Source organism: Oncorhynchus masou, chromosome 13, assembly GCF_036934945.1.
Source record: "Oncorhynchus masou masou isolate Uvic2021 chromosome 13, UVic_Omas_1.1, whole genome shotgun sequence".
Lineage (NCBI taxonomy): Eukaryota > Metazoa > Chordata > Actinopteri > Salmoniformes > Salmonidae > Oncorhynchus > Oncorhynchus masou.
The window spans coordinates 15,319,496-15,454,495 of NC_088224.1; the positions used below are offsets into that span (position 1 = coordinate 15,319,496).

The following is a 135,000-nucleotide window of genomic DNA, read 5'->3' on the forward strand; positions in this document are numbered from 1 at the left end:
CCACCCCTTTCCTTTTGTCTACCAAGCCACCATATTGGCTTAGCCCACTAGGGACTTTTCTATCATTGTTAGTAACCAATATCTACTGTTTGTTTGTTATGTATTTCTGTAGTTAGTTAGTAAATAAATAATTAACCCAATTTGTATATTCATTATGGAAACTAGGGTTCGTGCAGATAACCAAGAATTTTACAACGTTCAGATGAGAATGATAGAAGGTAAAGAATAATTAATGACTGAAATGTAAGAGATCTTTAGATCGGACGGAACGCCTTAAATAAACTTCTCCGTGGTGCCCCAGGTCAATAATGAGTTAAATGTTACATGATTTAATTAAATCACGTAATCAATTAAACGTTAGGTAATCAATTTGATAAAATAGCATGTCATCACATTAAGGATACTAAAGACATGACAGGTGTTAATATGGAAGTAAATCCTATAGGTGTTAATATTGAACAGATTCCTATAGATGTTAATAAAGCTCGAAATGAGATTATTCATTATGTATAGTCTGAACCCACTCTGGTACACATAATTTCCATGTATCTCAGTTTAAGTCTGTTCACCCACATAACACCAACATGTTTGGTAACCTATTTAGACAAACACACTGAATGTAATATTTTCCATCATGTAGTGGTATTAACCATACCCACCTTAACCGCCTCTGTGTGAAGTCCTTCATCAAGCTGGATGGACACGTCATCACGCCCTACGTTCCAAATGGCACCCTATACCCTAAATAGGGCACTACTTCTGACTAGAGGCCAATAAAGAGAATGGGGTGTCATTTTTTTTTAACATGAAATTGGTAGCTTACGCGTAGCCACACCTCTCCGAGGTTAGCATACAACCCGGACGAGGTTGCAACCCGGGCGAGGTTGCAACCCGGGCGAGGTTGCAACCCGGGCGAGGTTGCAACCTGGGATTCATGCAGTTTCTAACTGCTTAGACCAGGTGAAAGCCTCCTACCAATCCTTCTGACCTCTCTCATCACTGGCAGATTTGTATTTTCTCTGTGATATCCTGATAAAGAACTAGGTCAAGATTATTCTAGTGCCATCTGTTTATTCCCCCATAAGACACATCCCTCACTATTCCAACTTCAGCAGAAAGAGACAAAGAGAGAGGGAGAAAATCAACGAGGGCAAAATAGTCATAAAAAAAGATGTTTGAAAAGAACATAAAATCAGTGTTTTTGTACGGCTGACAGGTACGTTGTCTGAACCCTGTGGCCTACAGTGCCTTTGGAAAGTATTCATACCCCTTGACTTATTCCACATTCTGTTGTTACAGCCTGAATTCCAGTGGTGTAGAGTAAGTAAAAATACTTTAAAGTATTACTTAAGTAGGTTTTTGGGGTATCTGTACTTTACTTTACTATTTATATATTTTTTACTACTTTTACTTCACTACATTCCTTAAGAAAATATTGGACTTTTACTCCATACATTTTCTTTGACACGCAAAAGTATTCGTTACATTTTGAATGCTTACCAGGACAAGAAAATAGTCAAATTCATGCACTAAACAGAGAACATCCCTGGTCATCCCTACTGCCCCTGATCTGGTGGACTCACTGAACAGAGAACATCCCTGGTCATCCCTACTGCCTCTGATCTGGTGGACTCACTAAACACAAATGCTTTGTTTGTAAATAATGTCTTAGTGTTGGAGTGTGCCCGTGGTTTCCATAAATAAATAAAGAAACAGGAAAATGGTGCCATCTGGTTTGGTTAATATAAGGAATTTGAAATGATTTATACTTTTACTTTTGATGCTTTTTATTTTAATTTTTATTTAACCTTTATTTAACATGTGTTTTAACTAGGCAAGTCAAGAACATATTATTATTTACAACGATGGCCTACCAAAAAGCAAAAGGCCTCCTGCAGAGACGGGGGCTGGGATAAATATGTATATAGGACGAAACACAAAGCACGACAAGAGAGACAACACAACACTAGAGAGACCTAAGACAATAACATAGCAAGGCAGCAACACATGACAAAAACATGGTACAAACATTATTTGGCACAGACAACAGCACAAAGGGCAAGAAGGTAGAGCCAACAATACATCATACAAAGCAGCCACAAATGACAGAAATTGTGTCCATGATTGAGTCTTTGAATGAAGAGACTGAGATAAAACTGTTCAGTTTGAGTGTTTGTTGCAGCTCCTTTGTCGCTAGCTGCAGCGAACTGAAAAGAGGAGCAACCCAGGGATGTGTGTGCTTTGGGAACCTTTAATAGAATGTGACTGGCAGAACGGGTGTTGTACGTTGAAGGAGGGGGGCCTAAGAGGGTTTTATAAATAAGCATCAACCCGTCGGTCTTGCGGACAGGTATGCAGAGATTACCCGTTTACAGAGGAGTATAGAGTGCAGTGATTTGTCCTATAAGGAGCATTGGTGGCAAATCTGATGGCCGAATTTTAAAGAACATCTAGCCGCTCGAGAGCACCCTTACCTGCCGATCTATGAAGCATGGGTAGGATGGTTATCTGAATCAGGGTTAGTTTGGCAGCTGGGGTGAAAGAGGAGTGATTACGATGGAGGAAACCACGTCTAGATGTAACTTTCACCTGCAGCTTTGATATGTGCTGAGAGAAGGACAGTGTACCGTCGAGCCATACTCCCAAGTATCTGTATGAGGTGAATAACCTCAAGCTCTAAACCCTCAGAGGAAGTAATCACACCTGTGGGGAGAGGGGCATTCTTCTTACCAAATGACATGATCTTAGTTTGGGAGGTGTTCAGAACAAGGTTAAGGGTAGAGAAAGCTTGTTGGACACTAAGACATATTTGTTGTAGAACATTTAACACAAAATCCTTAAGCATATTTTAAACCAAATACTTTTATACTTTGACTCAAGTAGATTTTTACTGGGTGACTTTTACTATTAGTCCTTTTCTATTAAGGTATCTTTACTTTTACTCAAGTATGATAGTTGGGTACTTTTTCCACCACTGCTGAATTCTAAATGGATTAAAAATAAAAGATTCTCCCACCCATCTACACACACAATACCCCATAATGAGTGAAAACACATTTCTAGAAATGTTTACAAATGTATTGAAAATTAAATACAGAAATATCAAATTCATACTGAACAAAAATATCAATGCAACAATTGTAAAGATTTTACTGAGTTCCAGGTCATATAAGGAAATCTGTCAATCGGAAAAAAATGTATTTGGCCCTAATCTATGGATTTCACATGACTGGGAATATAGATATGCATCTGTTGGTCACAGATAGGCATCTGTTGGTCACCTTAAAACAAATGGGCCTCACAATGGGCTTCAGGATCTCGTCACGGGATCTCTTTGCATTCAAATTGCCATCGATAAAATAGAATTATGATCGTGGTCCATAGCTTATGCCTGCCCATACCATAACCCCACCGCCACTATATGGCACTCTGTTCACAAAGTTGACATCAGCAAACCGCTCGCCCACACAGTGCCATGCACGTGGTCTACAGTTGTGAGGCCGGTTGGATGAATGGCCAAAATCACTAAAACAACGTTGGAGGCGGCTTATGGTAGAGAAATTAACTTTCTACTATAGCAACAGCTCTGGTGGACATTCCTGCTGTCAGCATGCCAATTGCACGCTCCCTCAAAACTTGAGACATCTGTGGCATACCTATTTTCCACCATCATTTGCAAATAAATTCATTAAAAATCCTACAATGTGATTTTCTGGATTTTCCCCCCTCATTTTGTCTGTCATAGTTGAAGTGTACCTATGATGAAAATTACAGGCCTCTCATCTTTTTAAGTGGGAGAACTTGCACAATTGGCGGTTGACTGAATACTTTTTTGCCCCACTGTAAATACAGATTTTTTTTTGTACTATTGTTACTGTCCCCACTACAACAACAAAAAATACTTAAATACATGTCATTTCTTTCTTGAAACATTACTGTATAATTCCATTAATTCCTGTGGAGGACTGCTCCTTTCTATACCAATATTATGGCTGACCGTTGGCTTAAAGTCTCTCAATGGCCAATACATAGCATCAGCAATCTAGGGTTTATATACCTCATTGGTTCCAATGTTCCAGTGGTCTTATCGTCTCATCCATGTCATAAAGCATATATCATGTGATCCTTTATGGTTAAGTTGTTAGAGCACGGCACTTGTAATGCCAGGTTTGTGGGTTTGATTCCTGCTGGGACCATCCATAGTAAAACCTATGCACGCATGACTGAGTTGCTTTGGATAAAAGTGTCAGCTAAATAGCATATACATGTATATTATAAATGATCATCTATCACGACTATGAAATTGTATTTCCCCCTCCCCCAGTGACATGTCAAACCAAGCTATTACACAACCTCTGTTCTGCTAATCCGGCCACAACGGCATGGTGCAATATGAAGGGTAAAGCCAGACTATCATTACACATACGTGCAGTATGTTGATACCATACTGAGAAGGAAAAGAGCAGTCATGGATGAAATTGAGGTGATTACATTTGATTAACACGTTCAGTGAAGTGAATCAGACTGATTGAATTCAACTTGGACCGGTATGTGAGCAGCAGTTACAGCCTATCAGTCTCAGAAGATGATACTATTATCCTTCTTTTTGGAGATGTATGAAATCAAGCTGATTTAGCTTCAGTTTGGCTTTTTATAGCACCGTGAATAAGATTACATGGACAAGGGGGATCTGATCCTGGATCAGCACTCCGTTGAGGCGCTTGATGCAAGTTCTGAGCAAAGCCGACTCTCTGGGTAAGCATCATTGGCTAAATACAGGTTATAAAATGAGCGTCTCAGAGTAGATTGGATTAAAAGGGTGAATTGGTGCAAGTAAAAACCAAGTGGAGGACACACACACAGCCTGACGTGTTCCTGTTCAATATAAAGGAATGGGATGGCCTGAGGACATCCCTCATTACTACTTTTGAGGATGCACTGTTGGACACACATTGAATTATAAATGCCAGGCGTTCTAAACACTATGAAGGAGGCATGATATTTCACATTTCAGACGGGTGTATTTCGTAACAGCCGCCCTACTCTGTCTATTCTTACTAATGTATTTAGAGAATGTTCTGATTACTGGACTGCCTGACAGATCATTAATCATGTTTCCTTTTCATTGGAAGGTATTCTTCAGTATTAAATCACATAATTTCTGACATAAAACCCATAGACAGTACAGCTTTGGCTTAGTGAACAGTAGAGGCCTAGAGAATAATTGAATTGCAGGCGTATATTGGTGAAGTCACCGCGAGATCAAGAGGAATACAATATGATGCTCTTTATTGCTTGCAAGTACACGGTTGTGTTATTACCTAGGTAGGCCTCTTAGTGTTTTACTTGCGGAGCTTTATGGACTCTATAATACAGATATGTAGCTAGTTAGGACCCATGTGAGGGATGAAATGACTGTTAGGTGAACTGAAGGAAATGTCTTATTAATAAATGCTATTATACATGGCTCAGTACCTGAGGTACGTAATTAGAAGTAAGGTACATTCAGGGAATTGTATGAGCCTAACAAGATGTCCTTTAATAGGATAGTTTAAAAAGCTAGATCCTTTTAAACAAGCCCTCTGTACAAGTATTAATAATTCATCAGAATGGAGAGTGAGGCTTGTAAATTATATTAAAGTCCAAACTTCTTGTAACGGTGACAGACACACTAAATATACTATCAGTATGGCCTGTTTGTGATTGCCCCGGTCTAAACCTGTTTGCGGTCCAGTGGTCTAAACCTGTTTGTGGTCCAGTGGTATAAACCTGTTTGCGGTCCAGTGGTCTAAACCTGTTTGTGGTCCAGTGGTATAAACCTGTTTGTGATCCCCCTGTCTATACATGTTTGTGGTCCAGTAGTCTAAACCTGTAGGTGTTCCCCCTGTCTAAACCTGTTTGTGGTCCAGTGGTATAAACCTGTTTGTGGTCCAGTGGTATAAACATGTTTGTGGTCCAGTGGTATAAACCTGTTTGTGGTCCAGTGGTATAAACCTGTTTGTGGTCCAGTGGTCTAAAACTGTTTGTGATTCCCCTGTCTATACCTGTTTGTGGTCCAGTAGTCTAAACCTGTAGGTGTTCCCCCTGTCTATACCTGTTTGTGGTCCAATGGTCTTAACCTGTCTGTGGTCCCCCTGTCTATACCTGTTTGCGGTCCATTTGTCTAAACCTGTTTGTGGTCCAGTGGTCTAAACCTGTTTTTAATCCCCCTGTCTAAACCTGTTTGTGGTCCCCGTGTCTATACCTGTTTGTGGTCCAATGGTCTTAACCTGTCTGTGGTCCCCCTGTCTATACCTGTTTGCGGTCCATTTGTCTAAACCTGTTTGTGGTCCAGTGGTCTAAACCTGTTTGTGATTCCCCGGTGCAAACCTGTCTGTGGTCCCCATGTCTTAACCTGTTTGTGGTCCAGTGGTCTAAACCTGTTGTTGGTCCAGTGGTCTAAACCTGTTTGTGGTCCCCCTGTCTAAACCTGTCTATGGTCCAGTGGTCTAAACCTGTCAGTGGTCCCCATGTCTACATTTACATTTACATTTAAGTCATTTAGCAGACGCTCTTATCCAGAGCGACTTACAAATTGGTGAATTCACCTTCTGACATCAGTGGAACAGCCACTTTACAATAGTGCATCTAAATCATTTAAGGGGGGGTGAGAAGGATTGCTTTATCCTATCCTAGGTATTCCTTGAAGAGGTGGGGTTTCAGGTGTCTCCGGAAGGTGGTGATTGACTCCGCTGTCCTGGCGTCGTAAACCTGTCTCTAAACCTGTCTATGGTCCAGTGGTCTAAACCTGTCAGTGGTCCCCCTATCTAAACCTGTTTGTGGTCCAGTGGTCTAAACCTGTTTTTGGTCCAGCGGTCTAAACCTGTTTGTGGTCCCCCTGTCTAAACCTGTTTGTGGTCCAGTGGTCTAAACCTGTTTGTGGTCCAGTGGTCTAAACCTGTTTTTGGTCCAGTGGTCTAAACCTGTTTTTGGTCCAGCGGTCTAAACCTGTTTTTGGTCCAGCGGTCTAAACCTGTTTTTGGTCCAGCGGTCTAAACCTGTTTTTGGTCCAGCGGTCTACGCCTGTTTGTGGTCCAGTGGTCAAAACCTGCTTGTTGTCCCCCTGTCTAAACCTGCTTGTTGTCCCCCTGTCTAAACCTGTTTGTGGTCCAGTGGTCTAAACCTGTTTGTGGTCCAGTGGTCTAAACCTGTTTGTGGTCCAGTGGTCAAACCTGTTTGTGGTCCAGTGGTCAAACCTGTTTGTGGTCCAGTGGTCAAACCTGTTTGTGGTCCAGTGGTCTAAACCTGTTTGTGGTCCCCCTGTCTAAACCTGTTTATGGTCCAGTGGTCTAAACCTGTTTGTGTTCCCCCTGTCTAAACCTGTTTGTGGTCCAGTGGAATAAACCTGTTTGTGGTCCCCCTGTCTATACCTGTTTGTGGTCCAGTGGTCTTAACCTGTTTGTGGTCCCCCTGTCTCTACCTGTTTGTGGTCCAGTGGTCTAAACCTGTTTGTGGTCCAGTGGTCTAAACATGTTTGTGGTCCAGTGGTCTAAACCTGTTTGTGTTCCCCGGTCTAAACCTGTTTGTGGTCCAGTGGTCTAAAACTATTTGAGGTCCCCCTGTCTAAATCTGCTTGTCGTCCAGTGGAATAAACCTGTTTCTGGTGTCCCTGTCTATACCTGTTTGTGGTAAGTGGTCTAAACCTGTTTGTGGTCCCCCGGTCAAAACCTGTTTGTGGTCCAGTGGTCTAAACATGTTTGTGGTCCAGTGGTCTAAACCTGTTTGTGTTCCCCCGGTCTAAACCTGTTTGTGGTCCAGTGGTCTAAACCTGTTTTTGGTCCAGCGGTCTAAACCTGTTTTTGGTCCAGCGGTCTAAACCTGTTTTTGGTCCAGTGGTCTAAACCTGTTTGTGTTCCCCCGGTCTAAACCTGTTTGTTGTCCAGTGGTCTAAACCTGTTTGTGTTCCCCCGGTCTAAACCTGTTTGTTGTCCAGTGGTCTATACCTGTTTGTGGTCCAGTGGTCGAAACCTGTTGGTGGTCCAGTGGTCTAAACCTGTCTGTGGTCCAGTGGTCTAAACCTGTTTGCGGTCCCCCTGTCTAAACCTGTTTGTGGTCCAGTGGTCTAAACCTGTTTGTGTTCCCCCTGTCCAAACCTGTTTGTGGTCCAGTGGTCTACACTTGTTTGTGGTTCAGTGGTCTAAACCTGTTTGTGGTCCCCCTGTCTATACCTGTTTGTGGTCCAGTGGTCTAAACCTGTTTGTGGTCCAGTAGTCTAAACCTGTCTGTGGTCCCCATGTCTAAACCTGTTTGTGGCCCAGTGGTCTTAACCTGTTTGTAGTTCCCCTCTCTATACCTGTTTGTGGTCCAGTGGTCTAACCTGTTTGTGGTCCCACTGTCCATATTTGTTTCTGGTTCAGTGGTCTAAACATGTTTGTGGTCCCCCTGTCTAAACCTGCTTGTGGTCTTAACCTGTTTGAGGTCGCCCTGTCGATACCTGTTTGTGGTCCAGTGCTCTAAACCTGTTTGTGGTACAGGGGTCTAAACCTGTTTGTGGTCCAGTTGTCTAAACCTGTTTGTGATCCCCAGGTCTAAACCTATTTGTGATCCCCTGGTCTAAACCTGTTTGTGATCCCCTGGTCTAAACCTGTTTGTGGTCCAGTGGTCTAAACCTGTTTGTGGTCTCCCTGTCTATACCTGTTTGTGGTCCAGTGGTCTAAACTTGCTTGTGATGACCCGGTCTAAACCTGTTTGTGGTCCAGTGATCTAAACCTGTTTGTGGTCCCCCTGTCTATACCTGTTTGAGGGCCAGTGGTCCAAACCTGTTTGTGGTCCGACGGTCTAAACCTGTTTGTGGTCCCCCTGTCTAAACCTGTTTGTGGTCCAGTGGTCTAAACCTGTTTGTGGTCCAGTGGTGTAAACCTGGTTTTGGTCTAGAGGTATAAACTTGTTTGTTGTCCAGTGGTCTAAACCTATTTGTGGTCTCCCTGTCTAAACCTGTTTGTGGTCCAGTGGTCTAACCTGTTTGTGGTCCCGCTGTCCATATTTGTTTCTGGTTCAGTGGTCTAAACCTGTTTAAGGTCCCCCTGTCTAAACCTGTTTTTGTTCCAGTGGTCTTACCCTGTTTGTTGTCCCCCTCTCCAAACCTATTTTTGGTCCAGTTGTCTAAACCTGTTTGTGGTCCCCCTGTCTAAACATGTTTGTGGTCCAGTGGTCTAAACCTATTTGTGGACCAGAGGTCTAAACCTGTTTGTGGTCCAGTGTTCTAAACTGGTCTTTGGTCACCCTGTCTAAACCTGTTTGTGGTCCAGTGGTCTAAACCTGATGGTGGTCCAGTGGTCTACACCTGTTTGTGGGCCCTCTGTCTAAAATTGTTTGTGGTCCATTGGTCTTAACCTGTTTGTTGTCCAGTGGTCTAAACCTGTTTTTGGTCAAGCTGTCTAAACCTGTTTGTTGTCCAGCAGTCTAAACCTGTTTATGGTCCAGTGGTCTACACATGTTTGTGGTCCCCCTGTCTCAACCTGTTTGTGGTCCAGTGGTCTAAACCTGTTTGTCGTCCAGTGGTCTAAACCTATTTGTGGTCCAGTGGTCTAAACCTGTTTGTGATTCCCCTTTCCAAACCTGTTTTTGGTCCAGTGGTCTAAACATGTTTGTGATCCCCCTGTCTAAACCTGTTTGTTGTCCAGTGGTCTAAACCTGTTTGTGGTCCAATGGTCTAAACCTGTTTGTGGTCCAGTGGTCTATACCTGTTTGTGGTCCAGTGGTCTAAACCTGTTTGTGGTCTCCCTGTCTAAACTTGCTTGTGGTCCCCCTGTCTATACCTGTTTGTGGTCCCCCTGTCTATACCTGTTTGTGGTCCCCCTGTCTATACCTGTTTGTGGTCCAGTGGTCTATACCTGTTTGTGGTCCAGTGGTCTATACCTGTTTGTGGTCCAGTGGTCTATACCTGTTTGTGGTCCAGTGGTCTAAACCTGTTTGTGGTCCAGATGTCTAAACCTGTTTGTGGTCCAGTGGTCTAAAGCTGTTTGTGGTCCAGTGGTCTAAACCTGTTTGTGGTCCGCTGCCTCGGCCTCACATGTACTATGCAGTGCTGTGAACATGGGTTCTCATCCTCTCTCTTGTTTCCTTCTCACTATCCTGTCCAATAAACATTTACAATATGAAATGAGTGAGACTGCTCCAGAAAAATAAGATACTATTGATGCCTCAATTCTTTCCTTAATAATTGGAATCTGACGCCATCACGAGAGGATATCACAGGAATATATTGCCCTGAGCGTGGAAGTGTGGGCTACTGTAATATGCTAATGTTGTCACTCCCTGGCCATAGAGAGGCTTTTAATTCTCTATTTTGGGTAGGCCAGGGTGTGACTAGGGTGGGCATTCTAGTTTCTTTATTTCTAGGTTTTCTGTTTCTATGTTTTGGCCGGTTATGGTTCTCAATCAGGGACAGCGGTCTATCTTTGTCTCTGTTTGGGAATCATACTTAGGCAGCCTTTTTTCCTTTGTAGTTTGTGGGTAGTTGACTTTGTTAGTGGCTCGATAGCCCTAGTAAATGTCACGGTCGTTTCTTTGCTTCTTGTTATGTTGACGACATTTATATAAATAAAGGAAAATATACTCTTACCACACTGCACCTTGGTCCGCTCATTTACAGGAAGACACCCGTGACAAATGTTCAAAGTCAAAAAAGAGTATAGATTGTTTGCTTTGTACCACAGCCAACTGTTCGGTTTCCCTGGCCAGTCAGTGCAATAGAACCTTATTCATCCTACTTGAATCCGGCGTGGTATGTGTTTAGTTTGTTCATTCTTACTACAACCTGGTGTGGTATGGGTTTCCTTCTACAACATGGTGTGGTATGGGTTTCCTTCTACAACCTGGTGTGGTATGGGTTTCCTTCTACAACCTGGTGTGGTATGGGTTTAGCCTTTTCCATCGTACTACAACCTGGTGTGGTGTGGGTTTAGCCTTTTCCATCTTACTACAACCTGGTGTGGTATGGGTTTCCTTCTACAACCTGGTGTGGTATGGGTTTCCTTCTACAACCTGGTGTGGTATGGGTTTCCTTCTACAACCTGGCGTGGTATGGGTTTCCTTCTACAACCTGGTGTGGTATGGGTTTCCTTCTACAACCTGGTGTGGTGTGGGTTTAGCCTTTTCCATCTTACTACAACCTGGTGTGGTATGGGTTTAGCCTTTTCCATCTTACTACAACCTGGTATGGTATGGGTTTCCTTCTACAACCTGGCGTGGTATGGGTTTCCTTCTACAACCTGGCGTGGTATGGGTTTCCTTGTTAACCCGATGTTACAGGAAGGCCATAAAGATCATCAAGGACATCAACCACCCGAGCCACTGCCTGTTTACCCCGCTATCATCCAGAAGGCGAGGTCAGAACAGGTGCATCAAAGCTGGGACCGAGAGACTGAAAAACAGCTTCTATCTCAAGGCCATCAGACTGTTAACCTCTTGATGCTATGGGGGCGCTATTTCATTTTTGGATGAAAAACGTTCCCGTTTTAAACAAGATATTTTGTCACAAAAAGATGCTCGACTATGCATATAATTGATAGCTTTCGAAAGAAAACACTCTGACGTGTCCAGAACTACCAAGATATTTTCTGTGCGTGCCCTAGAACGTGAGCTTCAGGCAAAACCAAGATGAGACGGCATCCAGGAAATGAGCAGGATTTTTGAGGCTCTGTTTTCCATTGTCTCCTTATATGGCTGTGAATGCGAGAGGAGTGAGTCAACCCTTTCTGTCGTTTCCCCAAGGTGTCTGCAGCATTGTGACGTATTTGTAGGCAGATCATTGGAAGATTGACCATAAGAGACCACATTTACCAGGTGTCCACCCGGTGTCCTGCGCCGAAATTGGTGCGCAAAAGTCAGCTGCCAGTATTTTTCCATGGGATTCAGAGAGGAAAGCAAGCTTCCACAAACGATATATCAATGAAGAGATATGTGAAAAAACACCTTGAGGATTGATTCCAAACAACGTTTGCCATGTTTCGGTCGATATTATGTAGTTAATTCTGAAAAAGTTTGACGTTGTAGGTGACTGAATTTTCGGTTCGTTTCGGTAGCCAGATGAAAGGTAGAAAACGGAACGATTTCTCCTACACACAGACGCTTTCAGGAAAAACTGCGCATTTGGTATGTAACAGAGTCTCCTCATTGAAAACATCAGAAGCTCTTCAAAGGTAAATGATTTTATTTATTTGGTTATCTGGTTTTTGTGAAAATGTTGCATGCTAAATGCTACTCAAAATGCTATGCTAGCTTTGCATACTCTTACACAAATTAGTCAATTTCTATGGTTCAAAAGCATATTTTGAAAATCTGAGATGACAGTGTTGTTAAGAAAAGGCTAAGCTTGAGAGCAGACGCATTATTTTCATTTTATTTGCGATTTTCAGAAATCGTTAACGTTGCATTATGCTAATGAGCCTGAGGCTTTAGTCACGATCCCGGATCCGGGATGGGGAGTTCCAAGATTAAACAGCCATCACTAACATTGAGTTGCTGCTGCCAACATACTGACACTGACTCAACTCTAGCCACTTTAATAATGGGAATTGATGGGAAATGATGTAAATATATCACTAGCCACTTTAAACAATGCTACCTTATATAATGTTACTTACCCTACATTATTCATCTCATATGCATACGTATATACTGTACTCTATATCATCGACTGCATCCTTATGTAATACATGTATCACTAGCCACTTTAACTATGCCACTTTGTTTACATACTCATCTCATATGTATATACTGTACTCGATACCATCTACTGTATCTTGCATATGCTGCTCTGTACCATCACTCATTCATATATCCTTATGTGCATATTCTTTATCCCCTTACACTGTGTATAAGACAGTAGTTTAGGAATTGTTAGTTAGATTACTTGTTGGTTATTACTGCATTGTCGGAACTAGAAGCACAAGCATTTCGCTACACTCGCATTAACATCTGCTAACCATGTGTATGTGACAAATAAAATTTGATTTGATTTGATTTGGTATGGGTTTCCTTCTACAATCCAGCGTGGTATGGGTTTCCTTTTACAACCCGGCGTAGTTTGGATTTAGCTTTTTCCATCCTTCTACAACCCGGTGTGGTATGGGTTTCCTTCTACAACCCGGTGTGGTATGGGTTTCCTACCCCAACCCGGCGTGGTATGTGTTTAGCGTCCAATGGAAATGCTTAGAAAGTAAATATGATCAACGATATTTGATCAAATAAATATATATTGACGTTTATAGATTTTTCCAGCACGCACCTTGACCATTGTACCCAGTGAGTTACAATAGAGAACTCTGATGCACCCAGTGATTACAATAGAGAACTCTGCATGGCACCAGCAATTAACAATAGAGAACTCTGATGCCCCCAGTGATTTACAATAGAGAACTTTACATCCCCCAGTTATTTACAATAGAGAACTTTGCATGCCCCAGAGATTTACAATAGAGAACTCTGCATGCCCCCAGCGATTTACAATAGAGAACTCTGCATGCCCCCAGTGATTTACAATAGAGAACTCTGCATGCCCCCAGTGATTTACAATAGAGAACTCTGCATGCCCCCAGCGATTTACAATAGAGAACTCTGCATGCCCCCAGTGATTTACAATAGAGAACTCTGCATGCCCCCAGTGATTTACAATAGAGAACTCTGCATGCCCCAGTGATTTACAATAGAGAACTCTGCATGCCCCCAGTGATTTACAATAGAGAACTCTACATGCCCCCAGTGATTTACAATAGAGAACTTTGCATGCCCCCTGTGATTTACAATAGAGAACTCTGCATGCCCCCAGTGATTTACAATAGAGAACTCTGCATGCCCCCAGTGATTTACAATAGAGAACTCTGCATGCCCCCAGTGATTTACAATAGAGAATTCTACATGTCCCCATGATGTCCACACTGTTAGTGCTGTTGTAGTGGACACAGGTCACTTCAACACCATGGTAGAGGTGAAACTATGCAGATTAAGGATGTGTCCCAAATGGCACCCTATTCCCTGGCCTTTTCAATAACTATGTGTCCTGGTCAAAGTTAGTTCATTATAAAGGGAATAAACTATAATCAAAAATAGTGCATTTAGGAAACAACCTATAGCGACACAGGAGAGGAGCTTCATTCATCAGTGGTGTGACCGTACAACTGAGTCATTTCACACATGGCTGAGGCCAACCTGAAACTCCAATAATGGACTGTACATCAAACGGATCTTGATGCTACACTGAAGTAGGCTACTACTGTTTTACCATAGCACACACCATAGAACAAAGTCCTCACGAACCAAAGAGGCTCGTCTTCTTCTTGTTCTTGACACACCTATACGCCGGTTACAGTGTAGGAGAGATATCTGAATAATTGATTTTCCAGTCCTGAGAATCCCATGCATACCAAGAAGTTCTATGAGTTATTCCCACTGTAGTCGCAGCCGTCTGCAGGCGTCGCAGGGAAAATGCAGATTTTATGAGCTCGGGAACATGAAGACACTGTAGATTGCACTCGTGTCCTTCCCAAGGCAGGAGTCTGTGTGCTACGTGTGAAACCCCTAGAGATGAGTAATCTCCTTGTCGAAGGGAGTTGGAGACGACATGATTACTGTCAGCTATGGTCTATAGGGATGAAATTCTTGGTAACATAATTATTTTTTATAGCTTTGTAAGAGGAACATGATTAGCAACATTGTATCAACATGTTGTTACCATCACTGTGGTTTTCAAGATGTACTCGTTTAGGTATATGCTAGAAGATGACATGGACTGTCATAAGTAACGTTTTAAAAAGTGGGTCGGCATATCTTGTCTTTCATGAGAAGGCAATCTGGAATCCAGTGTCTGGTATCAAGATTAGAAAGCCACTTACACAGTTACACCTACTTTGAAATGACACAAACAGGTTATCAAAATATCAATCTAAAAGTCCAAAACGATATAAGAGGTTTCAAAAACGTTTGTCATATTTGACTCAAAATTCCATGACGTCTACTTGAGTCAGACATTGTAGGCAGAATAAATGGTTGAAAGTCAATGCGTGATTAATTTAATTCGGCAATAAATCTCAGGTGAATCTAATAAATATTGCTATCAGATTGTAAAGGGTATCAGTGTGGGGAATCCCACTATTACACCAGCCTCATTCAAAATAACGTGCATTAAGCAGACAATCTGTAAACAGCAGCATGTTTACATAACAGAGTCAAAATGGGCCCTTGATTGACTAAGATTACTGTTCCCCGTCTTCTTTATCTCTGTCCACAGATTAAAACAAGATTATTCTGGAAATTAGAATATACGGAGATGAAGGCGGGGCTGATAATAGGTCACTGCCTTTGAGGATATTTTGGCTGTACCGTTTGTGCTGAGCATTGTTAAGCAAAGCTACATTTTGTGTAATCCCAATTCACATTACGCTGTATCACATATAACCTACAATCTGACATGTCCTCATAGATTAAGGTAGATTGAAAGAGAGCAGCTCTTTGTAATTTAATGATGTACTGACATATTAAAATATTTCTACGAGGTAACGGGGACATTTATGACAGCTGCTGTTCGTCTTTGTGTCTGTGTGTACACGCGTGTGCACCTGCCTGCCTGGCTGCATGTGCATGCATGTGTGTGCACAGGAAATCATTTTCTCTGGCAGTCATAGCCGATTAAGAGGAGGGAGGTAAACCTGTGAGGTTTGAAGCTGTGTCATCGTCTAAAGGCTGGTGGAGTGATGGGAAGAGGAGGGAGGTGAAACAGTGAGGTTTGAAGCTGTGTCACCCCCTAAAGGCTGCTGGAGTGACAGGAAGAGGAGGGAGGTGAAACAGTGAGGTTTGAAGCTGTGGCACCGTCTAAAGGCTGCTGGAGTGACAGGAAGAGGAGGGAGGTGAAACAGTGAGGTTTGAAGCTATGGCACCGTCTAAAGGCTGGTGGAGTGACGGGAAGGGGAGGGAGGTGAAACAGTGAGGTTTGAAGCTATGGCACCCTCTAAAGGCTGCTGGAGTGACAGGAAGAGGAGGGAGGTGAAACAGTGAGGTTTGAAGCTGTGGCACCGTCTAAAGGCTGCTGGAGTGACAGGAAGAGGAGGGAGGTGAAACAGTGAGGTTTGAAGCTATGGCACCGTCTAAAGGCTGGTGGAGTGACGGAAAGGGGAGGGAGGTGAAACAGTGAGGTTTAAAGCTATGGCACCCTCTAAAGGCTGCTGGAGTGACAGGAAGAGGAGGGAGGTGAAACAGTGAGGTTTAAAGCTATGGCACCCTCTAAAGGCTGCTGGAGTGACAGGAAGAGGAGGGAGGTGAAACAGTGAGGTTTGAAGCTGTGGCACCGTCTAAAGGCTGCTGGAGTGACAGGAAGAGGAGGGAGGTGAAACAGTGAGGTTTGAAGCTGTGGCACCGTCTAAAGGCTGCTGGAGTGACAGGAAGAGGAGGGAGGTGAAACAGTGAGGTTTGAAGCTATGGCACCCTCTAAAGGCTGCTGGAGTGACAGGAAGACAGGTTGTCAATGTGTCGGCTATGTTTTGGAGGGTGGATGTCAGCTAACCCAGTTCTTAATTAGAGCCTGTAGGTCTGAGAGAGGAGGGGGAGACTGGCAGAGTGGAGCTGTGGTCTCTCACATTAGCCCTGGAATAATTATTAAAAACTGTCACTCTAATTAGCGGGTATGATCACACATGCACTCACACACAGAGAGAGAGATGCAGGCACAAGCACAGGCACGCACAGGCACGCACAGGCACGCACAGACAGACAGACAGACAGACAGACAGACAGACAGACAGACAGACAGACAGACAGACAGACAGACACAGAGAGAGAAGCAGGCACACACACACACACACAATATTTAGCCCTTTCCATCCTACGACAACCAAGAGTGGTATGGGTTCCCTTCTACAACCTGGTGTGTTATGGGTTTCCTTCTACAACCCGGTGTGGTATGGGTACCACACACACACACACAAAGAGCCAGAGAGAGAGAAACAAGCGATTACCATCAGTTTTGACTTCAGTTATTTCCCTAGTTCGATCTGTCATTGAAATCAGGTCAACAGGTTTTTTTCTCCATTTCAAGCCTCGAGGGTCCCAAAGTATTTTCTGGAATCCAGTCGTTTCTGCTTCCACAAACATGCAGTGCAATCGGAAATTATTCAGTCCCCTTGACTTTTTTCACGTTTTGTTACGTTACAGCCTTACTCTAAAATTGATTACATTTGTTTTTTTCTTCATCAATCTACATACATTATCCCATAATGACAAAGCAAAATTGGTTGGCAAATTTAAAAAACTACAAAATCACATTTACATAAGTATTCAGACCCTTCACTCAGTACTATGTGGAAGCACCTTTGGCAGCAATTAAAGCCTTGAGTTTTCTTGGGTATGACTCTGCAAGCTTGGCACACCTGTATTTGGGGAGTTGCTCCCATTCCTTTCTGCAGATCCTCTCAAGTTCTGTCAGGTTGGAAGGGGAGCAATGCTAAACTGCTATTTTCAGGTCTCTCCAGAGATGTTCGATCGGGTTTATGTCCGGGCTCTGGCTGGGCCACTCAAGGACATTCGGAGAGACTTGTCCCAAGCCACTCCTTGTCTTGGCTGTGTGCTTAGGATCATTGTCCTGTTGGAAGGTGAACCTTGGCCCCAGTCTGAGGTCCTGAGCACTCCGGAGCAGGTTTTCATCAAGGATCTCTCAGTACTTTGCTCCATTCATTTTTGCCCCGATCCTGACTAGTCTCTCAGTCCCTGCCACTGAAAAACATCCCCACAGCATGGTGCTGCCAACACCATGCTTCACCGTAAGGATGGTGCCAGGATTCCTCCAAATGTGACGCTGGCATTCAGGCCAAAGAGTTCAATCTTGGTTTCATCAGACCAGAGAATCTTGTTTCTCATGGTCTGAGAGTCCTTTAGGTGCCTTTTAGCAAACTCCAAGTGGGCTGTCATGTGCCTTTTTCTTTGAGGAGCGGCATCTGCATGTCCACTCTACCATAAAGGCCTGATTGGTGGAGTGCTGCAGAGATGGGAGAACCATCTCTACAGAGGAACTCTGGAGCTCTGTCAGAGTGACCATCGGTTTCTTGGTCACCTCCCTGACCAAGGCCCTTCTCCCCCAATTGCTCAATTTGGCAGGGCGGCCAGCTCTAGGAAGAGTCTACCCTTCCTCAGATCTGTGCATCGACACAATCCTGTCTCGGAGCTCTACAGACAATTCATTCGACCTCATTTCTTGGTTTTTGCTTCAACACGTACTGTCAACTGTCAGAGCTTATATAGACAGGCGTGTGCCTTTCCAAATCATGTCAAACCAATTGAATTTACCATAGGTGGACTCCAATCAAGTTGTAGAGACATCTCAAAGATGATCAATGGAAACAGCTCAATTTCGAGTCTCATAGCAAAGAGTCTGAATACTTATGTAAATAAGGTATTTTGTTCATTTGATTATTATTGCAAAAATCCTGTTTTCACTTTGTCATGATGGGGTATTCTGTGTAGATTGCGGGTGAAAAAAAGTATTTATTCCATTTTAGAATAAGGTTGTAACGTAACAAAACGTGTAAAAAGTCAAGAGGTCTGAGTACTTTCCGAAGGCACTGTATATATAACACTGACAAAACACATTGCAGAACATCTGGAATCCAGTCATTTCTGCTTCCACAACCATATATAAACACTGACAAAACACATTACAGAACATCTGGAATCCACTCGTTTCTGCTTCCACAACCATATATAACACTGACAAAACATCACCAGAAAAAAACAGATTAACATTAACAGAATGTGTGTCTGAAAAGCTATAAGAAGTTTGTTGATGGATATTTGTATTTTGTATTTAAGTTATCATTACAGTTTTACTTGGTGTTATCACTGTTACACACAATACTTCTGATAGCTTAACACCGCTAGAGTGTGTCCCAAATGGCACCCTATACACAATAGTTCACTAGTTTTGACTAGAACCCATTTGGCCCTGGTCAAAAGTAGTGCACTAAATGGGGAATAGGGTCCCATTTGTGATGAAAAACAGTACTATCAACAATTGTGTTCAATGTGCTGGGGACTGCTGTGACCCATCAAAATGTACTAGTTACAGCACTACACATCTCTATGCCTGTAGCTGTTTGGCTGATAAACTGTGTTCATTAGAGTATGATGCTTAAGGGCTTGCTGGCCCAGATACAGTACTCCCAGAATAGATAGATGATCAACGTCTCCTCCATTCTTATGACTGCTGTCCTCAAAACATCTACAGATGACATCACACGTCACCAAGGGGTCACCTGGACCACCAGGTGCATACAGGGATTAGCTCCTGCAATGAAGAAACATATCTCAGTTTTGGAAAGATTTGGTAACATGACATATTTTTAGTTGTATCATCCAAAGTTGTGTACAATGCATTTCCATGTTAGTTTGGAACTCTGGATATTAAATAAACTTATGAGATACAAAATCAGTAATGATCTGCTGTGATGATATGTCCAGCCAGGTCACCTGTGATACAAGTCAGTATTCGACGTCCATCCATGTCTGAGAACGTCAGGAGATGACATTGAAACCGGACACTAGGGGCAAAAGTGATCGCGTTTTGCTAGGGTGTTGTGGATGGGGATGGTGGATGTGCGTAAGCCTATCTCAAACCTTAACCGAAACTTAAAAATGTGGAGTTAATGCCTAAACATATCCTTAAACACAACAACAACAAAACATTACTTTTGCAACAACCACAAAATGTGAAGTTTGAGAAACATGGATGAACGTCAAATTCTGATGTGAGACTGTGAGAGCTGGTTAAATATGTCACACACCCACAGCCAGGCTGTTGTATTTCTGCCACTACATGGCATCTCCTAGGGTGTGTCCCAAGTGGTACCCTGTTGACAATAGTGCACTATCCCTGAACTGGTCGATAGTAGTGCACTATATAGGAAATAGGGTGCCATTTCAAACGCAGCCCTGGTAAACACCATGCAGTCACTCCTCAGGATACTCTTACTGCCGTGGTTAACATGGCATGGCAAAAATCATCTTCCAGTCTCACACCCCTTCTGGTGTTAGACGTAGCTGGACCATCTAAATCAACCCACCGCCACTAATCAAGTCTGCAATGATTGCACATTCACGGATACACACACAAGCGAACAGACACACACACACACGCACTAGACACATTCTATCTGAATCTCTTAATTCCCCTCCTCTCTTTCCTTTCAAGAAAATAACATTCAACAGCATAATTCACAAGCAATCTGAGTAAAATATTCCTACCAGCCCATGTCCTTCCTAACATGACCAGAGGAAGCAGCAGCACTCCACAGTACCTTCCTCCATGTAGAAACCCTCAGCTCCATTACAACACCCAATCCGTCTCTGTCTATCTCTCAAATGACACCCTATTCCCTACATAGTGCACTACATTGACCAGTAGTGCATTATATAGGGAATAGGATGCCATTTGGGATCTACCCCTGTGTCTCCACTAATGAGAACCAACCATCCATCCAGTCAGACAGCCAGGCAGATAGTCAGCCAGCCAGCCAGTCAGTCAGCTATCCAGACAGCTATCTAGACAGCCAGTCAGCCATCTATCCATCCAGTCAGACAGCCAGTCAGCCAGCCAAGGAGGGGGAGGCCCAGCCTGTCCGGCCCACGTGCCTGACTGATCTCCACTCTCCAAGGAGGACCAGCGCTCCAGGACTCCGGCCAGCACCATTAATTATGGAGGGAACCCAGAACACCTGAGTTAATAAGAGTTTGCTCCTGAAAGGTTAAGAGCCAGTCAATGATTTATACATGTATGTACGGGATGAGAGAGAGAGAGAGAGAGAGATGAGAAGAGAGAGAAGAGAGAGATGAGAAGAGAGAGATGGGAAGAGAGAGAGAGAGAGAGAGGGAGAGAGAGAGACAGAGAGATGGGAAGAGAGAGATGGGAAGAGAGAGAGAGATGGGAAGAGAGAGAGAGAGATGGGAAGAGAGAGAGAGAGAGAGAGATGGGAAGAGAGAGAGAGAGAGCGATAGAGAGAGAGAAGAGATGGGAAGAGAGAGAGAGCGATAGAGAGAGAGAGATGGGAAGGAGAGAGAGAGAGATGGGAAGAGAGAGAGAGAGATGGGAAGAGAGATGGGGAGAGAGAGAGAGAGATGGGAAGAGAGAGAGAGATGGGAAGAGAGAGATGGGAAGAGAGAGATGGGAAGAGAGAGATGGGAAGAGAGAGAGAGAGAGAGAGATGGGAATCGAGAGAGAGAGAGAGATGGGAAGAGAGAGAGAGAGATGGGAAGAGAGAGAGAGAGATGGGAAGAGAGAGAGAGAGAGATGAGAAGAGAAAAAGTGAGAGATGGGAAGAGAAAAAGTGAGAGAGATGGAGAGTGACAGATAACGAAGGAGAGAGAGACAGATAACGAGGGAGAGAGAGACAGATAACGAGGGAGAGAGAGACAGATAGAGGGAGAGAGAGAGAAAGAGATAGAGATATGGGAAGAGAGAGAGACAGATGGAGAGAGAGAGCGAGACAGAGAGTGAAAAATAGAGAGATAAGAAAGAAATAGAGAGACAACTGGAGAGCGAGAGAGAGAATGAAAAATAGAGAGATGGGAAGAGAAAGAGAGAGAGCGAGTCAGAGAGCGAGAGAGAGAGAGCGAGTCAGAGAGCGAGAGAGACTATGAGGCTGCCGGTAGCACATTATGAACTCTCTTTTCTCCTCTGATTAGACTTATGGTGAATTGAGATGTTCTCTTCCACTCAAGGCGTTCAACCACACTCATAACTGATGGGATAGTTTGGGAGCGCTGTCGGCCAGGAGGCCTAACCCCAACCGACCTCAGTTCATCTTTCAATCACCCACGTGGGTATATGTTCCTAAAAACCAATGAGAAGATGGCACGTAGGTATATGCTTCTAAAAACCATGAGGAGATGGGAGAGGCGGGACTTGCAGCGCATTCTGCGTCACAAATACAATCACCTTCTATTTTAACGCCTGGCAACGCAGATGCTCTTTGACGCGCGCGGGCACTGATTGAATAACATGTATGTGTAAATGTATTTTTGCAACGCACACATGTGACCAGTGTTGTCAGCATGTAAGAGTTTCTTATAGAACAAAAGGCAGGCAAAAGGTAGGTCAAGACAGGCAAAGAGTCAAAATCCAAATCAGAGCCAGGCAGGTTTTATTTGTATTTATTTATTAATTTCACCTTTATTTAACCCGGTAGGCTAGTTGAGAATAAGTTCTCATTTGCAACTGCGACCTGGCCAAGATAAAGCAAAGCAATTCGACACATACAACAACACAGTTACACATGGAATAAACAAACATACAGTCAATAATACGGTAGAAAAAGTCTATAAGCAGTGAGTGCAAATGAGTTAAGATAAGGGAGTTATGGCAATAAATAGGCCATGGTGGCGAAGTAATTACAATATAGCAATTAAACACTGGAATGGTAGATGTGAAGAAGATGGATGTGCAAGTAGAGATACTGGGGTGCATAGGAGCAAGATAAATAAATGAATACAGTATGGGGATGAGGTATATAGATGGGATGTTAACAGATGGGCTACGTACAGGTGCAGTGATCTGTGAGCTGCTCTGACAGCTGGTGCTTAAAGCTAGTGAGGGAGATATGAGTCTCCAGCTTCAGAGATTTTTGCAGTTCTTTCCAGTCATTGGCCTCAGAGAACTGGAAGGAAAGGCGACCAAAGGAGGAATTGGCTTTGGGGGTGACCAGTGAGATATACCTGCTGGATGGGTGGGTGGGTGCTGCTATGGTGAGCAGTGAGCTGAGATAAGGCGGGGCTTTACCTAGCAGGTATATCGGGGCTTTACCTAGCGGGGCTTTACCTAGCAGAGACTTGTAGATAACCTGTATCCAGTGGGTTTGGCGACGAGTATGAAGTGAGGGCCAACCAACGAGAGCATAGCGGTCGCAGTGGTGGATGTTGTATGGGGTGTTGGTGACAAAACGGATGGCACTGTGATAGACTGCATCCAATTTGTTGAGTAGAGTGTTGGAGGCTATTTTAAAGATGACATCGCTAAAGTCGAGGATCGGTAGGATGGTCAGTTTTACGAGGGTATGTTTGGCAGGTGCGGGCAGTGATCGATTGAATAGCATGCATTTAGTTTTACTTGCATTTAAAAGCAGTTGGAGGCCATGGAAGGAGAGTTGTATGGCATTGAAGCTCGTCTGGAGGTTAGTTAGCACAGTGTCCAAAGAGGGGCCAGAAGTATACAGAATTGTGTTGTCTGCATAGAGGTGGATCAGAGAATCACCAGCAGCAAGAGTGACATCATTGACGTATACAGTGAAGAGAGTCGGCCCGAGAATTGAACCCTGTGGCACCCCCATAGAGACTGCCAGAGGTCCGGACAACAGGCCCTCCAATTTGACACAATGAACTATCATTGTATCATCTATCATCTATCAGAGAAGTAGTTGGTAAACCAGGCGAGGCAATCATTTGAGAAACCAAGGCTGTCAAGTCTGCCAATAAGAATGTGGTGATTGACAGAGTCGAAAGACTTGGCCAGGTCAATGAAGATGGCTGCACAGTAATGTCTCTTATCGATGGCGGTTATGATATTGTTTAGGACCTTCAGCGTGGCTGAGGTGCACCCATGACCAGCTCTGAAACTAGATTGCATAGCAGAGAAGGTACGGTGGGATTCGAAATGGTCGGTAATCTGTTTGTTAAAACCTGATGGGGCTACTGGTTCCCAACTAGGAACATCCCCCCCCTTCAGCCCACAACGGTGGCGCAGGGAAAGCAAAAATATTCTTAAAAATATTTAACCTCCACACATTAACAAGTCCAATAGCTTAAATGAAAGATAAACACCTTGTTCATCTACCCAGCATGTCAGAATTTTAAAATGTTTTACAGTGAAAACATAGCACATATTTATGTTAAACCACCACTAGGGAAACATACAATATGTAGCCACATGGCTATGCAAATTAGCACAATCACAAACGCAGGATTAAAAGAAAAATAATTCACTAACCTTTTGAAAATCTTCATCAGATGACAGTAATAGCACATGTTACACAGTACATTTACGTTTTTTTCAATAATATGCAATTTATATCCATAAATCTCCATTTACATTGAGCCATGTTCAAAAAATGCTAACGCCAGATAACAGCAATAAACATCATAAACTTTGACTAAATATACATGTTCTACATATATTTAGAAAGATACACTTCTTCTTAATGCAAACGCTGTGTTACATTTATTTTTAACGTTACAGAATTCGTTCACTATTCAATAATCTGAGACGGCGCTCAGCCATTAGCATTATTTCTCTACTATGTTGGATTCGACAAAAATACAATTTTATAACATAAATATTCCCTTACCTTTGATGGTCTTCGACAAGAATGCCGTGGAAGGAGTTATACTTACCTAATATAACGTTTGGTTGCAGTTGGTGTGTCTTTGTATTAGCAAAAGCTAACATCTTCAGGTGAATTACCCCAAAAAGGACTTCTGATCACGAAAATTGCGCATCAAAACTTAAAATTTACATATTATATGTCGACTAAACTGGTCAAACTAAATGCAGAATCAAGCTTTAGGATGTTTTTAACGTACAAAACAATTGGCGATTAAATCAAACGTAACGAACTCACTTCAACCAGCTTGGAAAAAATGTCAGTTTTTCCAGAGCGCGCTCCTGAAAACTCGTGACACCTCAGTATTTGGCCCACCAAGCAGCAGTCAAAGCTCGTGCTATTTTCTCCGTTGCACGTCTCACTGTAAGACGGGAGCACGCTGAAGAGATAGAAACTGTTCCCAGGGCCATAGCTGGTTGGGAAGGGTGGGGGCGATGACGTCAAAGTTGGAGGAATTTTCTGAGGGAGTTTGGGAGAATGGCTGCCCTGTGAGTTCTGCTTTACATACAGACATAATTCGAACGGTTTTAGAAGCTTTAGAGTGTTTTCTATTCAATAATAATTATTATATGCATATATTAGCAATTTTTGACAGTTTTGTTTTAGTTTACTTTGGGCACACCATTCATCCAAAAGGGGGCAGTATTTCCCATAGCCCTAATTAACTTGGCTTTCGAGGACCTTAGAAAGACAGGGTAGGATAGATATAGGTCTCTTGCAGTTTGGGTCTAGGGTGTCACCCCCTTTGAAGAGGGGGATGACCGCGGCAGCTTTCCAATCTTTGGGAACCTCAGAGCAGTGGGCAGCTGGGGGTAGGTGCTCTTATTCTCCATGGACTTTACAGTGTTCCAGAACTTGTTTGAGTTTGTGCTACAGGATGCAAATTTCTGTCTGAAAAGCTAGGCTTAACTTTCCTAACTGCCTGTGTATATTTGTTCCTAACTAACTTGAAAAGTTGCATATCACGTGGGCTATTCGATGCTAATGCAGAACGCCACAGGATGTTTTTGTGCTGGTCAAGGGCAGACAGATCTGGAGTGAACCAAGGGCTATATCTGTTCCTGGTTTTACATTTTCTGAACGGAGCATGCTTATTTAAGATGGTGAGGAAGGCACTTTTAAAGAATAACCAGGCATCCTCTACTGACGGGATGAGGTCAATCTCATTCCAGGATACCCCGGCCAGGTCGATTAGAAAGGCCTGCTCGCAGAAGTGTTTTAGGGAGCGTTTGACAGTGATGAGGGGTGGTCGTTTGGTCGCAGACCCATTACGGATGCAGGCAGTGAGGCAGTGATCGCTGAGATCTTGATTGAAAACAGCAGAGGTGTATTTGGAGGGCAAGTTAGTTAGGATGATATCTATGAGGGTGCCAGTGTTTATCAATTTGGGGTGGTACCTGGTAGGTTCATTGATAATTTGTGTGAGATTGAGGGCATCAAGCTTAGATTGTAGGATGGCCGGGGTGTTAAGCATGTCCCACTTTAGGTCACCTGGTAGCACGAGCTCAGAAGATAGATGGGGGACAATTAATTCACATATGGTGTCGAGGGCACAGCTGGGGGTAGAGGGTGGTCTATAGCAAGCGGAAACGGTGAGAGACTTGTTTCTGGAATTTTTAGGAGTAGAAGCTCGAATTGTTTGGGTACAGACCTGGATAGTAAAGACAGAACTCTGCAGGCTATCTTTGCAGTAGATTGCAACACTGTCCCCTTTGGCAGTTCTATCTTGGCGGAAAATGTTATAGTTAGGGATGGAGATTTCAGGGTTTTTTGGTGGTTTTCCTAAGCCAGGATTCAGACACGGCTAAGACATCCGGGTTGGCAGAGTGTGCTAAAGCAGTGAGTAAATCAAACTTAGGGAGTAGGCTTCTAATGTTAACATGCATGAAACCAAGGCTTTTACAGTTACAGAAGTCAACAAATGAGAGCACCTGCGAAGTGGAGCTAGGCACTGCAGGACCTGGATTAACTTCTACATCACCAGAGGAACAGAGGAGAAGTCGGATAAGGGTACGGCTAAAGGCTATATGAACTGGCCGTCTAGCACGTTCGGGACACAGAGTAAAAGGAGCAGGTTTCTGGGCATGATAGTATAGATTCAAGGCATAGTGTACAGACAAAGGTGAGGTAGGATGTGAGTACATTGGAGGTTAACCTAATGATGAGAGAGATATAGTCTTTAGAGGCGTTTAAACCAGGTAATGTCATCGCATATGTAGGAGGTGGAACAACATGGTTGGTTAAGGCATATTGAGCAGGGCTAGAGGCTCTACAGTGAAATAAGACAGTAGTCACTAACCAGGACAGTAATGGACGAGGCATATTGATATTAGAGAGAGGCATGTAGCCAAGTGATCATATGAGTCCAGTAAGTGGTTGGGCTGGCTGGGGACACGGCGATTCAGACAGGTACAGGACGGCAGACAAAAGGTAGGTCAAAACAGGGAAAGAATCCTAATCTAAATCAGAGACAGGCAGATACAGGACGACAGGCAGGATCAGGGTCAGGACAGGCAGAAAGGTCAGAACTGGTAAGACTAGAAAACTTGCAACAGGACAAACTTGCAACAGACAAACAGAAAACACAGGTATAAATACACAAGGGATAATGAGGGGAGGTGGGAGACACCTGGTGGGGGGTGGAGACAAGCACAAAGACAGGTTAAACAGATCTTGGTGTGACAAAAACCAAGCCACACGAGGATGCTCATATGCAGGTTACTGTATATAATACTGGGATGTTAATATGCAGGTTACTGTATATAATACTGGGATGTTAATATGCAGGTTACTGTATATACACTGGGACGTTAATATGCAGGTTACTGTATATACACTATATACACTGGGACGTTAATATGCAGGTTACTGTATATACACTGGGACGTTAATACGCAGGTTACTGTATATACACTATATACACTGGAACGTCAATATGCAGGTTACTGTATATACACTATATACACTGGGACGTTAATACGCAGGTTACTGTATATACACTGGGACGTTAATACGCAGGTTACTGTATATACACTATATACACTGGGAAGTCAATATGCAGGTTACTGTATATACACTATATACACTGGGACGTTAATATGCAGGTTAATGTATATACACTATATACACTGGGATGCTCATATGCAGGTTACTGTATATAATACTGGGATGTTAATATGCAGGTTACTGTATATAATACTGGGATGTTAATATGCAGGTTACTGTATATACACTGGGACGTTAATATGCAGGTTACTGTATATACACTATATACACTGGGACGTTAATATGCAGGTTACTGTATATACACTGGGACGTTAATATGCAGGTTACTGTATATACACTATATACACTGGGAAGTCAATATGCAGGTTACTGTATATACACTATATACACTGGGACGTTAATATGCAGGTTACTGTATATATACTGGGATGTTAATATGCAGGTTACTGTATATACACTATATACACTGGGACGTTAATATGCAGGTTACTGTATATACACTATATAAACTGGGACGTTAATATGCAGGTTACTGTATATACACTGGGACGTTAATATGCAGGTTACTGTATATACACTATATACACTGGGACGTTAATATGCAGGTTACTGTATATACACTGGGACGTCAATATGCAGGTTACTGTATATACACTATATACACTGGGACGTTAATATGCAGGTTACTGTATATACACTGGGACGTTAATATGCAGGTTACTGTATATACACTGGGACGTTAATATGCAGGTTACTGTATATACACTATATACACTGGGACGTTAATATGCAGGTTACTGTATATACACTGGGACGTTAATATGCAAGTTACTGTATATACACTATATACACTGGGACGTTAACATGCAGGTTACTGTATATACACTGGGACGATAATATGCAGGTTACTGTATATACACTATATACACTGGGACGTTAACATGCAGGTTACTGTATATACACTGGGACGTTAATATGCAGGTTACTGTATATACACTATATACACTGGGACATTAATATGCAGGTTACTGTATATACACTGGGACGTTAATATGCAGGTTACTGTATATACACTGGGACGTTAATATGCAAGTTACTGTATATACACTATATACACTGGGACGTTAACATGCAGGTTACTGTATATACACTGGGACGATAATATGCAGGTTACTGTATATACACTATATACACTGGGAAGTCAATATGCAGGTTACTGTATATACACTATATACACTGGGACGTTAATATCCAGGTTACTGTATATACACTGGGATGTTAATATGCAGGTTACTGTATATAACACTGGGACGTTAATATGCAGGTTACTGTATATACACTATATACACTGGGACGTTAATATGCAGGTTATTGTATATACACTGGGACGTTAATATGCAGGTTACTGTATATACACTGGGACGTTAATATGCAGGTTACTGTATATAATACTGGGACGTTAATATGCAGGTTACTGTATATACACTGGGACGTTAATATGCAGGTTACTGTATATACACTATATACACTGGGATGTTAATATGCAGGTTACTGTATATACACTATATACACTGGGACGTTAATATGCAGGTTACTGTATATACACTGGGACGTTAATATGCAGGTTACTGTATATACACTATATACACTGGGACGTTAATATGCAGGTTACTGTATATACACTGGGACGTTAATATGCAGGTTACTGTATATACACTATATACACTGCGACATTAATATGCAGGTTACTGTATATACACTATATACACTGGGACGTTAATATGCAGGTTACTGTATATACACTATATACACTGGGACGTTAATATGCAGGTTACTGTATATACACTATATACACTGGGACATTAATATGCAGGTTACTGTATATACACTATATACACTGGGACGTTAATATGCAGGTTACTGTATATACACTATATACACTGGGACGTTAATATGCAGGTTACTGTATATACACTATATACACTGGGACGTTAATATGCAGGTTACTGTATATACACTGGGACGTTAATATGCAGGTTACTGTATATACACTATATACACTGGGACGTTAATATGCAGGTTACTGTATATACACTGGGACGTTAATATGCAGGTTACTGTATATACACTATATACACTGGGACGTTAATATGCAGGTTACTGTATATACACTATATACACTGGGACGTTAATATGCAGGTTACTGTATATACACTGGGACGTTAATATGCAGGTTACTGTATATACACTATATACACTGGGACGTTCATATGCAGGTTACTGTGTATACACTGGGACATTAATATGCAGGTTACTGTATATACACTGGGACGTTAATATGCAGGTTACTGTATATACACTATATACACTGGGACGTTAATATGCAGGTTACTGGATCGGTTATCCTACCGATCCTTGACTTCGGCAATGTCATTTACAAAATAACCTCCAACACTCTACTCAGCAAATTGGATGCAGTCTGTATATATACTGGGACGTTAATATGCAGGTTACTGTATATACACTGGGACGTTAATATGCAGGTTACTGTATATATACTGGGACGTTAATATGCAGGTTACTGTATATACACTATATACACTGGGACATTAATATGCAGGTTACTGTATATATACTGGGACGTTAATATGCAGGTTACTGTATATACACTGGGATGTTAATATGCAGGTTACTGTATATACACTATATACACTGGGACATTAATATGCAGGTTACTGTATATATACTGGGACGTTAATATGCAGGTTACTGTATATACACTATATACACTGGGACATTAATATGCAGGTTACTGTATATATACTGGGACGTTAATATGCAGGTTACTGTATATACACTGGGACGTTAATATGCAGGTTACTGTATATACACTATATACACTGGGACATTAATATGCAGGTTACTGTATATATACTGGGACGTTAATATGCAGGTTACTGTATATACACTATATACACTGGGACGTTAATATGCAGGTTACTGTATATATACTATATACACTGGGACGTTAATATGCAGGTTACTGTATATACACTATATACACTGGGACGTTAATATGCAGGTTACTGTATATACACTATATACACTGGGACATTAATATGCAGGTTACTGTATATACACTTGGACGTTAATATGCAGGTTACTGTATATAATACTGGGACGTTAATATGCAGGTTACTGTATATACACTTGGGACGTTAATATGCAGGTTACTGTATATACACTATATACACTGGGACATTAATATGCAGGTTACTGTATATACACTGGGATGTTAATATGCAGGTTACTGTACATACACTATATACACTGGGACGTTAATATGCAGGTTACTGTATATACACTATATACACTGGGACGTTAATATGCAGGTTACTGTATATACACTATATACACTGGGGCGTTAATATGCAGGTTACTGTATATACACTGGGACGTTAATATGCAGGTTACTGTGTATACACTGGGACGTTAATATGCAGGTTACTGTATATACACTATATACACTGGGACGTTAATATGCAGGTTACTGTATATAATACTGGGATGTTAATATGCAGGTTACTGTATATACACTGGGACGTTAATATGCAGGTTACTGTATATACACTGGGACGTTAATATGCAGGTTACTGTATATAATACTGGGATGTTAATATGCAGGTTACTGTATATACACTTGGACTTTAATATGCAGGTTACTGTATATACACTATATACACTGGGACGTTCATATGCAGGTTACTGTATATACACTATATAAACTGGGACGTTAATATGCAGGTTACTGTATATACACTATATACACTTGGACGTTAATATGCAGGTTACTGTATATACACTATATACACTTGGACGTTAATATGCAGGTTACTGTATATACACTATATACACTTGGACGTTAATATGCAGGTTACTGTATATACACTGGGACGTTAATATGCAGGTTACTGTATATACACTGGGACGTTAATATGCAGGTTACTGTATATACACTGGGACGTTAATATGCAGGTTACTGTATATACACTATATACACTGGGATGTTAATATGCAGGTTACTGTATATACACTATATACACTGGGACGTTAATATGCAGGTTACTGTATATACACTATATACACTGGGACGTTAATATGCAGGTTACTGTATATACACTGGGGCGTTAATATGCAGGTTACTGTATATACACTATATACACTGGGATGTTAATATGCAGGTTACTGTATATACACTGGGACGTTAATATGCAGGTTACTGTATATACACTATATACACTGGGACGTTAATATGCAGGTTACTGTATATACACTGGGACGTTAATATGCAGGTTACTGTATATACACTGGGGCGTTAATATGCAGGTTACTGTATATACACTATATACCTGGGACATTAATATGCAGGTTACTGTATATATACTGGGGCGTTAATATGCAGGTTACTGTATATACACTATATACACTGGGACGTTAATATGCAGGTTACTGTATATATACTATATACACTGGGACGTTAATATGCAGGTTACTGTATATACACTATATACACTGGGACGTTAATATGCAGGTTACTGTATATACACTATATACACTGGGACATTAATATGCAGGTTACTGTATATACACTTGGACGTTAATATGCAGGTTACTGTATATAATACTGGGACGTTAATATGCAGGTTACTGTATATACACTTGGACGTTAATATGCAGGTTACTGTATATACACTATATACACTGGGACATTAATATGCAGGTTACTGTATATACACTGGGATGTTAATATGCAGGTTACTGTACATACACTATATACACTGGGACGTTAATATGCAGGTTACTGTATATACACTATATACACTGGGACATTAATATGCAGGTTACTGTATATAATACTGGGACGTTAATATGCAGGTTACTGTATATACACTTGGACGTTAATATGCAGGTTACTGTGTATACACTGGGACGTTAATATGCAGGTTACTGTATATACACTATATACACTGGGACGTTAATATGCAGGTTACTGTATATAATACTGGGATGTTAATATGCAGGTTACTGTATATACACTGGGACGTTAATATGCAGGTTACTGTATATACACTGGGACGTTAATATGCAGGTTACTGTATATAATACTGGGATGTTAATATGCAGGTTACTGTATATACACTTGGACTTTAATATGCAGGTTACTGTATATACACTATATACACTGGGACGTTCATATGCAGGTTACTGTATATACACTATATAAACTGGGACGTTAATATGCAGGTTACTGTATATACACTATATACACTTGGACGTTAATATGCAGGTTACTGTATATACACTATATACACTTGGACGTTAATATGCAGGTTACTGTATATACACTATATACACTTGGACGTTAATATGCAGGTTACTGTATATACACTGGGACGTTAATATGCAGGTTACTGTATATACACTGGGACGTTAATATGCAGGTTACTGTATATACACTGGGATGTTAATATGCAGGTTACTGTATATACACTATATACACTGGGATGTTAATATGCAGGTTACTGTATATACACTATATACACTTGGACGTTAATATGCAGGTTACTGTATATACACTATATACACTGGGACGTTAATATGCAGGTTACTGTATATACACTGGGACGTTAATATGCAGGTTACTGTATATACACTATATACACTGGGATGTTAATATGCAGGTTACTGTATATACACTGGGACGTTAATATGCAGGTTACTGTATATACACTGGGATGTTAATATGCAGGTTACTGTATATAATACTGGGATGTTAATATGCAGGTTACTGTATATATATACAGGTTACTATATACACTGGGATGTTAATATGCAGGTTACTGTATATACACTGGGACGTTAATATGCAGGTTACTGTATATACACTATATACACTGGGATGTTAATATGCAGGTAACTGTATATAATACTGGGACGTTAATATGCAGGCTACTGTATATACACTGGGACGTTAATATGCAGGCTACTGTATATACACTGGGACGTTAATATGCAGGTTACAGTATATATACTGGGACGTTAATATGCAGGTTACTGTATATAATACTGGGATGTTAATATGCAGGTTACTGTATATACACTTGGACGTTAATATGCAGGTTACTGTATATACACTATATACACTGGGACGTTAATATGCAGGTTACTGTATATACACTGGGACGTTAATATGCAGGCTACTGTATATACACTGGGACGTTAATATGCAGGTTACAGTATATATACTGGGACGTTAATATGCAGGTTACTGTATATACACTATATACACTGGGACGTTAATATGCAGGTTACAGTATATATACTGGGACGTTAATATGCAGGTTACAGTATATATACTGGGACGTTAATATGCAGGTTACAGTATATATACTGGGACGTTAATATGCAGGTTACAGTATATATACTGGGACGTTAATATGCAGGTTACTGTATATACACTGGGACGTTAATATGCAGGTTACTGTATATAATACTGGGATGTTAATATGCAGGTTACTGTATATACACTGGGACGTTAATATGCAGGTTACTGTATATAATACTGGGACGTTAATATGCAGGTTACTGTATATACACTATATACACTTGGACGTAAATATGCAGGTTACTGTATATACACTATATACACTGGGACGTTAATATGCAGGTTACTGTATATACACTGGGACGTTAATATGCAGGTTACTGTATATACACTGGGACGTTAATATGCAGGTTACTGTATATACACTGGGACGTTAATATGCAGGTTACTGTATATACACTATATACACTGGGACGTTAATATGCAGGTTACTGTATATACACTGGGACGTTAATATGCAGGTTACTGTATATACACTATATACACTGGGATGTTAATATGCAGGTTACTGTATATACACTGGGACGTTAATATGCAAGTTACTGTATATACACTATATACACTGGGACGTTAACATGCAGGTTACTGTGTATAATACTGGGACGTTAATATGCAGGTTACTGTATATACACTATATACACTGGGCCGTTAATATGCAGGTTACTGTATATACACTATATACACTGGGACGTTAACATGCAGGTTACTGTATATAATACTGGGACGTTAATATGCAGGTTACTGTATATACACTGGGACGTTAATATGCAGGTTACTGTATATACACTATATACACTGGGACGTTAACATGCAGGTTACTGTATATACACTGGGACGTTAATATGCAGGTTACTGTATATACACTGGGATGTTAATATGCAGGTTACTGTATATACACTATATACACTGGGACGTTAATATGCAGGTTACTGTATATACACTGGGACGTTAATATGCAGGTTACTGTATATACACTATATACACTGGGACGTTAATATGCAGGTTACTGTATATACACTGGGACGTTAATATGCAGGTTACTGTATATACACTATATACACTGGGTCGTTAATATGCAGGTTACTGTATATAATACTGGGACGTTAATATGCAGGTTACTGTATATACACTATATACACTGGGACGTTAATATGCAGGTTACTGTATATATACTGGGACGTTAATATGCAGGTTACTGTATATATACTGGGACGTTAATATGCAGGTTACTGTATATACACTGGGACGTTAATATGCAGGTTACTGTATATAATACTGGGACGTTAATATGCAGGTTACTGTATATATACTGGGACGTTAATATGCAGGTTACTGTATATACACTGGGACGTTAACATGCAGGTTACTGTATATACACTGGGACGTTAACATGCAGGTTACTGTATATACACTGGGACGTTAATATGCAGGTTACTGTATATAATACTGGGACGTTAACATGCAGGTTACTGTATATACACTGGGACGTTAACATGCAGGTTACTGTATATACACTGGGGCGTTAACATGCAGGTTACTGTATATAATACTGGGACGTTAACATGCAGGTTACTGTATATACACTGGGGCGTTAACATGCAGGTTACTGTATATACACTGGGGCGTTAACATGCAGGTTACTGTATATAATACTGGGGCGTTAACATGCAGGTTACTGTATATACACTGGGACGTTAATATGCAGGTTACTGTATATAATACTGGGACGTTAACATGCAGGTTACTGTATATACACTGGGACGTTAACATGCAGGTTACTGTATATACACTGGGACGTTAATACGCAGGTTACTGTATATACACTATATACACTGGGACGTTAACATGCAGGTTACTGTATATATACTGGGACGTTAACATGCAGGTTACTGTATATACACTGGGACGTTAATACGCAGGTTACTGTATATATACTGGGGCGTTAACATGCAGGTTACTGTATATACACTGGGACGTTAACATGCAGGTTACTGTATATATACTGGGACGTTAATATGCAGGTTACTGTATATACACTATATACACTGGGACGTTAATATGCAGGTTACTGTATATATACTGGGACGTTAATATGCAGGTTACTGTATATACACTATATACACTGGGACGTTAATATGCAGGTTACTGTATATACACTGGGACGTTAATATGCAGGTTACTGTATATATACTGGGACCTTAATATGCAGGTTACTGTATATACACTATATACACTGGGACGTTAATATGCAGGTTACTGTATATACACTGGGACGTTAATATGCAGGTTACTGTATATACACTGGGACGTTAATAAGCAGGTTACTGTATATAATACTGGGACGTTAATATGCAGGTTACTGTATATACACTGGGACGTTAATATGCAGGTTACTGTATATAATACTGGGACGTTAATATGCAGGTTACTGTATATATACTATATACACTGGGACGTTAATATGCAGGTTACTGTATATACACTGGGACGTTAATATGTAGAACCCTTCATTGAGACACTGCTGAAACATCCAACCATGGGTGAGTAGAACCCTTCGTTGAGACACTGCTGAAACATCCAACCATGAGTGAGTAGAACCCTTCGTTGAGACACTGCTGAAACATCCAACCATGGGTGAGTAGAACCCTTCGTTGAGACACTGCTGAAACATCCAACCATGGGTGAGTAGAACCCTTCGTTGAGACACTGCTGAAACATCCAACCATGGGTGAGTAGAACCCTTCATTGAGACACTGCTGAAACATCAATCCATGTGAGAGTCAGTGCCACATTTTCATTGGAGCTGAAAACAAAATGAAAAGTTATCTTGCAAAGTTCTGTCTTTAGTTTATTACTTATTGTTAATCCTGTCTTTGGTGTGCTTATCAATGCATAAGCAAGCACCTTTTCCCCACTCCTATCACTAAAATAATTGGATTAAGCCACACAAGTGTTACTGTGCGTGAAGTTTGAAAAGTGTTCTCTCATTACTAAATGTGTAATGTGATAGGTATTTTAACATTTAAAAAATGTTTAAAAAAATGTATTGTCTTTTCAAATTAAGTGGATGTTAACGCAATCTTTGCGAGAGGGAGAGAATCTGAATCATTGGTCCTCAACACGCAGCTCAGACATTTAATTCAGCATAAATAGTTAGTCCTGACTAGTTCTGAAGGATTCATTGCCATAAAAGTTTACCTGGTTAAAAGGTGAGAAACTTTTGTGGATCAGGTTATCCTGAGTTGAACTCAGTTGACCTAAGTTACGGTAACTCCTCAAACCTGGTGCTCCCCAGTGTATTTGTGTCTCATCCCATCAGGTCATTAACGGGCCGAGCCACGCATCAGGTGACCAGGTCAATCAATAAAGCTTGCACTCTCTCTCTTCATTAGAGGCCACCCGGCTTGGCAACCTGTCACTCCGCTGCCCTGTCTCCACAGACGCCAACACCACCCAGGAAACACAAGGAGCACTGGCAACCTGTGTCTCAGAGCACCACAGACCACAACACCACCCAGGAAACACAAGGGGTGTGGAGCTCTCTCTCTCTCTCTCTCTCTCTCTCTCTCTCTTTCTCAATTCTCTCTCTGTCTCTGTCTCTCTCTCTCTCTCTCTCGCTCTGAATTCTCTGTCTCTGTCTCTGTCTCTGTCTCTCTCTCTCTCTCTCTCTCAGCAGCGGGAAGAAGAAACGAGGAGAGAAATAGAGGAAAAGCAGGAAGACTCATTCCACAATGTTGGTAAAAGAGACGTAAATGTGATGCTACCGAAAACAACATATTATAACACATCTGTCTGGTGGTGGAGAATAAGATATGTCAGGCGAATAAGATTCAGCTTTTGTAATGCAATCCATTAAAGATGTTGATTCAGATGTGGGGGTTAGGGACACAGGGAACGGTGCACCAATCACAGACTGTGTTAATGACTGCCTTTGAAATAGTTTACAGGTCTTGGATACCATGATGGCCGTGCACTTCAGGCTGATGACATAAACTACTGAGCAGGCTGAATGAAGGGACATTTTACCTGCACCATTTCCATAGCAATACCCACTGAGTGCTTAGAGCACTTTGAACTTTCATTAGACATGGCATTACGTGATGTGTTTTGCATTGTGCGTTAGGGTCGGGAGTATTTTCAGAAGACAGTGTAATACAGTATAAGGAATAAACCTCTATGTGACGACTTTGGACATTTCATTGTTATCCTCTAATTTGGTGCCACATTCAGATTCCAAATGTTTGCGATTATTTGTTCATGTTGCTAGAGTTTTGAAGTACATTCCTACTGCTAGACATCAATTCATGTTAATTGATGAAATACCTGTTTGGACTTTTAACCTGTTTAGGTTGCTAATTTTGAGTTGAGCATAGGTTGGATTGACATGTTGTCCCAGGGCTCTCAGCTGTGTGAGAAATTATTTACACTCAAAGTTATGCCTAGTTTATATGCGTTCTGCCTAGTTTAAAGGTGCTCTGCCTAGTTTATAGGTGCTTTGCCTAGTTTATAGGTGCTCGGCCTAGTTTAAAGATGCTCTGCACCAGTAAATAAATACCACCTTCTGCACCAGTAAATAAATACCACATTCAACACCAGTAAATAAATACCACCTTCTGCACCAGTAAATAAATACCACCTTCTTTTACCCCGAATTGATATAGATATAGTCTTGTCCCATTGCTGCAACTCCCCTACGGACTCGAGAGAGGCAAAGATCAAGAGCCATGTGTCCTCCGAAACACAACCCGCCAAACTGCACTGCTTCTTGACACACTGCTTGCTTAACCAGGAAGACAGCCGCACCAATATGTCAGAGGAATCACCGTCCAGCTGGCAACCAAAGTCAGCTTGCAGGCGCCCGGCCCGCCACAAGGAGTCACTAGAGCGTGATGGGACAAGGACATCCTGGCTGTCCAAACCCTCCTCTAACCCGGACGATGCTGGGCCATTTGTGCACCGCCTCATGGGTCTCCTGGTCACAGCCAGCTGTGACACAGACTGGGATCGAACCCGGGTCTGTAGTGACGCCTCAAGCACGCGACGCAGTGCCTTAGACCACTTGGGACGCCTAAATACCTAAATACAACAGTCTACACCAGTAAATAAATACCACTACTGCACCAGTAAATAAATACCACTACTGCACCATTCTGTCTGACTCCTGATGCTTCGCACCCCTGACAAAATGTCTAGGGTTTTACAATCTGTTACATGCAACGTGTAAAAAAAAGTGTAAAAAAAAATCTCCAGCGACGTTGTTTAGAAAACTATGGATGAGAAAAGACAAGCACTTAACGTAATTGTGTTACATTCTAACCAAATAATGACTCTGAGTTGCTACCCCACAGATGCACAGAGAGTGAACAGTTGATATTTTACAGTGAAGTAGGCCTATGTATCAAGATTAAAGTTTATTGTCAGGGAAGTAGGCCTATGTATCAAGATTAAAGTTTATTGTCAGGGAAGTAGGCCTATGTATCAAGATTAAAGTTTATTGTCAGGGAAGTAGGGCTATGTATCAAGAATAAAGTTTATTGTCAGGGAAGTAGGCCTATGTATCAAGATTAAAGTTTATTGTCAGGGAAGTAGGCCTATGTATCAAGATTAAAGTTTATTGTCAGGGAAGTAGGCCTATGTATCAAGATTAAAGTTTATTGTCAGGGAAGTAGGCCTATGTATCAAGAATAAAGTTTATTGTCAGGGAAGTAGGCCTATGTATCAAGATTAAAGTTTATTGTCAGGGAAGTAGGCCTATGTATCAAGATTAAAGTTTATTGTCAGGGAAGTAGGCCTATGTATCAAGAATAAAGTTTATTGTCAGGGAAGTAGGCCTATGTATCAAGATTAAAGTTTATTGTCAGGGAAGTAGGCCTATGTATCAAGAATAAAGTTTATTGTCAGGTGCCCAAGTACAGTTAAATGCCTTTCTTGCTCTTTCCCAACAATACAGTAATGAATATCAGTAGTAGCCTGTTATAAACCTTTTTTTTAAGTCAAGTTTAACAAAAACACATGAGAAATAGAACTGCAACTACTCTAAGTACTGTAATTCATTTTTTTTAGCAGCCTGCCCTACAATGTTTTTTAATTTGGGCAGTTTCTCATATCTAGGTTCGGGGAGAAGTTGATATAAAACTTTGTTGAAGTCAAACATTCTACTGACAGGTCCACTACAATTTGCCATTGTTAACTCTTTCAGGAAACTGACACTCATTTGCCATTGTTATCTCTTTCAGGAAACTGACACTCATTTGCCATTGTTATCTCTTTCAGGAAACTGACACTCATTTGCCATTGTTATCTCTTTCAGGAAACTGACAGTCATTTGCCATTGTTATCTCTTTCAGGAAACGGAGACTAATTTGCCATTGTTATCTCTTTCAGGAAACTGACAGTCATTTGCCATTGTTATCTCTTTCAGGAAACTGACAGTCATTTGCCATTGTTATCTCTTTCAGGAAACTGACAGTCATTTGCCATTTTTAACTCTTTCAGGAAACTGACAAGTCATTTGCCATTGTTATCTCTTTCAGGAAACTGACAGAAACTGACAGTCATTTGCCATTGTTATCTCTTTCAGGAAACGGACACGAATTTGCCATTGTTAACTCTTTCTGGAAACTGACAGTCATTTCTGACAGTCTTTCTTTCAGGAAACTGACAGTCATTTGCCATTGTTATCTCTTTCAGGAAACTGACAGTCATTTGCCATTGTTAACTCTTTCAGGAAACTGACAGTCATTTGCCATTGTTATCTCTTTCAGGAAACTGACAGTCATTTGCCATTGTTATCTCTTTCATTGGGAAACTGACAGTCATTTGCCATTGGTTATCTCTTTCAAACTGACAGTCATTTGCCATTGTTATCTCTTTCAGGAAACTGACAGTCATTTGCCATTGTTATCTCTTTCAGGAAACTGACAGTCATTTGCCATTGTTATCTCTTTTGACAGTCATTTGCCATTGTTAACTCTTTCAGGAAACTGACAGTCATTTGCCATTGTTATCTCTTTCAGGAAACTGACAGTCATTTGCCATTGTTATCTCTTTCAGGAAACTGACAGTCATTTGCCATTGTTATCTCTTTCAGGAAACTGACACTCATTTGCCATTGTTATCTCTTTCAGGAAACTGACAGTCATTTGCCATTGTTATCTCTTTCAGGAAACTGACAGTCATTTTCCAGATACAGAGTAGAATATTGCTAAAGATTAGAACATTTTGCCAACATAGTAAATAGACCAGTAGTGTATGTAAAATATTTGACAGTATGGGTAGGCCACAGTATTGCTGTGCGATAGGAGCGTGACATCATTGCCTATTTAAACTCAGAGCCTATACCAAGGCAGGATAAGAGCGTGACATCATTGCCTATTTAAACTCAGAGCCTATACCAAGGCAGGATAAGAGCGTGACATCATTGTCTATTTAAACTCAGAGCCTATACCAAGGCAGGATAGGAGCGTGACATCATTGTCTATTTCATCTCAGATCCTATACCAAGGCAGGATAGGAGCGTGACATCATATCCTATTTCATCTCAGAGCCTATACCAAGGCAGGATAGGAGTGTGACATCATATCCTATTTAATCTCAGAGCCTATACCAAGGCAGGATAGTAGAGTGACATCATATCCTATTATTTCATCTCAGATCCTATACCAAGGCAGGATAGGAGCGTGACATCATATCCTATTTCATCTCAGAGCCTATACCAAGGCAGGATAGGAGCGTGACATCACTGCCTATTTAAACTCAGAGCCTATACCAAGGCAGGATAGTAGTGTGACATCATATCCTATTATTTAATCTCAGAGCCTATACCAAGGCAGGATAGTAGTGTGACATCATATCCTATTTCATCTCAGAGCCTATACCAAGGCAGGATAGGAGTGTGACATCACTGCCTATTTAATCTCAGAGACTATGCCATACAAACCTAACAATCTATTGATAAACTAAATATTTTACAACAATTTGTCTTTTACATGTCGTGGCCTAATAATGCCAAAAGTTCCAAATTACACAACTAGTAAAGGGCGTTTTGTCACCATAAAAGGTGAATGGAGGCATTTTCCAGTCTTGTTCATGCGCACAGTTTTACAACAGGTCTGGTTTGTAATGGGAAACATGGGTATGTATGATGTGAGGCAAGTTTATAAATCTCAACTGTTTTGTAAGTGCAAAGACTTTTCAGAAATGGCGCAAGCAGAAATGTTTTGTATAATGTACGCAATGGCTGTAAATGAGGCCCCTGGTTCATACCAGCAATACTGGCCCAGTGGGGATCCCTCCTTAGGAATTAGCACTTCTTTATATCTGACTGTTTGTGTGAGCTTCCTGCCTCCCTCTTGTCCCCCTCAACTGAGAATGTTCCGGCGTCCCCCAGCGATGAACTCTATCAATCACCCCACTTGGAAAAGGTTACTTGGCTTTGGCTACTGGCTAGGCACCGGTACTCCCTGGCCACGCCATGCTCATCAACACTCCCCACCTACTTTCTATTTCTCTTTGGCTCTTTTTCTCTCTCTCTCTCTGGTAGTCAGACAGGGACCTCAGCTGTAATCTGTAACCACTGTGCTTTTAAAACCCCACTGGATGTGTGTCTCTGTGGTGCCACATGGTCCATTTCACAAGATGTTGTGAGAATACACTGCAGGCTCAGAGCAACAGATTTTTCTAAGTGGCTAGAGGATATTGTGTGTAATGTACCCATGAAATATGATAGCAACATTGCCTTTCAACACCCAGTAAATGGACAAATATTCTAAAGTTGCCACCATCAACAACGTAATGACCGTAAAGCACATTGCTTAAACAAACAATTGTTTGTCATTTTATAAACCAACCATTAAACGGATAATTTTGTCAATGATGAATTATGCATGAAAAATCTTCCTACAGCTGGATAGACCTACAGCTCATATCTGAGGAAAATGAAAGTTGTGCTCTCTTAAAAGAACATTAGCTGAAACTCCACTACCGACATGTCTGGCCTTGAGCTTCGTTGATTCCACAACTCCTTATCCTCTCTGCCTCTGCTACACTACATAAGATTAATAGGATAGAATAATTAATTACACCTCAAGCAAAGTATTTTCTAAAATCCTAAAGCCTGATACGTATAAATGTTGCTCACACTTTCAATTGAGCAGAAGGAGAAACAGATGAGAAAAAACCCTAAGTAGTGGCCAGGGGCTGGTATCAGGACGATGCATGAGAGACCAGAAAATAAAGACCTGCACAAGTGAACCCTGGTCAGCAGTGATGGTATTTTAATTCACACGTGTGAACACAGACAGCAACTTATCTGCTTGTGAATAACACAAACCAGTCCCACCATCCCAGAGCAAATCCTCTAGGACAGCAATGACACCTTTACACTGAGAAATGTAATGCCAATAGTCTTTAATTCAGTGCCAATAGTCTTTCTCATTCAGTGAAACTGATGAATCAAAAAGAGGGATGTTTTATGCTCTCTCTGGTGACTGGGTGACATCAGGGAAGGGGTAACATTCAATCTCATTCAGCCACTTGTGAACGGCTGTGTTCCTTCTTATGGTCTCCACCGACTCCAGAGTCAACCTGTGGCTGGGTGCCCCCTGGTCCCTCCTTCCTGCAGCTCCAGGAGGATCTCCCTGCTTCAGCCCTGTCTGCCCTCCACTCCTACCCCCTCTAGCAAGGCCCAGTGCTGCCCCGCACGTTGGTGGCCTCAGCTGCTTCTCAGCGACACTACTTGTTTGGACCCTCCCGTGGAGCTTCTTGGTTTCGTTCCTGTTGCAGATCTCCCTCAGCTTCCTGTAGAAGACGCGGCAGCTGAAGCCCTCCATCCAGCTGAGGCCGATGTGGTTCTGCAGCACGGCCAGGCTGGGATAGAGCAACAGGCACCCAGCACACCGGTACTGGAGCTCCCCCTCTACCTGCTCCATGGCAGAGGCCCTGCGCAGGAAGTTAAAGTCCAGGTGGCGGGGCTCGTATCTGGGCTCCACCGACTTGGACCGATCCTTGCCTGAAGGTTGAGGTGGATGTGGTGGATATCCCTGTCCGTAAGGGCCGGGTGGGGTGTGCTTCAGGGGGGTGCAGGGAGGGTGAGTGGGGATGGACTGCGTCTGTCGTACGTGTGGCTCTGCTGTCCTCAAAACCGTGAGGGAGGGTGGCCATCTCACTGAGGCTGGGAGAGAGAACAATAAATGAGGGTAACGTACATATGAAGAACCCTGATCTATGAAGACATTGCTAGGTGAACACACATCAATGCTCCTGACTGACCTTTACACTTTTCAGATTTCTATTCAGTATAGCATTTGAGAGGTAGACTAAACTGAAGAACAGCCCATTGAGAACATCTACCATTATGAAGGAACAGGAGAACATCTAGCATTATGAAGGAACTGGAGAACATCTAGCATTACAAAGGAACTGGAGAACATCTAGCATTATGAAGGAACTGAAGAACATCTAGCATTATGAAGGAACTGGAGAACATCTAGCATTATGAAGGAACTGAAGAACATCTAGCATTATGAAGGAACTGGAGAACATCTAGCATTATGAAGGAACTGAAGAACATCTAGCATTACAAAGGAACTGGAGAACATCTAGCATTACAAAGGAACTGGAGAACATCTAGCATTACGAAGGAACTGGAGAACATCTAGCATTATGAAGGAACTGGAGAACATCTAGCATTACAAAGGAACTGGAGAACATCTAGCATTACGAAGGAACTGGAGAACATCTAGCATTATGAAGGAACTGAAGAACATCTAGCATTACAAAGGAACTGGAGAACATCTAGCATTACAAAGGAACTGGAGAACATCTAGCATTACGAAGGAACTGGAGAACATCTAGCATTACGAAGGAACTGGAGAACATCTATCATTACAAAGGAACTGGAGAACATCTAGCATTATGAAGGAACTGGAGAACATCTAGCATTACGAAGGAACTGGAGAACATCTAGCATTACAAAGGAACTGGAGAACATCTAGCATTATGAAGGAACTGGGGAACATCTAGCATTATGAAGGAAATGGAGAACATTAGCATTATGAAGGAACTGGAGAATATCTATCATTACAAAGGAACTGGAGAACATCTAGCATTACGGAGGAACTGGAGAACATCTAGCATTAAGAAGGAACTGGTGAACATCTAGCATTAAGAAGGAACTGGAGAACATCTAGCATTACGAAGGAACTGGAGAACATCTATCATTACAAAGGAACTGGAGAACATCTAGCATTACGAAGGAACTGGAGAACATCTAGCATTACAAAGGAACTGGAGAACATCTAGCATTACGAAGGAACTGGAGAACATCTATCATTACAAAGGAACTGGAGAACATCTCGCATTAAGGAGGAACTGGAGAACATCTAGCATTAAGGAGGAACTGGAGAACATCTAGCATTATGAAGGAACTGGAGAACATCTAGCATTACAAAGGAACTGGAGAACATCTATCATTACAAAGGAACTGGAGAACATCTCGCATTAAGGAGGAACTGGAGAACATCTAGCATTATGAAGGAACTGGAGAACATCTATCATTACAAAGGAACTGGAGAACATCTAGCATTACGAAGGAACTGGAGAACATCTAGCATTATGAAGGAACTGGAGAACATCTATCATTACAAAGGAACTGGAGAACATCTAGCATTACGAAGGAACTGGAGAACATCTAGCATTAATAAGGAACTGGGGAACATCTAGCATTATGAAGGAAATGGAGAACATCTATCATTACAAAGGAACTGGAGAACATCTAGCATTACGGAGGAACTGGAGAACATCTAGCATTAAGAAGGAACTGGTGAACATCTAGCATTAAGAAGGAACTGGAGAACATCTAGCATTACGAAGGAACTGGAGAACATCTAGCATTACAAAGGAACTGGAGAACATCTCGCATTAAGGAGGAACTGGAGAACATCTAGCATTATGAAGGAACTGGAGAACATCTATCATTACAAAGGAACTGGAGAACATCTAGCATTACGAAGGAACTGGAGAACATCTAGCATTATGAAGGAACTGGAGAACATCTATCATTACAAAGGAACTGGAGAACATCTAGCATTACGAAGGAACTGGAGAACATCTAGCATTAATAAGGAACTGGGGAACATCTAGCATTATGAAGGAAATGGAGAACATCTATCATTACAAAGGAACTGGAGAACATCTAGCATTACGGAGGAACTGGAGAACATCTAGCATTAAGAAGGAACTGGTGAACATCTAGCATTAAGAAGGAACTGGAGAACATCTAGCATTACGAAGGAACTGGAGAACATCTAGCATTACAAAGGAACTGGAGAACATCTAGCATTACGAAGGAACTGGAGAACATCTAGCATTACAAAGGAACTGGAGAACATCTAGCATTACGAAGGAACTGGAGAACATCTAGCATTACGAAGGAACTGGAGAACATCTATCATTACAAAGGAACTGGAGAACATCTAGCATTACGAAGGAACTGGAGAACATCTAGCATTAAGAAGGAACTGGTGAACATCTAGCATTAAGAAGGAACTGGAGAACATCTAGCATTACGAAGGAACTGGAGAACATCTATCATTACAAAGGAACTGGAGAACATCTAGCATTACGAAGGAACTGGAGAACATCTAGCATTACGAAGGAACTGGAGAACATCTAGCATTACGAAGGAACTGGAGAACATCTAGCATTATGAAGGAACTGGAGAACATTAGCATTATTAAGGAACTGAAGAACATCTAGCATTAAGAAGGAACTGAAGAACATCTAGCATTAAGAAGGAACTGAAGAACATCTAGCATTAAGAAGGAACTGGAGAACATTAGCATTATTAAGGAACTGAAGAACATCTAGCATTAAGAAGGAACTGAAGAACATCTAGCATTAAGAAGGAACTGAAGAACATCTAGCATTAAGAAGGAACTGGAGAACATCTAGCATTAAGAAGGAACTGGAGAACGTCTAGCATTAAGAAGGAACTGGAGAACGTTAACATTATGAAGGAATTGGAAAAGTGCTCTAACCTCACTAGAAGAAAACTACAGAAGAGTTTTGTCCATTTTGGTGTGTCGGAGAAGGCTGCAAAATTCACAAACTAGAGCATGTTTTTCCTTAAAACATAATTTCACATTGAATGTTTACCATGGATTACTGGACGTATTTATATATATTTTTCTGTTTTATATTCTTGTCTTGCATGCTCACATTTCTCAGAGGTGTGAATTCAATCCTCAGGCACTGCATGTAATGTTAATGGAGTAGTCACATTTGAGCGTCTCCCTATTTTTAGCCAACACATTTGAATAAATGTAAATCTCCTACACAGGCTTGTCATTATGTGTCATCTGCATTAGCTCTGCCATGTCCATTGACTTTGGGGTGAAAAGAGCCATAGACTCCAGGGTTTGTTGAACAAGTGTGATATGTTCTGATGGTTCTCCTCTCTCCATCACCATGGAGATGCTTCTCAGATTAAATACCAGTGGATGATGGCATAAACTACAAGCAGTGCTTTCTACATGGAAGATATGAATGCTAGGAGACTTGAATCTTTGTGAATGCAATCCTATTTTCATCTCTAAATGACAAAACAGAGTTTTCACAGTATTATATTAAAGGTCCAATGCAGGTCATATCATTTCTGGGTAACAATTAAGTCCTGTGGTTGTTTTACATGAATTTTTTTTTTTTTTTAAATAAACAAAAAAAGCTTCTTAGCAAAAGGGCAATTTCTTAAGCAAGAATTTTGCCAGGATTGTCTGGGAGTGGTCTGAGTGGGCATGGGGGAAAACTGAAAAATGGATTTTATTCTTAGTCTTATTGATCTACTAACTAATTGATTTTCAGGCAGTCATTTCAAACAGCTCTTACACTAAAAGGGCATTATCATAATTTTCACAATTTCACAGTATTATTCCAACTTCAGTGTGGAAATATACGTATATAAAACACAGGGAAATCAAATTTGACTGCACTGGGCCTTTAAGATAATTTCAGATATCCTAATCTCTGAGTAAAACACATTCAAAAGGGAAGTAGGAACTTATATTATGTTGATGTATTCATTCATTTATTTAACACACTTAGTTTCAAACACAGAGACAACACAGCAACAATAATACAGTACACACATTCTCCATCAACTCATTAAAAACTGCCTCAGTGAAGCAATGACGTCACTTCTGTCTTCTGCAGCCACTCGTGGATCATGTCTGCCTTCTTGTCCCTTGTCCCAGGACCCTTCCTCCCGTCAACGTCGGTTGGATGGTGGGCCAGGGCCAGCGAGGCCGACCCGAGGCGAATGATGGAGGAGCTAGAGTGCTTTGGGTCGATATCCAGGGCCTGGGCATCCTTGCTCTGGCAACTCATCATGACCATGGGGCTGCGGTCCTGCATGCTCTTCAGCTTCCTGTAGAACACCCTGCAGCTGAAGCCCTCGCTCCAGCCCTGGTCGATATGACCCAGCAGGCTCCCCAGGTGGTCGTAGTACCTCAGGCAGCCTGAGCACTTGTACTTACTCTCCCCGCAGACTAATTCTGCAGCCGTGACCTTGTGGATAAAGAGAGGATCCACCTCGCCACACAGTGACCTCTGGGAGTCGGAGCGGTGGTGGTTGTACATGGTCTGCGGCGGCTGGGGGTGAGGGTGAGGGTCGGTGCCGGTCAAACTGTTGGACCCTACCAGGGTTTGAGTGTCCAGGTTGAGGGAGTAGCTGTGGACAATGGTGTCTTGGTGGAGGTGATGGTCGGAGGGCCTACTGGCGAGGTGCTGGTCGCTGCCCAGGTTGGTGGTGCCGAGCCTAGAGAGGAGGTCTGAGAGACTGGGGTTGAGTCTGGAGGGAGTTGTCTCTATGGCCTTTGACTGCACCTGTACCTGACTCTCACAACCTGTATAGACAGCAGGCAGTTTACAATTCCAAGGCTTCATTAGTGGTCTAAAATTGAATCAATGAAAGAAACATCTAGTCTGCATTGCCTCTTAAAGTCAGTCTAAATTGGAACAGTTGGAGTGTTTTCAGAGGTAGAAGTCAGTGGAAGAAAGTCACTAATTTCTTCCACAACTAGAGGTGGAAATGGGTTTGACGCATTACAGTTCACTAAAGGTCATGACCTTCATCAAGCAGCAACGTCTAAATGGAAAACATCCATTGAGTCTATCTGTACTTTTACCAAGAGTGATCACCAGATTCCCCTTCAGAAATGTCCATGTCATTGTCATCTCGCCCTGATAAACACTTTTACATGTCGACATCACATTATTACATGACTAGTGTCATAAGGGCAGCAATCTGAAACCATTAAAGAGTAACATACCAGATGATTCCTCTACAATATTTTTATTTTTGTTCTTAGTCCTCTTCAGAGCGTCTACACTCATGACCTTCAGTGCATCCTGCCTACACTTTTTCAACAGCTACTTTGAGTAGATAACTGTTCATTAATAAATTATATGAAAAGTGCTATAGAAATGTAATACATTTTTATAACACTTGAGCAATCATGTGCATCATCATCACAGGCCAGAACAGTGAGGTCACAAAGGGAACTCAATCTGAACATTTCGCTGTAACATTTTCTAACATTAGCTAAAATGAGAATAATATTGAGTGCTATATTATTGCTTAACAAGAGATGATTTTATCAGAAGTATCAGAACAAGCATTCATTTTCCAGATAAATGTTTATAATGTCCATTCCTCTAGCATAACAATTTGCTAAAATATGTAGGCTACATATTTTGTGGATAACAGTGCCAGCATAATCATTTACCTCTCTCTGCAGTCCTAGTGTTATCAGTAAGATCATCTGTGTTATCATTCTTTGGCGAGCCAAGCTTCCTATAGTGTCCCTTCATGTGATACCTGGATATATCCAACTCTAGTCAGACAGAGGAGGATGTAAAGACATATTACTGAAACACTCAGTGGCCATAATAAAACGCAAAAAATATCATTTGAAGTGTAACACATTTAAATAAGCAAGGCTACATCAGAACAGAGAACAAAATAATAATAAATGTTTTATTGAGAGATGGGAGAGTATTGCTGCAATTGAGAGCATGGTTCATGTGTATTCAGGACCAAATAAATGACAAGCCAACATGAGCTCAGATTGTTCACTGTACAAATAAATGTTCCCACTCAACTATCAGGTTAATTACTTAGCTGTAAATGTACCTTCAATCTTCTTCACAACAAAGTCCATTGAATTTCCCCCGTCTACAGTTTTGTGTACAGTTCTGTTATGAGCTCTTGAAGTACTAAAATGTTGCATGCTTCAAATACTTTGTTTCCTTGTTCCCCGGGAAACCAGAATTCTATGAGATCAGAGGGTTCCATTCAGAGAAGAGATGCAAATTATCTAAAAATGTCAGTCGGCTCAAGCATTTGTCCTATGAATGCACTTATGTACATGATCATCTTTGATCAATCAAGTGTGTTCACTTTTTTGGTTCCAAATACAGGTAGTAATTAGATCTAAGTCAACCTGGGGTGGCAGGGTAGCCTAGTGGTTAGAGCGTTGGACTAGTAAGTGAAAGGTTGCAAGTTCAGATCCCTGAGTTGACAAGGTACAAATCTGTCATTCTTAACTGACTTGCCTAGTTAAATAAAGATTTAAAAAAAAAAACACTTTTCCTTTACATTCACCAAAACATAATCTAAACAAGATTAGGAGCTTCAAGGCTCCTGAGCATTACCTCAGTATGCAGGCCTTACATAATCAATGCATTGTCTGGCAAGCCTCCTAAAATGAAGGTGTTTCACCTAATGCATTCAGCTATAGCAGCCGGTCAATGGGTATTGGGGTTTAGTCACATGACTGAAAATACAGATATGCATCTGTTGGTCAGATACTTATAAAAAAAAGGCTTGGATCATAAAACCAGTCAGTATCTGAAGTGACCACCATTTGCCTCAAGCAGCGCGGCACATCTCCTTTGCATACAGTTGATAACGCTGTTGATTGTGGTCTGTGAAATGTTGTCCCACTCCTCTTCAATGGCTGTACGAAGTTGCTAGATATTGTCGAGAACTGTCGTACACGTCGATCCAGAGCATCCAAACGTGCTCAATGTATGACATGTCTGGTTAGTATGCAGACCATAAAAGAACTGGGACATTGTCTGCTTCCAGGAATTGTGAACAGTTCCTTGCGACATGGGGCAGTGTATTATCATGCTGAAACATGAGGTGATGGGGGCAGATGAATGGCATGACAACGGGCAACAGGATCTCGTCACGGTATCTCTGTGCATTCAAATTGCCATCGATAAAATGCAATTGTATTTGTTGTTCGTAGCTTATGCCTGCCCATACCATAACCCCACCCCCACCCTGGTGTACTCTGTTCACAACGTTGACATCAGCAAACAGCTCACTCACACAAGGCCATACTACTCGCCATCTTCCCGGTACAGTTGAAACCGGGATTCATCCGTGAAGAGCACACTTCTCCAGTGTACCAGTGGCCATCGAAGGTGAGCATTTGCCCACTGAAGTCGGTTACAACACCGAACACCAGTCAGGTCAAGACCCTGGTGAGGATGACGAACACGCAGATGAGCTTCCACGAGACTTTTTCTGACAGTTTGTGCAGATTCTTCATTTGTGCAAACCCACAGTTTCATCAGCTGTCTAGGTGGCTGGTCTCAGAAGATCCCGCAGGTGAAGAAGCCAGATGTGGAGGTCCTGGGCTGGCGTGGTTAGCGGTTGTGAGACTGGTTGGACGTACTGTCAACCATGGTAGGGAAATTAACATTCTCTGGCAACAACTCTGGTGGACGTTTCTGCTGTCAGCATGCCAATTGCACGCTTCCTCAAAACTTGAGACATCTGTGACTTTGTGTTGTGTGACAAAACTGCACATTTTTGAGTGGCCTTTTATTGTCCCCAGCACAAGGTGCACCTGTGTAATTGTCATGCTGTTTAATCAGCTTCTTGATATGCCACACCTGTCAGGTGGATTAATTATCTTGACACAAGAGAAATGCTCACTAACAGGGATGTAAACAAATTTGTGCACAACTTTTGAGAGAAACAAGCCTTTTGTTCATATGGAACATTTCTGGGATTTGTTTCAGCTCATGAAACACAGGACCAACACTAGATGCATTTATATTTTCGTTCATAATATGTACATCACTATTATACATAAAGATACATTTCTTTTCAGAAGGTTATTAAGGTTAACAACTTATTCATATTTCTGGGAATGCTGAATTTTATCATTACATATTTCATACACTGTTCAAAGGCAAGAATATACATTATGGCAATATATAAACTATACAAGGAGTGAATAGTACTCAGCTCTGATTTTGAGCTAATGCAGATTGATGTCTCGGCAGCATTAGTGCCTGTCAGAATGAGGGGTTCCAGCTAGTTCTTCTGAGAGCGTGTCATTCTGTGAGAGAGCCAGCAGACTGAAATGTTCCAAAATAGATATATCTGCTCTACAGATATACTCCATGATTGAAAGAAAATCACATATTTGTTAAATGTTGGTTTATGAGGTTATAATTTCCTGAACTGGCCCCAGCTAGTTCCCTTCAGTGTTTCTGTGAGAGAGACAGCGAACACAGCTCTAACTACCAAGGTTCTAATTCCCTTCCTTTCCTCTCACTGCGCCAGAGAGCCAGCCTAGGCAGACGACACCACACAAAGGAGGCCCACGCAAGCACCCTATGAAATATCAAACAGTGGAGCTTCATGAATGAGTAATTGAGGAAAACGGCAGGGCATAGCTGAGGCACAGGGGGAAGAGGGGACTTGGCATGAGCTCGACATTTCCCCATCTCACACAGCAGCTGGTGTTAAAAACCAATCAGATTTGGTTTGAACAGAACTCTCTCTCCCTACACAAAGAGGATAATGGGAATGGATCCACCAGCAGCAGTCTATATTATTATGACTGGGATGCATGAGTCATATATGGAAAAGGGAACAAACTATTAACATTGTAATGATATGAGTAGTTACTAAAAATATGTAGTGTTTTCTTGGGGAGCTTTTTTTAAATGCATTTTTTTTTTTTGTTACAGTACTCAAAAATACCTTCCTGTGCGTCAGGCCACAGCAGAGTACATACATAGGCATCTGAAATGTACATAAATGTCTACTGTGCTGTAACGGGATGAAGGAGAAAGATTGTGTGAATTCAGGTATTTGATGTACAGTACAAGTCAAAGGTTTGGACACACCTACTCATTCAAGGGTTCTTTATTTGTACTATTTTCTACATTGCAGAATAATAGTGAAGACATCAAAACGATGAAATACTACATGATTCCATATGTGTTAACTAAAAAAATCAAATCTTAAACAAATCAAAATATATTTATATTTGAGATTCTTCAAAAGTAGCCAGCTTTGCCTACTTCACTCAACAAGCTTCAAGTGGAAAGCTTTTCCAACAGTCGTGAAGGAGTTCCCACATATGCTGAGCACTTGTTGGCTGCTTTTCCTTCAATCTGCGGTTCCACTCATCCCAAACCATCTCAATTGGGTTGAGGTCGGATGATTATGGAGGCCAGGTCATCTGATGCAGCACTCCATCACTCTCCTTCTTGGTCAAATAGCCCTTACACCACCTGGAGGTGTGTTAGGTCATTGTCCTGTTGAAAAACAAATTATTGTCCCATTAAGCGCAAACCGGATGGGATATCGCTGTAGAATTCTGTGGTAGCCATGCTGGTTAAGTGTGCCTTGAATTCTAAATAAATCAGACAGTGTCACCAGAAAAGCACCCCCACACCTCCTCCTCCATGGTTCACGATGGGACCAACACATGCAGAGATCATCCGTTCACCTACTCTCTCGTCTCACAAAGACCAAAAATCTCAAATGTGTACTCCTAGGACCAAAGGACAGATTTGGTCTAAAGTCCATTGCTCGTGTTTCTTATTTTCATATTTTGATTTGTTTAACACTTTTTTGGTTACTACATGATTACATTTTTGTTATTTCATAGTTTTGATGTCTTCTCCATCACTGTATCACTCTGTCGCTCTCTCACCGGCGCCTCTCTCCTTTCGCTGCCTCCAGCTCTGCTTTGGGGCGGCGATATTCCCCTGGCTGTGCTCAGGGTCCTTCGCCGTCCAGAATCTCCTCCCAAGTCCATGAGTCCTGCGTTCTTTGCCGCTGCTGCTGCTGGCCGTTACCACGCTGCTTGGTCCATTGTTGGTGGGTTATTCTGTCACGATCGTTGTAAAGAGGAGACCAAAGCGCAGCGTGACTAGAATACATTCTTCTTTTAATGAATGAAGAACACGAAGAACACAAACAAAAACAACAAAACGAACGTGACGCTATGACAACGAGTGCAGACACAGGCAACTACACAGACAATAACCCACGAAATACCCAAAGAAGATGTCTGCCCAAATATGGTTACCAATCGGAGACAACGATAAACAGCTGCCTCTAATTGAGAACCAATCTAGGCAACCATAGACATACATAAACACCTAGATGGTAAACAACCCCATAAACCTATAAAAACCCATAGACAGTACAAAAACACATACATCACCCATGTCACACCCTGACCTAACCAAAATATATAAAGAAAACAAAGAATACTCAGGTCAGGGCGTGACAATACATACATACATACATACCAATGAAGAATACAATACTTAAAAGTTGTACTTTGTATTATTATTCAGAAATTAAACATTACACATAAAATACTTTTCCCAGAATGGTACTAGAAAAATGGTACGTTAAAATGATTACAAACTCAGTTTCATCCAATCTATTCCATTTTATGGACAGTTCCTAAAAATATCTTGAATGAATAACTTGTTTTTTGATGATGGTAAAAGCCCACTAGGAATGAACAGCATGAAAATAAAATCCAGTAGGATCCAGCATATTGATTTGAAAAATTAGTTCTCAACATAGAGAACAGGGTGCCATGTGGTAGGCATCCAGGGTACTGTGTCCCAAACAGACACAACGTCTGGGCAGCTAGCAGAACATCACTCGTTGTACGGTGATAGAGGAGCACCGCGACATAACTGGCCAGAAAGATATTAAGCAAACCAGGTGAATGGTCACTTATCAATTCTGCTGCTGTCATATACAGTGGGGCAAAAAAGTATTTAGTCAGCCAGCAATTATGCAAGTTCTCCCACTTAAAAAGATGAGAGGCCTGTAATTTTCATCATAGGAACACTTCAACTATGACAGACAAAATGAGAAAAAAAACAACAGAAAATCACATTGTAGGATTTTTTATGAATTTATATGCAAATTATTGTGGAAAATAAGTATTTGGTCACCTACAAACAGGCAAGATTTCTGGCTCTCACAGACCTGTAACAACTTCTTTAAGAGGCTGCTCTGTCCTCCACTCGTTACCTGTATTAATGGCACCTGTTTGAACTTGTTATCAATATAAAAGACACCTGTCCACAACCTCAAACAGTCACACTCCAAACTCCACTATGGCCAAGACCAAAGAGCTGTCAAAGGACACCAGAAACAAAATTGTAGACCTGCACCAGGCTGGGAAGACTGAATCTGCAATAGGTAAGCAGATTGGTTTGAAGAAATCAACTGTGGGAGCAATTATTAGGAAATGGAAGACATACAAGACCACTGATAATCTCCCTCGATCTGGGGCTCCACGCAAGATCTCACCCCGTGGGGTCAAAATGATCACAAGAACGGTGAACAAAAATCCCAGAACCACACGGGGGGACCTAGTAAATGACCTGCAGAGAGCTGGGACCAAAGTAACAAAGCCTACCATCAGTAACACACTACGCCGCCAGGGACTCAAATCCTGCAGTGCCATACGTGTCCCCCTGCTTAAGCCAGTACATGTCCAGGCCTGTCTGAAGTTTGCTAGAGAGCATTTGGATGATCCAGAAGAAGATTGGGAGAATGTCATATGGTCAGATGAAACCAAAATATGACTTTTTGTTAACTCAACTCGTTGTGTTTGGAGGACAAAGAATACTGAGTTGCATCCAAAGAACACCATACCTACTGTGATGCATGGGGGTGAAAACATCATGCTTTGAGGCTGTTTTCCTGCAAAGGGACCAGGACAACTGATCCGTGTAAAGGAAAGAATGAATGGGGCCATGTATCGTGAGATTTTGAGTGAAAACCTCCTTCCATCAGCAAGGGCATTGAAGATGCAACGTGGCTGGGTTTTTCAGCATGACAATGATCCCAAACACACCGCCCGGGCAACGAAGGAGTGGCTTCGTAAGAAGCATTTCAAGGTCCTTGAGTGGCCTAGCCAGTCTCCAGATCTCAACCCCATAGAAAATCTTTGGAGGGAGTTGAAAGTCCGTGTTGCCCAGCAACAGCCCCAAAACATCACTGCTCTAGAGGAGATCTGCATGGAGGAATGGGCCAAAATACCAGCAACAGTGTGTGAAAACTTACAGAAAACGTTTGACCGCTGTCATTGCCAACAAAGGGTATATAAAAGTATTGAGATAAGTATTTGGTCAATAACAAGTTTATTTTCCACCATAATGTGCAAACAAATTCATTAAAAATCCTACAATGTGATTTTCTGGATTTTTCTTCTCATTTTGTCCATCATAGTTGAAGTGTACCTACCTGAAAATTACAGGCCTCATCTTTTTAAGTGGGAGAACTTGCACAATTGCTGGCTGACTAAATACTTTTTTCCCCCACTGTACCATGTCAAATAACATACAATAAAACGTTTTACAATGTAGGGACATGCCTGGAATACCAGATGCCTAAGCAAACCGTAAATAACGCTACTATAACTCAGGAACAACAATCTCATATTTATTCAACTCCCTGGTGCAAAAATATTTCTGCATCCCAAATGGTACTCTATATAGTGCACTACTTTGGACCCTGTTCAAAATCAATAGGTTTACATATTGTGATTCACTGGGTCTTGTTTAAATAACTGTTTTCAATGTACTTAGAAAACATGTTATGAACTGTGGCCATGGATATGAAAAGTTATAAATCAAATCTCATATCCCTATTTCAATTGAAGTGATGTAGAGATCCTCAGTCCTCAAGCCCGTAATCTCCTGTGTGTGTGTGTGTGTGTGTGTGTGTATGCATGTGAGTGTGTGTCCAACGTCCCCCTAAACGCAACAGCCATACCACTAGGCTAAGCGAACAGGGATCAATGCAGCACTCCATTCACCCACAATCTCCTTGCATAAGATATCAATCTTAAAGTACACTTAAGCTATATCTCAAATGACACCTAGCAGCCATACTCAACTGGTGGTTCCAGATCTGGACTCAGAACGGGGTCAATACGGACCGCAGGTCCTGACTAAATAAATAGCATTTATTTTTTGGGAAATTAAACTTACTGTTGTTGAGTTATAATAGTAGAATGCACAAGGTAACATCTTGACATTTGGTTGTGTATCGACAGTTTTCCTTCCTCCACTGACAGACCTTAGAGAGCTATTTATAACCTGTCCGAAAAATGTCCAGTTAGGAAAGTTAACCAGTTACCTACATCTTGTAGTTATCGTGGCCAGATTACATGCCCAGGGGCCACCATCCCAAGGGATCTCCGACTGATTTTGTTGAGCCACTTAGGTATCATATGAACACACATAAGACATGTAAAAATGTGTAGAATTGCAGGAACTTAGTTTAAAAAACGGCAACTTTATTTTTTATATCTGGCAAAAAGAGGGGTGTAAACAGTTTGAACAGCTCGGAGGTCACAACATTGGGGATTGTTACTACGACAAATTACAATATCCATCCGGACCATTGCCACAGAGGAAATGTATGTGACCGGACCTTCTCAAATAGTAGTCGAGTACCCCTGCACTATAGTATATAGGGATAAGGTAGGTATCATTTGAGATTTGTCCTTAATCTCTTAACAAAAATGTGGATTAGTTTTATAATTCCATGCATATCTTTCCATCTCTTTTTGCATCAGGTAAGGCACTTCTGGGTAAAATGGCCCAAATGATGGCCTTAAGTGACGTTTACTGTCAACAATTGTTTTCCCCATTTTGTTGTTGCAGTTGCAATACATAAAGTCAAGTGGCTCATTTAAATTAGTGCTGAATTAACAAATCCACGCTGACATCAACAATGATCAATTAGTAAGTAAATAAACATTTGAGTAAATATATCATTTAAAATAAACAAGAATTGTAATATAATTAACACACAGAATATAGCTACGTTAAGTCTTCGTAGCTTCACTCTATTAGGAGTCAATTGCATTGACAAGATGTATGTTAGACCAAAAAACATTGAAAAACCACAAGTATTCCTTCTTTCAGAAATGTTTAAATTGCTTACTGTGAGTTATCCAAATTCATAATTGTGATTCATGAACACAACTAAAGACCGGAGTGGAATTTCTCCTACTACCAGTAATTGTGTGGCTAAAGAGGTACTGTGAGTTGTCTTAAGCCTATGAGCGGAGCAAATCGAAAATGAAAAAGCCCCTCCACGATTCTGTCATCGCAAATTGTTTTGTGTGCAATCAAAAATTTCACCACATATTTTAAGAGGGCTTGCAAACCAATAACCACACTAATTTCTGCATAGAAAAGTCAAATCATTGCAATATTACCGCATAAAACAGATCCATCACGGCATTACAAAAAGAGGGCGGGCAAATTAACCAATCACAGCATAATATGGTTCAATTAAGCTCCACTGCAACAAATGTTTCCCTCGTCAGCGCACTTTTGCGACAACTTGAACAAAAATGTTGCATACTGCCATGCACGATTTTTTGGTCCGCAAATATCACCAAAAAAAAAAACAACATCCTGGAGGGACTGGTTGAAGTAGTACACACGTATTTAAAATAAAAAATACATGTCGAAAACAAAATACTTGCTCCAAAAATACCTGAACAATTAACCATTCACATCACTGAGCTGATAACATGCTGGATGGAGTGAAAAAGATCAGCACACAAGATGGAAGCTTTGGCTCCGTCTAGAGGTTGAGTCTGAGATTTCCAGCTATAATGTAATGCGCAAGTACATAAGAGTCTGTCATGATCACTGCAATGCCAAAAACATTCACTACCAGCTGCTAAGTGCTCCCGTGTTCCAGAGAAAGAGAGAGGTAAGAACGAAAGTGAGAATAAAAAGTAGGAGTGGCTTTCAGTCAGATGAACAGACAGGTAATTAAATCCCACACATCAAAATGTGTTAAATATCTGTCCATTCCAACATCCTTCATCTCCCAGGTTTTCACAACAAATATCGACAAAAAAAGAGAAGTAGATGTGGTATGAGTTAATATCAAGTGTGCGAAAACGTCAACGTTGTCCAGCAAGCACACGGTTGTGCATAGATACAGGAGGTGAGAACAGTTCGCCTGACCAGGGTCATACTCATTAGAGCACAACATTTAAAAACAGTGTGCAACAGAAAACAAATGATGCCTATTGGACTACTTCAGATAGAACCTCCCCGTTTTGGACCATTTTCTTCTGTTTTCTATCTTGTGAATACGACCCAGGTCATCTCCACGACATAAGGACGCTGGACCTTAGTATTGGTCTTTGGGGCCCTCCAGCTGTCACCCTCTATCCCAGGGTTAAGAGTTTGGTTGACCCTCTACCCCAGGGATAGGGATTTCGGCTGGCCCACTCCACTACGCCCCCCTCTCCTCAAAAAACCACTTCTGGTTGGCGTGGTCTGAGCAAGGCCGCAGGGCGGGGGCAGGGGTGCCGTTGTCAGTCTTGTCCACGGCCTGGACACACTTCTGCGTCATCACATGGAAGAAGGTGTCGTCCTAGTAGAAAGGAGTTAAAAGCATGTTACCTTTATTTAAAACAGGTTATTGAAATATAATCTATTTTACAAGCCAGGCCAAATGGACCACTAGTATAGAGTAGAGAAGCACTGTCCTTAAGGCCTATTAACTAATGCTGGTCCCTATTAACTAATGCTGGTCCCTATTAACTAATGCTGGTCCCTATTAACTAATGCTGGTCCCTATTAACTAATGCTGGTCTTAATCCTTCCCTTTAACTAACTAATATCTACCTAAACAACCAAGTCTGTGGACTCACTAGCCAATCAATAAAAAATATGATTTTAACAGCAGTAGGACTGGCTACAACCCTGGAGAAGTTGTGAACCACTGGTGTGTAGACTACATCCAGGAACAAGAGACGACATACAGGCATTACAGGGGGAGCAGTGCAGTGTGAAAAGAGTCAGAAACTGTTTGGAAACCAGGGGAGCAACTTTGATTTTAGAAGTGGGAGGGACATTTTTTTAAATCCGACAAACACTCCAAACAGCCTACCTGACCGCCGCTCAGAGGCGTCGGCATGGTCCTAAAGCACATCGTTGCCTTGTTTTATATCACATTCCTATGATAAAACTGGGGAGGACAAAAATGCAAATGTGGGGGGACTTTCACCCATCCCCAGTGAATGTTGCGCCCCTGCTGGAAACACTGAACACATACCTGTACTAAACTACCACAACAAGCATGGACTGTGATCCCAGTCAATAGGCTACCTCAATGCTTTATGATCCATTGTGGACAAAACGCCACAAAAACACTTATCACCTGAGATACACCAAAGCCATCCAGAAGACATTATTTGATCATGTGACCCCTACTCCAGAGAGAGACTAGGACTATTAACATCTACTATAGTGATACTGGGATGAGTCTGTATCTGAGGGGAGTTGGAGTCTGGAGACTAAGGACTCGAGAAAGAAAGAGCGAGAGTGCTGACAGAGGTACTGCTGAAAGAGTGTGAGAATGGGAGCTGAGAGAGTATGAAAATGGGAGCACAGAAAAGGTTGTGAGAATGGGAGCTGAGGGAGTATGAAAATGGGAGAGCTGAAAGAGTGTGAGAATGGGAGCTGAGAGAGTATGAAAATGGGAGAGCTGAGAGAGTGTGAGAATGGGAGCTGAGAGTGTGAAAATGGGAGAGCTGAAAGAGTGTGAAAATGGGAGAGCTGAGAGAGTGTGAGAATGGGAGCTGAGAGAGTGTGAGAATGGGAGCTGAAAGAGTGTGAAAATGGGAGAGCTGAGAGAGTGTGAGAATGGGAGCTGAAAGAGTGTGAAAATGGGAGAGCTGAGAGAGTGTGAGAATGGGAGCTGAGAGTGTGAAAATGGGAGAGCTGAAAGAGTGTGAAAATGGGAGAGCTGAAAGAGTGTGAGAATGGGAGCTGAGAGAGTATGAAAATGGGAGAGCTGAGAGAGTGTGAGAATGGGAGCTGAGAGAGAGTGAAAATGGGAGAGCTGAGAGTGTGAGAATGGGAGCTGAGAGAGTATGAAAATGGGAGAGCTGAGAGAGTGTGAGAATGGGAGCTGAGAGAGAGTGAAAATGGGAGAGCTGAGAGAGTGAGAGATAGATAAAGCCATCACGTACAGAGAGATTAACCTTGAGGAGAGTCCCCAAAGCAAGCTGGTCATAGGGCTCTGTTCACAAACAACCCCAGGACTGTTTGTGTTTGGAATGTTTACTGTTCCTTTTTGATTGTTTTTCAGTTTTGTTTATTATCTATTTCACTTGCTTTGGCAATGTAACATATGTTTCCCATGCCAATAAAGCCCTTTGAATTGAATTGATTTGATAGAGCGAGGTAGCGCTGAGAGAAAGAGATGAGAGCTGAGAGGGGAGAGTGCTTAATGTCAGTATTTGTCAAAGCTTCCCTTTGAACATGCTCTGAATGCATTGTGGCCGCACAAACAAAAAAAGTCAACAGAACAGAGAACACGAGTGCTTAGTGACAACCAACATTTAGCTACACCCGTACTGTACTCTACTGTATATACTGCCTTCAGAACCCCTTGATTTCCCCCACATTTTGTTGTGTTACGAAGTGGGATAAAAACGGAATGTGTTGTCAATTTTTGTCAAGAATCTCCTCAAAATACTCTTTCGGTTACTGGCCAAACACTAACAACTAGGCTACCTAAAACCCCTAAAGTCAGATCACCATTGGGCTCATAATGAAATCCCGGAGAAGTTTCCTTCCTCTCCAGCAACTGAGTTAGGAAGGACGCCTGTATCTCTGTAGTGACTGGGTGTATTGATACATCATCCAAAGTGTAATTAATAACTGCACCATGCTCAAAGGAGCACTTAAGTGTGTTTTTTTATATTTATTTTTACCCATCTACCAATAGTTGCCCTTCTTTGCAAACCATTGGAAAACCCTTCCTTGCCTTTGTGGCTGAATCTGTGCTTCAAATTCACTGAGTGACCTTAAAGATAATTGTATGTGTGGGGAACAGAGATGGGGTACTAATTTAGAAATCATGTTAAACAAAGTTATTGCACATAGAGCGAGTCCATGCAACTTATGTGAATTAAGCACATTTTTACTCCTGAACTTAATTTGCCTGCCATAACAAAACTGGTTGAATACTTAGACTCAAGACATTTCAGCTTTTCATTTTTAATTAATTTGTAAACATATAATTCCACTTTGACATTGTTTTATTTTGTGTACATTAGGGTCACACAAAAAAAATCTACATTTAATCCATTTTAAATTCAGGCTATAACACAACAAAATGTGGAAAAGTACAGGGGTGTGAATACTTTCTGAAGGCACTGTATGTCCATGTGTTCATCTGGGTTTTCTACTCCCCTCTCCACATTCTTCAGAGGAGGCTGGTGGACAGGGATCGAAGAGGGCTGGGTCTTTGTAATGGTTGAATGGAACGGTACCAAAACGTATGATATCCATGTGTTTGATACCCTTACACGGCAGGTAGCCTAGTTTTGGGCCAGTGACCGAAAGGTTGCTAGTTCGAATCCTCGAGCTGACAGGGTAAAAATCTGTCGTTCTTCCCCTGAACAAGGCAGTTAACCCACTGTTCACTGGTAAGCCGTCATTGTAAATAAGAATTTGTTCTTAACTGACTTGCCTAGTTAAAATAAAGGTTAAATACATTTAAAAAACATTTATTCCATTACAAGCATCCACCACTGACCCTTTCCTCTGCTCCCTGTTTGCTGCCATGACGTGGGATGAACATAGTCACCATCCAGCTCACCTCTCTGAGGACAAACTCCTGGTCCTGTGGGACAGTCTGCCGGGGTTTCCTGCACAGGTGCACAGTCAGGTAGTTGGAGACGGCGTCCCCCACAGCACACCCTGCTGGCTCCCTGGTGTTATAGCGGATCTCCCTACTCTCATTGGAGTACTCAAAGAACTGCAATAGGAGAGACGAAGAGTGTGTGCGTGGTTTGTGGAGTTTTTGTTGTGTTCCATACAGCTAACCTCACACACAATGGTACCTGTTTTTTTCACTATCATTTTGGTCCAAATACACATAAATCATTTTGTACTTGTCAATGTGCATTATAATATGAAGCCCTGAGTAAAATCTCATTTCCATTACCATATGCTGTCTGCCAGGCTCAGTTACACATCAAATGACCATTATATTCAAGTTTCGCCTCTCCCATTTACTCATTGGTTTTCACGAGCATACTAACCCACGTGGGTGATTAAAAGATGAACGAGGAGAGATTAAATCAAAGAAAACTAACTAGGTTTCTCCTTTATTTGTGGACTAATGGTCAGAGTAGAGAACACCCGACTTTGTATGAATCAAGGTTCAATTCTACAAAGATCTACCAAAAGAAGAAGGTAAAATAATGAAAAGTTTTCCTTCCTTGACAAATTAGCTAGCAACAGCAAGCTAGCTAAAGGTCTATGAATGCTGCATGTGTTTCAACCAGTCTCCAAACTAATATAGTTGGTTAGGCATTTTAATCTACGTGTTATGAACACATCTGCTGGGTATAGACAGAATCAGCACGCAGATGCACGTGCAGGGCCGGTTTGGTCAAGGTGTTAGGCTATTAGCCATGAAAGCACTGTTTAACCATGACAGCTGAGGCGTAATTTGTTCTTAACTGTCTTGCCTAGTTAAAAAAAGGTTCAATAAAAAAAAATGCTAAACAAAAATCTAAGCTAACACTAGACAACAATCACTGCAGTCCTGAAAACAATATAGGCTAGCACCCCAGTGTCTGAACCACTACTAAATGAAGGACATGGAGAGAATTATGGAGCTATAGCTCCCTGGTTTTAAATGAAGGACATGGAGAGTAAAGATGGAGCTATAGCTCCCTGGTTTTAAATGAAGGACATGGAGAGTAAAGATGGAGCTATAGCTACCTGGTTTTAAATGAAGGACATGGAGAATATTATGGAACCATAGCTACCTGGTTTTAAATGAAGGACATGGAGAGTATTAAAGATGGGAGCCTGGTTTTAAATGAAGACATGGAGAGTAAAGATACCTGGTTTTAAATGAAGGACATGGAGAGTAAAGATGGAGCAATAGCTACCTGGTTTTAAATGAAGGACATGGAGAGTATTATGGAGCCATAGCTACCTGGTTTTAAATGAAGGACATGGAGAGTAAAGATGGAGCCATAGCTACCTGGTTTTAAATGAAGGACATGGAGACTAAAGATGGAGCCATAGCTACCTGGTTTTAAATTAAGGACATGGAGAGTAAAGATGGAGCCATAGCTACCTGGTTTTGTCCCATGCCATGACAGGGGTAGAGGATGATCCGGTGGCCCACCAGGTTATGGTCGTCAGGAGGGTTGTAGTCAAAGCAGTAGCTGGACATGCCTCTGTTCTTCAGCTAAAGGGAAACAACATGCAGATGCTGCTGTTAAAGTACAGCTATGAGTGTGGGGAGTCAAGGGAAAGTTCAGTCAAGTTGTCTATGATAACCCACTTGAGTGCACTATCCCTTTAATAAACACAGATTCATTAATGTGGTACATTTACTTAAGTAAAAATACTTTCAAGTACTACTTATCTCAGGTTTAATGGTATCTGTACTTGACTATTTATATTTTTGCCAACTTTTACTTCACTACATTCCTGAAGAAAACAATTTACTTTTTACTCCATACATTTTTCCTGACACCCAAAAGTACTTGTTACATTTTGACAGGAAAATGGTCCAATTCACACACTTATCAAGAGAACATCCCTGGTCATCCCTACTGCCTCTGATCTGGTGGACTCACTAAACACAAACGCTTAGTTCATAAGTTATGTCTGAGTGTTGGAGTGTGCCCCTGGCTATCTGTTAACAAAAAACAAAATAGCATAGGGATGTCTGGTTTGCTTAATATAAGGAAGTTAAAATGATTTATACTTTTACTTTTGAAACTTAATAATTAAGTTTATTTTAGCAATTCCATTTACTTTTGATACTTAAGTATATTTAAAACCAAATACCTTTAGACAGGTAGTATTTTACTGGGTGACTTTCACTTGAGTTACACTGTGGAAATGTGAGGTCAGCTGGGTTGAAAACAACAACACGTGTTTCTTATTGGACAGGTTCAGGTAGTTTCGGTCTGTTTCCTTCGGTTTGGTGCCTAACTAATACAACGTTGGAGTCAAAATGGCAGCATTCTCCTCACCATTCCAAACATCCCAGGGCTGTCCTCAGGGATGTGGATATCAGGATAGATGTTCTCCAGGTACCACTTGAAGTCCTTACATCCCAGCTGGGTCCTGAGCCTTCTCCTGTCTGTCACGTCCCCAAAGGCTTCCTAACAACAACAACAAAACAAGAGACTTTAAAATTATACAATTAGATTTATTTTGAGGCCATGCAGTCTTGAGCTCAGAAGTAAATGTTCAACTGACTTCCTGTTTGAGTCTCTGGGTATTATTCTGTGAACTGACAAACATCACCATCTATGGTTTTTCAAAAAAAGTTCCCATAAACACACAAATCACAAACCACCACATACACTGACACTCAAAATCACAAACCACCACATACACTGACACTCAAAATCACAAACCACCACATACACTGACACTCAAAATCACAAACCACCACATACACTGACACTCAAAATCACAAACCACCACATACACTGACACTCAAAATCACAAACCACCACCACATACACTGACACTCAAAATCACAAACCACCACATACACTGACACTCAAAAACACAAACCACCACATACACTGACACTCAAAATCACAAACCACCACATACACTGACACTCAAAATCAAACCACCACATACACTGACACTCAAAAACACAAACCACCACATACACTGACACTCAAAAACAGACTTTTGCATCACATTCCTCTTTTGTTGTACACAATCTTAACTCAAACGTAAACACTCCTCCCACACACACAAACACTTCCCACTAGCAGACCACCACTGCATCCTGGTCACTGTTAGCACAAATACACTCCAAGCCACAGTCTAGGGTTGCAAAATTCCCAAGGTTTTTCAGAAATCAAATCAAATACTTAATAAACACCAGGTGTAGAGTAACAGTGAAATGCATACGAGCCCTTCCCAACAATGCAAAGAAAAATAAAATAGAGAAATAATAGAAAAGTCAAACAAGTCAGAACAAATAAACTGAGTAACGATAACTTGGCTATATAGCCATGCACAAGGTACCAGTACTGAGTCGATATATGTACAGTTGAAGTCGGAAGTTTACATACACTTAAGTTGGAGTCATTAAAACTCGTTATTCAACCACTCCACAAATTTCTTGTTAACAAACTATAGCTTTGGAAAGTCGGTTAGGACATCTACTTTATACGTGCTATATCGAACAGAACCTGAAAGACCGCTCAGCATGGAAGAAGGCACTGCTCCAAAACCACCATCAAAAAGCCAGACTACAGTTTGCAACTGCACATGGGAACAAAGATCATGCTTTTTTGGAGAAATGTCCTCTGGTCTGATGAAACAAAAATAGAACCGTTTGGCCATAATGACCATCGTTATGTTTGGAGGAAAAGGGGGAGGCTTGCAAGCCAAAGAACACCACAATTATGTGGATATATTGAAGCAACATCTCAAGACATCAGTCAGGAAGTTAAAGCTTGGTCACAAATGGGTCTTCCAAATGGACAATGACCCCAAGCATGCTTACAAAGTTGTGGCAAAATGGCTTAAGGACAATAAAGTCATGGTATTGGAGTGGCCATCACAAAGCCCTGACCTCAATCCCATCGAAAATTTGTGGGCAGAACTGAAAAAGCGTGTGTGAGCAAGGAGGCCTACAAACCTGACTCAGTTACACCAGCTCTGTCAGGAGGAATGGGTCAAAATTCACCCAACTTATTGCGGGAAACTTGTGGAGGCTACCCAAAACATTTGACCCAAGTTAAACAATTTAAAGGGAATGCTACCAAATACTAATTGAGTGTATGTAAATTTCTGACCCACTGGGAATGTGATGAAAGAAACAAAAGCTGAAGTAAATCATTCTGACATTTCACATTCTTAAAATAGAGTGGTGATCCTAACTGACCTAAAACAGGGAATTATTACTAGGATTAAATGTCAGGAATTGTGAAAAACTGAGTTTAAATGTATTTGGCTAAGATGTATGTAAACTTCCAACTTCAACTGTACTAATAACTAGGAATAAAGTGACATAAACAGTAGCAGCACCGTTTGCAAGGAGTCCAAAAAGTTTGTGCAAAAAGGGTCAATATAGATAGCTAATCAAATAGCTACCCAGACTAAATATTTAGCAGTCTTATGGCTCGGGGGTAGAACTTGTTCAGGGTCTTGTTGGTTCTAGACTTGGTGCATCGGTACCACTTGCTGTGCGATAGCAGAGAGAACAGTGTACGACTTGGGTGGCTGGAAGATTGTACATTTTTTAGGGCCTACCTGCCTGGTATAGAGGATACATGGAGCTCGGCAGAGAGCTCTGCACCAGTGATGTACTGGGCCGTACGGTCGGATGCCAAGCAGTTGCCATATCAGGTGGTGATGCAGAAAGTAACAAAATGCTCTCAATGGTGCAGCTGTAGAACATTTTGAGGATATGAGGCACATGCCAAATCGTTTCAGCCTCCAGAGGGGGAAGAGGCATTGTTGTGTCCTCTTCATGACTGTTGGTGTGTTTGGACCATGATAGATCTTTAGTGATGTGGACATTGAGGAACTTGAAGCCTTCGACCCACCCCACTAAAAATACAGCTGAAAACTCTTGGAAAACATGATGGCTTATCCTGAGGTATTCTAACTCAGGCAAGCAGAACCTGGAAACTTCCTGAAGAATAGAGATCAGGAGGGGCAGAAGCAGGAAACTTCCTGAAGAATAGAGATCAGGAGGGGCAGAAGCAGGAAACTTCCTGAAGAATAGGGAGGGGAAGAAGCAGGAAACTTCCTGAAGAATAGAGATCAGGAGGGGCAGAACCTGGAAACTTCCTGAAGAATAGAGATCAGGAGGGGCAGAACCTGGAAACTTCCTGAAGAATAGAGATCAGGAGGGGCAGAAGCAGGAAACTTCCTGAAGAATAGAGATCAGGAGGGGCAGAAGCAGGAAACTTCCTGAAGAATAGAGATCAGGAGGGGCAGAAGCTGGAAACTTCCTGAAGAATAGAGATCAGGAGGGGCAGAACCAGGAAACTTCCTGAAGAATAGAGATCAGGAGGGGCAGAACCAGGAAACTTCCTGAAGAATAGAGATCAGGAGGGGCAGAACCTGGAAACTTCCTGAAGAATAGAGATCAGGAGGGGCAGAAGCAGGAAACTTCCTGAAGAATAGAGATCAGGAGGGGCAGAAGCAGGAAACTTCCTGAAGAATAGAGGGAGGGGAAGAAGCAGGAAACTTCCTGAAGAATAGAGATCAGGAGGGGCAGAAGCAGGAAACTTCCTGAAGAATAGAGATCAGGAGGGGCAGAAGCTGGAAACTTCCTGAAGAATAGAGATCAGGAGGGGCAGAAGCAGGAAACTTCCTGAAGAATAGAGATCAGGAGGGGCAGAAGCAGGAAACTTCCTGAAGAATAGAGATCAGGAGGGGCAGAAGCAGGAAACTTCCTGAAGAATAGGGAGGGGAAGAAGAGATCCTGAAGGAGGGGGGCAGAAGCAGGAAACTTCCTGAAGAATAGAGATCAGGAGGGGAAGAACCAGGAAACTTCCTGAAGAATAGAGATCAGGAGGGGCAGAAGCAGGAAACTTCCTGAAGAATAGAGATCAGGAGGGGCAGAAGCAGGAAACTTCCTGAAGAATAGGGAGGGGAAGAAGCAGGAAACGTCCTGAAGAATAGAGATCAGGAGGGGAAGAAGCAGGAAATGTGGAATCCTTCGACCAGCACGTCTGGAAAACCTGGACATTTTGGGGTAACCCAATTAGCATTACAATATCAGCAATTCTTTATTTCTGTGTGGTGGTTTACTGTGTTTCTGAAACTCTGAATTCCTACTGGTCCAGAGGGATTGTTGGGTGTTAGTTATGGTAAACAGAGGAGTGTTGGAGACAGGAACATCTGTTTGGAGACAAGCCCCTGTTGGAGGAAGGTGAGCAACGCCACAGGATGAAAGATGGGAGAGGCATGCCTGAACATCTCTAATTGATTGCCCATCAATTTATTTAGACCCCAGAGAAAGATGGTCAGGGGAGACAGGAGGGTGGGGGCAGTAAGGGCCAGTAGGGGGCAGACTTACAGAAATGATTAGGCTTACAAAAACCTTCCTAACAATCCCAGGTTTTCCAGACATCCCGAGTTAGAAGATTCCTGGAATCAGGAAGGAATTAGCAGGAAATCCGGGATCGCTCCAACCGGGTTTCTAGAAAACCTGGGAAAGTTACTGGAATTTTGCAACCCTTACTGTTAGAAAGTAGTAAAATGCAGGTTTCAACTTATGTGAATTAAAAGTTGAACAGGAAACAAGCCCCTGAGGAACATTAGTCCAACCATTAGAAAACAACATCCCATTGCTTAACAGGAGCTTTGTCAATTTGAATCACTTGGTTCTTGAGAGCGATTGTATCTCATAGTGTTCTACTGAAAAGGTCAGACTGACACATTCCACTTCACCTGAATGCCAGGCAGAGAGCTCACAGCTCTAAATTGAATATATCCTGGGAGGTTTGGAAACGGAAGAGAAAGACAAAGAGATTGCTGGTTTCTGACCCGACTGAGACGGTGGGGGGGGGGAGAATTTTCTAACTATTCCATTGGCTCCATTGTGCCAGGCAAGCTAAATCAAGCCCAGTTTAAGTATTTGAAATAATTTCAACTATTATTTGAACCCAGGCCTGCTAGCAGCCTAGCACCTGGGTTTGGCGCAGAACAGAGCATCTCTGACTAACTGAAGGGTAGGTGGGTGATGCCCACAGTTGCTGTGTGGAGCTGTGCCTCTCGATGGTAATCTCACACCGGACAGAGTGTCACCTTGCGTGTCTCGTCCTCATGCATCCCAAGTGTCACTCAATCAGGGGAGCATTTACAGAGCAGGGGGCGGGGAGAAGTGTGTGTGTGTGTGTGTGTGTGTGTGTGTGTGTATGTGTATGTATCTCAGAGGTAAAAAATATATAATAGGAAGGGCTTTTCCCTTCTTTTAGTGTAAGATGGCTGCTCTTAACCAACTTAACCATAGAGGTATGATCCACAAGTGTTAATGGAAGTTGTGCTCCTCCAAGGCATGCTTTTATGTGAATTTTATCACTACTTTGTAAAGCTGTGCATGCAGACATATTACCACCTGCACTACTGGTCCTGACCCACAATCACAGCACCATTCACTACTGGTCCTGACCCACAATCCCAGCACCATTCACTACTGGTCCTGACCCACAATCCCAGCACCATTCACTACTGGTCCTGACCCACAATCCCAGCACCATAAACTACTGGTCCTGACCCACAATCCCAGCACCATTCACTACTGGTCCTGACCCACAATCCCAGCACCATTCACTACTGGTCCTGACCCACAATCCCAGCACCATTCACTACTGGTCCTGACCCACAATCCCAGCACCATTCACTACTGGTCCTGACCCACAATCACAGCCCCATACACTACTGGTCCTGACCCACAATCACAACACCATACACTACTGGTCCTGACCCACAATCACAGAACCATGCTTTTTCAAACTCTGCAGCCACACATTTTGCTAGTCCCTGTTCAGGGCTGGCCTACCAGGCGAGCATGGGGGTTACGGTGGTAGTACAACTCCTTGTAGTCGTCCATCCAGACCTCGGCAGCACGCACGCTGTTGGCCAGGGCCTTGCTCCGCGAGTAGGGGGCCTTCTTGGGGAAGACGTGGCCCACGTGGGAGCAGGGGTGGATCTCCAGGCTGCCCCCACACTGCCAGATCTAAATAACAACAACAGCAACACGAGGACATGATTAGCTACACACCATGATTCAATCAGGCAGCACAATGGACAGCTTTGTGTGTCTTTCTAAAAGGGAAGGAAGTTCTGTTGTTGTATGGCGGTTTGGTTCTTTTCCACAGGAAGTAACTGAAGGAAAACATGACCTCTGTGCTGGTTTAAATTCTTCAAACGTTGCAACTTTATTGACTGCGGAACCTTAATTGACAGAGGTAACTTTTGGTTCAAAGTTCTTTAATGTAATTTTGATTAGGGAACAGAAAGACCATTTTTGTTTATCCAAAATTGCATAGTGGTGACCTATTTATATAATGAAAGTGTAAAGATTGCAGCCTTGTGTGAATCCCCACATATTTCACAACAGTATGGTGACCATCGGTTACTGGATCCCAGTTGGTTTTTAACTTATCACAGAAACGTCAGGAAAAAAGGCATGGATAAACTGCACAGAGTACAGCAAGCCCAAATGTATCACTCTCTCTCACACACACTCACCCTGAATGAGAACTCTAGGTTCTCTCCTCCCCACACCTCCATGCCTGTGTCATACGTGCCCAGGTAATGGAAATAGTTCTTACTGACAGCAAACAGCCCACCAGCCATCGTAGGAGACCTGAGACCAAAACACACACAGCTTACAGAGCAGATCTTCAGAACTTGTTCCATTATTATCATCAATTATATAGCCTATGGTATGTATAACAATTGTTGATCTCTACATAATATGCATATCAAATTGTTAAATGTATATCTTGATAGTTAACTGAGGATTAGACTATTTTCCTTTCCGATACACAGATGTTGTTATGGTACCACAGACCTGATGTCTTCAATGGCAGAGTGCCTGTTTCTAATGTAGGGTACCACAGACCTGATGTCTTCAATGGCAGAGTGCCTGTTTCTAATGTAGGGTACCACAGACCTGATGTCCTCAATGGCAGAGCGCCTGTTTCTAATGTAGGGTACCACAGACCTGATGTCATCAATGGCAGAGCGCCTGTTTCTAATGTAGGGTACCACAGACCTGATGACATCAATGGCAGAGCGCCTGTTTCTAATGTAGGGTAACACAGACCTGATGACATCAATGGCAGAGCGCCTGTTTCTAATGTAGGGTAACACAGACCTGATGACATCAATGGCAGACCGCCTGTTTCTAATGTAGGGTACCACAGACCTGATGACATCAATGGCAGAGCGCCTGTTTCTAATGTAGGGTAACACAGACCTGATGACATCAATGGCAGAGCGCCTGTTTCTAATGTAGGGTACCACAGACCTGATGACATCAATGGCAGAGCGCCTGTTTCTAATGTAGGGTAACACAGACCTGATGACATCAATGGCAGAGCGCCTGTTTCTAATCTACGGTATCACAGACCTGATGACATCAATGGCAGAGCGCCTGCGTTTCTGCTCATACTCTGGCACCGAGTGCCAGGTGAAGACCAACCGCCAATCAAACCCTCCGATCTGGGGTTCCCCGGGGTTGCCTAGATACTGGAAGGTGTTCCAGTCGATGACATCAATGACGGGACACACCACAGCGGACGGCTCCTCCTTTATCCTGGGGCAGAGGAGAAGAAAGCAGAAGCAAGCATGGGGCAGGGGGTTGCAGTATAATAGGGTGACGACAGAGAGAAAGGCCTCACCAGGTACCATATGGAACAGGCCTTTGGAGGCTTGGGATTAGTGTGAAACGGGGTGGGTATAAGGAAAATAATTCACATAGCTACACATATCCAAATCTAGCCAGCAGCACGATACATTCAACCGCAAAGTAGAAGGAATGGAGAGAGGCACAACTGTACATGTGGAAACTAAGGTCCCACGACTAGACTGAAGAACAGTCCTGACCTGGCCCACTACGGGGTTTCTCACCTGTCGAGCAGGGGCTCCAGCCAGCCCTTGTGACATTCACAGTGGCAGTCGAGAAAGGTCAGCACATCGCCCGTGGCGATGGAGGCCCCCAAGAGCCTGGCCCGCACCAGGCCCTCCCTCTTCCTGGCCCGGATCAGATGCACCTTCTTCAAGTTGGAGATGTAGTTTTCTAAGGGCTCCTTCAAATGAGCTGACAGGGAACCAAAAGGGCTGTTTACGTACATTTCCTCAAGTGGGATGTGTGTAACATGCAGGTACAGTATGTGTAATGTTACAACAGGGTGGTGCTGCTAACAGATGTGCCTGCGCTTTGTGGTTTAATTGATAATAACAAGCAAATAAGAAAGGCTTTTCTTCACTATAGGTATATCAAAATGTAATGATTTAGCACCATCTAGTGGCGATGGAAGGAACCACTCTATGTCAAATGGGGAAGTGATTCTTATTAACAAATTCTTATTTTCAATGACGGCCTAGGAACAGTGGGTTAACTGCCTGTTCAGGGGCAGAACGACAGATTTGTACCTTGTCAGCTCAGGGATTCGAACTTGCAACCTTTCGGTTACTAGTCCAACGCTCTAACCACTAGGCTACCCTACCGCCCCATATTTACTGAGGTTCAGTAAATATTGGTGCCCTTTTAATCCTTAAGAGAAAACACACAAAATTATAATAATTGTGAACCAACACTGGCACTTGACTCTTTTTCCCCTTAATACCTCTAACTTTGCTGATAGATACTTTGAGGAAAAATGTACTTACTATGACTGATGTGTGGTTGTCCCACCTAACTATCTTAATATGAATGTAAGTCACTCTGGATAAGAGCACCTGCTAAATGCCTAAAATGTAAACTACTTGTCAGAAATCTGATTAAATATTCGGGGTGACTCCCATGGCCAATACTACGTCATGTGCTGAAAGTGACAAACTGTGGCCTATGAGTAAGGCTGCATGATACCCAACTGGTATTCAAATGTACTTAAAGTTCACTTAAAAACATTCATTTTAGTATTTTGTTCATTAGTCCGTTGTTAACACAATCCCCCTAAAATGGTGCATGTCAGCAGTCAAGTTTTCAAGGTAGAACACTTTCAGTACAGAGCAGAAACTTTGATGATGATGAGTTCGTATTATATCTCTTTAACCTTAACATATAGAATGTCATATTCATCAGATATTGGCTCACAATGGCTTTGGCAGACGTAGTGATGTCACTCTAGCCAAACATGTCTGTGAATCTGGGCCCATACAAACAGGGTCTCGGGGCAAAGAGTTTAGCCTTTTAGAACACAATTCATAAAAATTGCATTGACAGAAGGCACCTGGTCCTAGATCAGCACATACAGGCAAAGGGTGGATAATTTGAAGAATCGCAAATATAAATATATTTTGATTTGTTTAACTCTTTTTTTTGGTTACTACATGATTCCATGTGTTACTTCATAGTTTTGATGTCTTCACTATTATTCTACAATGTAGAAAATAGCAAAAATAAAGAAAAACCCTTGAATGAGTAGGTGTGTCCAAACTTTTGACTGGTACTGTATATACATGATTGTACCTCTGTCACTATAGTCGTCCACCAGCACCACCTCTCGCAGCAGTCTGTCGGGTGAGGTCTCCAGGACACTGTGGACAGTGCGTAGCAGCGTGGACCAGGCCTCGTTGTAGAAAGCGATCACCACTGACGTGGATGGCAATGACCTATAGTCATACTTCTGGTCCTTACAACTGGAGAAGTAAAGAAAAAGAGTTCCCTTGTTATAGATCTGTAGCAAGCCTGACCCCAGACATCCACTTTCCATCATGCTTCTCATTGTTTACTCACTGTCATTGGCATGACAAGGAGTGTAATTATAGCACAAACAGATCTGTCACCCCGGCTAATAGACCTGGGCCAGTATTCAAAAGGTGTCTAAGAGTAGGAGTGCTGATCTGATCTAGGAAGAAAGAAAATCTGTTTTTGGTCAATGTTGTTGGTTACCCTGGTGCTTGGATGTCTGACTGAGATGCAGGACTTTATTCATTCTTTGCACATGGCTTAACAGGCACAGAGTCATGTAATACCTAATTCCTGGCCCTTTAGTAAACTCAAAATAAACAGTTTAACGAGCTCTGTCAGTGATCTGACTTTATCCAACCTTGCAAAATCAAGCATTGCCTTGCCTGCTATTTAAGCATTTAGAAATATTCAACGAGGTTTTCCTCAATGGGTTGATGGCGAGGGGCTAACCTACTTCATATTCAGTCAGTCACATTTTAGAAAAGCTCTATAAAATACTGTTATCACAAGGAAATGTTGGGAAAATATCATAAACACCACGCTCAAACTCACGCCAACTTACAGAGGATTCCATCGTTCGGGTAGACTGCGGTGGAGAGATACCAGATCACTCACATAGGTATTAATCTGGTGTTTATTTATACTTTCCTCTTCTTTTTTCTTCTCCTCTCCAACGAGGTTCAATTTGACAGCTCTGCCCATTTCTCCCAAGGCATTTAAATCCAACTGCGGTTTGTCATAAACAGGCTTTTTAAGCATTTCATTTGCAATATCTTGCTCAGTGGGAACCTCTCTTCGACTTGTTCCAGCTATGTCGCCGGGATTATTATGCCTGTTTAAAATAAAATATCCCACTATAGACGCCCCCAAAAGGCAAACTATCAACTTCCACCGATTCCTTCTCCGGGAAAGTGCCATCGTGTCTCCCTTCCTCCTTCACGAGATACGTTCATACCCCGTGGGCTACAACAGCATCATGGTGCATTACCAAACCAGATCCACCAAATTCACCATGAACTGGCTTCTGATAATAACTTTGCGCAATGTAAAAGTTCCCCAATTTTGCTTGAATCAACTTTTTATTTCAAAATGTTTAACAGGGTTGACCAAATTTAACTAGCCAAGTCAAATGTCAACGGTCTTTTTCTGTCATCCAGCGATTGGCTTCCTTGGTCAAAGTTTATTGAAATAGTACTTCTCCATAAACGTGATGTTAAAAATGGATTTATCCGATTAGAGTAGCTATCTTGATGGATTATCAATAACACCCAGATTTAAAATAAAAAAATCAAGGTCAAATTAAAGTGTCCAGCGCTTCACTTTGTCCCAGTAGCACTAAATCCTAATCCATGTTCGGCACCCTACTTATCTTCGCGCCACGGACACAATGTAGCCTACATGAACTATGTCACATTGTAGCTCTGTACCTGCAACCTACTCACACACTTCAACGGTTTCCGTTAGCGAGCCGCACAAAATCATACACGTCGATACATTTAAGAAGTTTATCAGAAGTTTATCAGTCACTAATCTTTCTCCAGTGTCACGAGTTGTTGTACCTACAAACGACGCTGTGCAAACAATGTCTTCCAGGAAACTGAAACGAAAAAAAAAAAAGAGTTACAGTTTAACAATGTTACAGCTGCTTCGTTTCGATGTCCTATTCATAATTATGCAAATGCATGAAGCATTAAATTGACTGCTTCCGGGTTGGCAACAAGTAGCAAAAAAAAGTACATTATCACGTGACTGTAGTTTACTGTAGTTTTCATGCACTGATATTCCGTGTTCTTGTATGAACAGAGCTTGTGTTATTAAATATATGATTTGACATTTACGGGTGCTACAAAGTCATCTTCAATGTGGACAAATATTCTTACATTATTTCTCTTAGCACTGTTAAATGTCACTTAGCCCTATATATATTTTAAATAATCTAGTTTGAAGCAAACATCTTGAAGCAAATTAAAATTATCAATAATTGAGGTAACTGTTCAGAGTGAGAAGGTAATTTGTATGCCATACTGTTTGATTGAATACTCTTATTGTCAAAACAACAAAGATAAAAGGTACCATGGTACACTGACCTGTCTGTCTTGCTATCTCTGGAGGAAAACATATTAGCCTGGATGAGGAAGTTTTCATAAAAAATAAACAGTTAACACTCATTTTGTAGGCCAACAGGTAAATGTATTATTTATCTTAACCTATTCATCATAAGGAATAAGGTTTTGAAGTGTCTGTCCTATATCTAGGAGATAAGAAAGCTCAGAAAATATATATTTTTGGGATTTAAACCCTTATTTTTGTTGGCACAAAACGGCCTCCATGCTTCCATTCGTTTGTATGGGTTACCTTGAGAGGCGTCCCATGACACTGGTAGGGGTCAGAGCAAAATAGAGAACACCATCGTGTTCGTAAGATTCTCCCCTTTCCATAGTGGTCATAATAACCAAACCGCTCGGACGCTACAGACATTTTCGTGAAGCGACAGATTTTCGGGATGTCTGGTGGTCTGACAAACACCGATGTAGATATGCCACCTTTCACCGCTGATGCGGAAGGCCAACATAGGCGGATTGAGACACAGTCTATGCAAAACAACCACATACCTCTAGTTTAAACTGACAGATTTTGATGGGGATTAGGTTACTTAGATTATAATAGACTCTTAAGGATTAAAAGAGCACCAATATTTACTGAACCTGGGCGGCAGGGTAGCCTAGTAGCCTAGTGGTTAGAGCGTTGGACGGTTGCAAGTTCAAACCCCTGAGCTGACAAGGTACAAATCTGTCGTTCTGCCCCTGAACAGGCAGTTAACCTACTGTTCCTAGGCCGTCATTGAAAATAAGAATTTGTTCTTAACTGACTTGCCTAGTTAAATAAAGGTAAAATAATAAATAAAAGGGCATCACTTCCCCATTTGACATTGAGTGGTTCCTTACATCGCCACTAGATGGTGCTAATTCAGTACATTTGGAAGAAAAGCCTTTCTTACTTGCTTGTCAAAGTTCACTGGAGTCTTGTGTCAGTAATAAGAGAAATAAAACCAACTCTTCTGGATTCTTGTTTTAATGGTCATTGTTCAGTGAGTTAAAAGGCATTGATCCTCCAAAACTCTCGGGAGCTCTGTTGGGCTTTGGGTTAGGCCGGGGTAGGCCACCACGGTTCATAACAATTTGTTCTTAATTAACTGGCATGCCTAGTTAAATAAAGGTTAAATTTAAAAAATGTAAACACCAATTTTATTTTGACCCTTTTATTCTTCACTGGTACAAACAATAATCCCCACCACCTCTTGTGCTTATTAAGTCAGTTCAATAGTTTAAATACACCACATCCCATTCAGGTCCCTTTATACCAAGAAATATCATATTAAGCTGGAGTCATTTTGAATGGTCAAACAAATATTTGATATGAAGGGGAAAAAATGCCCAAGTGCAAAGGACCACAAAAAGACAATTAGGAAGAACAGTCTGCGGCGGTACAACTGATTTCAATAATAAGCACTTCAATAGCAACAAACACGGAATCATTGTTATTAAGGCCATAATGTGGTTCTCGAATCCCAATCAAGGGAACCAGATATTATAAGAAAGGTTCAGGTTAGGAGAGAGAGTAAGAGCAGAGTGCGGGTGTTGATGTAAGTCTGTCAAAGACAAAGGAATCTGTTGTGTGGCAGGTTTAAGACAATCAAGCCCTTGAGAGATCAACAATTGATGCACGATACAGTATAAATGCTACAAGTAAGTAATGCTGTGACATGCTTGTGTTAGTTGCAACGCGGAGGCCTTGGAAGAAAGCAGACAACATTGCTGTAGACCAAGACTCATGAGAATATTGACACTATGAAAGTCAAATGAACATCTTTATAATTGTATGTTAGGCACATTGGATTTTGATTTTTTTTAAATATGTGTGAAAGAATTCTGCCCAAAAGATTTAACTGTGCCTCACTTTTTGGAGGCAACATCGTAGACCCAGTACATCAGCCACAGAATTCACAGCACAGTGAAGACTCCCAGACAACAATGTCAGACATCCCACCACCCTCAGGCAATCGAAAATTGCACTTAGCACAAGCTTACAGCGAGGGAAAAAAATATTTGATCCCCTGCTGATTTTGTACGTTTGCCCACTGACAAAGAAATGATCAGTCTATAATTTTAATGGTAGGTTTATTTGAAGTGAGAGGCAGAATAACAACAACAAAAATCCAGAAAAACACGTCGAAAATTTTATAAATTGATTTGCATTTTAATGAGGGAAATAAGTATTTGACCACTCTGCAAAACATGACTTAGTACTTGGTGGCAAAACCCTTGTTGGCAATCACAGAGGTCAGATGTTTCTTGTAGTTGGCCACCAGGTTTGCACACATCTCAGGAGGGATTTTGTTCCACTCCTCTTTGCAGATCTTCTCCAAGTCATTAAGGTTTCGAGGCTGACGTTTGGCAACTCGAACCTTCAGCTCCGTCCACAGATTTTCTATGGGATTAAGGTCTGGAGACTAGCTAGGCCACTGCAGGACCTTAATGTGCTTCTTCTTGAGCCACTCCTTTGTTGCCCTGGCTGTGTGTTTTGGGTCATTGTCATGCTGGAATACCAATCCACGACCCATTTTCAATGCCCTGGCTGAGGGAAGGAGGTTCTCACCCAAGATTTGACGGTACATGGCCCCGTCCATCGTCCCTTTGATGCGATGAAGTTGTCCTGTCCCCTTAGCAGAAAAACACCCCCAAAGCATAATGTTTCCACCTCCATGTTTGATGGTGGGGATGGTGTTCTTGAGGTCATAGGCAGCATTCCTCCTCCTCCAAACACAGCGAGTTGAGTTGATGCCAAAGAGCTCCATTTTGGTCTCATCTGACCACACCACTTTCACCCAGTTGTCCTCTGAATCATTCAGATGTTCATTGGCAAACTTCAGATGGGCATGTATATGTGCTTTCTTGAGCAGGGGGACCTCGCGGGCGCTGCACGATTTCAGTCCTTCACGGCGTAGTGTGTTACCAATTGTTTTCTTGGTGACTATGGTCCCAGCTGCCTTGAGATCATTGACAAGATCCTCTTGTGTAGTTCTGGGCTGATTCCTCACCGTTCTCATGATCATTGCAACTCCAAGAGATGAGATCTTGCATGGAGCCCCAGGCCGAGGGAGATTGACAGTTCTTTTGTGTTTCTTCCATTTGTGAATAATCGCACCAACTGTTGTCACCTTCTCACCAAGCTGCTTGGCGATGGTCTTGTAGCCCATTGCAGCCTTGTGTAAGTCTACAATCTTGTCCCTGACATCCTTGGAGAGCTCTTTGGTCTTGGCCATGGTGGAGAGTTTGGAATCTGATTGATTGCTTCTGTGGACAGGTGTCTTTTATACAGGTAACAAGCTGAGATTAGGAGCACTCCCTTTAAGAGTGTGCTCCTGATCTCAGCTCGTTACCTGTATAAAAAGACACCTGGGAGCCAGAAATCTTTCTGATTGAGAGGGGGTCAAATACTTATTTCCCTCATTAAAATGCAAATCAATTTATAACATTTTTGACATGCGTTTTTCTGGATTTTTTTGTTGTTATTCTGCCTCTCACTGTTCAAATAAACCTACCATTAAAATTATAGACGGATCATTTCTTTGTCAGTGGGCAAACGTACAAAATTAGCAAGGGATCAAATACTTTTTCCCCTCACTGTAAGTGTTTCAAGTCTTGTTGGAATAGCCTAATTTCAACCTACTTTGAACAGTCTCCAAACAGAGAGACGGACACTGGTGAGTAGAACACATACAGTCTCCTAGCATGACAGGGTCCTCTTGACTCCATGATGGGGCTTGTATAGTTAAGCCTCATATGATACAAAGCTTTGGGACTTATTCAGCTATCTCAAAGGGTTATCTTTGAATTACAAACCCCCAGATTAACCACACATAGAAAAGAGTAATCATTTAGACCTCGAAATGAATCGTTTTAATGTACTAAACATTTTTTATCTTATTTTAAGGACAACACAATTCAGTTATTTGTTGTGGTCTACATGTAAAAAAACACACAAATATTCTATAAAATCATTCTGTAGTGCAACAGTACTTGTTCGAATCTATGCCGATCCCACTGAATTAAAAAACCAAACTCCCATGATGCCTGCCATTGATCCTCTTTGAAACCAGTCTTTTAGATCTGACACCACTAGACAATCCTGGAAAGTTCCTTCAAGCTTTCTTATTGTTTTTAAACTCCCATAGTGACAGGAAGGAAAGATCAACAAAACTAGGGCATTCTGACAGACGGGCATAAATACTGTCACCTCTTGGGTTGCAAAGGCACTTTAAATGAGGAAGTCTTCCCACAGGGAACAAGTAGGTAGTTTGCTGAGAGGCTTTGCTGGGTCCCCTCTTTAAAAATCCTGCCTCTCAATCGTCCACCGTGGAACTGTAATTGCACTTAGGTCAAAGGTCAATTAGGGTTAGGGTGAAGCTAGTTCCCCCCGTTCTCAAACTTCCAGCGCTGGTGCTTGTCCCCGGGGGTGCACGTCCTCATCTGGACGTCCGCTCGCCCCTCGGCTGTGCGGCAGGAGGTGACACACATGTCTGAGTGAGGGTGGTATATGGTCCCGTCCTGTGGTCACACAGAGACAGGTAAGACTACAGCTATGTTGAACACAGTCCGTTTCTGACTGACAAGACAACTTGTCGTGTGTTTACCAATTCAATCAGCCCAGTAGTGCATAGTATGAACATCTGTAGTGTTTTTCTGTGAGTGAGTATGTGTGTAAGTGCATTTTTCTGCTTACATGTGTGTTTTTGCTTGCGTCTGCATCACTCACCTCTCTGAACTCCCAGATGATGGTGGGGGGTGTAGGGGTTCTGTCGTGGGGGCAGTGTTTCATCCCAATGTAAGTCTGTCCCTCTGGGACCTCGGCACACAGCTCCGTCACAGAGTTATAGCGGATCTCCTTATGAGTCGTGTACTCAAAGTACTAGGGGAAAGAGAGATGCAGGGTTAAACTGCTGATCTGAATTATAGTAACCACCGTACCTGGGGAATGGATGAATGTTTACTCTCAGTGCTTCTGCTCATCAAATCAGCAGCTCCAAACATTAGCATTCAACAGTTAAGAGATTTCACCAAAATAATTGTTTACTTTTAAGAGAGAAATGGTTGGATCTAGGTCTAAAGTAATGTCTGTTGAGCAAACAGGGGGGAGAGAAAGAGAGTCTGTATGTCTGTCTACCCCCCCTCATGTATCTTTTAAATGGAACTAGGAGTGAACTCTCTAAAGAGAAGGTAGAGGTTTCCGTTTCAGTGCAGGCTGTGGAAACATTGATTTTCAGTCACACACATGGCGCTTTTAGTAGCGTTGGACACCTGATGCGATGCATCAATGAGTAATCAGAGATGGAGATATAGCCGGTGGAGATAGCCTCTGCCTGCATGTCTTCCACTACTCCCTGTTGTCTGACTGGACATCAAATATACATCCATACAGTCAGCAAGTATCTGTAAACTAACTAGAAACATAGCTATAAATGTAGAAAAAAACATGTTTTATGTAGATTTAGGCCTAAAATATGCTTTAGGATACTTTGTCTAGAAATACTAAGCCAAAGTTGTAGATGTCTCAGCATCTCACTTGAGAGTAAATTCTAGATAGATGAGGTGGATGGTCACCGGATATGGTTGTTATTCAGAGTAACCACTCCGTCCGTCCTTCAGGGAGACGGACGTGGGATCAGGGGGGTTGAGAGAGAGAGAGAAAATTAACTGACAAGACATGACATTTTTAAATCACCTGGTTGCCTCCCTGCCCATGGCAACCGAAGAGGGAGATGTGCGCCCCTGTGGGACTGTGCTCCGGAGCGTTGTAGTCCAGGCACTCTGAATGGATCCCAGAGCTACGCACCTGTGATGAGAATGATCCGGATTAGCATCATGAGACCTGCCATCACTGCAAAGAGGGTCAGATTAAAGGAGACAAAAAAATGGTGATTCTGCCTCTGCATTGCTGGATCTTTGGCAGTTTGGTCTCCGTTTCTGTATAGTACATAGAGACGACTGCTGATGTAAAGAAGGCTTCAATACACTGAGACTGACACACATACACAACCCATTTCTCAATTGTCTCAAGGCCTAAAAATCCTTTAACCAGTCTCCTCCACTTCATCTACACTGAAGAAAAGGGGATTTAAGGGGAAGAGACAGGCTAAGATTTTTAAGCCTTGTGCCAATTGAGACATGGATTATGTGTGCCATTCAGAGGGCGAATGGGCAAGACAAAAGATTTAAGTGCCTTTGAATGGGGTATGGTAGTAGGTAGCAGGCACACTGGTTTGTGTCAAGAACTGCAATGCTGCTGGGGTTTTAACGCTCAACAGTTTCCAGTGTGTATCAAGAATGGTCCACCACCCAAACGACTTCCAGCCAACTGGACACAACTGCGGGAAGTGTTTGAGTCAACATGGGCCAGCGTCCCTGTGGAACGCTTTCGACACCTTGTCGAGTCCATGCCCCAACGAATTGAGTCTGTTCTGAGGGCAAGAAATGCATACATTTTTACATACGGAAGAACAAAAAGTATGCAGGCAATAGGGCAGAGGAAAATGGGTTGGAGATGCTAGTCTATTTTAATGATATTACCATGCTCATTTCACATCTACATGGAGGCCAACGAGGTAGGACATAGGAGTTCATTTTGGCTTCGACTTATTACGGACCGATGTTTTATGTTGTTTACATTTTGTGGAGTGGTTTAGTGCTTAAGATATCGAATCGTATTGATGGGGAGAGAGAGAGAGAGACTCACCGCCCCATGCCAGCCCTCCCGGTCCTCTGGTACATGCAGGTCAGGGTAGATGTTCTTCAGGTACCAGTCAAAGCTGTTACACTTCAGTCTCTCTCTGAGGACAACCCTCTCTGAGATGTCCCCATAGGTCTCCTGTGGAAAAAATAACATTTATTTGAGTAGCGATGGATACACTTAAACACATTGACACATTGAGTAAACAACATAACACTTCATCCAACACATTTATTTGAGTAGGGATGGATACACTTAAACACATTGACACATTGGATACACTTCATCCAAAAAAGGGATGGATACACTTAAAAACATTGACACATTGAGTAAACAACATAACACTTCATCCAACATTTATTTGAGTAGCGATGGATACACTTAAACACATTGACACATTGAGTAAACAACATAACACTTCATCCAACACATTTATTTGAGTAGGGATGGATACACTTAAAAACATTGACACATTGAGTAAACAACATAACACTTCATCCAACACATTTATTTGAGTAGGGATGGATACACTTAAAAACATTGACACATTGAGTAAACAACATAACACTTCATCCAACATTTATTTGAGTAGGGATGGATACACTTAAAAACATTGACACATTGAGTAAACAACATAACACTTCATCCAACACATTTATTTGAGTAGCGATGGATACACTTAAACACATTGACACATTGAGTAAACAACATAACACTTCATCCAACACATTTATTTGAGTAGCGATGGATACACTTAAAAACATTGACACATTGAGTAAACAACATAACACTTCATCCAACATTTATTTGAGTAGGGATGGATACACTTAAAAACATTGACACATTGAGTAAACAACATAACACTTCATCCAACATTTATTTGAGTAGGGATGGATACACTTAAAAACATTGACACATTGAGTAAACAACATAACACTTCATCCAACATTTATTTGAGTAGGGATGGATACACTTAAAAACATTGACACATTGAGTAAACAACATAACACTTCATCCAACATTTATTTGAGTAGGGATGGATACACTTAAAAACATTGACACATTGAGTAAACAACATAACACTTCATCCAACATTTATTTGAGTAGGGATGGATACACTTAAAAACATTGACACATTGAGTAAACAACATAACACTTCATCCAACATTTATTTGAGTAGGGATGGATACACTTAAAAACATTGACACATTGAGTAAACAACATAACACTTCATCCAACATTTATTTGAGTAGGGATGGATACACTTAAAAACATTGACACATTGAGTAAACAACATAACACTTCATCCAACATTTATTTGAGTAGGGATGGATACACTTAAAAACATTGACACATTGAGTAAACAACATAACACTTCATCCAACATTTATTTGAGTAGGATGGATACACTTAAAAACATTGACACATTGAGTAAACAACATAACACTTCATCCAACATTTATTTGAGTAGGGATGGATACACTTAAAAACATTGACACATTGAGTAAACAACATAACACTTCATCCAACACATTTATTTGAGTAGCGATGGATACACTTAAAAACATTGACACATTGAGTAAACAACATAACACTTCATCCAACACATTTATTTGAGTAGCGATGGATACACTTAAACACATTGACACATTGAGTAAACAACATAACACTTCATCCAACACATTTATTTGAGTAGCGATGGATACACTTAAAAACATTGACACATTGAGTAAACAACATAACACTTCATCCAACACATTTATTTGAGTAGGGATGGATACACTTAAAAACATTGACACATTGAGTAAACAACATAACACTTCATCCAACATTTATTTGAGTAGGGATGGATACACTTAAAAACATTGACACATTGAGTAAACAACATAACACTTCATCCAACATTTATTTGAGTAGGGATGGATACACTTAAAAACATTGACACATTGAGTAAACAACATAACACTTCATCCAACATTTATTTGAGTAGGATGGATACACTTAAAAACATTGACACATTGAGTAAACAACATAACACTTCATCCAACATTTATTTGAGTAGGGATGGATACACTTAAAAACATTGACACATTGAGTAAACAACATAACACTTCATCCAACACATTTATTTGAGTAGCGATGGATACACTTAAAAACATTGACACATTGAGTAAACAACATAACACTTCATCCAACATTTATTTGAGTAGCGATGGATACACTTAAAAACATTGACACATTGAGTAAACAACATAACACTTCATCCAACATTTATTTGAGTAGCGATGGATACACTTAAAAACATTGACACATTGAGTAAACAACATAACACTTCATCCAACACATTTATTTGAGTAGCGATGGATACACTTAAAAACATTGACACATTGAGTAAACAACATAACACTTCATCCAACACATTTATTTGAGTAGGGATGGATACACTTAAAAACATTGACACATTGAGTAAACAACATAACACTTCATCCAACACATTTATTTGAGTAGCGATGGATACACTTAAAAACATTGACACATTGAGTAAACAACATAACACTTTAGCTTGCAACAATTTCCAGAATTTCACAAATTAGGCCCACACACACACACAACTCTAAAAGACACACCAGAATAATAACTGGGGCAGCAGGTAGCCTAGCGGTTCAGAGCGTTGGGCTAGTAACCAAAGAGCAGACTGTGAAAAGTCTGCCAATGTGCCCTTGCACAAGGAACTTAAACCTAATTGCTCCCGTAAACTGCTCTGTATAAGAGAGTCTGCTGAATGACAAAAATGTAATGTAAATAAGCTGGATTTCACTGCAATCTGCAATGCAGCTCTGGTCAAATATGTCAATCCTAGGAGTGCTTTGATAGGACACACTAACCATGATGCTACTGGGTGACAACATGAAGTAGCTACATACTGGTCTGATAACCTGAATCTGTTTGACTCCTGGTGGTGCATTGCTGTTGTGTCCTTAATGAAAGTCATTGAGAAGCATTTCCTGGATGACGGGTGGGAGCGTGACACCTGTGTCGTACTGATAGCAGTGGTTCTCCCCACCTTGAACAAACCAAAGGGATGGGAAATTCAAACATGTTTCTGGCAACTGATGAACCAGAGGTGTATTCATTAGGGCACACCGTAGCAAAACATTTAGCAACGGCAAAATGAAAACAACCGTTTCTTACTGAATAAAATTCAGGTAGGTTTTTTGTTTTCCATTTCAAATCAAATCAAATTATATTTGTCACATACATATGGTTAGCAGATGTTAATGCAAGTGTAGCGAAATGCTTGTGCTTCTAGTTCCGACAATGCAGTAATAATCAACAAGTAATCTAGCTAACAATTCCAAAACTACTACCTTATAGAAACAAGTGTAAGGGGATAAAGACTATGTACATAAAGATGTATGAATGAGTGATGGTACAGAGCAGCATAGGCAAGATACAGTAGATGGTATCGAGTACAGTATATACATATGAGAGTATGTAAACAAAGTGGCATAGTTAAAGTGGCTAGTGATACATGTATTACATAAAGATGCAGTAGATGATATAGAGTACAGTATATACGTATACATATGAGATGAATAATGTAGGGTGTGTAAACATTATATTAGGTAGCATTGTTTAAAGTGGCTAGTGATATATTTTACATAATTTCCCATCAATTCCCATTATTAAAGTGGCTGGAGTTGAGTCAGTGTGTTAACAGCAGCCACTCAATGTTAGTGGTGGCTGTTTAACAGTCTGATGGCCTTGAGATAGAAGCTGTTTTTCAGTCTCTCGGTCCCAGCTTTGATGCACCTGTACTGACCTTGCCTTCTGGATGATAGCGGGGTGAACAGGCAGTGGCTCGGGTGGTTGTTGTCCTTGATGATCTTTATGGCCTTCCTGTGACATCAGGTGGTGTAGGTAGTTTGCCCCCGGTGATGCGTTGTGCAGACCTCACTACCCTCTGGAGAGCCTTACGGTTGTGGGCGGAGCAGTTGCCGTACCAGGCGGTGATACAGCCCGACAGGATGCTCTCGATTGTGCATCTGTAGAAGTTTGTGAGTGCTTTTGGTGACAAGCCAAATTTCTTCAGCCTCCTGAGGTTGAAGAGGCGCTGCTGCGCCTTCTTCACGATGCTGTCTGTGTGGGTGGACCAATTCAGTTTGTCTGTGATGTGTACGCCGAGGAACTTAAAACTTACTACCCTCTCCACTACTGTTCCATCAATGTGGATAGGGGGTGTTCCCTCTGCTGTTTCCCGAAGTCCACAATCATCTCCTTAGTTTTGTTGACGTTGAGTGTGAGGTTATTTTCCTGACACCACACTCCGAGGGCCTCACCTCCTCCCTATAAGCCGTCTCGTCGTTGTTGATAATCAAGCCTACCACTGTTGTGTCGTCCGCAAACTTGACTGAGTTGGAGGCGTGCGTGGCCACGCAGTTGTGGGTGAACAGGGAGTACAGGAGAGGGCTCAGAACGCACCTGTGGGGCCCCAGTGTTGAGGATCAGCGGGGTGGAGATGTTGTTGCCTACCCTCACCACCTGGGGGCGGCCCGTCAGGAAGTCCAGTACCCAGTTGCACAGGGCGGGGTCGAGACCCAGGGTCTCGGGCTTGATGACGAGCTTGGAGGGCACTATGGTGTTAAATGCCGAGCTGTAGTCGATGAAAAGCATTCTCAAATAGGTATTCCTCTTGTCCAGATGGGTTAGGGCAGTGTGCAGTGTGGTTGAGATTGCATCGTCTGTGGACCTATTTGGGCGGTAAGCAAATTGGAGTGGGTCTAGGGTGTCAGGTAGGGTGGAGGTGATATGGTCCTTGACTAGTCTCTCAAAGCACTTCATGATGACGGAAGTGAGTGCTACGGGGCGGTAGTCGTTTAGCTCAGTTACCTTAGCTTTCTTGGGAACAGGAACAATGGTGGCCCTCTTGAAGCATGTGGGAACAACAGACTGGGATAGGGATTGATTGAATATGTCCGTAAACACACCAGCCAGCTGGTCTGAGCATGCTCTGAGGGCGCGGCTGGGGATGCCGTCTGGGCCTGCAGCCTTGCGAGGGTTGACACGTTTAAATGTTTTTCTCACGTCGGCTGCAGTGAAGGAGAGTCTGCATGTTTTGGTTGCGGGACGTGTCAGTGGCACTGTATTGTCCTCAAAGCGGGCAAAAATGTTATTTAGTCTGGGAGCAAGACATCCTGGTCCGTGACGGGGCTGGTTTTCTTTTTGTAATCCGTGGTTGACTGTAGACCCTGCCACATACCTCTTGTGTCTGAGCCGTTGAATTGAGATTCTACTTTGTCTCTATACTGACGCTTAGCTTGTTTGATTGCCTTGCGGAGGGAATAGCTACACTGTTTGTATTCGGTCATGTTTCCGGTCACCTTGCCCTGATTAAAAGCAGTGGTTCGCGCTTTCAGTTTCACGCGAATGCTGCCATCAATCCACGGTTTCTGGTTTGGGAATGTTTTAATCGTTGCTATGGGAACGACAACTTCAATGCACGTTCTAATGAACTCGCTCAACGAATCAGCGTTTTCGTCAATGTTGTTGTTTGATGCAATACGAAACATATCCCTGTCCACGTGATGGAAGCAGTCTTGGAGTGTGGAATCAGATTGGTCGGACCAGCGTTGAACAGACCTCAGCGCGGGAGCTTCTTGTTTTAGTTTCTGTCTGTAGGCAGGGATCAGCAAAATGGAGTCGTGGTCAGCTTTTCCGAAAGGAGAGCGGGGCAGGGCCTTATATGCGTCGCGGAAGTTAGAATAGCAATGACCCAAGGTTTTTCCAGCCCTGGTTGCGCAATCAATATGCTGATACAATTTAGAGAGTCTTGTTTTCAGATTAGCCTTGTTAAAATCCCCAGCGACAATGAATGCAGCATCAGGATATATGGATTCCAGTTTGCAAAGAGTCAAATAAAGTTCGTTCAGAGCCATCGATGTGTCTGCTTGGGGGGGGGGGAATATATACGGCTGTGATTATAATCGATGAGAATTCCCTTGGTAGATAATGCGCTCGACATTTGATTGTGAGGAATTCTAAATCAGGTGAACAGAAGGACTTGAGTTCCTGTATGTTGTTGTGGCCACACCACGTCTCGTTAACCATGAAGCATACGCCCCCGCCCCTCTTCTTACCAGAAAGATGTTTGTTTCTGTCGGCTCGATGCATGGAGAAACCAGCTGGCTGCACCGACTCCGATAGCGTCTCTCCAGTGAGCCATGTTTCCGTGCAAAGAACATTACAGTCTCTGATGTCCCTCTGGAATGCTACCCTTGCTCGGATTTCATCAACCTTGTTGTCAAGAGACTGGACATTGGCGAGAAGAATGCTAGGGAGTGGTGCACGATGTGCCCGTCTCCGGAGTCTGACCAGAAGACCGCTTCCCCCTTTTACGAAGTCGTTTTTTTGGTTCGCCGGCTGGGATCCATTCCGTTGTCCTGGGTGAAAGGCAGAACACAGGATCCGCTTCGCGAAAGTCATATTCTTGGTCGCACTGATGGTGAGTTGACGCTGCTCTTATATTCAGTAGTTCTTCTCGAATGTATGTAATGAAACCTAAGATGACCTGGGGTACCAATGTAAGAAATAACACGTAAAAAAAAAACTGCATAGTTTCCTATGAATGCGAAGCGAGGCGGCCATCTCTGTCGGCGCCGGAAGTGATGTCATCCCATTAGCTTCTGCTTGGTTCCTTGTGGAAACACACCTGGTTTGTTTAGACAAAAAAAAGACCCAAAAAAAGGACTAGTGGTTGTCACTTGTCTGGCACCCAGTCTCCAGCTACCTTTGGTTGGGTCATTTATTGTTTGATCAAAGATGCCTGGCATTAATAATGTAATTTATGAGGTGAAACCAAGATGAACATGAGACTTTGATATCAGGCAACACAAAGAAAGCTGAGAGGGACACACACAACCTCATCAACCACTGCTGACACCTAGACAGGTGAAGAACATCTCCATCCAAGTTACTCCATTACGATACAATATTAATCAAGTCTAGGGTGTTCCATCCTTGGTAGAACTATCACAGCTCTAAAGGGCCAATCAGGAGTTGCTACATCCACTTTGACTGTGGATGATACAGCAGGGTTCTCCAACTGGATACCTCCGGGACAAATTTGGCCACAAAAGACTAAAAACACCAGGAAATCAGCACCAAGTGATATATATTAAGAAATCTGTTCCCGAATATTCCCACACAGACAGACACATGATCATACATAAATATAAGAAATGTTTGACTAAAACAATCATTTTAAACCTCTGTTTGGGCTTCTTGCGGTCAATTTTCCGGCTACAAATCTTTTTTTATTTTGTATTTTGTTCCAGCCCCCGACCTCAAACCCATCCAGCTGCTGAATCTCGTTGATGATCCTTGATACAGTATGAAGACATTGATTCTTGAAGAACAGATCTTAAAAATGCTTCGTGAGCTTAGTTCAACTGTCAAACCCCATCAGAACCCAAAATATCAGCTGGTTTTACTCCCATGTTTGTTAACAAAGTCAATGTAAACAAACCCTGTATCGCTTCAAAACTATAATGTTGATATCATGGATGGTCAGTCCAAAGCACTTTCTAAGAATGTAAGAGTGGTTATAGTTCTCAAGCCCCATCCCTCAGCGGTTTACCAAAACAAATGTCAGAGTGCATGATTAGGGTTTTTTTAATCTCCAGATTGGTCCTAACTACAAGCATGAGCTACTTCTTATCACTTGTTGGGATTATGCACATTACAATAAGTGACTTTATCACATTACAATAAGTTACTTTATTATTGGTATTTCTACAGCCTGATCGATCTACAATCACTGCATCCTCCACTACTAAGGGAAAGGGGGATACCTAGTCAGTTGTACAACTGAATGCCTTCAACTGAAATGTGTCTTCCGCATTTAACCCAACCCCTCAGAGGTGTGGGGTGCTGCCTTAAATCACCATCCACATCTTCGGCGCCCAGGGAACAGTGGGTTAACTCACTTGTCAAGGTGCAGAACAACATATTTTCACCTTGTCGATTCGATTCAGCAACCTTTCGTTTCCTGGCCCAACGCTCTAACCACTAGCTACCTCATAATGGTGTAACTTTGTTGTGGCCCTGACAGCTCACTGAAAATACTGTACCTCACGTTGATCATATGACAATGGGCAGCGAGATAAAATAAGAACATTTTACTGTAAAGTGTACTACACAACTCTACCTTTCTGGCAGGGGGGTTTCTGTTGTAGAAGTGCTGTTTGTAGGTGTCCATCCACACCTCGGCAGCACGGACTGTGTTCTGGAGGAACTTGGGCCTGGCGTATGGGGCTTTCTTTGGGAAGACGTGGCCCACATGGGAGCAGGGGTGGATCTCCAGAGAACCTCCACACTGCCACACCTGGGGAACAGGAAGAAATATAGCCAATTTGACATTTTTTGCATCTGATGATATTTCTGGCAGAAATCCAGACATATGTACAGGATAGGTATGCATGTGACTCAAACCTTCCCAGAAATCCCAAATGTAAGATTTGTGGAGAGGTTCCTATTGCTCATATTTTCTTTATATACAGTGCCTTCGGAATGTATTCAGACCCCTTGACTTTCCCCCCACATTGTTACATTACAGCCTTATTCTAAAATGGAATAAATAAAACAATTTCCTCAATCTACACACAACACCCAATAACAACAAATCAAAAACAAGTTTGCAGAAATGTTTGCAACTTTAATAAAAATAGTATCACATTTACATAAGTATTCAGACCCTTTACTCAGTACTTTGTTGAAGCACCTTTGGCAGCGATTACAGCCTCAATTCTTCTTGGGTATGACACTACAACTAGAGTTTCTCCCATTCTTCTCTACAGATCCTCTCAAGCTCTGTCAGGTTGGATGGGGAGCGTTGTTGCACAGCTATTTTCAGCTCTCTCCAGAGATGTTTGACGAGGTTCAAGTCCGGGCTCTGGCTGGGCCACTAAATCCACTCCTGCGTTGTCTTGGCTGTGTGCTTAGGGTCATTGTCCTGTTGGAAGGTGAACCTTAGCCCCAGTCTGAGGTCCTGAGCACTCTGGAGAAGGTTTTCATCAAGGATCTCTCTGTACTTTGCTCTGTTCATCTTTGCCTCAAACCTGACTAGTCTCCCAGTCCCTGCCACTGATAAACATCCCCATAGCATGATGCTGCCACCACCATGCTTCACCATAGGGATGTTGCCAGGTTTCCTCTAGATGTGACGCTTGGCATTCAGGCCAAAGAGTTCAGTCTTGGTTTCATCAGACCAGGGAATCTTGTTTCTCATGGTCTGAGAGTCTTTAGGTGCCTTTTGGCAAATTTCAAGCGGGCTGTCATGTGCCTTTTACTGAGGAGTGGCTTCTGTCTGGCCACTCTACCATAAAGGCCTGATTTGTGGAGTGCTGCAGAGATGTTTCGTCCTTCTGGAAGATTCTCCTTTCTTCAAAGAGGAACTCTAGAGCTCTGTCAGAGTGACCATCATGTTCTTGGTTACTTTCCCGACCAAGGCCTTTCTCCTCCCGACCAAGGCCTTGCTCTCATAGCAAAGGGGCTGAATATTTCTGTTTTTAATACATATGCAAAAAAAATTTGAAAAACCTGTTTTCGCTTTGTCATTATTGGGTATTGTGTGTAGATTGCAGAGGATTTATTTATTTATTTAATCCATTTTAAAATAAGGCTAACGTAACAACATTTGGAAAAAGTCAAGGGGTCTGACTACTTTCCGAAGGTATGCAGGCAGAGTTACCTCTGCTGCAGAGGATAAGTTTATTAGAGTTACCAGTAGGGTTGCACATTTAGGGAATATTCAGAGGTGAAAACTTTCCGTGGGAATTAACGGGAATATATGGAAATTAACAGAAATATGCAAATTTAATATTAATACCATTTAAATGTAGACGTTTTTTGCATTGGTTATATTTGTATTGAGACAGAAACATTTTACCTTATCATGAGTAGACATAATTACAAATGATAATACTTCCAATAGAAAAAAATAGAGAAAAAAAATTCATGAATTGAACTTTAATTAAATGAGTTTACTCTTCACATGGGATGATTTCACTGAACAAAACAGAATATTGAATGATCCCCAATGATCCATCGCATCTCCCAAAAGTGTTTTCAACATACATCTGTATAATGATAGTCTACAATCTAAAGCTTTGGTCGTTTTCCTCTCAGGCTTCCATGTCTTCTCCCTGGACCGCCTCAATGTCCATCTCTTGAACATCAGACTGAGGCCTCATCTTCACTGTCACTTTCCAGCCTTGTTGAGGATGGCTCGTTGTCAGGCTCATAAAGGCGGCTGACGGTGGGATTTGGTGGATGATGGAGGCAACAGGGGAAAGAGCCTCAGATCCAAAGTCCCTTCCACCAGGTGGCTGAGGAGATATGTTGGCACGACTGCCATATTGCATCTCCATCCTAAAGCCCTTGCTTGGAAGTGTACTTCGCCAGACTGCCAACAACCTTGCCCTCATCCAGGCCGAGGTGGCGAGACACAGTAGTGATGACACCATAGGCCTTGTTGATCTCTGCACCAGACAGGATGCTCTTGCCAGCATACTTGGGATCCAACATGTACTCTGTGGCATGTATGGGCTTCAGGCAGAAGTCTTCACGCTTTATGATGCATTTCAGAACTACAGTTTGCTCTGCTTGGAGCAACAGTGAAGTGGGCAGGGCAGTACGGATTTCTTCTCCTACATCTGCAGTCTGAACATCAGACAGAATGGCATTGTCTCCCTCAATCAGTGCAATGGCTACTGCTATAGGTTTCAGGAGTTTCAGGCTGCTTACCACTCTCTCCCACAATACATCATCCAGGAGGATCCTCTTGATGGGGTTGTCCATATCGGCAGACTGGCCATTTCTTGGAGACTCCCTTCCGCTCCAGGAGACTGTCAAACATGATGACAACACCACCCCAACGGGTTTTGCTGGGCAGATTCAATGTGGTGAAGAAGAACATTCAGAAATCTCTTCCAAAACACATTGCCTGTGTGCATCAGAGGTGAACCAGTTGCATACACAGCTCGAACAAGACATTCATCAGCATTTCTCTGACTACGTTCCTCCATCGAGTCAAAAAAAAAAAACTTTGATTCCAGGAGGACCATGAGCTGTTGTTTTCAATAAGGTGTCTTTATTTTTTATTTTACCTTTTATTTTACTAGGCAAGTCAGTTAAGAACAAATTCTTATTTTCAATGACGGCCTAGGAACAGTGGGTTAACTGCCTGTTCAGGGGCAGAACGACAGATTTGTACCTCGTCAGCTCGGGGATTCGAACTTGCAACCTTTCAGTTACTAGTCCAACGCTCTAACCACTTGGCTACCCTGCCGACCCTGCCGTCTGATTCCAGGAGGACCATGAGCTGTTGCTATCGATAAGGTGTCTGATTCCAGGAGGACCATGAGCTGTTGCTATCGATAAGGTGTCTGATTCCAGGAGGACCATGAGCTGTTGCTATCGATAAGGTGTCTGATTCCAGGAGGACCATGAGCTGTTGCTATCAATAAGGTGTCTGATTCCAGGAGGACCATGAGTTGTTGCTATCGATAAGGTGTCGGATTCCAGGAGGACCATGAGCTGTTGCTATCGATAAGGTGTCGGATTCCAGGAGGACCATGAGCTGTTGCTATCAATAAGGTGTCTTTTTTATTTTTTATTTTACTAGGCAAGTCAGTTAAGAACAAATTCTTATTTTTGACGGCCAGGAACAGTGGGTTAACTGCCTGTTCAGGGGCAGAACGACAGATTTGTTCAGCTCGGGGATTCGAACTTGCAACCTTTCAGTTACTAGTCCAACGCTCTAACCACTAGGCTACCCTTGCCGTCTGATTCTAGGAGGACCATGAGCTGTTGCTATCGATAAGGTGTCTGATTCCAGGAGGACCATGAGCTGTTGCTATCGATAAGGTGTCGGATTCCAGGAGGACCATGAGCTGTTGCTATCGATAAGGTGTCGGATTCCAGGAGGACCATGAGCTGTTGCTATCGATAAGGTGTCGGATTCCAGGAGGACCATGAGCTGTTGCTATCGATAAGGTGTCGGATTCCAGGAGGACCATGAGCTGTTGCTATCGATAAGGTGTCTGATTCCAGGAGGACCATGAGCTGTTGCTATCAATAAGGTGTCTGATTCCAGGAGGACCATGAGCTGTTGCTATCGATAAGGTGTCGGATTCCAGGAGGACCATGAGCTGTTGCTATCAATAAGGTATCTGATTCATCATCTTCACCTCGAATTGAAGTAGAGGGACTTTTGTCAGAGGTTGCTTGTTGTGAGCACTGAGAGGAACTTCATGCACTTGTTCAGATTCTGCATTTTTGTTGCATTCTTCACATATGATTTGGCACAGTATTTGCAAATGTTTCCTGCAAAGATTAGATTTTTTTTGTAAAAAACAAACATACAATTCCCTGTACAGATAAATAGTTAAGCAGTTAGATTAAACAACTCCTTTGTACGAGAAATGTTTTTAAAATGAAACATGTACACGGGTGAATTAACCCTCCTCAGTTACCAGGCTCAAGCAAGCTAAACCCCACATGGTACAGTAGCAAAAACTAACTAGCAGAAATTGTTAAGTTAGAAATGATTTAAACACACTTTGCTGTAGGCTACTATTAACAAAAACTCCTGTATGTCATAAAATATATTCACCCCACCCAGTATTGTAATCAAAACCTACCAGAAAGCTTGTAGTCCTTGGCTCAGACAGTGTAGTAGTGTGGCATCTCATTAGTGTGCAAGATCTTGAGAATCAGCTGTGCATGTGATGGAAGAATACACTGTGCATGCAGAGGATTGCAATTCCATTGAATTGGGGATAGTTTTAACTACAATATGCCACAAGACCTAGAATTGCCTTATGTGTATCCCACAAAAAAGGTTCACTGTTAAACTAGCAAAATTCCCAGGCTTAACTTCCATTGAAAATTTTCAGAAAAATTCCCGCAATTTACCGAAAAGTTTTTGACCTATTGCAATCCAAGTTACCAGCCTCAAAAATATCAGACACATCTCAACATCAGCGGTTCACAGAAAAATGTGTGAATCAGGCCTTCGTGGTCAGATTGCTGCAAAGAAACCACTACTAAAGGACACTTCTCCGCATGTGTGGTTCCCACCGTAAAGCATGGAGGAGGTGGTGTGTTGGTGCTTTGCTGGTGACACTGATTCTTTTAGAATTTAAGACAAACACTTTTTGTATATAGTTATACTATTTTGATATGATTCACTGCACTGTTGGATAGAGCTTGCAAATTAAGCATTTCACTGTACTTTGCATGTGACAAAAAAAATCCATGACAGTTACATATCGCGATATTATTTTCTGACAATATTACAATCGATACTTTGACTGCAAGTATCGACTTTCAAAAAAGGTAGCGATAGCTAGCGATAGTCAGCTGCACATGTTCCATAATTCAGGTATTTTTTTATCCTGTAACTACTTTTTTTTTTAAATAGTGAGCCAACGTTTTCAGAACTTTGATTCCAAGACTGATCAAAACTTATTTTCTCATGCTCTCTCCTATCTCCCTGCAGCAGACATACAGTGAGCAATATACTTGGAACGTCAAATGTCAACAAAAATCACAGTATAGACTTGTCATACATATTGCATCGGTCCCAGGTGATTCCCAGCCCTTCTTCCTAATAATTAAACTAGTGCCTAAATGTTCTCCAGACTATGAAATAGGATCCAAACTAGGATGTAAGTGGTGTGATAATGCAGGCAGAAACCAAGATGGACGTTGTCTATGAATAATCAACACTGCCGCTCTTCTTCTCCCGCGGCTACTATGCAAATGACAAGAGAATCATGAAAACCAGTTTGTTGGGGGGGATCTTTTTCTCATTTTAATACATTTCCTGCAGGAGATTTGATTTACGGTATCACTTTGCATCTTATAATTGCTTGTTTTCCACTACAGCCAATAAAACAGCTTTGGAGAGCGAAAAGGTGCTACCTCACTAGTCGCTAATTACCTTTAGCGACTTCCTTGAGTTACGCCTCAATTACACAACACACTCTCTCATTGTAATGGATACTTAGCTAGAACCCTATTCATTCTCATCAAAACATTTAATTCTGTGCCATATTTACTCCTTTGTGTTCCCAAAACACAGTTGTAAACCAATTCACAAGTCATTATTTATGCATGGAGAGTCCCAGAGAGAGGCATTTTATTTCCACATACATAAAACATCATATAGGGTGATACCCCATCCGTCTTTAGTTTTTCACACACACACACACTTGGATCAAAAGCAGGAAATCTGTGCCAGTAATGATTGACGTGAACAACTGAAAGGGACACCAACAACAAGGTAGCCTTCATTATCTAAATGGGGATGCAGTGTCCCAACACCATCCATCCATCACTCACCTTCAGCAGATCAGACACTGAGACATCACTTCGCCATCAGGGGCCTGCTGACAACAAGGTAACGTCCCAAATGGCCCTCTGTTCCCTATGTAGTGCACTACTTATGACCAGGTGCTGGTCAAAAACAGTGCACTACATAAGGAAACGGTTGCCATTTGGGACACAGACAGACCCTTCTAAGCGACACTGATGAATCAAGCTCATTAACTGGATTTGAACTGGAGATAGCAGTCTGCCTATATCCATTTTCTTCCAATTAAACTTATTATTGAAACATTTTTGAAGCATAGAACATATACTTTGTAAACCTTTTTGGAGCATGGATCATTGACATTTTTAAAACAATTTTGGGACAAAGATCAGAATATAGGTGGGTGTCCTTTCTGCATTAGATTAGTCTCTTTTTTACCAAGTACCTGAGAAATAGCTTAATTGTGCCAACTGCAAATGCTACTGGCACTGAGATGTTGATGCCATATTGAAAGAGCGGTTGCTTCCCAATTGGCATCATATTCCCTATTCCCTTTATGGCCCATAGGAGTCTGGTCCATTGTAGTGCACTTTAAAAGGGAATAGGTGCCATTTGGGACACAACCAATGAGTATTTAGTACTCACCCTGAAGGACAGTTCCAGGTTCTCTCCTCCCCACACCTCCATGCCCATGTCATATGTGCCCAGGTACTCAAAGTAGGCCTTGCTCACAGCAAACAGCCCACCGGCCATGGTAGGAGACCTGAGAGAGAGAAAGCATAGTGAAACATGGAGGTCAGTACAGTGTGCAGTTTAACAGTCAGAGACCATATTAGAAGACTTTTAAATTAAATATATTTCTCCCTTTTCTGAGGTAATCACATATTTGTATGTGATTAGACCAAACTTAAGTGATTAGACATTCTTCAAGGAATGAAGAAGAGAAGGTGAGATGCATTTCAAAACATTTTAAACTAGGTCAGAAAGGAGAGTATTTGGGATCCAACTATAACTTTCACAAAACAACTTCTCTTCAAAATATCTCCCAATTTAATTTCCTCCTAAGAGGAGAGCCAGAGGTTGTTTCCAAAAAGGCACCCTATTACTTATCTATAGAGCAATACATTTACCAGGGCCAGAGGGCTCCCAGAGGGCTCCCAGAGGGCTCCCAGAGGGCTCCCAGAGGGCTCCCAGAGGGCTCCCGTCAAAAGCAGTGCACCAAAGGGGTGCCGTTTGAGATGGGCCCAGAAATCCCATATGGACAGAAACTGATGACCATAGAATTACTGACCTGATGGGTTCGGTGCGGGATTTGCGTTTCTTGCGGTCGACCTCAGGGAGGGAGTGCCACTGGAAAGTCAGCCTCCAGTCAAAGCCTCCGATCATGGGCTCATCTGTCTGCATGTAGAACTCAAACGAGTTCCAGTCGATGGTGTCGATCACCGGACACACGATGGTGCTCTCATTCTCTCCAATCCTGGAGGGAGGATGAGATACACAGTATGGTGTAAGAAAGGACACTCACTGAATGTCCCTGGAAGGTTTTCATGAGACATTTCCTCATTTACATGTGATGAAATTCACGTGCCACTATACTTGACGAGGAATGCCAATAGGCCAACCAACACTAATCTGTTTTTATTGCCTCCAGAATGTCTTGTTGCTATGCAACCCTAATGACCAGTCCCATCCCATTAATTGAGTATTGAATCTGTAATTGTAATCAAATTGTCAATATGCTGGCTAAGTGAAACACACCTCTCCAAGAGCGGCTCGATCCAGCCGGGGACACACTCGCAGTGACAGTCCAGGAAGGTCAATACGTCCCCCGTGGCATAGGTGGCGCCGATGAGCCTCGCCCTGACCAACCCCTCCCTCTTGTTGGTGCGGATGAGGCGGACGCGCTCCCAGTTACTGATGTACTGCTCCAGCTGAGACTGCAGATAGACTGGGTTTCACACAGAGAGATGGTCAAGGCTTCTCTCTCTCTCTCACACACACACACACACACACACACACACACACACACACACACACACCTCCTAAAAACTCATAATTGATAGTTTGGGAAGGGCATAGATCCTTACTTCGCAACTTTGTTCAAAAAGTTTATTTGTCGTGTGCACAGGATACAACCGGTGTAAATCAGTACAGTGAAATTCTTACCTTGAGAGCTCTTTCCCAACAGTACAGTGATAATAATGTCGACAATAATAGAAGATAGAACAACTAATAAACAGATCTTATCTTTCCACATTGACAGACCAACAGGCGAAGCTAAATTATTATTCAACTGCAATGAAAATGACAGTCCCAGTCTCCCCGAATGGGAAGACACCGTCAGTAGTGTTGATGACAGTGCTTTCCTCTCTCCTTATCAACAGTCTCTTGTATATTACAGTTGTGGATGAGAATGACATGGCATCTGACACCCTGACTGGTCTCAGAGGGCGGGGGAGAGTAAATCGTAATATGTGGTCATTTGATACTCAGAGAGAGCAGCTATCATGTCTGAGCATAGAATCGAATGAATAGAACAGACTTCCCCCATTCAGGTCAATTATGCCATAATGGGTGGACTGGTGGCAATTTTGAATCATTTGGCTCAATCTATTTCTGTGTGTGTCTGAGTCAGGTCTCTTATGTATGTGTCAGTGAACAGGCTATTATATAATTAGTTTTTCCTGACCAGCGCCACACATAAACACTAGAAACTCCACTTGTACTGACACTCAGCAGTGACTGTGTTGTCTCCAAGGAAGAATATGTCCTCTCTCTCACACAGAACTCTCTGGCTCATCTCATCTCATGTCAGATATGTACAGATAAGCCCCATTGTTCGGCCTACAGCGTTACTGTTCTAAGTAAGGATCCTGTTCTGTATTAACGTCAACTTTGGGGAGAAACTCAATGCCTGACAAATAATAACTAGGTATTCTAAGGTATCTTTTAACCTTTAACCTTTTATTTTACTCTCTAACTTGTGTTTTCTTGGCATAAAGGATTGTTCATATAAAAACTAAGTTTATTAACCAGATGTTCACAAATTAAAATATGTTCTATGATCCCCCCCCAAAATAGACAACGACAAAGCACGAACTGACGCAAACCCCATAATGTTTGTAGAGTTGCTGACTAGGTTAACAGAACAGTAAACGGTGTAAAAATGACAATTAACGATCCCCAAAAAAAGACAACAAAAAAGCTCGGTCAAACCTCGGTCACTAAAGTCGTCTATGAGAATGATCTCCTTCAGGAGGACAGCAGGTGTGCTCTCCAGAACACTGTGGATAGTCCTGAGCAGGGTGGACCAGGCCTCGTTGTAGAACGCTATGATCACTGACGTGGTCGGCAGATGGCGGTAGTCAAACTTCTTAGCTCTGCATCTGTACTCAAATGAAAGAGAGAGATGTTGTTTATTAGGATTGCTTTTAGCCTATCAAAGGCTAATCTTTTTAAAGTCCCTAAATAAATGTAAAGATTAAGGGATAGGTAACAATTGAAACAAAAAAGAAAAACATAAAATAACCCCTCCTATAGATGGATATTATTCTTTAGTGAAAAGAACTTTAGATACAAAAATAATAAGAATAATCATAGATATGCACTACCGTTCAAAAATTGGGTCACTTAGAAATGTTCTTGTTTTTTTAAGAAAAGCAAATTGTGTCCATTAAAATTTCAAATTCATCAGAAATACAGTGTAGACATTGTTAATGTTGTAAATGACTATTGTAGCTGGAACTGGCTGATTTTTTTATGGAATATCTACATAGGCGTACAGAGGCCCATTATCAGCAACCATCACTCCATGTCGTGTTAGATAATCCAAGTTAATATTTTTAAAAGGCTATTTGATCATTAGAAAACACTTTTGCAATTATGTTAATGTAACCGATGTGAAATGGCTAGCTAGTTAGCTGTGCGCGCTAATAGCGTTTCAATCGGTGACGTTACTCGCTCTGAGACCTTGAAGAAGTTGTTCCCCTTGCTCTGCAAGGGCCACGGCTTTTGTGGAACGATGGGTAACGATGCTTTGTGGGAGGATGTTGTTGATGTGTGCAGAGGGTCCCTGGTTCGGGGCGAGGAGAGGAGAGGGGCAGAAGCTATACTGTTACATTAGCACAGCTGAAAACTATTGTCTTGATTAAAGAAGCAATAAAACTGGCCTTCTTTAGACTAGTTGAGTATCTGGAGCATCAGCATTTGTGAGTTCGATTACAGGCTCAAAATGGCCAGAAACAAAGAACTTTCTTCTGAAATTCATCAGTCTATTCTTGTTCTGAGAAATGAAGGCTATTCCTTGCGAGAAATTGCCAAGAAACTGAAGATCTCGTTAAACGCTGGGTACTACTCCCTTCACAGAACAGCACAAACTGTCTAACTAGAATAGAAAATGTGGGAGGCCCCGGTGCACAACTGAACAAGAGGACAAGAACATTAGAGTGTCTAGTATGAGAAACAGACTCCTCACAAGTCCTCAACTGGCAGTTTCATGAAATAGTGCCCACAAAACACCAGTCTCAAAGTCAACAGTCGAGAGGTGACTCTAGGATGCTTGCTTTCTGGGCAGAGTTCTTCTATCCAGTGTCTGTGTTCTTTATCCCATCTTAATCTTTTCTTTTTGCTGGCCAGTCTGAGATATGGCTTTTCTTTGCAACTCTGCCTAGAAGGCTACCATCCCGGAGTCACCTCTTCAATGTTGACGTTGAGATATTTGTTTTGCGGGTACAATTTAATGAAGCTCCCAGTGGGTCAGAAATTTACATACACTCAATTAGTATTTGGTAGCATTGCCTTTAAATTTTTTAACTTCGGTCAAATGTGTCGGGTAGCCTTCCACAATAATTTGGGTGAATTTTGTCCCATTCCTCCTGACAGAGCTGGTGTAACTGAGTCAGGTTTGTAGGCCTCCTTGCTCGCATACGCTTTTTCCGTTCTGCCCACAAATGTTCTATGGGATTGAGGTCCGGGCTTTGTGATGGCCACTCCAATACCTTGACTGTGTTGTCCTTAAGCCATTTTGCCACAACTTTGGAAGTATGCTTGGGGTCATAGTCCGTTTGGAAGACCCATTAGCGAATAAGCTTTAACTTCCTGACTGATGTCTTGAGATGTTGCTTCAATATATCTACATAATTTCCCACCTCATGATGCCATCTATTTTGTGAAGTGCACCAGTCCCTCCTGTAGCAAAGCCTAAACCTCTGACCCACTGGAATTGTGACACAGTGAATTATAAAAGTGAAATAATCTGTCTGTAAACAATTGTTGGAAAAATTACTTGTGTCATGCACAAAGTAGATGTCCTAACCAACTTGCCAAAACTATAGTTTGTTAACAAGAAATTTGTGGAGTGGTTGAAAAACGAGTTTTAATGACTCCAACCTAAGTGTATGTAAACTTCTGACTTCAACTGTACCTACATACACAAGTATTATACATAATGATTGGAGCTGACTGCAAGACAGACCACACAATCAGTCACTCTATATGGAGCAGTGTACATGTGACAGTTTGCTAGAGAGTTGCTTTGGTCAGTGCAGGAGAGGAGCATTTGGTCTCATTCCTGTGGGGAGTTGTGGAAACGACAAGAAACAGAAATATGAGGGGAAAGAAATCACACCGATGTCCCACATGCCTGAGCCGTTCTCATGGAGAGACCAGAGGACAATGTGCCTGAGCCGTTCTCATGGAGAGACCAGAGGACAATGTGCCTGAGCCGTTCTCATAGAGAGACCAGAGGACAATGTGCCTGAGCCGTTCTCATGGAGAGACCAGAGAGACCAGAGGACAACAAATGGAGAAAAAGGAGTGATGAGAAGTTCTCATGGGAGACCAGAGAACAGCAGAGGACAATGTGCCTGAATGGAGAGACCAGAGGACAATGTGCCTGAGAAAGAGAACAGCATAGAGAGAAGAGTTAAAGGACAACAAATGGAGAGGAGGAGAGAACAGCGAGAAAGCGAGAGGGGCAAGGAAAATGAGAGAGGCAGGGAGGTAAAGAAATAGAGAAACAGAACTCAGGTTTTTGCACCAAAGGGGAAGTTAGAGAAAGAATGGCATTTGAGAGCTTCAGTCAGGGACGGAGGCTACTCTCTTCAGTCAGGGACGGAGGCTACTCTCTTCAGTCAGGGACGGAGGCTACTCTCTTCAGTCAGGGACGGAGGCTACTCTGTAAAGAACTGGAGAGACAGCTCATGTGCCTTTAAAAAAAAAAGGATCCTGGCCTCACTGTTTATTGGAAGCTGACCATGAGCCTCGACAGATTCAGTGTTTATTGGAAGTCATTGAAACTCAAGCAGAACAGCGTCTTATGGAAAACAGATGATAAGTAACAAAAACACAAGCTTGAATTCAACCACAGCAATAATGGTGTGTGTGTGTAGTAGCTTGATTATAGACAAGTAGTAACCTGTTTTGTTGCCGATCTTTATGCAAGCAACAGTATGCGTCACAATATAGGTAAACAACACAGTAGTAGGTAACAAATCTACTACATTCCAAGCAATTTACGTGCCTAACCAGATTTGAGTCTCCTGTTATGTGATTGGTCCGATCTCAACTTACACTGTGTGTTACTAATTGACCTCATGCTTGCCTTTTGTATTTGAAGTCAGGATTTAGCTTTAAACTTTAATTTGAGCATTCAGGGACCCTTTATTTTTTGGGCACGAATTTCTCACGACCCTACAAATCAAATGACAACCTTAAAATCAGTATATTTAGATTTTGATATCAACAAATAACCTTAAAATCATAACATCAATCTCTTATCAAAATGAAGAGAAACCAACATTTACTCAATAAAATGTTACTTTTCAAATTATTTTGCTCACAAATTTTTGTATATTATAGTGTACTCTTAATTATTTGTTCCTAAAAACAAACATGATTTTATGTGAGGGGTAATAATATAAGACATTATCACACAGGTGTTGGGCTGCCAGCATCACTCAGCATCACTTCTGCAGTGAACAGCTGGGAAGATGAAACACAGATGGACTTTTTATTGAGCCAATCAAAGTTCAGTCCTCTAGTGCAATGAGTACTGTACCTTTTAACCTGAGTAAGGCCAGTTAGGGAAGCTACTCATTCATCCCTTACAGCTGTACAGAAAATATCACTGTCTTACATGACACCAGAATAGTCAAGTTCAGCTTCATAACACAGATTTAAGTGTCCATGTACGTTTCTGCAATCAGACTCACTGGACCTGTACAATAAGAGGTGGTTACTGGTCTAAACTACTGGTCCAGATGGATTGAAATGCCAGGGGGGTGGGTCTCAATCCCAATAGCATACTCCTCACAACCCCTCTCCTTGCCGCTTTCTCAAAACCCATTGGAGGACAAGGTCAGAGGGGAGGGACCTCTCAATTTTGAGAAGAAGACGAGGAGAGAAGACGCAACGAGAACGCAATTGAGATGTTCCCACTGTGTGAAGATGAAGATAATTTGCCTACTCACTCCTTCATCCTGTTGTCCTGGATGTGTCGGTGCAGAGAGATCTTATCGCTGACAAAGATATTAATAGCGTATCTCTCCACGCTGTCCTCCTCTTGCTTCTTCTCCTCCGGGCTGAGGTTTAGCCTGGTGGCCTTGCCCCATTCCCCGGGAGCGTTGGCATCCGCCGGCGCTTTCACGTACACAGGCCTGGCCAGCTGCTCGCTCCCCTGTTCCTCCACAGGGGCCAAGTGCCTAACCAGCAGGCTGCGGCCCCCTCCGTCCTCCCCTCCATTGTTCCCTGTGGAGGAGAAGGAGGCAGAACGGACCAGGAGCAGGTATCCCAGCCACAGCACCCACAGCAGGAAGAAGGACTTAGCTAGGAGGCCCAGCTTCCGGGAGCAACGCACCCTCATCGCCCCCGGCAACCACTAGAGTGGAATCTCACCAGCTGCCACTTAAAAAGTCCGCAGGCCACTCAGCTCTGTGGAAAACACAAACACACAACAGGGAGGGCTGAGAAAAGGTTTAGGGCCCGTCTGAAGTTTGGCCTATGATAAAAGTAGTAAGACACCTTGAGCTGAGTTCCTCCATGACAGACTTGATAAGACTTGAACCATTGCAGGGAGCAGATAGAGCTATACCACTTATACTCGGTGGAAAGGGAATTCCCAGGTAAACGAAAGTGAGAGCAGCCACAGATAGATTTTTGATTGACTATCTGGTTTATTACATGTTGCAACAGGGAGACACCTACAGCACAGAAGCAGAGAAAATGTCTAACTGGCCTCTTGGAAACAGGCACTTTATATCCTAATACAAGCACCAAATGTTCTCTAAACACCAGCCGAGAGGCTTGTAGAAAGTCCAAACAAAACGCTGTGACTTTGTCAGCCGCTACAGAATCACACAGTGGTCATAGAACGCCATCAATACAACAGTGAATAATCAGTGTCCTCAGTCCTTGTATCTCCAGTCTGGAGTCAATCACTATCAACAGAAATTAGAAAAATCCATAACAAGTCTCGTGACCTTCAATTTGAACCTTGAGAGTCGCAAATAGAACACTGGAAACGGTGTGTGTTACAAAAAGTCTAAATATGCTAAACTTAGTGTTGATCAGGCTAAATTAAATATTAAAAACGTTGCCATATTAAATATTTCCATTACAACGGTTGAATAGTAGTGTTCATAACAAGTTTCATATTGACAGATTGAAATTCTCACTCAAGAGCGTTCCACGTGACAGGGAGATTTAATTAAGCACAAAATGCTTAAAGGCTCAATTAAATAAGATTCTATGCTAATTTCATTCCAGTCAGTGGCAGCGCTAATACTCGACTGAGACGTCTGTTTGCAGCTAAATGAGAAAACACTGCTAATGATGTCGTTCAAATTGACTAAACTGATGACAATCATCATCATCCAAGATCAATAACGACAAACTCAGGGCTGGGCCAGATGTGAGCTGAAATTAAATACAAATGGCAAAGATAGATCATTGTACCGCAGCTTTAATTATATAGGCTACTCTGTGGTGAGATAGTTGAACTTATTATTATGATTTTGTTGTTGTTGTTCTTCCTCTTACCACTTTTTCGTGATATTCAAATTGGTAGTTCCAGACTTGTCCCATCGCTGCAACTCCTGTACAGACTCAGGAGAGGCGAAGGTCAAGAGCCATGCGTCCTCCGAAACACGACCCGCCAAGCTGCACTGCTTCTTGACACACTGCTCGCTTAACCCGGAAGCCAGCCGCACCAATGTGTCGGAGAAAACACTGTACATGAGCCTGGCCCGCCACAGGAGTCACTAGAGCGTGATGGGACAAGGACAACCCGGCTGCCCAAACCCGGATGACGCTGGGCCAATGGTGCACCGCCTCATGGGTCTCTCAGTCGTGGCACAGCACGGTATCGAACACGGATCTATAGTGATGCCGCAATCACTGCAAAGCAGTGCCTTAGACCACTGCGCCACACGGGGGGGGGGGGTCCCAGAGATACTCAAACTTAATCAAATCCAACATGTTATACAGGAGGCATTGCACATGGCACACTCCAGAAAGTCCTATTCAGAACCTAATGGGTCATTCTTCTGTCCCCAAGGGAAAACCATTGAATGGCTTTTCACAGAAGGTTCTATATGGAATCTAAAAAGGGTTCTAACATAGAACCTAAAATGGTTCTTCAAATAATTATCCCGTAGGGACAGCTGGAGAAACCGTTCAGAACCATCTCTCTCTCTAAGAGTGTACTAAATAGTCAAGGTTCTCTGAGACTATATGTTTAGGCAACAGTCTCAGCCTAAGGTTGTTCTACTGTTCTCCTGGTGGTAACACACAGGCTTAGAGACAGACTTCTCCTGGTGGTAACACACAGGCTTAGAGACAGACTTCTCCTGGTGTTAACACACAGGCTTAGAAACAGACTTCTCCTGGTGGTAACACACAGGCTTAGAGACAGACTTCTCCTGGTGGTAACACACAGGCTTAGAGACAGACTTCTCCTGGTGTTAACACACAGGCTTAGAAACAGACTTCTCCTGGTGTTAACACACAGGCTTAGAGACAGACAGCTCAGCTCAGAAGACAGGCAGACCAGATCAAAGAGGGCAGGCACTGCTAAACCCGTCTCCATCATCACTGCTGACATTGAGTGTAATCGCAGCATTAATCATTCAGCAGGGAGCGATACGCACTACAACAGTGACTGACAGACTGAATGTAACTTTGATCCACTCTGTGTCTTTCCACTCCGAAGATCCACCCGATGAGGTGTTCTGTCCACACACACACTCCAGCTTCCTACTGTACCATTGACATTTTTCCATAATCCAGACTACACTGCTTTACTGCTATTATATCAATTTAACTCTAGAATAAAAAAGAATCAATGATCATGACAGGGACACTGAGGGTGTCAGCGAGGATGTCACCCTATATAGATCTATACATACACAACGCACAATAAAACTGTCAGGTTCAGGTCTGAGGAGACTAAGAATGGTGTGTGCTGCAGCATTGTTGAGTCACTAAGCAGGGGTCTCCATTTCAGTCCTTCAAGATGTTAGCAGGGCATGCCTCTTTCACTCAATGCTCTGGTCACTGGCCAAGGGACTCCGAGGCCTGGGGTTACAAAATGGAGAACGCCACTAAACAAAACCTCCTTTATATTAGACGTCCATCACATCTTCCTCCCACAAATCAGATCGCCCTTGGTGGGGCTGGGTAGGGAGGGATTTGCACCAGCAGAGTCTGACAGAAGGCTTAGGGAGAATTTCTGCCTCTTTGAGGTAAGACTGTGTGAGCTCTGCAGAATCCAAAACAAGTAGACCTAAGCCACCAGCTACAGGAGGCTTTGGATCCATGGCTGGCTACACTGCCCCATTGCTACTCTATCACTAAATCTAGATGCCACCTGATCTAGCCTCTTCTGTCAGAGGGGGTTTTCAAGGGAGTCTGGAAAGCAGTGTTTAATCTTAAAGGTCTGACTGACGACAGAGCAGATGACTGCTTTACTGTTGTTACAGTAGGCTAGAGAGACTAGCTGTACAGTAGGCTAGAGAGACTAGCTGTACAGTAGGCTAGAGAGACTAGAGACTAGCTGTACAGTAGGCTAGATAGACAGTAGGTACAGTAGGCTAGAGAAACTAGCTGTACAGTAGGCTAGAGAGACAGTAGGTACAGTAGGCTAGAGAGACAGTAGGTACAGTAGGCTAGAGAGACAGTAGGCTAGAGAGACAGTAGGTACAGTAGGCTAGAGAGACTAGAGAGTTTAGCTGTAGCCATCTGAAGGATTTACATCCAGCCATGATCCTATGTCACTTTGTGTGCTGGAATAGAGAGAATTTACATACAGGCAGAACACTGCACCTTGGCATCAATGACCTGTCATAGTAACTGCACTATATTGCATTTGCACTATGTAGGCTACACCTCTGCAGAACACTGGATGTGGACTGCAGGCCTGTACACAGTGCTGTGAAAATGTATTTGCCCCCTTTCTAATTTAGCATATTTTTATGCTGAATGTTAAATAAAGATCTTCAACCAAAACCTAATATATTACTTATTTCATTTGTTTCATAAACAATGTTATGCAACACCCAATGCCCCTGTGTGAAAAAGTCATTGCCACCACCTTTAGCTGCAATGACTCCAACCACACGCTTCCTGTAGTTGTTGGTCAGTCTCTCACTGTGGAGGACTTTCAGCCCACCCTTCCGTGCAGAACTGCTTTCACTCAGCGACATTTGTGGGCGTTCAAGCATGAACAGCTCGTTTAAAGTCCTGACACAACATCATAATTGGGATTAGGTCCTGACTTTGACTTGGCCATTCCAAAACTTAAAATGTTCCTTTTTAGACATTTTCAAGTAGACTTGATTGTGTGTTTGTGATCATTGTCTTGCTGCATGACCCAGCTGTGCTTCAGCTCAGACAGATGGCCTAACATTCTCCTGGAGAATTCTCTGATACAGAGCAGAATTCATGGTTCCTTCTATTAAGGCACGTTGTCCAGGTCCTGAGGCAGCAAAGCATCTCCAAACCATCACACTACCACCACCATGCATTCCACAGTAAGAACCTTATACCAACAGTGATGCATGCTGGTGGTAGTGTGATGGTTTAGGGACAAAATGTCTCCACAGCGATGTGAGAGACTGATCAACAACTACAGGAAGTGTTTGGTTGGAGTCATTGCAGCTAAAAGGTGGCACAACCAGTTATTGAGGGTAACGGGGCAAATACTTATTCACACATGGAAATTGGGTGTTGCATAACTTTGTATATTAATTTTTATTTTTTTTATGTTTTTGTTATTTGTAAACTCAGGTTACCTGTATCTAATATTGGGTTTTGGTTGAAGATCTGATAACATTCAGTATCAAAAATATGCAAAAGTAGAGAATATCAGAAAGGGGGCAAGTACTTTTTCACAGCACTGTGTACATGTCACGGCAGGATCCCTCTCACAGTATACTGTTGTCACCCTTTCACTTTTCTTAAATAAATCCTTATTTCTTCCAAAATAACTTGAAAAACAAGGGGCCTCCCGGGTGGCGCATTGGTTAAGAGACTCTGGGTTCGCGCCCAGGCTCTGTCGTAACCGGCCGCGACCGGGAGGTCCGTGAGGCGACGCACAATTGGCCTAGCGTCGTCCGGGTTAGGGAGGGTTTGGCCGGTAGGGAAATCCTTGTCTCATGGCGCACCAGCGACTCCTGTGGCGGGCCGGGCGCAGTGCGCGCTAACCAAGGTTGCCAGGTGCACGGTGTTTCCTCCAACACATTGGTGCAGCTGGCTTCCGGGTTGGATGGCGCTGTGTTAAGAAGCAGTGCGGCTTGGTTGGGTTGTGTATCGGAGGATGCATGACTTTCAGCCCGTACGGGAGTTGTAGCAATAAGACAAGACAGTAGCTACTAAACAATTGGATACCACAAAATTGGGGAGAAAAAGGGGTAAAAAATCAACAAAAAAATAAATAAAAAAATAATAACTTGAAACTGAAAAACAACTTTGGTCTCCACACCTTAAGATAACTGCAGACAACTGCTTATTGTAGCCATCAATGAGCTTACTGCAACTTTCTACTGGCAAATAAATGCTTCAGAGTTCAAGTAACAGACACATCAACTGTTCAGAGGAGACTGCGTGAATCAGGCCTTCATGGTCGAATTTCTGAAAAGAAACCACTACTAAAGGACACCAATAAGAAGAAGAGACTTGCTTGGGCCAGAAAACACGAGCAATGGGCATTAGACCGGTGGAAATCTGATGAGTTGGACTGCAGAGTGAAGGAAAAGCAGCCAACAAGTGCTCAGCATATGTGGGAACTCCTTTAAGACTGTTGGAAAAGCATTCCTCACGAAGCTGGTTGAGAGAATGCCAATGGTGTGCAAAGCTGTCATCAAGGCAAAGAGTTTTACTTTGAAGAGTCCTGTGTGGCTCAGTCGGTAGAGCATGGCGCTTGCAACGCCAAGCGTCGTGGGTTCGATTCCCGCTGGGGCCACCCATATGTAAAAGTAGTGGCCCCAGCCGACTTGTAAGTCGCTTTGGACAAAAGCGTCTGCTAAATGGGATATATTATTATTATTATTATTATTATTAATCTCAAATATACAATATATTTGGATCTATTTCACACTTTTTTGACGTTTCCATGTGTCATTTCATCGTGTTGATGTCTTCACTATTATTCTACAATGTAGAAAATAGTAAAAATCAAGAAATCATTGAATGAGTAAGTGTGTCCAAACTTGACTGGTACTGTATTACTGTATGCATGTATTTCTGGTGAGACAAGCTTTTAAATTGATAGTCGTTGGCTAAATGACTGGAAGTCTAGGGGAACAGCCAGCACGTCATTGCCCTAACACTCGTAGCAATGCTCTCTCCCCCACTTACCCTTGCCACCACTGCTGAAAACAATCCGAGGGGAAACACATTGTCACTGGAATGTATTTGGCAGGCATTCTAAAAGTAGTTACGTTAGTATGGACATGGGAGCATTGCCAATGTCTTCCTCTGCAACCGAAGAGGAAGACAAACACCTGACACTGACAAAGAGCTACAGTCAATCAACAACAGTCGTATTAAAGTACAAACGCAGAACAGGGCTGCTGCTTTCACTGTGACATCCATCTCAGAGACCAGTCAAACACGTTGCACTGACAACACTCACTGTAACTCGGAAAATGTGTGCAAGTACATATTATCAGTGTCGCTGAATGGTACACTGCAGATGAACAGCGGGCCAACATGAAATATGAGGGACAATATGTGAGCGTTTACTCGCTGTTAAACATTCAGCACTGAAAAACCTCAAAATATGTGCTAGTACATTCGGTATTCAACTATGATGTCATCTGTCTCACTGAATAGTGGAGTTTGGAGTTTCTCTAGCAGATGCTGATCTTGGGTCAGTTTTGCATTTCCATCACTAATGGTTAAGGTTGGAAATGGGGATGCTGACCCTTGATCTGTACCTACGGGACATTTCCCCCGGCATTTCACTGAACGGTACACCAGAGTGGAACAGCTGGCCAGCTCGAACTACAAGAGCCAACAGGCCTATACTCCCTGTAAACATTTGGCACAGAAAAAGCTCTCTCAACGACAATAACAACTCTTCAGTGATTACACTGAGCGTAAACACTATAGTAAGTTCGACCGGCCGACCATATGAACTGGATCAGGAGGTTGATAAATAAAGTTAGGCTATAACATGTCTTCCACATACCTCCGTTACACTGACAAAAATTGTCTATAGCCTACAGTGAAAGCTTGTCGTTCAGCTTTACTTTCTCTTTAAATGGACTTGATGCATCTTGTCTGATGTTAGCCCAAACTGTCAAATGAAAATAGCCGATGTCTCCTTGTATGTTGACAGATTCCGTTTCAAAGACTTTGGGGAAAAGTTTGGCAAAGTGCTTGTTTTCCCTGATGTTGAGGTTGTGGTCTGGATGCAGCGGAGTGAGCAGAAGTGAGCCGAAGTGGGTGTGTCAGTAGATGGCTAAAGGTCCAGCTACATTTCTACAACTTCAGCATAAGGCCTACATTTTGTTCCAACAGAGTGCAAATAAATCATATCTAGTTCATGAAACTTGACAGGCTTTAATTATAGACAATACAGAAACATGTATCACTGTAATGCAAATATGCGGAGAATGGTGAAACTGCAGCATCTAGAGATCACCTTCAGTTTAAAGAAGATGAGGCTTACTGTGAGAGTGAGCTAGAGTAACTCAATTTGGGACTGCGAAGGGTTCAAAAGCATTGCACCTTTAGAATGAACATATAACCATGTTAAATCAGGGAATATAAACTCCAGCTAAAACCCAATGCATGTAGTTGTAGTTACCAACTGTTTGTTACAAAATAACAGTAGTATAAAAGTTACTTGCATGGACTGACATAGGTTAGCTATTATTAGGTTCGCTTAAATCAGCTGTCAAGACAGACAACTAAATTAGCTGGTTACTAAATCTCAGATATTGTGTCTTTTTGTTTAGATTACCAACTAGTTAGCTAGCTAGCTAAGGTTAGCTTGTTACTGACTGGGAGCTGGATGACCATAGTTCGAAACCTTCAGGAACAAGACATTTACATCCAACGTACATTTACTAAACACCCAACTAGCCACGTTTGGCAAGAACACAAAGTTCCTGTAACAAAAGACCAAGCAATCCTAGCTAGCTACTGTAGCTAGCTAACCTACTTTATAGTTAGCTAACTGTAGCCCAGGGCGACCAGAGCTCATCTATGTATTCGTTTGCTAATCAGATTACACCTGATTAGCCACGTGTACAAATTAACTTCATTCTTACTTTATTACCTAGTCCACTACATTCCGTGTTCCTGGAAGCTGCTCGGCGTTTTGTCTCCGACTCAACCTCTGGTTTGCATCTGTCTCGCTCGATCTGAGACTGCAGCTTTCAACACAACCACATCCTCTTCACGTAGATGATGGTCTGCCGCGCTGGCTTGCTCGGGCTGTCACTTTTCCGTTCCGGAATTTATCTTGCCAGCTCTTGTTTTCACTCGATTTCAAATGAATTCTTGAAGCTGTGTAATAAATGAGACTACATGTATGCGTACTTGTGCTGGAAATATTTCGGACCTTAAAACCTCTTGTTATTCACGAAATTCAGATGTGCTGACTGGGCAAGTGTACCTTGTTGATCACTCACTAGGAAGTTTGCAAATGTGGCGATTTGATCTGAATAAACCACGTGACCAAAGCATTGTGGAAAAATAATATTAAAGACAGCACAGAATTTTATACAATGTTCCAAAATGAACAAGGATGTTTCACTTGTAATACTTTTTCCAATATAAAAAATAATAACAAAGTAATGCATCTTATATTTTCTATGTGCGTGTGCTTGCAAGCGTGCGTGTGTGTGTGTGTGTGTGTGTGTGTGTGTGTGTGTGTGTGTGTGTGTGTGTGTGTGTGTGTGTGTGTGTGTGTGTGTGTGTGTGTGTGTGTGTGTTTGACCTTACGTGACACTTTACCCGTTAATCCCTACCTCTTTAACCTCCATTAGATATTTTCCAACCATGGATGAGGTGTGGTTTACAGGTTAGACAGCATGCATTGTTCAATGAGATTTTCATGAGTCCCAGTCTAAACTCTTAATGTGTCTTTGTCTGGGCTTATGTTTGAAAATATATGATATTATAAACAAAAGGTCCATATATGCAGAAATGTAAAAGAAAGTGGAAAAACCCCATACATTTGATTGGGAATGGAGGAGTTAACTGCATCGAACCTTTGGACCATAACTGTTTGGTCTTTGAGTTTATAACTAACTGTTGGTCAACAACCCCACCAGCTTTGTTGCCGAGGGCAGCCTAGGTGTGGCGGATATAACTGGACTTCAACCCCACCGGCTTTGTTGCCGAGGGCAGCCTAGGTGTGGCGGATATAACTGGACTTCAACCCCACCGGCTTTGTTGCCGAGGGCAGCCTAGGTGTGGCGGATATAACTGGACTTCAACCCCACCGGCTTTGTTGCCGAGGGCAGCCCAGGTCTGGCGGATATAACTGGACTTCAACCCCACCGGCTTTGTTGCCGAGGGCAGCCTAGGTGTGGCGGATATAACTGGACATCAACCCCACCGGCTTTGTTGCCGAGGGCAGCCTAGGTGTGGCGGATATTACTGGACTTCAACCCCACCGGCTTTGTTGCCGAGGGCAGCCTAGGTGTGGCGGATATAACTGGACATCAACCCCACCGGCTTTGTTGCCGAGGGCAGCCCAGGTCTGGCGGATATAACTGGACATCAACCCCACCGGCTTTGTTGCCGAGGGCAGCCTAGGTGTGGCGGATATTACTGGACTTCAACCCCACCGGCTTTGTTGCCGAGGGCAGCCTAGGTGTGGCGGATATAACTGGACATCAACCCCACCGGCTTTGTTGCCGAGGGCAGCCTAGGTGTGGCGGATATTACTGGACTTCAACCCCACCGGCTTTGTTGCCGAGGGCAGCCTAGGTGTGGCGGATATTACTGGACTTCAACCCCACCGGCTTTGTTGCCGAGGGCAGCCCAGGTCTGGCGGATATAACTGGACTTCAACCCCACCGGCTTTGTTGCCGAGGGCAGCCTAGGTGTGGCGGATATAACTGGACTTCAACCCCACCGGCTTTGTTGCCGAGGGCAGCCTAGGTGTGGCGGATATTACTGGACTTCAACCCCACCGGCTTTGTTGCCGAGGGCAGCCTAGGTGTGGCGGATATTACTGGACTTCAACCCCACCGGCTTTGTTGCCGAGGGCAGCCCAGGTCTGGCGGATATAACTGGACATCAACCCCACCGGCTTTGTTGCCGAGGGCAGCCTAGGTGTGGCGGATATAACTGGACTTCAACCCCACCGGCTTTGTTGCCGAGGGCAGCCTAGGTGTGGCGGATATTACTGGACTTCAACCCCACCGGCTTTGTTGCCGAGGGCAGCCCAGGTCTGGCGGATATCACTGGACATCAACCCCACCGGCTTTGTTGCCGAGGGCAGCCTAGGTGTGGCGGATATAACTGGACATCAACCCCACCGGCTTTGTTGCCGAGGGCAGCCTAGGTGTGGCGGATATAACTGGACATCAACCCCACCGGCTTTGTTGCCGAGGGCAGCCGAGGTGTGGCGGATATAACTGGACTTCAACCCCACCGGCTTTGTTGCCGAGGGCAGCCCAGGTCTGGCGGATATAACTGGACATCAACCCCACCGGCTTTGTTGCCGAGGGCAGCCCAGGTCTGGCGGATATAACTGGACTTCAACCCCACCGGCTTTGTTGCCGAGGGCAGCCCAGGTCTGGCGGATATAACTGGACTTCAACCCCACCGGCTTTGTTGCCGAGGGCAGCCCAGGTCTGGCGGATATCAACAGTAAACTATAGAACACTGTGTCTATACAGACTCCATAGGCATTGCAATGCTAATAACAAAGGTTTGGCACAAGAACAAGTGGAAAAGTGTTTACATTTTTACTGATTTATTTTATGCAGAGCTCTCAGTCAGTTTAAGTTTAAGTTTATTTGTCAAATAAATACATTGGAAATCTGACTCACAGTAAAAGAAGAGGAATTATAATATGAATTTGACTTGAGAACATTTGTGACCACATCCCAGTTCACATCTATAGCTATTGAGGAAGAGCGAAAAACTGAAATCACTGAAATCCTAAACACTGAAAATATGGAAGGAAGTACATTCCAATAGATACAATTCATGATATGTCAGCCGGCTATTAGCAAAAGGGTTTTGTGTGAAACGTTTAAGTGCCGTCTCAGTTCACAGTGTCAAGAGATGTTGGATCAATACCAACACATGGTTTATGGTTTCATAAGTTAAAACAGGTTTTAGGTTTCAATCTGAAATGACAGGCTGTGGAATAAGTTATGGGCTAAAGTTATTAGTTCAGTGCAGGGACTATCACTGATAAAATAAGAAATGTGATACTGGAATTTTGCAATATGTGATGCAAATTCTGAAGATATTCAAGGAAGCCAGTTATGATTTCTGTAAATAACTCCCAAGTTAAATTAATCACAAAACAGAGACTCGTGTGTCACAGTGTAATAACATAATTATAATTCCAATAATAGATAACAGGTGTGAACCATATTCTCCCAATTTGAAACAAATGACAGCTACATATTGCCAAAGAAAATTATTAATTAACCGGTTAACATCTGGGCCAGTCTGCATATGCTATGCACAGTTGCACTCAATTCTCCCTTCCCTCTCAGCATATTTGACTTTATAGGGATTGGTTTGTTGTCTTTTCCTCTAGGGGTCCTGTTCATACCGGACCAGTCCCGGATGGTATAGCAGTGTGCCAGGCTGCCAACCAACATGACACCTGTGGCTATTGGTAGCCTGCCAGGGAACTTTTCTTTCCCCTCCCTTCTCTTTTTCCTTCACTCTTTCTCTTTCTACCCTTCCCTCTCTTTCTCCTTCTCTTTTTCCCATTGAAAACAATTGACACTTCTTTCTCTCCCAGGAACACCCAGCCAGAACTAGAGGGGCTCCGTTTCCCTGATAGGATCTGAAATCTCAAGCTACTGAAGGAAAGGGATTATTGTACAGTCTTATGTTTCAACCATTCCTGAATTCAAATACTTAATTAGTTTAATTGAATTGTACAGGTTTGCTTATCCATGTGTTCCTAAATAAATACAAATGTTCATTCAATTCAATGATTAGAATGAAACATTCTTTAAAAACATGTATTACAATGTGTTGACTACTATGGTACCACGGTGAGATCCATGACAGGACAGTGGTAGGCCTACATACAAAGACCAACCATTTGTGCTCATTCCATGACAGGACAGTGGTAGGCCTACATACAAAGACCAACCATTTGTGCTCATTCCATGACAGGACAGTGGTAGGCCTACATACAAAGACCAACCATTTGTGCTCATTCCATGACAGGACAGTGGTAGGCCTACATACAAAGACCAACCATTTGTGCTCATTCCATGACAGGACAGTGGTAGGCCTACATACAAAGACCAACCATTTGTGCTCATTCCATGAAGGACCGTGGTAGGCCTACATACAAAGACCAACCATTTGTGCTCATTCCATGTAGGACCGTGATGAAGGACAAATAAAGTTGATTCAGATCCTAATCTGTAAATAATATATTCCAGCAATAAATGCATAAAAAAAACAGGCCAGAAGGGCTTTTTCTGGTTGGTGTCACGTTCTGACCTTTATTTCCTTTGTTCATTATTTAGTATGGTCAGGGCGTGAGTTGGGGTGGGCAGTCTATGTTTGTTTTTCTATGATTTGGGTATTTCTATGTTTTGGCCTAGTATGGTTCTCAATCAGAGGCAGGTGTCATTAGTTGTCTCTGATTGAGAATCATACTTAGGCAGCCTGGGTTTCACTGTGTGTTTGTGGGTGATTGTTCCTGTCTCTGTGTTTGCACCAGATAGGGCTGTTTTTGGTTTTCCACGTTTATCTTTTTGTAGTGTTCGGGTTTATCTTTTTATTTTTTATTAAACATGAATCAATATAACCACGCTGCGTTTTGCTCTGCCTCTCCTTCATGTAAAGAAAACCGTTACAGTTGGCCTGATTAAGCCTATTAGCTTACAGTACACTGTCTGACTCTATCATTTTATTGAAATCTGGAGGGTCGTTTCAGGTCAAACACAGTTCAAAATCAATCAACACCTCTCTCATCTTGGGACCTTCAATTGGATTTTCAAGTATTCAATATGAAACGCTCTATATTAGACCATTATTTACTGCTTGGTGGTAAATCATTTAGCAAAGTGTACAATGCCATCTAGTGGCTATCTTATAATGTACATTATATTACACTTTCTCTGGTGCGACAATTGTCAGATCTGGGAGTTCAAGTCACAAAGTAGAAGACTCATCTGACATTTGTATCCACCCAGAGTGTACTTCCTTCTTTTCACTCTTACGCCACCTTCATGCACCTCAGCAGACGTGCCGTAGATTCCACAGCTTTACCAGGACATCTCCTCAAATCCCATTCATAAGCATGTGAACCCCTTCTATCTGCAATGTATATGTCTCAGTGTTGGCTGGTGGGCGAAGACATAGGAGGATGGGCTCGTTGTAATGGCTGGAATGAATGGAACCGTATCGAACACATCATTTCCAGTGTTTGATAACTTTCCATTAATTCTATGCCAGCCATTACCATAAGCCCTTCCTCCGATAACTCTGCCCACCATCCACCCCTGGTATGTAGAGCATTGTTCAAGGATATGCCATTTATGTAAAGGAGAGAGAACTGAATTGGCAGAAAACTGAAAGTAAAGTCCAAAACCATGGAGTGTCACTGTTGCATTTCAACAACATCAAGGGCTGCAGGTAGCCTAGCAGTTAGAGCATTGGACCAGTGTCCGAAAGGTCACTGTTTAACATTACCCGAGCTGACAACGTTACCTTTGAAGATCTTCCTCTGTTTGGAATCCCAAGGGTCCCAGCTACAACATGAAAGGTCGTTTTGTTCGATAAAATCCTTCTTTATATCTCAAAAAGTTTGTTTAGTTGGCACCATTGATTTCAGTAATCCACTCGTTCAACATGCAGACAAAGGAGTCCAAAAAGCTATCGGTAAACTTCATCCAAACAAGTCAAAGGACATTTCTATCTAATCCTCAGGTAGTCTAAAATGTAAATAAACTATAATATTTCACACGGAAAGTACTATGTTCAATAGGAAAGGAAAATTTGTTAGTGCGTGCCGAAAGATTGATTTGGTTCAGGTGCTCTCCTAACAAAAACTCAAAATACTTCTTAGTTTTTCAAAAAAGAAGCCTGAAACCTTGAATAAAGACATCTAGTGGAAGCCATAGGAATTGCAATTTGGGTGACAGGCGTATATAAAAGCAATAGGTTTCGATAATAAGAGCCTGGGAGCTGAAAAAAATTAGAATTCTGGTCGGATTTTCTTTGGATCTTCGCCTGCCATATCAATTCTGTTATAGTCTCAGACATTATTCTAACAGTTTTAGAAACCTCAGAGTGTTTTCCATCCAATAATACCAATTACATGCATATCCTGGCTTCTGGGCCTGAGTAACAGGCAGTTTACTTTGGGAACGTCAGTCAGGCAGAAATTCAGGAAACTGCCCCCTAGCCCTAAAGAACTTGTCCCGGTTGGTGTTTTTAAATCACTGATGAAGGATTTTGAGGCTGAATCCCTGACCTGTCAATGTTTTTAATTATGATTTTATACTCTTATGAATTCTAGGGTTTTTACTAGATTACTTGTAGTTTTTCATGTTGTCTGTCTGTATTTGTGTAATGACTTGGTGCTGCCTATCTTGGCCAGGACGCTCTTGAAAAATATGTTTCAAAAATATATTTCAATTCTCAAAGAGCCTGGTTAAATAAAGGTAAAATAAAAATGTAAAAATAAAATAAATGTGATATAGCGAAGCACCTGAGTGAGCTGGCAACGAAATTACACGGACGACGGACGACACAAACAACTGGATTCGTTATCCCTTTCATGCCCTGCCTCCAGCCCACTTACCGATATCTGAACTAGAGAGCCTTATCGAAATTGCAACAAGCGGTTCTGTGAAATTTGAATTTAATCAGAAGCCACCGCCAGATCTCTGGGTAGAGCTGCGCCCAGAGATTCTTGCCTTGGCAAATCAAGCTGATGCCCTTTGCAACCACGTACCTATGTGAGAGTGGATTCTCGGCCCTCACTAGCATGAAAACTAAATACCGGCACAGACTGTGTGTGGGAAATGATTTATGACTGATACTCTCTCCATTACAACTGTAACGGTTCTCGTCTGTCGAAGGAGAAGCGGACCAAAATGCAGCGTGGTGGTTATTCATGTTCTTTAATAAATGAACTAGACATGAAATAACGAACAAAAACAAAGAACGAACGTGAAAACCTATACAGCCTATCTGGTGAAAACAAACACAGAGACCGGAACAATCACCCACAAAATACTCAAAGAATATGGCTGCCTAAATATGGTTCCCAATCAGAGACAACGATAAACACCTGCCTCTGATTGAGAACCACTCCAGACAGCCATAGACTATGCTAGATACCCCGCAAAGCCAAACACCCAACACCTAACAACACCCCAAGACAAAACACACCACAATAAACCCATTATAAATCAAGACAAACACAATATACTATGACCAGGGCGTGACAACAACACAACATTGCAGAGTTATGTGCATCTTTTTCAGCACACCCTTCTCATCAACTTGTGGTGAGTTACTCAACATTTTTTGATGAACAAATGAGGTTAGCTAAATAAAGCTAAACAAATCATTAATTATTATTATATTATTATTTGTGCCCTGGTCCTATGAGAGCTCTTTGTCACTTCCCACGAGCTGGGTTGTGACAAAAACTCACACTCATTCTTATGATTAACAGTGTGTGTGTGGCAGGCTTACAATGATGGCAAAAAACATCATTTGAGAGTGGTGCTACAGGGGGTACGCAGCTGGAGGTTGAATGTTTGAAGGGGTACGGGACTATAAAAAGTTTGGAAATCGCTGCTCTAAGTGATACTGTGTGAGAGAGAATGGCTTCATCCTAAATAGCCCACTCAGCACCTTTCTGCTCGACTCCATTTCATTCCAGCCACAGGGCCCACTGGGAGCCTCTGTAAAACAAGCCTCCTCCATGACACACACACACACCAAACTCCATGTCCTTATAGAGTACCGCACACACACACCACTCCATGTCCTTATAGAGTACTACACACACATACTCTCCAAAATCTCCTTCCCTTCTGCTGCATCAAACTCCCCAAGTCTCTCCTCCCGTTGTCCCGGCAACACATCGGTCTGTGAGAGGCAACAGTCTGGGAGCTGTTGGTGTCGCTCACGAGACAAAAAGGGGGTAGGAGGAGAAAGGGAGGTGTGAAGCTTGTTGTGGGTACGCTGCTAAAGCAGTTTGTGCCTCATAGAAAGTTCTAAGTAAGAATCCAATGGAAAAAAGGTAGGCTTACTTCTTTAGAGGTGGGATCTGGTAGGATCTATGCAGATATGTGAGAGCTCGTTGTATTGCTGCACACAACTGGCTCTTTCTCATTTGAATTTGACAGATTCTACTGGCAGACTTGAGAGCTCTTGAAGTGGTATTTGTTTGACTATTTATGGATCTTAGACCTGAAAGAACTGGCACACATAAGGTAAAGAGGCATTAGTGCATTTTGGTTAAACTACACTCCTATCGTATCACAGTGAGGTCTCATCACAAAGGATATCCTATTGGGAACTGCACAGATGCTGCAGATAAAAATGTTTCATTTATTGTCCATCAGTAAGACACGGCTTGAAAAATAATTACATAATGAGGGTACTGTAGACATTCACGTGTTTGGTCATCCTTCAAAAGGATTCTGAATACACATTGAGATATAGAGAGAACTATTATTCTGTTTGCTTGTTGTAGATCTGTACGCATGAAGGTGTTGGTGAGGCAGTAGGATAGGCTTATTCACTAACTGTATTTATGGAATGCAGTTTCTCTTTTACAGCTACAGCTCCTGTAGAAACAGAAATGCTTCTGAGAGAATTATGGAGGTTGGAAGGATCAAGTCAATCAGATATAACTCACACTCAATTCGTGCAAATATGTACAAAAAGTATCACATTGGTGGCACCGTTGGGATAACATCCAGCTCATGTCTAGTTACGTGATTTAGTGGTGGGAAGCAGTCTGTTTTTCAACATTGTGTTGGGTGTAAATACATTGATATATTTAGTGATCAATGGATAAGCAACACTGGGCATGATGGATAGAACTAGTCACTACAGGTGTGATCAAGCCTTTCTTCCAAGTTGCCTGAAGCTGAATGGAAACTGCTATGCCCTGACCAGTTATTCAGAAGACAATCCTCTGTCTAATTTACATAAGCTAACTTTTCAGTGTGTACCCACAACAAACATTCTACACGTTTACAAACATTCTGTTTAAAGTGTTATTAAAACCATGGTGCTCTGTTGTTACTGAAGCTTATACATCGAATAATCTGACAATGACCCACATCATATGAGTCGACAAATAATGTGTGTTGTGCAGCAAAACACAACTATCTTTTTTCTTTAGGATGCAAACCAGTCATACGAATCCTGTTCTGATCTAATGAGATGGAGGGAGGATTTTCTACGGCCTAGAATCAAGGCCTTTCCTGTTCTTGTCACGCCCTGGTCTATATTTATTATGTTATCTTCATTTATTGGGTCAGGCCAGGGTGTGACATGGGTTTATTTGTAGTGTGTTTCGTCTTGGGGTTGTGTGGGGTGTACAGATTAGTCTATGGCTGCCTCAATCAGAGTCAGGTGATTATCGTTGTCTCTGATTGGGAACCATATTTAGGTAGCCTGGGTTTCACTGTGTGTTTGTGGGTGATTGTTCCTGTCTCTGTGTTTGTTGCACCAGTCAGGGCTGTTTCGGTTTTCGACGTTTGTTGTTTTGTATTGTTTGTGTTTTTTTCATCATTAAAGATGTATTGAACGAACCACGCTGCATTTTGGTCCGATCTTTGTTCCACCTCTTCGTCAGAGGAGGAGATGGAAGAAACCCGTTACAGTTCTGATCTAATGAGATGGAGGGAGGATTTTATACGGCCTAGAATCAAGGCCTTTCCTGTTCTGATCTAATTTTTTTTTTTTTTTTTTTTTATTATTCACCTTTATTTAACCAGGTAGGCAAGTTGAGAACAAGTTCTCATTTACAATTGCGACCTGGCCAAGATAAAGCAAAGCAGTTCGACACAAACAACAACACAGAGTTACACATGGAGTAAAACAAACATACAGTCAATAATACAGTAGAAACAAGTCTATATACGATGTGAGCAAATGAGGTGAGATAAGGGAGGTAAAGGCAAAAAAAAGGCCATGGTGGCAAAGTAAATAGGAGAGTCGGCAGCGTAGCCTAGTGGTTAGAGCGTTGGACTAGGAACCGGAAGGTTGCAAGTTCAAATCCCCAAGCTGACAAGGTACAAATATGTCGTTTATACTGAACAGGCATGGTAAATTTGCTAGTGGAAGAATGTGCAAAGTAAAATAAAAAAATAATGGGATAAATAAATAAAAATTAATTAATTAAATAAATACAGTAGGGAAAGACTGGAAGTTGTTTGGGCAAAATTATAGATGGGCAAAGTAGAAATAAAATAATGGGATGCTGACAGCTGGTGCTTAAAAAATTAATCATTAAAATCTCATCACAGTATGAGATGGAGTTGTTTGGGCAAAATTATAGATGGGCTTTGTACAGGTGTTCTGAGCTGATGGATGAAGATTGGTGCTTAAAGCTAGTGAGATCTCATCTCATCTCATCATCTAATGAGATGGAGGGACGATTTTCTACGGCCTAGAATCAAGGCCTTTCCTGTTCTGATCTGATGGATGGAGGATTTTCTACGGCCTAGAATCTAGGCCTTTCCCAGTCGTGAAGGACGAAGCTCTTGGTTCTCATTGGCAAAGACCGAACTCAAGTTAGGTTTTATATTTCAGACTCTCCTATACCATTTTGCCCAACATGTTATACCCCAGAGGTTGTAAACAAACCCTTCTTTAAGGTGATAGAACTTGTATCGTTATTACAGGGCTTCAGACTGAACATTTCTCACTGGAAATTGCTGCTGACATTGAACATAGCTTAGGGTTGGGATATTTTATTAATGTCAGACTCTCCTATGCTACCATTCCTAACATCTTATAGGTTGTAAATAAACCATTTGTGTGTGAGTGGTGGTGGTGGTTGGGGGGGGGGGGGGGGGGTCTTCTTGCCCCTGACTGCATGAATTTTAAGCTGATATAACTTGTATTATTATTATAGGGCTGTGAAACCCATAGCCAAGTGGCTTCAGACTGAGTGTTTCTCACCAGTTATTTACGGAGAGCAAGTTCCATTTTATAACAGGTACTGTAGCTTTATTTACAGTCTTGTGTTGATTAATTATTGCTTTCTTCAGTGGAAATACAGAATGTGTAAAAAAGTTATTTGGTATTATTATACCAAATGCTAAATCAAGCAGAGGTGTACAACCATTTGAATCGTTACTGAAACCTGCAAACTACAAACATTTAACCAGTTATAGATAATGAATACATATTTCATAAAAATAAAAAAATCATACAAAAGTCAAGAGTTGGTGTAACGGATACCTCCGGAACTTTCATTATGCACACCTGGACCCCTATTCCCTGTGATTAGTAATTGTATACGTGTGTCCTTAGTGTACCATTGTCCTGTCGATTATTGTTACAATGTCCGTTGGTGAGTGTGAGTATAAGGGCACAAGGCGAGTCCCAGATGCAGACAAGGGAGGCAGATGGTTTGAGTATTTGATATTTATAATCAAAAAGAAGTAGGCAAGAGAATGGTCGTGGACAGACAAAAGGTCAAAACCAGTTGAGTCCAGGAGGTGCAGTGTGGCAGGCAGGCTTAAGGTCAGGGCAGGCAGAATGGTCAGGCAGGCGGGTACAGAGTCCAGGAGGTACAGTGTGGCAGACAGGCTTAAGGTCAGGGCAGGCAGAATGGTCAGGCAGGTGGGTACAGAGTCCAGAAAACAGGCAAGGGTCAAAACCGAGAGGACTAGCAAAAGAGAATAGAAAAGGCAGGCGCACGGGAAAAACAAGCTGGTTGACTTGAAACATACAAGACGAACTGGCACAGACACACAAAAAACACAGGTTTAAATACCCAGGGGATAATGGGGAAGATGGGTGACACCTGGAGGGGGGTGGAGACAATCACAAAGACAGGTGAAACAGATCAGGGTGTGACAAACTGTGCTGTGTGTTTTGGGCTTTTGTGCCCTTGTGGATTTCACAGATGATTATGGGTCTCATCCCGTGTGTTTACCATAGTGCGCGTGTGTTCTTTATTCAAGGTACTCCTCGCTCTTTTGTTTGGGTTTCAACCCTGTGTTTTGCTACACGTGGTTTTGAGCGTTTACACGGTACGCCGTAATTTGGGGTATGATTTTAAAAAACTAATACGCATTCCTGCACCTGTCTTTCGAATCATGTATGCCAACGTGACAGTTGGCTATAACATGAGTACAAACAAAGTGAGTGTGTGTATATGTGTGTAAGTGTTTGTGTGCGTGTGTGTTATGGTGTGTATTCTAATTTCCCATCAAATACCTTCATCGTTACCACAAAAAAATGCATTATGAAAGAAATTGTGTAATGTAAACGAAAAAGTGTAGCCTTGTATTAAATACATTTAGAAGAAAATTGTGTAATGTAGGCACCACGAAAAATGAAATACATTATGAAGGAAATCATGTAGGCCTCCTGTTGCTTACACACAAAAAGGGCCTTTCTGACTACAAATGCAAAGCAAATACAAACATAGAAAACAGTACCGGCATCAATAAAAAAAGTATATACTATTATGTTATTAATATTTTGGTGACAACCTGGTTGATTAACAATATTAGTTTGTTAAAACGGTTTTTTTTTATATACAGTGCCTTGCGAAAGTATTCGGCCCCCTTAAACTTTGCGACCTTTTGCCACATTTCAGGCTTAAAACATAAAGGTATAAAACTGTATTTTTTTGTGAAGAATCAACAACAAGTGGGACACAATCATGAAGTGGAACGACATTTATTGGATATTTCAAACTTTTTTAATAAATCAAAAACTGAAAAATTGGGCGTGCAAAATTATTCAGCCCCTTTACTTTCAGTGCAGCAAACTCTCTCCAGAAGTTCAGTGAGGATCTCTGAATGATCCAATGTTGACCTAAATGACTATTAATGATAAATACAATCCACCTGTGTGTAATCAAGTCTCCGTAAAAATGCACCTGCACTGTGATAGTCTCAGAGGTCCGTTAAAAGCGCAGAGAGCATCATGAAGAACAAGGAACACACCAGGCAGGATACAAAAAGATTTCCCAAGCTTTAAACATCCCAAGGAGCACTGTGCAAGCGATAATATTGAAATGGAAGGAGTATCAGACCACTGCAAATCTACCAAGACCTGGCCGTCCCTCTGAACTTTCAGCTCATACAAGGAGAAGACTGATCAGAGATGCAGCCAAGAGGCCCATGATCACTCTGGATGAACTGCAGAGATCTACAGCTGAGGTGGGAGACTCTGTCCATAGGACAACAATCAGTCGTATATTGCACAAATCTGGCCTTTATGGAAGAGTGGCAAGAAGAAAGCCATTTCTTAAAGATATCCATAAAAAGTGTCGTTTAAAGTTTGCCACAAGCCACCTGGGAGACACACCAAACATGTGGAAGAAGGTGCTCTGGTCAGATGAAACCAAAATTGAACTTTTTGGCAACAATGCAAAGCGTTATGTTTGGCGTAAAAGCAACACAGCTCATCACCCTGACCACACCATCCCCACTGTCAAACATGATGGTGGCAGCATCATGGTTTGGGCCTGCTTTTCTTCAGCAGGGACAGGGAAGATGGTTAAAATTCATGGGAAGATGGATGGAGCCAAATACAGGACCATTCTGGAAGAAAACCTGATGGAGTCTGCAAAAGACCTGAGACTGGGACGGAGATTTGTCTTCCAACAAGACAATGATCCAAAACATAAAGCAAAATCTACAATGGAATGTTTCAAAAATAAACATATCCAGGTGTTAGAATGGCCAAGTCAAAGTCCAGACCTGAATCCAATCGAGAATCTGTGGAAAGAACTGAAAACTGCTGTTCACAAATGCTCTCCATCCATCCAACCTCACTGAGCTCGAGCTGTTTTGCAAGGAGGAATGGGAAAAAATTTCAGTCTCTCGATGTGCAAAACTGAAAGAGACATACCCCAAGCGACTTACAGCTGTAATCGCAGCAAAAGGTGGCGCTACAAATTATTAACTTAAGGGGGCTGAATAATTTTGCACGCCCAATTTTCCATTTTTGATTTGTTAAAAAAGTTTGAAATATCCAATAAATGTCGTTCCACTTCATGATTGTGTCCCACTTGTTGTTGATTCTTCACAAAAAAATACAGTTTTATATCTTTTATGTATGAAGCCTGAAATGTGGCAAAGGGTCGCAAAGTTCAAGGGGGCCGAATACTTTCGCAAGGCACTGTAAATACAGGTGGGACACAAAAAAGGCATTGTAGAACACCATTGTCCATCATGCATTGCTCTAATAACTTTCAGAAGATTGTTCTGAAGTTTGCCCCCCCCCCAAAAAAAAGTCTGTGTGTCTTTTCACACAAATTAAGCCACACAAAAACACACAAAATCTGCTGAAATACTTTTTGAACATTGCACGAATTGAATGTGAGATTGTGTTGGAAATATAAACGTATAGTACTAGAATAGAGGAACATTCTATCTGAAATATAAATGTATAGTACTAGAATAGAGGAACATTCTATCTGAAATATAAACCTATAGTACTAGACTAGAGGAACATTCTATCTGAAATATAAACGTATAGTACTAGACTAGAGGAACATTCTATCTGAAATATAAACATATAGTACTAGACTAGAGGAACATTCTATCTGAAATATAAACGTATAGTACTAGACTAGAGGAACATTCTATCTGAAATATAAACGTATAGTACTAGAATAGAGGAACATTCTATCTGAAATATAAACGTATAGTACTAGAATAGAGGAACATTCTATCTGAAATATAAACATATAGTACTAGAATAGAGGAACATTCTATCTCAAATATAAACGTATAGTACTAGACTAGAGGAACATTCTATCTGAAATCAAGTGCCGTTTCTCTCTCTCTCATCCTCGCACACCGGGGAGCACACCGGGTAGCACAGTCAAAAAGCCAGCTGGATGAGTCATGGCCTGAAGCCCATGTGCTCTGATCTCCGACCTTGTGGAGCCGGAGCCTCCTGGCTCCTTCTGTTTGCACCTGATAACACTGAATTGTTGCTACTGCTACCCTCCCTCATCGCATTTCTCAAAACGCGGGGACAATGAGATAGTTCAGAGAAATCGCTCACTGAAGTGCTTTCATAGTCGCTGGCCTCCTAAATAGCTCTACATCCTCGGCCCACTGGCAAATATCTGTGTTCACTGCGATTTTCACTCCCTCGACCAGGCAACTGATCTGTCTTCCAGTGCATGACTGAAACCCAGAACACTGAAATGGCTCAACCCATTGCAAATTACAATTTTACAGTATCTCTAAACTCTCCAGTTTTTCTTACTATTTCCCCCTCATTTGTGAGGCAGGCTGTGCCAGCATTTGGGTATAGTTGGAAGATGACGATCCAAATCCCTACTGCTGAATATATTATGAGATTCTCATTTGGTTCCTGACAGATGGGCATGTGGCTTCATTGAAGAAAGCATGCAACACCAAACTGACACATTGGACAATGTGTCAAATGAATATCGTATCTTCTCTCAACATTCCCTCTCCTTGACAAGAAAAACAACCCATTCATTTCCCATTCACTGATCTATTAATGTGACACCATTCTACTGTATCTTCCATCTCACTGTAGAAGAAGCCTTACAGAAAATATCCTACATTACCCCGGGCATTTGGCAGCATTAGTATTTCAGCATCTTCTTCTCCTCTCAGCACTGTCAGTCGACATGTCAGTGTTGCCTGCGTCCAAAACGGAACCCTATCTGCAATATAGTGTACTACTTTTGACCACAGGGCTCTGGTCAAATGTAGTGCACTATGTAAGGAATAGGGTGCCTTTTGGGATGCAGACGAATATGGATAAACCATGCTAGTGACAGTGGGGTCAGGGGCCCGATCTGGCCCCGCAGTCTGAATGTGAAAACCTGTCACTGTCAACAGTAAAGTCTGCAGTTTAGCAGTTGCAACCGTCACAAAGGGTCACCTTGTGTCTTAGCGACTTGCCCCCATAACTCAGCACTCAGCTCAACTCCCAACTCCCCAGGTGGAGGGGGGCTGTGGGGCCACTATCATCCCCTACCATACCCTCTCTCCCCTGGTCCGATCCACCAGAAAAGTGGCGATGATTGGAAGTGAAACCTTGTATGAGAGCATGAGGGACCACAGTATCTGCTGGGAGATGAGTAAGGACATTTATTTGGATTTTAGTGGTAGTGGTTTTCCTCTCTGTTAAGAGATGCTGACAGTTGTTCAAACATGATATTTAAAAGATAAGTTCCTACACACATACATTTTGTTTGTGCAATATCAAATGTACCCCCCAAAATACCAAAACAGATTTGCTCTTTGCCCTATTGAGAAACCATTTTATACATTTTTCAAAGCATTTTGCATTATCTTTAAAGATGTAAAATAGAATATAAATATATAAATATATATCACTGAACCTCATAATGGCAGGAGGTTTCATTCAAATCTTGGAGCATAATTTCCCCAAACTGTAGACACCAGCTTCATGGAGCATAGCATATGTAGATGTTTACATTATCAAAGTCACATTCCGCGACTCCACGCAGACAGACTGCTTCCAGGGGGCGTCTGAGAAACGTCTGTATGTCCTTGTTTTCAGACATGGCTGAGCGGTATCACAGGATCTCTGAGACACCAGGTGTGGATCCCATCAACACCAGGTGTGGGTCCCATCAACACCAGGTGTGGATCCCATCAACACCAGGTGTGGGTCCCATCAACACCAGGTGTGGATCCCATCAACACCAGGTGTGGATCCCATCAACACCAGGTGTGGATCCCTTCAACACCAGGTGTGGATCCCATCAACACCAGGTGTGGGTCCCATCAACACCAGGTGTGGATCCCATCAACACCAGGTGTGGGTCCCATCAACACCAGGTGTGGGTCCCAAATGCCACAATATTTTCTATTTAGTACATCATTTTCTATATAGTACATTATTTTCTATACAGTGCATTATTTTCTATATAGTACATTATTTTTTATACAGTGCATTATTTTCTATACAGTGCATTATTTTCTATATAGTGCAAGTAGTACACTATATAGGGAATAGGGTGCCATTTGGGACGTACTCTTTGAGTCCTTTTTCAAGGACAGTCACATCCTAGCAGGTCCCTCATACCTTTTATTCAATACTTTTTCACTTAATATTTGTAGGCATTTTTTCCCCCTTTCTGAATAATCTGTCCAACCCACACGGTTGGTCTGAAACACTGTGACAAGTCACAGCTGTCGCTGAAGCACATGCTGGCTTGGGCTCCATTTTAATGAATCATCTCTCTCTGTCTCCTCTCTCTCATCTCTCTTGGAGTTTCTCATAAAGAGCCATTGTTCCTCTCCGGAGAGAGCTGAGGTGTATGGAGCCTGAATTTAAAGCCCGAGACTCCTTGGATGGTGCCACTCTCTGGTCCTACAGGGTCCTCCTTGCTCTGTAAAATGAACACAGCCGATGGTATAATGAACTAAGCTACTATGGGAAGAGAAACTCTCTCTCCATTGCTTTCTATCTCTCTGTCTCTCTTCTTACCCCTTTTTCTTTTTTTCTTTCTCTCTTCGTATGCCCCTCTCTCTCTCTCCCTACCTTCCCTCCCTCCTCTCTCTCTCTCTCCCTACCTTCCCTCCCTCCTCTCTCTCTCTCTCCCTACCTTCCCTCCTCCTCTCTCTCTCTCTCCCTACCTTCCCTCCCTCCTCTCTCTCTCTCCCTACCTCCCCTCCCTCCTCTCTCTCTCTCCCTACCTTCCCTCCTCTCCCTCCCTCCCTCCTCCCTCCCTCTCTCTCCCTACCTTCCCTCCTTCCCTCCCTACTCTCTCTCCCTCTTCTCCCTCCCCTTCCCTCCCCCTCCCCTCCCTCCTCTCTCTCTCTCCCTACCTTCCTCCTCTCTCTCTCTCCCTACCTTCCCTCCCTCCTCTCTCTCTCTCCCTACCTTCCCTCCCTCCTCTCTCTCTCACCACCTTCCCTCCTTCCCTCCCTCCTCTCTCTCTCTCTCCCACCTTCCCTCCTTCCCTCCCTCCTCTCTCTCTCTCCCTACCTTCCCTCCTTCCCTCCCTCCTCTCTCTCTCCCTACCTTCCCTCCTTCCCTCCCTCCTCTCTCTCTCTCCCTACCTTCCCTCCTTCCCTCCCTCCTCTCTCTCTCTCCCTACCTTCCCTCCTTCCCTACCTCCTCTCTCTCTCTCTCCCTACCTACCTTCCCTCCTTCCCTCCCTCCTCTCTCTCTCTCCCTACCTTTCCTTCCTCTCCCTCCCTCTCTCTCTCTCTCTCTCTCTCTCTCTCTCTCTCCTGACCTTGTGTGTGTAAATTAATACGCAGTGCGCTGCAGACGGATGGATTGATTATAACCCAACTAGTAATTAAGCTTCAAACAGATTGGTATCTCTATTAAATATGAATTTGGCATGTTTGAGTGTAATTCTATGAGACTGGGTGTTTGTAGAGTAAAACTAATAACATGATAGGTAGTTAATGGAACTGCTTGGCAATGTTTCATCTGGGAAACTATTGTCTGGCCAATTTAGGAACATTCTGTCTTGAGCTGAGAAATATATATACCCTGGCTAATGAATTTTATCCAACATTACCATTTTGTCTGAGGCATTTAATGGGACAATGTGCCGTTCAAGAATCAATGGGTATATATCATCCATTTAAATGTCCAAAAAGTGACCTACCAATCGCAGATTGCCCCAATAAAAAACTTGAAATGAACACAGATATGAATGGCTTTATGTAGTACAGCTCACTCCAATATGTAAGCGCGCATTGCAGATGGAGGCAAGTGTACTCTTAAACACCTAAACATGCAGCACACACAGCACTGTCTGTCAGAAGATGAGCAATCTGACAGATCTGTCTTAGCAGCTATTCTTGATTACTTTTCTTAAAGTGGAACTGCCCAAGGTTATTCAAGTCTATTTGCTACAATGTACACATTGGCAAGGGGAAATAACTGACATGACCTCAATAAATCATAGCATAGATTCACATGGGGTTGGTGAATGGGCCAATTTTTATCCATTCTCAAATCCTAGTGGGGGGGGGCAGATACCAGTGAGCATAGGTACCTTGGGATGCAATCACAACCTCTATCTTCCAGACAGGAATGAGTATTTGTATGAACACGCAGCCCTATGAATACTGAATACTTTGAAGGAACTCATATCCTGCCATGAAGTGTTTCTGAAAGGTCATAATAGTCTCCTAGCATCACTGGCGTTGAGAAAAGACATGGCTGCCAGAGTCCAGTAGGTAATAGTCCCGGGCTGTAACAATGCAGCTGTGGAGGGAGGCACCGCTACTATCTTGCCCGCCTCAGGAGTCGCAAGAGTGCGATGGGACAAGGACATCCCGGCCGGCCAAACCCTCCCCTAACCCGGACGACACTGGGCCAATTGTGCGCCCCTTCATGGGTCTCCCGGTCGCTGCCGGGTGCGACACAGCCTCGGATCAAACCTGGGTCTGTAGTGACTGCTCAGGAGATTAGACCGCTGCATCACTCAGGAGGCCCACAGTGCACTACATTTAACCAGGGCCCATAGGGGTCTGGTCAAAAGTAGTGCACTATATAGGGAATAGGGTTGTCATTTGGGACGCAGCAGCATTGTTGGCCAATATCATTCTGCTGCTTTCACTACACAGGCTCTTTATAAGCCCTGCTTTGACACAACACAATTTAAGGGCCTAGATTGATGACCTGCTCCCTGGATTTACATTCAAATCAGGTGACACCCCTGTCAGAAAATTACTTAGTTTAGAGTATGCTCCTTTCTCCCCCGCTGTGCCGTGAAGATGTTGTCGGGTGTGGAGTGGACAAATATTTACACCTAGCAGCAGGTGACCCCTCTCCTCTCTCTCTCCTCACCCCTGTTTGCTGGGAGAAAAGGCAATCTCCTGCCTCTTCATCTGTGACCTTGGGAGATATAAAGGGTCATTAATACCAGCCCAGACAGCCAGGCAGCTCGTGCCTCTAGTGCCTTGCCTCCTTGCCATGCCACACCTCACCCCAGAGGCGCATCATTGTTGACCTTGTCTAGCCTAATTCTATTACCTCACAATCGTGTTTGCCTTATTGCTGGCAGAGAGAGAGAGAGAAGCGCTGATTATGCAAGTGCCCCCAACTCATTAAGTGCCCCCCAACTCATTGCTGCTCCTGTTGAAACAGGAAAAAACATCAAAAGGGCTTTTACTTTAAATGTCAATGCCTCATATTATTCAGCATCTTGGCTATCATTTTCACATGGCTAATCTAAAACCTTCTGCTGTTGAACATCCAAAACAAGAGAAAGGACCCTGGTGGTGATTGTTGACAGCGTGGAGAAAGAACCGGAGGAGTCCACAGCAGACTGGATACGGCGTCTCTTTGGTGTCTGTTTTGGTGTCTCTTTACAGTGTTAAGCGGTGCGACTGTTCCACTGGCTGCAACACAAGACACGAGCAGGAAGGACAAGTAGCTCCCATGTCCTGTGTTGCAGCCCCTGGCCCAGCCACAGGTCACCTTCAGCCTTCAGATGCACCCCTTCAACAGCTGCTGCTGCACTGGAGAGAGAGGATAGAACAACAGAGGGAGTGTGAGAGAAGATAAAGAGAGAGAACTACGGAGGGAGTGAGAGAGAAGATAGAGAGAACAACGGAGGGAGTGAGAGAGAAGATAGAGAGAACAACGGAGGGAGTGAGAGAGAAGATAAAGAGAGAGAACAACGGAGGGAGTGAGAGAGAAGATAAAGAGAGAGAAATACACTACGGAAAAAGAAGGAACAGCATGTCAGAAATCAGCTCAATGTAATTGAAGAATCCATAGACTCTAACCACTTCTGGGAAAAATGGAAAACACTAAACAAACAACAACACGAAGAATTATCTATCCAAAATGGAGATGTATGGGTAAACCACTTCTCCAATCTTTTTGGCTCTATAACAAAGAATAAAGAGCAAAAATATATACATGATCAAATACAGGTCTTAGAATCAACTATTAAAGACTACCAGAACCCACTGGAATCTCCAATTACATTGCATGAGTTACTGGACAAAATAAAAACCCTCCAACCCAAAAAGGCCTGTGGTGTTGATGGTATCCTCAATGAAATGATCAAATATACAGACAACAAATTCCAATTGGCTATACTAAAACTCTTTAACGTCATCCTTAGCTCTGGCATCTTCCCCAATATTTGGAACCAAGGACTGATCACCCCAATCCACAAAAGTGGAGACAAATTTGACTACCGTGGAATATGCGTCAACAGTAACCTTGGGAAAATCCTCTGCATTGTCATTAACAGCAGACTTGTACACTTCCTCAATGACAACAATGTACTGAGCAAATGTCAAATTGGCTATTTACCAAATTACCGTACAACAGACCATGTATTCACCCTGCACACCCT

General features: G+C 42.3%; 3 protein-coding genes and 1 long non-coding RNA gene across 6 annotated transcripts; all 4 read right to left on the bottom strand.

Annotated features, from left to right (window-relative positions):
- Nucleotides 1-43,150: 43,150 nt before the first annotated feature.
- Nucleotides 43,151-50,107, bottom strand: LOC135551353 (uncharacterized). The gene is made up of 3 exons (XM_064982573.1): nucleotides 50,033-50,107; nucleotides 49,626-49,733; nucleotides 43,151-44,014 (listed from the first exon to the last, which is right to left on the bottom strand). The coding sequence occupies exons 1-3, from the start codon at nucleotides 50,058-50,060 to the stop codon at nucleotides 43,314-43,316; spliced, it is 837 nt and encodes a 278-aa protein (XP_064838645.1). The 5' UTR covers nucleotides 50,061-50,107; the 3' UTR covers nucleotides 43,151-43,313.
- A 3,983-nt stretch (nucleotides 50,108-54,090) lies between these two features.
- Nucleotides 54,091-76,307, bottom strand: LOC135551779 (polypeptide N-acetylgalactosaminyltransferase 12-like). Of its 2 annotated transcripts, none has more exons than XM_064983001.1 (10): nucleotides 75,201-76,307; nucleotides 74,417-74,586; nucleotides 72,853-73,042; nucleotides 72,353-72,538; nucleotides 71,467-71,584; nucleotides 70,775-70,951; nucleotides 65,256-65,387; nucleotides 64,346-64,459; nucleotides 62,849-63,007; nucleotides 54,091-59,608 (listed from the first exon to the last, which is right to left on the bottom strand). In XM_064983001.1, the coding sequence occupies exons 1-10, from the start codon at nucleotides 75,554-75,556 to the stop codon at nucleotides 59,468-59,470; spliced, it is 1,743 nt and encodes a 580-aa protein (XP_064839073.1). In that variant the 5' UTR covers nucleotides 75,557-76,307; the 3' UTR covers nucleotides 54,091-59,467. The 2 variants fall into 2 exon arrangements, with proteins under 2 accessions (XP_064839073.1, XP_064839072.1); XM_064983000.1 differs by having other exon boundaries at nucleotides 62,786-63,007.
- A 4,268-nt stretch (nucleotides 76,308-80,575) lies between these two features.
- On the bottom strand, nucleotides 80,576-113,939 carry LOC135551780 (polypeptide N-acetylgalactosaminyltransferase 4-like). 2 transcript variants are annotated; one of them, XM_064983002.1, is made up of 11 exons: nucleotides 113,584-113,939; nucleotides 105,272-105,731; nucleotides 101,019-101,188; nucleotides 99,561-99,750; nucleotides 99,094-99,279; nucleotides 98,448-98,565; nucleotides 91,632-91,808; nucleotides 83,432-83,563; nucleotides 82,421-82,531; nucleotides 81,455-81,607; nucleotides 80,576-81,246 (listed from the first exon to the last, which is right to left on the bottom strand). In XM_064983002.1, exons 2-11 carry the CDS (start codon nucleotides 105,661-105,663, stop codon nucleotides 81,106-81,108), a joined length of 1,770 nt encoding a protein of 589 aa, XP_064839074.1. In that variant the 5' UTR covers nucleotides 105,664-105,731; nucleotides 113,584-113,939; the 3' UTR covers nucleotides 80,576-81,105. The 2 variants fall into 2 exon arrangements, with proteins under 2 accessions (XP_064839074.1, XP_064839075.1); XM_064983003.1 differs by having other exon boundaries at nucleotides 113,576-113,939.
- A 15,824-nt stretch (nucleotides 113,940-129,763) lies between these two features.
- Nucleotides 129,764-134,006, bottom strand: LOC135551781 (uncharacterized). Its single transcript, XR_010457373.1, has 2 exons — nucleotides 133,903-134,006; nucleotides 129,764-131,049 (listed from the first exon to the last, which is right to left on the bottom strand). It is a non-coding gene; the product is annotated as an uncharacterized LOC135551781 (long non-coding RNA).
- Between the last annotated feature and the right edge of the window lie 994 nt (nucleotides 134,007-135,000).

Bases quoted from the DNA above. Each gene is read 5' to 3' on its own strand.
- LOC135551353 (XM_064982573.1), bottom strand. From the start codon at position 50,060: ATGGACTTTGTTGTGAAGAAGATTGAAG. The intron at 49,734-50,032 runs GTACATTTACAG...CTGTCTGACTAG, and splicing joins TGTTGTGAAGAAGATTGAAG to AGTTGGATATATCCAGGTAT. The intron at 44,015-49,625 runs GTAAATGATTAT...TCTCTCTCCCAG, and splicing joins CACTAGGACTGCAGAGAGAG to CCTCAGTGAGATGGCCACCC.
- LOC135551779 (XM_064983000.1), bottom strand. From the start codon at position 75,556: ATGGCACTTTCCCGGAGAAGGAATCGGTGGAAGTTGATAGTTTGCCTT. The intron at 73,043-74,416 runs GTACAATCATGT...GTTCCCTGTCAG, and splicing joins GGACGACTATAGTGACAGAG to CTCATTTGAAGGAGCCCTTA. The intron at 65,388-70,774 runs GTAGGCCAGCCC...TGTTGTTGTTAG, and splicing joins GTAACCCCCATGCTCGCCTG to GAAGCCTTTGGGGACGTGAC.
- LOC135551780 (XM_064983002.1), bottom strand. From the start codon at position 105,663: ATGAGGGTGCGTTGCTCCCGGAAGCTGGGCCTCCTAGCTAAGTCCTTC. The intron at 101,189-105,271 runs GTGAGTAGGCAA...ATTTGAGTACAG, and splicing joins CAGGACAACAGGATGAAGGA to ATGCAGAGCTAAGAAGTTTG. The intron at 91,809-98,447 runs GTGAGTACTAAA...CCTGTTCCCCAG, and splicing joins ACCTGGAACTGTCCTTCAGG to GTGTGGCAGTGTGGAGGTTC.